This window comes from Amia ocellicauda, chromosome 2 (genome assembly GCF_036373705.1).
Source record: "Amia ocellicauda isolate fAmiCal2 chromosome 2, fAmiCal2.hap1, whole genome shotgun sequence".
NCBI classification, from domain to species: domain Eukaryota; kingdom Metazoa; phylum Chordata; class Actinopteri; order Amiiformes; family Amiidae; genus Amia; species Amia ocellicauda.
In genome coordinates, this window is record NC_089851.1 from 51,334,259 (window position 1) to 51,478,437 (window position 144,179).

Here is a 144,179-nt window from a genome sequence, read left to right on the forward strand (position 1 = left end):
GTGCAGCTCAGGAGTACACGTTCAGCAAAGGTCTCCATAACAAGCCGGCAAACCACATTTCGTCCTCCTCCTCCTCAACAACAACAATGAACTTGTAAAATACACATTTTCTTTAAAGAAAACAAAACACACAGATGACAGTCTGATTTCCCATCACCTACACAGGCAACAGTATCTGAGATCGATAGCCCTCCTTTGTGCAGAGGAGCCCAGAAGCCAGCCTTCAAGAGCAAACGAACGAACACTTCAATTACTGCAAAGCGGGGCCAACTGGGCTCGTCCTGGAGTTGAACCCAGGGCCTCTCACCCCCTCAGCAAGAATCATACCCCTAGACCAACGAGCCAAGCTAATAGGCAATATTGCATGTTCTCCTGGGCAAGCACATAACTGCTTGAGGCAGACCCTCACCTGATCACCACATGTGGTTACACTTTAAGAAGGGGTGAGTTTAAGGTCATCGGTAACATCACAAAGGTTGGCAGCATTTTACATGAATATGTAAAGTTAAAAACACACACTACATGTAAATAAGCCATACTACTTGTCTAGTGTATGTAAGCTCGTTCTGTAATCATACATCATCCATACTAGTATTTAATAATTGAATTAACTATACACAAACTACTTGGTCAATTCACTCTTGTTACCGTGTAATTACAGTGCAAGTAAATTGTAATAATTGTAGCGTTGTATATTGGGCCATATTTTACATGTAACTATATATTTCATATTTGTCCAATTAATGTACATTTGTTTTTTTTGTTTTTAAGCTGGTACCAAAACATTGGTCTCTGGAACTAAAAGGTCGGAAATTGGAAGAACTATTAATGACAAATGAATGACCGCTGATACAAGTAAATAGTGTTTCCTCAAATCTAAAGTGAGACCTTTTTGAATGAATCTGTAATACATGCCCTAAACAGAATGAGAACATGGATCCATCATGCCTTGTTACCACTGTGCAGGCTGGTGGTGGTGGTGTAATGGTGTGGGGGATGTTTTCTTGGCACACTTTATGCCCCTTAGTGCCAATTGGGCATCGTTTAAATGCCACGGCCTACCTGAGCATTGTTTCTGACCATGTCCATCCCTTTATGACCACCATGTACCCATCCTCTGATGGCTACTTCCAGCAGGATAATGCACCATGTCACAAAGGTCGAATCATTTCAAATTGGTTTCTTGAACATGACAATGAGTTCACGGTACTAAACTGGCCCCCACAGTCACCAGATCTCAACCCAATAGAGCATCTTTGGGATGTGGTGGAACGGGAGCTTCGTGCCCTGGATGTGCATCCCACAAATCTCCATCAATTGCAAGATGCTATCCTATCAATATGGGCCAACATTTCTAAAGAATGCTTTCAGCACCTTGTTGAATCAATGCCACGTAGAATTAAGGCAGTTCTGAAGGCAAAAGGGGGTCAAACACCAAGTGAAATCTATTAAAGTATTGAAGTATCCCAATGTTTTAAGTTACACTTCATGTATACATGTGTTTGGAAGTTTATCCAAATATATTCTACCAGTATATTTAGAATGCAACATTTTTGCAGTCTAATATACTCACAGTATACAATACATGCAATATGAGATTGTTGTGTATTTAGCAGTATACTAAATGTATATTATAAGGGGACATATATGTATGCATTTTTATATATTTAGTATAAAATACATGTGTAGATGTTACAGTATATTTGCATATAATTATAGATATATTAAAAACAAGTTTACATATAATTCTGAATATACTTAAGTTATATTAAGCAATATTTGTATTGTATAATATAGTGTATTTGACCATATTTCTGTATCAAGTGACAGTGCAATTGATATTTAAAAGAATATTTTCACCATATATTATAAAATGGTATGCACATTTATAAAACATATTAATACATTAAAATACATTTCATATTTCAGAATAATATATATTTTTAAATATTTTATTTTTGTAAGGGTATCTTCCATAAATGCAGTTTTACCAAACAAAGGAAAACCAGGAAAGGTTGGTGGAGGAGATTACGCAGTTTTGGCAGCCCATTCTGAAACCCACTGCAGAATATATTCTGGCAGGAGGTCTGATTAAAATACTGGAAAATCTTCAATCAAAGTCAAGAAATGTGTCAAAAGGCTTCCAGTTTCCTTTCCTGCCATGAGAAGTATGCTGATTTCAGAACCTCTATGAAGTAGATTCCTTATTTTTCAAAAAATAAGTAATGGTTATTTTTTTCATTGTTTCCTCAATATATTAATAATAAACTTTTATTTTTTTCTGCAAAATAAGTAAAGTTTACTTATTTATTTCTGGTTCCTGTTTTTTCTTTTTTTAAAATAAGTAATGGTTATTTATTTTTATCTTTCTTGTTTATTACTTTTTCTGTGAATTCTGATTCTAGTAGTATGAAGAAATAAGTAATAGTTACTCATTCCTTATTTCTGTTTCCCTGTTTTTTCTCAAAATAAGTAATGGTTATTTCAAAAATCCCTGTTTACAAATGTAAGGACTTATAGGACAACAGCATTACATACAGATAGATAACATACATTAGTTATTATGCTAACAAGTGTCCATTATAAACAATCTATTAACAAATTATTGATTATGTTATTGTTATATGATTATTACAAATTATAAATATATTAGACATTTTTATTTAAACATTTTTGCTATACTATGTAGTTTGCATGTTCTCCCCGTGTCCACGTGGGTTTCCTCCCACCGTCCAAAGACATGTGGGTTAGGTTAATTGGCTTCTCTAAATTGCCCTGTATGTGGGTGTGTCTGCGTGTGTGTGTGTGTGTGTTGCCCAGCGATGGACTGGGTTCCCGTCCTGGGTGTATTCCTGCCTTGTGCCCTTTGCCTGCCGGGATCAGTGCTCGGCGACCTTCGCCAGGATAACTGGTTTCAAAAATGGATGGATAATAGCAGCAATTAACTGGCATGGCAGTTAATGATAATAGATTGATATCGATGTGCAAATGTCATGTTATTATACCCTTTATTAAATATGTTATTAAATACCTTAAAACATATTATAGCAAAAAAGTTTAAAAATGTCTAATATATTTATAATTTGTAAAATTAATCATATAATAATAACATAACATGTTAATAGATTGTTTATAATGGACACTTAAAATAAAGCATTACCATTATTCTTAATACATGGATACAAGATAATCAACAACATGGGAGGGCTTGAGAATCTGCTATGGCTTTGTGCAAGGAAATTTGGCACTGAATAAATGTTGGCTACAGCAAACATGTGCTGCTGTACAGGCTGACAGAGACACTGTGATGCATTTCTTCAATGAGTGATGCTTACTTAATCTTTATTTCCATTTCCCAGTTTAAGGACACTTATCTCTACAGCATTACTTCAGTAGTTCACGCAGCCCCCTATAGAAGTCAGCGGAAGATGTAGTGATTGAAGTAATGGAGGTATCTTGGCCTGTACACACTTGGCAGAGGGAACGACAGCCTGGCCATGGAACACCTACCCCCAGCTCCATCTTGAGATTAGCGAGAGGCAGCAGTGATGCAGCGCTATGGAGCCTACAGCGCAGGGAAGGGACTTAATGCGTGGTATCTCTGATGTAGTGCTTGTGTGTTTTTCAGGTCTTTTCTATAATGTGCTTTCTGTATTGTCATAAACCCCTGGCACTTTTTGTCACTGTTACTCTATATTGTTTTGCATTACATTCATAAAGAAAATAAAACGAAAAATCCCTAATAGTGTGTGTCTCAATGGTTGTGTTTGTTCATACATTGATAAAAAACGTTTGGAAATACTATGAAAAGTAAAATGTAGATAACAAATAAGTAATCATAAGTTATTTCTGTGTCCTATTCTGTAAAAAATAAGAAATGATTAGTCCTACTTATTAAGTGGTCACTGAACAGTGTGCTCTCTGTCAAAAGCACAAGAGGGCTTTTGACCTCAGATGCTGTTGCCTGTGCAGCTGAAGGGAAATCAGACTGTCATCTGTGTGTTTTTCTATAAAACAAATGTGTATTATGCAAGTTTGTTGTGGTTGTTGAGGAGGAGGAGGAGGAGGAGGAGGAGGAGGAGGAGGAGGACATGTAGTGTGTTGTTGAGGAGGAGAACTTTGTGAAGCCACTTGTTCAGTTGGCCCGTTGGTCTAGGAGTATGATTCTCACTTAGTGTGCGAGAGGTCCTGTGTTCAACTCCTGAACGAGCCCTAGGGCATGAAGCCGTCTGGTTTCGTGGCTGGTGACGGTAGTCTTCTTGGGGTTGCTTTCCTCTACCTGCTTTCGCATTATTGTTCATCTGCACTGTGAAGTGCTGTTAAATGAGTTTTGAATCATTTGGCTGAATCTGAGCAGATAACATAGCCCTAAACATTTCAGAATTCATCCTGCTGCTTTTGTCAAAAGTCAACCAGTTCTCTTGACAGCCATACATGCCCTTACCATAACACTACCTTCACCATGTTTCACAGATGAGGTGGTATGCTTCCGATCATGAGCAGTTCCTTCCCTTCTCCATACTCTTCTCTTCCCATCATTCTGGTACAAGTTGATCTTTGTCTCATCTGTACATAAGATGTTGTTCCAGAACTGTACAGGGTTCTTTAGATGTTTTTTGCCAAACTCTAATATGGTCTTCCCATTTCCTGTTTAAATACAGAGGGTTTACCACAAGATGTACTCTGGTGAAGTGTTCTCTTGATTGTTGACATTGACACAGATACGCCTACCTCCTGGAGGGTATTCTTGATCTGGCCAACTGTTGTGAAGGGGTTTTCCTCACCAGGGAAAAAATTCTGTCATCCACCACAGTTGTTTTCCGTGGTGTTCCTGGCCTTTTGGTGTTCCTGCGCTCACCAGTACGTTCTTATTAGTGGATTTGGCCACACCTAATGTTTTTGCTCTCTGATTGGTTTGTTTTGATATCTAAGGCAAAACACCCCAAGAACAAGCAGGATCTAAAGACAGCTGTAGTGCAGGCCTGGCATAGCATCACCAGGGAAGAAACCCAGCATCTGGTGATGTCTATGGGTTCCAGTCTTCAGGCAGTCATTGACTGCAAAGGATTTGCAACTGATAGGGAGAAATTTTACTCCCTCAATAAACAGGCGGACAAGGAATACTCAGGACCCGATTTAACTGAAATAATACCAAAATAGTTTATTCAGCTACAACTAAGTGCTCTGGAGATGGTCAGTCAGCAAGACACATCTAAGGTTTTTCTAAAGAACATGCTATCATATACAAGATGACTCCCTTTGGTTGCTGGGAAACTGGATGACGTCAATGATGTACCCCAAACTTGATCACAGACTTCTCCTTTGTCTTCTGTTTTCTCTATAGCCTTGGATGAAAATGTTTTTCTAAAAATCAGCTACACAGAACTACTGCACCTGTCCTCTGCGGAGCAATACACAAAGCTTAAATTCATACATGGGCTACACAATCTTACTGCAACAATGGTGCAAATATATTTGGCATTCGGACAGGCCACTGTCCCGCATCACAACCAAGTATTGAAACTCACAATTTAATTAATGATTATGTTAGTTTGTCCAAATGCTTTTGAGCCCCTAAAATTGGGGGGACCACATAAAAATTGGTTTAATTCCTACACCATTCACCCGATTTGGATGTAACTACCCTCCAATTAAAGATGAAAGTCTACACTTAAAGCACATCTTGATTGTTTCCTTTCCAATCCATTGTGATGGTGTACAGAGCCAAATTGACAATTGGGTCTGTCCAAATATTTATGGACCGGACTGTATACCTGTAACGAAGGACTGCCATGGCGGGGAACCCAGGTGCGGAGTGAGAGGTGGTCAGAAACAGGCTGTGGTCAATGCCGGCAAACCGTAATGTCCAGGGAAATCCACAAGTCCTGGTCGATAAGACAAGCAGGGGTCAATGATCAGGCAAACAGGCTGGTAGGGAGAATACGGGAATTGGTGGAGGAACACGTGGAGGTTGTAAACAATCAATAACAAAAGGATACAAGACTTAGCAGTGAATTAAAGTCACAGAGGGGTTTATATGTGTAGCAGAGAGGAGCAGAGGACGGTGAAGGAGGGTGCTGGTCCAATGGGAGTTCGAGGATGATAGAACAAGTGCACATGGTGCCGAGGAATGTTAAGTGGCTGATTGCTGGGGAATGTGAGGGTTTAGAATTCCGGTGATGCTGACCTCTGCAGGGGAGCTTGTGAATTGCGGGATGTGTGGGATACAACAGTGACAATACCACTTGTTATTGTGTGTTTGAGTTTACTTGCATGGATTGTCTATTCATGTCAATATTAAAATTCCAAAGCATAACATTTATTCACAACACGCTTTAGTGTTAAATGTTTGATATGGCAGCACATATAAAGGTGTATACAGCTCTGGAAAAAATTAAGAGACCAGTGCACAATTATCAGTTTCTCTGGTTTTACTATTTATAGGTATATGTTTTGGTAAAATGAACATTTTTGTTTTATTCTATAAACTGCTGAAAACATTTTTCCCAAATTCCAAATAAAAATATTGTCATTTAGAGCATTTATTTGCAGAAATTTACAACTGGACAAAATTACAAAAAAGATGCAGTGTTGTCAGACCTCAAATAATGCAAAGAAAATAAGTTCATATTAATTTTTAAACAACATAATACTAATGTTTTAACTTACAAAGAGTTCAGAAATTAATATTTGGTGATTTTCAATCAAAGCATTCATGCGTCTTGGCATGCTCTCCACCAGTCTTTCACATCGCTGTTGGGTGACTTTATGCCACTCCTTGCACACAAATTCAAGCAAATCGGCTTTGATTGATGGCTTGTGACCATCCATCTTCCATCCATCACATTCCAGAGGTTTTCAATGGGGTTCAGGTCTGGAGATTGGGCAGGCCATAACAGGGTCTTGATCTGGTGGTCCTCCATCCACACCTTGATTGACCTGGCAGTGTGGCATGGAGCATTGTCCTGCTGGAAAAAACAATCCTCAGATTTGGGGAACACAGCAGAAGGATCAGAGCAGAAGGAAGCAAGTTTTCATTCAGGACAACCTTGTACATGGCTTGATTCATGCGTCCTTCACAAAGACAAATCTGCCCGATTCCAGCCTTGCTAAAGCACCCCCAGATTATCACTGATCCTTCACCAAATTCCACAGTGGGTGCGAGACACTGTGGCTTGTAGGCCTCTCCAGGTCTCCGTCTAACCATTAGATGACCAGGTGTTGGGCAAAGATGAAAATTTGACTCATCAGAGAAGATGACCTTACTCCAGTCCTCTACGGTCCAAACCTTATGGTCTTTTGCAAACCTCAGCCTGGCTCTTCTTTGCTTCTCGCTTTTTTCTAGCTTTGCAAGACTTCAGCTCTGCCCCTAGGAGCCTGTTTCGAACCATCCTCGCAGTGCACTTCACCCCAGCTGTCGTTTGCCATTCTTTTTGTAGGTCACTTGATGTCATCCTACGGTTGTTGAGTGACATTCCAATGAGTTGGCGGTCATCCCGGTCAGTGGAGAGTCGTTTTTGTCTTCTGCTGGTAGCTTTGTAGCTTTGTTGTCCCCAATGTCTGCTGCTTGACCTTGTTCTTATGAACCGCCATCTTTGACATTTTAAGAATGGAAGCAATGCTCACTGTATCCCTCTGCCAGTAAAGCCAGAATTGAAACCTAATTTTCTCAAAACTTTCCTTTTCAACTCTTTTGGCATGGTCAATAGTTATTTTCTGATTCCAATTACTTTTGAGGTTCTACTAGCACTGTTTTTGCCATCCAGCTGGTCCTAATGCAAGAGGATAGTGATATACTTTTCTTCCTTAAATATGATTTGGTTCAGGTGATCACCTAATTAGTACCTCATTGAGTAGAATGAGGTGTGTCTGTGTTGAAATTCAACAGACACTGGCATGGAATGACTGCCATACATGTCGAGATGCTGATTTAAGAAAAATGTGCAGTGGTCTCTTAATTCTTTCCAGAGCTGTATAAAATAATGTGGACCTAGTAGGGCAGCATGGTGGCATGGTGGCATGGTGGTTAGCACTGCTGCCTCACCGGTACAGGGGTCTGGGATTTGAGTCCTGGCTTGGGGGCTTGTCTGTGTGGAGTTCACATGATCTACCTCTGTCTGTGTGGGTTTCCTATGGGCACTTCAGTTACCAGTTCTGTGAGAAGAGTGCAAATCTAAACAAACAAGAAAGTTCTTGAGTTTCAACTTCACTGCTGCAACTGGTCTGTAATTCTGTGAGGCAAGAATGATAAAAAAAAATCTGTAACCTTTGTAAGGACTTGTAAGGTATGCATATTCCATGTTTTTACTGGTAATGGATTTTATGTAATTACAGTCACTGACTCCCTCAGCTGTGCTTGGGTGGCCTTCTTCTCCTCAGTCCTCATCCTCCTCAATCTCTCTGCAGAATTTGACACTGTCGATCACTCCATCCTCCTCTCCTGCCTCGCTGACCTTGGAATCTCTGAACTGCTCTCACCTGGTTCTACTCCTACCTCAGCGACGGGACCTACCAAGTGACATGGCGAGGTTCCTCATCCACGCCCCAACCTCTCCTCACTGGTGTAACCCAAGGCTCCATTCTGGGTCCCCTCTTGTCCTCTCTCTACACTCACTCCCTGGGCCCCCTCATTGCATCCCATGGTTTCTCTTACCATTTTTACACAGATGATGCCCAGATCTTCCTGTCTTTTCCCTCCTCCGACATTCTCATCCCCTCTTGCATCTCTTCCTGCTTGTCTGCTATCTCTGCCTGGATGCACTCACACCACCTCAAGCTCAACCTCTCCAAATCTTTTTTACATTCCGTTAATTCCTTTAGAAATCAGGATAAATTGGGTAAAACCAGAAAAGCATCTAATTAATTCTCATTCAGGAGTCAACATAAAAAACAGAAAAGAAACAGAAAACCATCCTGAGGTTCTGTGACACCGAAGAAGGTTTCCTACTGTTCACAGAGAAAGGGGAGCAATTGCTTGCCCCAGTGGAGGACCTTCTACGGCAGATGGGATTGAAGACTGTGGAGGAGATCGAACAGCTTCTCCCTGTAGTAGCAGACATAACTATCCAAAGTAAAAAAAAAATGCAATCAATCTATTGCAATTAGCAATGAGGAGTAGCATTTAGTGCTATTGTTTGGCTCCAAACCAGAAGCCTATTGGATGATGTGTTATTTTAAATAAGTATGTATAATATAAAAATAGTAACAGACTGATTTGTTTTTTTGTATACCCGTATTTTACTGTTTTAGTTTTTAATTTACTTTTTTTTAATTAAGTTAATTACATGCAATTAAATGTGTGTGTATATATATGTTTCCAATTTTGTTTACTTTTTAACAAAATTAAAGTGTTCCGAAGCCCAACCCTGCAGCAACACCAGTCTATCACAAGGCAACTCTAATTATCTCTAATTAAGGACACAAGTCTAACACAGGGTAACTCTAATTCTAATGTTTGTTATATTTCTTTTTGATAATTTTCAAGATAAGAAAATGTACAAACAAATGATATATGCCAATATTCAGTAAATAATTACCCATTAAGTTTAATCTGAGGATTTTTACAGCTTTTCTTCTACCCCCAAAATTCCAACTCCTGTTACAACTTTGGTAGAAACATAGTATACATACCAGCCAATTAATTCCCTATATTATCCTTATCTAATAGCCTTAGCTTATTTTCCTTAAACACCTTTTTCAAATCGTTTAACGTTTCGATTATTTTCAAAAACTACTACTAGTAGCTTACTACTGTTAACAATAACTTACATGTACTTATAGTAACTTACATACTGTAGCATTGGGGGGGCATTTTCTTGGTTATTATGAATTATTATTTATTATTTTGTTTTGTAAGGATAAGGGTGTCTGCCAAGAGATAAATAATAATAATAATTTAATTATTGAAACAGCGATACACAGCAGACCGACACTGTACACACTGCCGGTTTTTCTGCCACTCACGCTTGGCTGCCTGAAGAGCTGGAGTCTCTGGCCTGCGCCCCCTCCTCCCCTGTCTGCTGGCCAGGAGCCGTAAGTGTCCATCCTCATTTCTGATGCCAATGTAGTATTTTCAGCGGGGGAAAACAAGTAGCCCACAAATCGCTTGCTTACTTGCTGCTAGATTTATTGAAGAAAAAAACTAAAAAAAACTAAGAAAAAACTAAGCGCCTCTTGCCCAGAAGAAGTTCACACAGTTCCAGGTGTTGCTCCGCACACGTGGTCACCAACTCTAAAACCCCTGCACACACCCTAATAAACCCCAGCTACCTTACCTAAATTAGCATAACACATTTTTAAATAAATTAAACTGAGCACTTTATCTCCGTTGTTACACATACATAGTATTAATAATTATACTGTTCTTACCATATGTAAATCCTGCAATAAATCATTCCCCAGCGTGAAGTAATTTTCACAAAACGAAATCCAAATATAAATTTTTGCTAGTCTTTAGATGTGCCCAGCAAATGTAGTCTGTAACTCTAAGTTAAAACTTTAATAACACTCATGTATTACAATCAAACTTGAAAAATAGGGCATCCAAAACAGGAATGTCACAAAATGTTGTATCACTATATTAAAATAATATCATATGAAAGCTGTTGGGACTGAGGGACGGAAGCTCAGTTCGTTAGCTTTGCCCCTCATATTAGGAATTGGGGGTGCACAAAATGTACTAATTTATGTTTAATCTTAATTGTAAACTACTGTAAATAAATGAATAAACATATCAAGATGGCTTCCTTTGATCTACTGGCAGAGGTCTGGTCTCATAGTTCTCAAAGCAACTGTTGATCAATAATGATGAGGTGACCTCTCCAGCCACAGATTAGCCACAGAAATCTTGAAGGAGATGCTGGGAGTGTCAGAACAGCCTTGCTAAAATTTGCTTGCTTGACAATTAATACAATTGGCTCTGTTGACATGTTTTTCAATCATTAATATAAAACATTATACAGTTTATACAAAACATTAATACCGGCTCTTCAAAAAGTTTTACATTTATATTTATAAATGTTATTTTGTATACTGGTAAGTTAGCCTTGATTGGTCTTTGTTCACATATTTTTCTTTTTAAGCTGTCAAAAGCAAAATATTCCATACCTCTGTTTTGGATAGCGTACAGTTGCTAATAATAATACAAACCATACATTTCATTACAATAACACACACATATATATTAAGGCTGTCAGTCCATTCAAATATTTGATCGGTTAATCAATGGGCAATTGCTGATTAATCGGGCACTTATTAAAATAAAAACAACGCTGTAACATTAATGGTAAAATATATATATATAGGAATATATATTTAAAAAACACCAAATCATTATAATAAGCAAACTAAATTATAATTGCTACAGCAAATGGGTGCTCACAAATTATACTGTAAACTACACTGCTCTTGTAAGAAAAGCATTGCATGCAAATGAAACAGAAAACCTTTCCTTGTCTTCAATATTTCCTTACAAATCGAGTTTGAATCCAAAGTTTAGTTTCCCATTAGCGGCTTGTGACCCTGTAGTTTGTGTGCTGATACTGTACACGTGATGTGATCTTTTGCATGATTTGCCTTTATAATTTAACTCTAGAAGTGCACGGCTGGTCAGTTTGACTGATTTAATTTGAATTACTATGTGTTCCTGAATACACTATGGATACCAATTCCTGACTTTTCCTAAATATATGTATTAAATATGCCTACAGCATTTTAGCTGCATAAACGCAAATAAAGTTTTTTATTTGATCATTATTATACTATAGTTTTGGCTCTTGTAGGTAGTTTGAAATGTCGGTGCTTCTAGTGTGTACTGTATAATAGCCAGTCATTATAATAGACATTTTTAATTTGTTTAAATCTGCTTGATATATGATCTTTTAAGAACTATACTGTGATGATTATATATATATATTTATATATATATATATATATATAAATATACTGTGTCATTTATGTTGTTGTAACTTACCATTACATATAGTGTGCCTTCCAGATGTATGCATACCCCTGATTCAATGTAACAAAAATAGTTTTAGCAAAAAAAAAAAGAGAACAATGATATTTTTTGTTTGTTTTTGTTTTGTTTAAATACATGCACACATGAAACAATGTAGGACTATTAGTGTTAGATATCGCAAAAATATTAAAGTACAAGTTTTGAACAAATATGCAAATATGTTTTTGCGAAGTACAGTACTGAAACTAGTATTGCTTTCATTAATTTCTGCAACAAATGCTGAGTGTACACTTGCATAGATGTGAGTGAAGCCATCTTCTTTTTGCCAATGTACAGCATGGCAGAAGCTGCCATAACTAAATATTCCTATACATATTTACACTCTTGATCTTGCTTTTCTCTTTCAAAACTCAAAACTTCACCATGTAGTCTCGCTCCCAAACACCCTTTATATAGCATGCAATTGCATCACGGTTTAATCTGTATTCACCTGATTAAATCATGCAATTTCATGCATTCGGATTTCATGAAATCCAACGAAATTGAACACATTCGGATTCCATAGAAATTTCATAGTGTATCGCAAAGCTCTTTACAAGAAAATATAGTTAATTAAATATTAAAACTACAATTAAGATAGACAATAAAACAATACAATTATACTATAGTACTTACTACAGTAGTACAACAAATACTGTAGGACACTGTTGTATACCACACTAAACTTTTATACTATGGTATACTGAATAATGTGTGACATACGATAGTACACTGTTATACTATAGTATACTCTTGTTACGTGATATACTATAGTATCTTGTAATGTACTATAGTGCCTCCTACGGTACTTAGACAAATATTGAACTACCCTGTTGTATACTATAGTTTACTGTAGTACCTTGTGATGTACTATAGTACTTAATATATTACATGTACACTGAAACATACTGCTTACTGTACTTCCACAATGTTTCTCATGGAACTTTAGCATTCTAGTTATAAATAATATCATCATTATTATTATGCTTTTACTTTGTATTGCCTACAGGTCTTACACATACTAGTACAGACTGTTACCGAGGGTCTGGTGGAGAGAAAATGGCCACTTGAAAATCATATTAATAAATATATCTTCACTTCAGACATTTGTGACATTGCTATATTTAAAACAATTTATACAAATAACAGAATTAAGATAAAATTGTGGTGCAGTTCCCCTTAAAGTTTAAGCAAAACTTATTTTAGCAAATACATTGTTAATTCATTACTTGAATCGCTTCACATTACATAAATAAATGAATAAATGTAGTAGTGTTGACATAAAAAAATGTCCATTTGAACAAGTATTTATGTTTTAATGTATTGATTATTTTCACTGTAATTAAAATTTAAAACAAATTCGCAGTGAAAATAATAAATAAATGTTGAAATAAATAAATACATGTTCTAATAAATACATGGAGATTTATATATTATTGTATTTAATTCAAAATCTGTTTATTTATCCATCTATTTATTTCCACATTAATTCATGTATTTATTATTTTCTCCATGTATTTATTTTTAATTTTGTCATGGATAGTATGGAGGATAATTTGTGCCAAAATGTAAAAAAAAAAAAAAAAAAAAAAAAAAACAATGTATAAATAAATAAATAAATATGTAGATAGTAAAGACGTTAATTCCGTTCGGAACTTAAAATGGTGTCCAGACTGTTCCTATTGCACAGACCTCCTGATGTGCCTTGTCCTAATGGATAATTTCTGTAATGGATAATTTAATCGCTGGCTCTATAGAGTTGAACATAAGACAACATACGGACATACGGACATACTCGGTCAGGCGCAATAGTAAAAACTAATTGGAGCTATTTGCTCCTTAGTGATATACTTTGCTTTTCCAGCTGTAAATATATATAACGCATACATCAGAAATCAACGTGATAACTATATGAAACACCAGGTATGCAACTAAATAAGCTTGAGAAGGTAAATGGAAAAATGGAGAGCAGCAGCAATCTAAAGCTACTTAAATGGTTAGATTGTGTTTTAAAGTACACAAAATGAAACTTAGAGAATAAACTGTTTACTACTATATTATGATATTAGAAGTATTGATGGTACTACTAATGTAATTAAATTGATACATTTCAATCAAATAAGTGTAGTTGGTTTATTGAGATTGAAATGGCTTGTTCCTTAAAATATTAGACCACAAGAGGGGGAACTTGACCTTGAATACTCTACTTACCAAAACCTTTAAGCAACAATTGTTGTCAACATGTGTCTTCATCTGATTCATATTTTTATGAGTCTGAAGCCATACATTTCTCGACTCCAAGCACCTGGAAGCCTCAAAAGTTGGGGGCCAAGCAACGAAGTTGCTGGAACCCTATTGTTATTGTTAGGATTATTATTTTTCCGCAGTATCTTTTCAAAAGCCTATAAAAACCAACGCTTGATGAAAACTCATGAAACTTCATACAGTGATAGATGGCTATGTAGTACTATGCCATATTCAATATGGAGGCCATATGTCACATGGTCTGGTGGCCATAGTGGCTTAAGTGACACATTTTGGAAAATATACAAAAATCTTCTTCTCCGAAACCGCAGACGGGACAGATGTGAAACTTGGTGTGTGATGTTATGTTATGGCCTAAATTCAGATTTGTTCAAAACAAGTCAATAAGTCATATTGTTTGGCAGCCATATTGGATTGGCCAAGAATCTTCAAAGATCTTCATCTCCGAAATGGTTGGTCTGATTGATATGAAATTTTGTACACGTGACCTTGGCTAGATCCTCTGTCAGATTTGTTCAAGGCAAGTTGATTGAGAAAACAAAATGGCCGCCATGAGCCAATCAAATATTCAGAGATGGTCAAGTTGCAAATAAATGCATATGGTGCAGTATGGAACTATGTTAGAATGTATTGGACTGATTGTTACTTGACAGAATTGATCCCATAAGCAATGTGGTGGTCACTGGTCATTATTATTATTATTATACTTATTTTTTCTTCTCTTCCACCAGAATATGTTCAAATGCCTATAACTTTTGAACCGCAGTCTAAAAAGTCACCAGACTTTGAATGGATGTAGGGGTCTATGGCATGGTCACTAGATCGCAAAATGGCGGCATAATGTCACATGGTTTGGTAGCCATCTTGATTGTAGTCCAGGCAAAAAAATACAGTTTTCAAACATAGTTTTCTCAGGAACGGGAAAGATATTGTACATATTGCGCTTATGAGTAGTAATGATGGCACTTTATGTCAAAGTGTCAGGTGGCCCCACCCCTACCCAGAAGCCCCATGGGCTGGGAAGCCCCGCCTTACCCAGAAGCCCCACGGGCCAGGAAGCCCCTCCTTACCCAGAAGCCCCACGGGCCAGGAAGCCCCTCCTTACCCTGTACCCTTTGATCCTCTCCAGTCAGCCAACTTGTTAGGATACAGGTTTTACCCTTTGACCCTCTCCTGTCAGCCATCTTGTTTGGATGACCGTAATCTTGTTAGGATGACAGCCATCTTGTTTGGATGACCTCCATCTTGTTAGGATGACAGGCATTTTGGAAAGGGCACAGGTCATCTTGACAAGTGTTTGCCGCCATCTCACCCTGATGGTGTATGTGTGTGTGTGTGTAATGTTTAAGAGCTTATTATTATTTGTGTTAGGTTATGTTTTATGATTAGGTTTGTTATGATAAGTTGTTAGCAAAATAAAATACATTAAAATAAAAAGAGAACAACAACATAAAGTTTTAATAAAAAAGTATTTTAAACTGTATTTAGTGATGTGCGTGTGATGATTTTAGGTTATATATTTTATGATTATTTTTGGGGTGGTACAGTTTTGGAAAAATAAAAGAGAAAGAAAAGGTATAGACATTCAAAATATGAGACTCAGTAAAATATATTTCAATGTCAATATTTTATTGTGACAGCTCTAAGAATGACAACAAGGCATCAAGTCAGATGTAGACAGTGAGATTAGATACTGACTCGGGTGACCAATGATCCCGCTTCCCCAACACCTACAGCAGCCAGGAAGAAACAACTGAACTGTACTGCACTAGCTACTCCCTCTACTTGTTTATTGGCCAGGGCAGTGACACTATTCTGTCTAGCACAGTGTAGAAATTGGGTTTGGTCATGATAGGGATAGTATTTCCAAAAGAACTGTGCAGAACTTTTTGGACAGATGTAAAAGCAGATTCACCAGGATGTGTCTCTTTATACAGCATTCTCTTGAGCACATTGGGGAGGGACGCCACTGTTTTTTCAACATCAGCAACTAGCGATTTCACATCAGAATTACCAGTATCATACAAATCACCAAACTTGTGAGCTATTAGAGTGAGGATGACATCTTCAAACATAGATTCCTCAAACATACGTAAACGTAATTCCAGGGGCCCCGGGGGTTTCTTTCTCTGAAAAAATATATGAATTAATATAATGTCTTATTGCACAGAAAAGCAGAGCAGACACAAACAGTATTTTATTTATGTTTGTAAAACACTTGATAAGCCTTGTTTTTTATAACCTTCTCAACTATTTGCATTACTTTCTCATCCACACTTTCTAACAAGTCACTAAACCATCTTGAAGGTAGAGTGCATGTTTCAGAGAAAAGCACGCAGTAAGACAGCCCGCTACTGTAAAAAGAGGTAAGCAGACAAATAGCACAGTTAACCCCACTCCGAGTGTGCATAAAGAGATAGACAGGTCAGGTGAACAAATACCCTGTACAGGCATTCAGACCTCTGATGATTCTAGGGCCCTGTTGTTTAGTAAAATATGTCACATTTGTTGGCAACTGGTAGAAGATTTACACACAGCTCATAGAAAAATACATGTTTTGACAAATGTGTTAAAACAAAAAGGGTATAACATCGAGTTTGCTGAATCGTCACACTGTGAGTGAAAACCGCAATTAACAAATAATGAAACAAGTAAGACACAAAGACACTCGGTCTGCACGTATCACGGCAGTACTGATAAAGAATATTAATGTAGCCAAAAGAATGCTGCGTAGGCTTAAATCTAGAATGGATGTGTCACAATTAGCAGGATCACAGACACCATTACAGCACAGTGGCGGTTGATGACCACCCAGCAAACTTGGAAATTCAGGAATATATTGATTTGATTGTGTCTGATGAATTAGCATTAGAAGCTGATAATAATAACCAACCAGACTTGGAAATTCAGGAATATATAGATTTGCACGTGTCTGATGGGTAAGCATTAGAAGCGAATAATAATGATAATCAGATTGGGGGTGGTGATGTAGCAATGTTAGAGGTGAATAATGAAAATGCTGAACAAATGGTTGAGGGTGGTGATGGCGGGGACCCGCCTCGGGTGTTTTTGGAGCGTATTCGTCACTATGACCGGGAACTTAACAGGTTCCGGGGAATGGAGTTTTATGAAGAATTCAGGTTTGTGAATCTGGATCTGGTAGAATCGTACTGGTGCTGCGCAAGGGCTGTTAAATGAAATATCACACAATGTGGGTCCTAATGATTTTGTACAGCTTAGACTGAGCTCGGGGTCATTAAATAATGCTTTCTGTTAGAGGAGGCAACATTTGGGGGAGCTGGATGAAACAGATTTCCTAGAGAGCATAGCTAATTTACTGCAAAGTCACACCGAAATCCTAATATGCAAGGTGGGGTACGGAGACGTATAAAAGGTATTTTGTTTTGCAAGATAATAGACAAGAAAAGGGCATGCCTCACTGATTTCAAAAACCAAGGTAACAATTTATGTTTTGCCGCCAGTGTGTACCGCCTGTGGAAAGGGAAAGAATGCACAGATGTTTGTTTTACTTCACAAACAGCATTACTACGGGGTTTTAAACATCAGAACATTTATAGGTGTTAACTATTTCTGTGATTATTGCCACGCAGTATATGGGCATAAAAATAGTCACACGTGTCGGAATTTGTGCAGAGCGTGTTTAGACCCCCACTGTTTTGAGGTTAAAGAGACCATCACCAGATGCGATGTATGTAAAATATTCTGTAGAGGTGGTGTTTGTCTCAGGAGACACAAGGCTAAAGCTGCCACCAAAGAGATTCAGTGTGTTCAACACTTTTACTGTACAGAGTGCCGGACTTTTCTCCCAATAATGCACACTTGCGAAGAAAAGCTCTTTCCGTGCTGTAAAAGTGTTATCCAGACACCTGACAATCATGTATGCTACATGAGCGTAATAAACATCCCCAAACAATCGGAAAAATACATTTTCTTTGATTTTGAATGCATGCAAGAAACAGGACACACATCCCAAATTATGTTTATGCCTCACACATAAACAACAAACGCACATGGGAGTTTTATGGGGATTCTTGCTTATCTGACTTTGTGAAATGTTTCATTGACACGTGTTTTAAAAACTACACTTTTATTTCACACAATGGTAAAGGCTATGATAACTACTTGGTCATTAGAGAGCTCATACGTGAAAAGGTTGCTACACACTTCATCACACAAGGAGGTAAAATTATGTGCATGACAGTGACCGCTCTGAACATCAGGTTCATTGATTCATTACATTTCTTGCCTCTGAAACTGAGCAATATGCCAAAAGCAATGGGGTTTGAGGGTGAGAAAGGCCATTTCCCACACTTCTTTAACACGGTCGCAAACCAAAATTATGTAGGACCCTTACCCGCTGAACAATTTTACGGGGTAGACTACATGATGGGTGCAGATAAAACACAGTTTCAGGAATGGTACGATGAGCACAAACTCGATGAATTGAAGCGGTATTGTAGACAGGACGTGGACATACTGAGACAAGCTTGTACTACATTTAGAAACGAGATATTAAGTATGACAGAGCAGATACGTCTGAAGTGTCCGTCTGACCCTGATTCAGACCTGATTAAAGTCAGTCTTGACCTGTTTCAGTACATCACATTAGCCTCTGTGTGTATGACCATGTACCGGTACATGTTTCTCAGACCGCAGACCATAGCATTAGTCCCGCATGACAATTATCACAACCAGAAAAAGCGGTTCTCGACCCCCGCTATTCAGTGGCTCATGTATACTGAACACACAGACAACATCAGTATACAACACGCACTAAAGCTGGGTGGTGAGCATAAATTTGGCCCGTACTATCTAGATGGTTTTGCAGTAATAAACGGTGTGTACGCTGCTTTTGAGTACCATGGATGTTTTTTTCATGGTTGCGATACCTGTTATAGCGAAAATGACGTTAACAGTGTGACAAAAACAACATTCGGCTGGCTATATCAAAAGACAATGTATAAAACCGAATTCTTAAAATTACAAGGGTTTGATGTTAAAGTGATGTGGGAACACAAATGGAAGACAATGCTGAATGAAGACCAGGATGTTAGGGCATTTATTTCCGAATCATAGTTACCAGCGCCTTTAGACCCCAGGGAGTCTCTATTCGGTGGGTGGACGAATGCAGTGACCCTGTATTATCAACCAAAACCTGGCTAGGAACTCCGTTACTATGATTTCACCAGTCTGTACCCGTTTGTAAATAAAACCAAATTGTACCCCGTTGGTCACCCGGATATAATATGCGAGGGCTTTGAAGATTTACAAAATTACTTTGGGCTCGCAAAAGTCAAAGTTTACCCTCCTAGAAGGTTGTTTTTCCCTGTGCTACCGACCAGAGTTGGTAAAAACTGTTCTTTACACTCTGTCGGACGTGCGCTGACACCCAGCAGGGCTCCCCCTGCACACACAGCGACGAGCAGAGAGCGCTTACCGGTGTCTGGTGCATGCCAGAGCTGCTGTCTGCTGTAGATAAGGGTTACAGAATAGCAGAAATATACAAGATCTGGCACTTTAAGCACTCGACCAACACGTTGTTTAGTGAATATATTAAAACGCATTTAAAAGGCAAACAAGAAGCTTCAGGCTACCCCCAGTGGTGCAAAAATGACACAGACCGTGAACACTACATCAGAGAGTATCATGACAGAGAGGGGGTACACTTGGACCATTACAACATTACTAAGAATCCGGCCAAAAGACAGATTTCAAAACTGTTTTTGAATTCTTTATGGGGAAAATTTGGACAACGACCAGATTTACAAAACACCAGTATTGTGAGAGACCCCAACGAATTATTTAAATACGTGTTTGCCCCATACCACGAGGTCCCGTCTTGTGATTTTATTGATGATGACGATGATTTTATGTGCCTGTGTCACCTGGAAAAGAGCACTACACACAGCTTTCAAATGTAAATATTTGTATTGCCAGTTTCACCACCGCCTATGCTAGGTTAGAACTGTACTCCCTTCTGGATTCATTACAAGGTCGTTGTTTGTATTATGACACTGATTCAATCATTTATGTAAGCAGGCCAGGACAGTGGGACCCCAAGTTAGGAGATTATCTGGGTCAATTGACAAGTGAGCTGCCTCCGGATCAGCACATTACAGAGTTTGTTGCAACAGCACCTAAATCCTATGGATATAAGCTCTCAGGAGGGAAAGCCTGTATCAAGGTAAAGGTATCACATTAAACGTGGCTAATAGTGAGAAAATTAATGTCGATAGCCTAAAAGATTTGATACTTGACTATGCGGATAAGTAGGCTGGTGCAAATGGTGAAATAAAAGACATTGCACTGCGGCAACCGGGGATAGTACGTGTTAAACGTGACTGGCACTTTGAGATGAGAACACTGCAAAAGACCGAGAGATAAATTACAGATTACAACGTTAGCTCGACAGATGTATCCAGGCAAATCTCAATATTTTTTGGAAGCTTTTGAAGATGCCACCAAGAAGTATTTCGGATACTTATTTGTCGATGTCATGTCAAAGACCCCTGATGAATACCGTTTAAGGACGGGTCTTTTCCCCCCTGACATCCCGGTGGTTTATGTGTTTAAAAAACAAAGAAAGTAAAAGCCGCTGGTTTTCCAGCGTTGAGCACATTTGCTGTCTGTGACTCTGGCTGTCAGTATGTCACTGCGTATGAAGAGAAAACTGGCTCTCCTGCAGCTGCTGGTTAAAGCCAAGCCGCAACAAGGCCATTCTGTGCGCCGCTGGAAGCGACCTGGTACAGGCCGTGTCAGAAATCGCTCTAAATACACTGAAAGGAAACATCCGCTTGAGCGCTAAACAATTTCAGAAACTCAAGAAAAGTGGCCACATTATAAAAACACTTAGTAAAAAGACAGTGTCTGTTAAGAGAAAGAGAAATCTATTGAATCAGTCTGGGGGGTTTATCGGTAATTTGCTAAGTATTGCCATTCCCCTCATTACCGGCTTACTGACCAGATGAAAATGCAATTCACTGAGAAAATGTATCTAGTACCTCAGAAACAGATGGGCCAAATTAAAGAGGACTTTCCAGTTGAACACGACATCAGAAAAATAGCCACATATAAATTGGATGGTGAAATGAAAGATATTCTGCAAAGCTCTCAATTGGGTGAATATGACAAAGCGCTGCAGAGGTACTTGGCCCTGACGCGGCAGGCAGAATCTGAAAAAGCCACTTTGACTTTGCAGATGCCTGACACCGATACCCCAGCCGAAAAACCGCACACAGAGCCTGTTTTCGATTATATTTTAGACGCTATCCCACAAAGGCAAAATAAAAATGCCGAAATGGTGTCCAACAATTCTATAGCTAGCTGGAATGAGAATGGGGAATTTGTGTACAAGGGGGGCCCTGTTCGTGGGTCTCATGTGATTGATCTGGTTAGGGCTGTCACACAGCCGCACACGCTGGCCACAGGAAGAGCCCCCAAAGGCTGGGGCAGTTTTATGATGGCGATGGCGGAGATTAACATCCCTGGTTCGGTACTGTCTAACAGAATAAACAGGGAGGTGTTGGAGAAACTGAAAACAACACCTACTAGAGACAGTTCTATGTCTATACAGAGAAATCCTATTTCTCCTGAACCAGACTTTGATATTTCGATGGAGGGGGCGGCTGCCCCACCCGAAACACCACAAAGAAACCAGCCAGCTAAAAAGCATCGGCTGTTTGGGAAATTACCATGGCTGTCTCTGTAAAGCGGGTCCTCATGGTTTTATTTTTTGTATTATTATTTTGGTTGTTGTTTGTTTATATATAGGCTATAGAAATACATACATTGATGATCTGTAAAATGTTAAATCCTTGTGTGATTCTGATAATAAAAAATGTATTATTATTATTATTATTATTATTATTATTATTATTATTATTATTATTATTATTGTGTTTGTATGTCAAAGAACATTATCAGTGGTGTTTCACTGTTTTAGTTTATTTGGTTTTTGTGTGTGCTGAATACAAAATGTAATGCGTGATAAACAATGGTGTTTGTATGTATGGATTTATTAACTACATATAAACATAATTCATGTGTATATAATATTTTATTATCAGGTTAGCAGGCGTTACATATATGAGAATGCCACGTCATTAAGCTTAAACGCACACACACAAACATACACACAAGCATTATTCTATCATTCTATAGTGTCTATAGTGTTATTCATACACTGTTCTAACATTGTTTATTTCTGTTCATGACTGATTTAGCAATTATGACAGATCCTAAAATCATGCATTCGGTTACACATCTGACAATTCTCATTTACATGAAGCTTAAACAGATACATAGGTCTCGTTCTCCTGTTATAACTTTTCACAAACTGCATTACCATGTTGTCATTACTAATTAAATCTTCAGAATACAAATCCAATATCTGATTATAAGCTAGCCCCTTACAACGCTGTTGTAAAAAATACACACAGTGGTTTCCACATGTTGTGGATAAAGCATCCTGCAACTGTCTGGAGTTAACACTGTTAACACTGAGTTTGTGTTTAAAAAACGCATGATTGATTTAGGGAAAAAAGGAGCATTGGGGGGGAATCCGTAAGAATCAAAGAATTCGGCCTTCCCATCTCCTCCTAGATAGATAGCAAGCCAGTGCTCCCCGGGTCGGTCATGCGGATGTGTGTTGATGACGAAACAGGCCGGCCTGTGGACTCCTGACCGTTTGGGGAGCTTGTCAGATGGAAACACACCCAGAAAATAGTCTGTTGTGTAACTGTCCTTAGTCATGATGGCCCCAATCTGTTGCGTATTCATGACCAGAGTATTGAAAGCCACAAGGCAATCGTTTTTCAACTGTAGTCGTAAAGGACTTATCTTAATAATGATTAATGTTAATTTCAACAATGTTGTCAAAAACAGCATACACTATCATGTTCACGGTGGTTGGTAATGGCTGGGCAAAACTAATTGTTTTGTTTTGAGTTGAATTTTTATATCAACGCCGTTCAGCATTAATTTGTCTTGAAAAAACATGTCGGCATGAATACAACCCAACAATTCTAGTTTTCGGCTTCCTGCTGTATAGGCCGCTCTATTTCTGAACCGCAGGTTTGTCCCGTTCAGTGCGGTTACTTCATGCTGGCCGGCTGTGTCCTTGACAAAAAGGCCTGCTGAGTACTGTGTGTTCAAAGTGCTTTCACTGTAGTTGAGAATGGATTCTATTATAGCCCTGTATGGATAACAGTTGTTGCTCTGGCTAATAAGTCTGTCACCGATTGTGATGTCGACCTGGCTGAAAAGGGAGGCCACGGGGTAATTTACCAGGCCCACCCGATCATCCTGGGCCAGATCAGTGCCATCATGCTTAGTAATTTTACAAGTCAGGTAGATGATCGTGTTGTTCAGATCTAGATAGTCTTCTCCGTTTCCAGTGATGTAGAATTCCAGTGGGGCATTGTCAGAGAGCGCTGTGAGGGGGGGCACCTCCACATAGAAACTCTTCTCAATGCTGGTCTGTGTGGGCACCAGCTGAAAAAGGTCCAGTTCAGATTTGGTGCACTCCTCAGAACTGCAGTGAACGAAAGCCATGTTTAAAATATATCCCCGCGATGTTGTTGCCTGGAGCTCCTCTTCTTACCAGCCCAGTTTCTCTTATGATTGTGTTTCTTCTGTATAGTCCTTTTAACAGGGGCCGGCGGTCCTGTGAGCCCCAGTGGTGTCGTTCTTTTCCTTTTAATGCCTCTCCTGACCTTTCGGAGCATGAATTCTACTGGCCACCGCACTTGTAACCTGCCCGACCACATCTTTAGCTATGTTTCTGGCAGCCAATTTGACGTGTGGTTTGACAATTTCTAATCCGCGTCTCAGAAAAGACATAGCTACCAGCTACCCCCGCACCGTATTGTACTGACATCCCGGCGAAACCGGAGAGGCCGTTACCCGCCTGATACTTGTAGTAGTTCCTATACATGTGCGGGTCTCCATAGTTTTTAACAATCACCATGATTTAAAAGTGGTTGTATCTAACAGGTTGGAAATGCAACTTCACTATCACCTTGCCGTATGCGAATGTCACATGTCCGTTCTGGTCAGTCTTTATTTCAGTGCTGATGGTGTCGAATTGATCCATGCTCAGGGGGACATAGTGGGGCTTATCAAATAACAGCGTAACAAACTTGCCTTCTTCCCCTTTTTTAGGTACACAGCGCAGAAGCGGGGCATACATGTCACCCACTAGTTGGTGTTCAATTATATCGGTATAAACATACATGTGGTTAAAACCCGTTGTAATATCCGCAGGCTAGGGCGATTTCCCCCCCCCCCCCCCCTTCTCGGGAATGAACCCCAAGACATGTGCTAGCTGGCCCGTGGTAAAAAACAATAAAGTCGAATCCCTGAAAAGCCTCACGCTTCTAATATAGTTGTATTGAAAGTATACCTTGGGCAATGTGGGGACGGCCTTGACAGCATTATTCATGGCTGTTAACAATACATCAATGTTTTTATAGTAGCCTTGTGATATTTCATAATACCAGTTTGTATCGGTTGTCTCAGAATGCAATTCAAAGCTCTGTTTCCTGTCAAACGTATTGATGGTCATGGGGTAGTGCATCTCCACCATCCCTACCTCCCATTTACCTGGTAGATCGATGGATTTGGCTAGATGGTCAGTGAAGTTGGAGCTCTTGTTGTTAGGAAATAGTGTCTCCGAGTCATTACTGGTAAAAGTCAGGTAAAATCCATTTTCACTCATTTTTTATCCTCTCACAACGCCCGGGGCTATGTCTTTCACCTCTGAAGCTTTGATCCAACTATTAAATTTAACTCCCCAACTCAGCCATTTGACTAAAACTTGTTTACCCCGGCCACGGCCTCTGGAGTCTAAAATTTTCTGTATTCGATAGACTCTGTCACCATTTGGGTTTATCTTTTGTAACTCTTCGGTGTAAAACTGACCTTTTATGTCGTCACCAGCATAATCTTTTAGTTTGTAAATAGGCCTTAATCCAGGCACACATTCTTTAACTATGAATATTTCATCTGTGAATGTTTGCTCATACCCCTTTTCAAATTTCCCTTTTATTCTCGACACCCTCACATGATCACCTTCTTTAAACTTAAATTTTGAAGGTTTGCTTTTTACAAATGACCCATACACAGTCCTCCACACCCTCAGGGCATTGTCATGGGTGACATCTACTGGTCGTTCCTTGACAGTTCTATGGAATGTGTGATTGTAACTGTGAAACAGCTCTAAAGTACTTCCACATTTTCGATTTTATAGTCCTATTGAATCTCTCTACCACACTGGCTTTCACTTTACTATTTGTCACAAAATGTACAATTTGGTATTGCTTGAGAAGACTTTGAAAACCATGGTTGAGGAATTCTTTCCCCTGATCTGTCTGCAGTTTCTTTGGAACGCGCCCTTGGGTGAATATTCTTTTAAAGGCGGCACACACATGCTGACCCGTTTTGTTTTTTAATGGTACTGCCCAGGCGTATTTGGACAACACATCTATACAGGTTAGAATGTATTTCATACCGTTGTTGAACTTTGAGAACTGACCCATTTCCACCAGGTCTGCCTGCCATTGCCAGTCAATGTCTTGTACCAGTGTCAAGTTCCTCTTAAACCTCACCCGCGCTGGTCTGTGCACTGTGTATGTATATTGATCCGATAACCATTGTGAAACATGTTCTCTTTTTATACGGTCACCCTTTGCTCTGGCACTTCTCAGCAGTGTATCGAGTCCTCCAAAATGACCGGCTTCTTTAGGCGTATAATAGATCTCTTTTAATCTCTCTTCATGGTTCATTTTCTCGTGATTAATGAATACACCCTTCAATTTAGTAACTTATACCAAATAGTAACACCCAGGTGGCTGAGTGGTTAAGGCATTGGACTTAAGATCTAATAGATGTATGTCTGTGTGGGTTGGAATTCCACTCTGGGTAAGTACTTTTTTGATCAAAACTTTATTTTGTTCTCTTTTTCTAATTTAATTTATTTTATTTTATACCACCCCAAAAACAATCATAAAATATATAACCTAAAATCATCACATGCACATCACTAAACACAGTTTAAAATACTTTTTTATTAAAACTTTATGTTGTTGTTCTCTTTTTATTTTAATGTATTTTATTTTGGTAACAACTTATCGTACCAAACCTAATCATAAAACATAACCTAACACAAATAATAATAAGTTTAAACTCTTAAACATTACACACACACACACACACACACACACACACACACACACACACACACACATACACCATCAGGGTGAGATGGCGGCAAACACTTGTCAAGATGACCTGTGCCCTTTCCAAAATGCCTGTCATCCTAACAAGATGGAGGTCATCCAAACAAGATGGCTGCCATCCTAACAAGATCACGGTCATCCAAACAAGATGGCTGACAGGAGAGGGTCAAAGGGTAAAACCTGTATTCTTACAAGATGGCTGACTGGAGAGGATCAAAGGGTACAGGGTAAGGAGGAGCTTCCTGGCCCATTGGGCTTCTGGGTAAGGAGGGGCTTCATGGCCCGTGAGGCTTCTGGGTAAGGCGGGTTTCCCAGCCCATGGGGCTTCTGGGTAGGGGCGGTGCCACCTGTCACTTTGACATAAAGTGCCATCATTACTACTCTGATGTTAGTACTTGAAATGTGTATTACCAAACATTGATAAGTCACACAGTGTGGCAACAATCTTGGATTATGCCTCGATTTCTCATAAACCCTTATACTGGCTGATGTGTGCTTTGGTATACAGTATCTTTGGACTGTGTTCTACACATATTCTAAAAGACAATTCCTACATGAAGAAACATAGCAGTAATGAACAAAATATTTTGACTTACTGTACATTTTGTTCAATTTTAAGCCTGCAATAAAACACTGTCACCACTGGTAGCAGCATATACCACAAACAGCACTGAGATTTAAAAAAATGAAGCGGCCATCTTGGGCATGTACATCGTAACAACAAAACACTATCAGTCACTTGCAACAGTATTAGAGTGGAAACTATTATTTTAAACACACAGACACTTCTGTCTGCAAATACAAATAGTGTAAATTGAGATGTGTTTAAATTAGGGATTATTTCAGCTGTAGAGAAACCTTGAAGAGAAGCAAGAGAAAACAAATGTGAAACTAAAAAAATGGATTAAATGTGATTCACATGAAACATAAATACACATTATGTAAAATACATAAAATACATGAAAATCAACAGTGGTACAAGAGCGGTGATGTTGCTGAATCTGTAGTGGTGGATTATTGCTTTCAACTGAACATCATTTCAAACTGAGATTGGCTGGATCCATGCATCAGTTCCTGGTTAAATAGTTAACGATGCAACACGGGGGGGAATTTTGTGCTCTTCTCTCTCAGTGAAATCGTAACTTATGGTGACATGTTGTATACTGAACTGTGCAGAATCACTGGCTCTATTCAATATAATTGAAAGGGCGAACATAAGACGTTTACTGTGCGAGCTACAATCGAATAAACGGACCTGCTCATTGAGGCGCTTGATATTAGTAATTGGACATATTTCCCGCTTTATGAAAAACATTGCTTTTACAAGCTGGAATTGTACACTGTAAAAAATGTTACATGCAATCTACTTAAAAAAATTATGTTAACATTATTACACATATTTTTTAAGGTTTAGTTTTTTTGCGAAATCTACCCGAATAAATTAAGTAAAATTTCCTAAATTATTTAGTCTATGGCACACAATGAATTTAATTTATTTTTTTTTATTTTATGTTTTCTCACAAATTAATCAAGTAAAATTTACTCATTTGTATTAATTAAAATGACTTAATTATAAAATGTACTGCCTTTTTCAGGTTAAGATAATAATGAATACAAAATGCAGTTTTTGTTGACAAACATGCTTTTATTGTCTTTTTGGACTGTAACCATAAATAACAAATATATATAAAATGTAAGCAGCAGTTTTAAGACATGAAAAAAAAAAGTTTACATTTCCCATGTCATTGAGAAACATCATTTTGTTACACAAAAACATGTGCATACAAATAACAACTTGTAGCAAAATGTATAAAACCATTTATACTAGCTAAAAGATTGTATGAACAACAATCATGTAGAACAGTATCAAACGCTCAATCAGTGCAGTTTTTTTTCCACCAGAACTTGGTAATAATACTTTGTCTCTCAATCTAAGACATGAGTTTGTTTTTAAGTGTTAGTAATTTGGGGGAAAACTTGCACACATCCAGTTCTAAGAATAGCTTCTGAAAGGCCTCAAATGTGTGCCTCAGTTCTTTCGAGTAAGTGAGGTTTAGTGCATACGTCAGTCCAAGAAAAACAGCACAGGCTCTAGACAGATTTTCCAAGCCATCCATGACTTGCACCCCCTCCAAGATGATGCTGACGTCCTCCTGATCATCCCTCTTGCAGATGGCAATTTTCATTATTTGCAGCAGGAGATCTTGCTGTACATCTGTATTGTCGCACTGTAAAACAACCATTAAATAAGTATTTTTATCTTGTCTGTCTCTCTATCATTATATATCTGTCCATAATTATAAAGTTTATTTGTGTACGGTTGTAAACAAACATTTTGAAACATTTTTCTTATAACAGCTTAAAATTCTAAATTTCTTTGTAAACACTAAAACAAAAAAATATGTTTCAGTGGACGGCACACACTGTCAAAATAACAAGCTCAAATATAGTTTCACCAATGACAGAGGGTGTATTCAGGGTAAAGAAAAAAAAATACATTTGGTGACACCAGTGTAGGGGGGAAAACTGCAAATTAACCATGTTTACATGAGGAATATAGTGCATTCAGAATGTAAAACAGCCCCCACATTAATTCTAATTTTCAGTTTACTTATTCTGATTGTTGGGGTAAAGTTGTTTTCCCAATTATAAAGAATACCTTATCAATTATTTCTTCCTGTGTCTCGGAACTGCCCTGGGACACATGCAAAGAAAATTTCATTCAGGTTCGGGACTGCCCCGAACCACCTATGAAATATTGCTTGTAGATGTATAAAAGGCTGTGTGAAACTTTCAATAAACGAAGATAAACAAACTGACATTGTGTCAGTGACTTTATTTCCCGGGCCTGTCTCCTGCTGAGAGTCTAAACTGTTACTGGAAGCGCTCACTGGGGTGCCTGATTCACTGGGATCCGAAGGGTTGCTTCAACTGAAGCTTTGCACCTTAACACTGATGTTGATCCCAATCTGTAAATGTAACTGGTCCTACTTGCACCGCTCCAAGCAGAATTCGAACCAGCTTCACCGGCATTGGAGGTGGGTGCACTAACAAGGACGCTAAAGATCATAGCCTCTAGCATCAGTCACTGGGGCACCTCTTGAGGCCAAGTGGAGTGAGGTTTACTCACACAGCTCTTACTAGCTGCTCTCTGTTACATATAAATGAGATTATACTCTGCCTTACATCACACCTTTTGGGTTTGAGGACTGAAAGATATAACCTACATTTTTTTTTTTTGGTTACACTATTTCGATGGTCCACTTTAGACATTCTACTAACTGTAAGTAACTACTCTCATTAGAGTATTAGTAGACTGCAAGTAAACTGTTAGGTTAGGGTTAATAGATTACGTTAACACGTAGTTGCAAAGTTACTTATACTCAGTAGAATTTCTAAAGTGGACCACCAAAATAAAGTGTTACCTTTTTTAATATAGTGGCTGACAAAAGTCTTATTTGTGTTAAATATTTTCACAGTAGTTTTAGACAATTTAATTGTAAAAAAGTATTGTTCAAGTTCATCCCCTTGGAATTATAAGGTTCTATCTGACATTTTTGACAAAATTGAGTTATTCACATATTCTTATTCTGTGACAACTTATTTACATTATGTGACTTTTTTTTAAATTGTGTACATTTTTGGACTTTTTATTTAGAAAACAAAAAGGTTCTGTCTACAAAGTTGAACTCAAACTTCGTACTATAAGGTTCTATTTGCGAGCCAATCAGCACTTATCTAATTATATCTATCTATCTATCTATCTATCTATCTATCTATCTATCTATCTATCTATCTCTCTTTTGGCTATTCTTTCTCAAGCCAACATCAAACAAACCTTTCAATCCATACTGATCTCTAGAGAGAAAGACATTTTACCTGTCACACTTTTTGTGGAATATTGGATTTCGTTAATTTAAGACACCTGTTTCAACTCATCAGCTCGTCAGAATAGGCATCGACATGAGACAACTAAAATTGAACTAATTCTCTTAAGCCTTAAAATTGCAGAAATGTCCTTAAATAAAAGAGGAAAATGTATCTCTTGGTTCTATTAGTGAAATCTTCTCAATATTTTGTATCAAACACTAAACCACAATTTCATTAATAAAATGTACACATTATTTTTAATTATTACGTAAAAACATTTAGTGAAAATTACAAGACCCATGATAAATTTTTTACAGTGTATAAAACATTGCATTTACAAGCCATAATTATATATAACGTGCACATCGGTAATCAATGTGACAACCAAATGAAACAGAAATTAAGCTACTAAATGAGGTTCGGATGATAACTGCGAATTGAAAAGCTGCAGCAGTTCTATGCTATACAAGTACACAAATGAGACTTGTAGAATAAAGTGTTTACTCATTTATTATGATACCAGAGCTATTTATATTATTAAACTAATTTAATTAAAAATGATATATTGAAATCAAATCAGGGTAGTTGACTTTTTGAGATTAATACTGGCTTGTACTTCAACATATTTGACCACAAGAGGGGGAACTTCAACATGAAAACTCTTCCGATTTTGTCAAAATTTGCTTTCATCTGATTTATATTATTAGGGGTGTGAAACCATACATTTATTGACTGGAATCACCTGGAAGCCTCAATAGTTGTCTGCAACGAATATATTTCATTAGTATTATTATGAAAATGTTTCTGCAGTTATTTTCAAAAGCTTATACAAACAATACACTTCATACAGTGATACACAGCTGTGTAGAGCATTGCCATATGTAATATGGAAGTCATTTGTCACTGGCTGGTTGCCAGATTGGTTTAAGTGACAGATTTTGGACAATTTTCAAACGTCTTCTTCTGTGAAACCGCAGGTACGATTGATGTGGAATTCTGTACACATGCCCTTGGCTAGATCCTCCATCAGATTTGTTAAAGGCAATACGATTGATGAAACGAGATGCTTAAAGCAATGCTTAAATTGCATAACGTGTCATAAATAGCAGGTTTGAAGTACATTAGAATGTATTAGACTGTGTTAGTACTGTGTAGATGTGTATTTGGCCCCCTGCATTGCTGCTTGCAGATATATTTATTATTACGCTTCCAGGTCCAGGATGCCTGGAAGCCTATTGTTGTTGTAAGGATTTTTATTATTATTATTATTATTATTATTATTATTATTATTATTTATTTATTTATTTATTTATTTTTCTTTTCTTCCGCCAGAATATTTTCAAATGCCTATAACTTTTGAACTGCTTGGTGAAAACTCACCAAACTATGGTATGAGTGTAGGGGCTATGGTATGGTCACTTAAATACAATATGGTGGCCTAACTTCACATGGTTTGGCAGCCATCTTGAATGTAGTCCAAAAAATTGGACAGTTTTCAAACAGTGTTTTATCAGGAATGGTAAAGAGTTGAGTTATGAAACTTTTTCTACATAGTGTGCTTATGTAAATACTTGATTTGGATATATCAAAAAAATGATAAGTCACATTGTGTGCTCACAATTTTCAATTAAGCTGAAAACACTTGAGCCTCAGCTCCTCATAGACCATTTGACTGGCTGATGTGTGCTTTGGTATACAGCATCTGTGGACTGTTCTCTACAAATATTCTATAAGAAAACTTCCTACGTGAAGAAATATGGGCGCAATGAACAAATGTTTTAGACAAAAAGTCATTTTTTTTACTGTAATGATGCACTCTCTCCACTTGTGGCAGCATATATCATATTTTTCACTGAGAAAACAAGATTCAGGCGCCATCTTTGGCATGCACATCGTAAAAACTAAGAACTATCAGTCACTTGCAACAGTACTACAATGGAAAGTATCTGTTTAAACACACAGACACTTGTGCAAGCAAATACAAATAGTATAAACTGAGATTTGTTATAGTGAGGGATCGTTTCAGAAAGAAAGCCGTTGAGAAAAGCTAGACAAACCGAAAGTGAAACTAAAACATAGAATTAAAAGTGATTCACAAAACACGAAAATACAAGTTATTAAAATAAATACATGAATATGAACAATGGTACAACAGCAATGACGTTGCTGAATCTGTAGTGGTGGGTTATTGCTTTAATTTGAAAATCATTTCAATCTGAGATCGAGTGCCACCGCGAGTGCATTACTACTGTTTAATGTTAACGATGCAACACGGGGGCACGATTTTGTCCTCTTCTATCTCAGTGAGATCGTATATTATGGTGACATATTATATACTGAACAATGCAGAATCGCTGGCTCTACAAAGTAGAGTTGAAAGGGTAAACATAAGACGTGTACTGTGCGAGCTACACCCGAAAATACGGACCTACTCTGTCTTTGTACATTGTAACAGCAAAAGACTAAGGGCAGGATTAAATCAAAAATGTTTGCGAGCGCGAAAAGTCCCAGAAGAGTCACAGGAGGGGATCTCGCAGCTCAGCTCCTCGCTGAATTAAATCTGAAATGTGCGGAGCTGCGAGCGGGAGGAGCCGGATTTTCTGGCGGGGTTTCTGGGGTGGGCGGGCGCGTGAGAGAAATCGCGAGCCAATCACAGTGTCTGAAATCTGAGTGACAGCGAGGGCGCGAGAGCAGGACGTGCTGCGAGGAGAGCGATGCGTCGATAAAGCAGAGAAATCAAAACTGTGACCCGCCCGCTAATAGCAAACTACACAACTGTACTCAGTTGCGGCTTCATTTTCAGTAAGATGACACTTTCTTCTAACCATAAATGTAACCGCTGTGATGTACAGGTGTGTAGTTTGCTATTAGCGGGTGGGTCAAAGTTTTAATTTTATCCAGCCCCACGATAGCGCCTGAAGGTACAGCTCCACGCTGTAAATTGAAAGCATGAGTCTACCCGCTGAAACACAATTACAAACCTGTACTGTGTAGCGGCTAAAAAAGAGTAGGAGAAAATAATACAATAATAAAAACAAAGCCGCTCTTGATGACAGCTGTGTATTTTAAATTTTGTATGTCTTCGCAGACAATCTTATCCAGGCGTTATCTATAGCCGTGGATCAATGCTGGTATCTTCGGTTATATATGAATACCAGAAAAATGCAAGTCTCTTATTCAGGGACGCTTTAAATCAGCGTTTACTTGTCATGTGCACTTTGTATTGCTCTGTTTTGTAAGATTGCCAATAAACATATAAACACATATAATAATAAGAAGAATAATAAGAATAAGAATAAGAATAATATGTGTAGCGCGGTGTATTCAATAAAAACTGACCCACTGGCTAATACAAAACTACTAAATGAACATCATAGTGGTTACATTAATTATTAGAATAAATGATCAACTGAAGAATGAAGCCGCAACTGAGTCCAGTTCTGTAGTTTTGTATTAGCAGCGGTCAAAGATTTGATTCAATCTGGCCCCTAGTTTGCCGGTATAATGTCGGTTGATGTGTGATTGTTCACTGGATGTGTCCCATTGTGATATGTGGTTGTGAAGCAAATATATATTTCATGGAGATATTTATATAAGTTGTTCGACTCCGATATGACTCAGAATCGCTCATTTCAGGTGTTTAATTTTCTACATTTTCTGGTGGAGGACCCCCAGACCCCCACCGTGAATCCCTCATTATGCCTCGCCCTCATTTTCCTGGCTACGCCACTGATCCATACATAGATACTCTTTATAGTACACATTGTAATATGACAGTGTAATATAATTGTGTATATGTCAGTTGTATATATGTCAATCTACATCATTGATTTTCCACAGTGCCAGCTGTGATAGCGGTGCTGATAGTGGCTTGGCGCCCCCACAACGTCCCCTACTGTAGTTTGAAAGGAGCCTGTAGCATATAGGTTAACGCGGCACATAATTGTCTCCACGGTAAGAGGATGGTTGCGTGCAAATCTATTGTTCAATTTATCCTTCAGCAGGTGACACAATAACGATATGCTGTGTCTATCAAACCGATAATGTCTTATTAAAAGGTGATCGGAAGGTCTAGAAAGTTCCGATGGATCTGAAAGTGTAGGGCTGGCATCGTCTTCCACGCCTTCGGGCATCGATGTCTGCCGTTATAATTTTAATTGTCATAATAGTCCACTTTCTCTTGTTTAGATGGCGATATGGTGCTCATTCAATCCAATTGCGTCATGCGTGTGTGATATGTGATTAGTAATGAATGATTGACTGATGCTACATTATTACTGGTTTCATTATGTTGTTGCATATCATCTCCGTGTTATATAGGCTGCTGTGTCTAGGATAAAGGCATAACGTTGGCCACCTGCTACTAGATAATTGATTGTTCAGATTATTCCATATTTTTCTAGAATATATACAGTGGGGGAAAAAAGTATTTGATCCCCTGCTGATTTTGTACGTTTGCCCACTGACAAAGAAATGATCAGTCTATGATTTTAATGGTAGGTGTATTTTAACAGTGAGAGACAGAATAACAACAAAAAAATCCAGAAAAAACGCATTTCAAAAAAGTTATACATTGATTTGCATATTAATGAGGGAAATAAGTATTTGACCCCTTCGACTTAGTACTTGGTGGCAAAACCCTTGTTGGCAATCACAGAGGTCAGACATTTCTTGTAGTTGGCCACCAGGTTTGCACACATCTCAGGAGGGATTTTGTCCCACTCCTCTTTGCAGATCCTCTCCAAGTCATTAAGGTTTCGAGGCTGTTTGGCAACTCGAACCTTCAGCTCCCTCCACAGATTTTCCATGGGATTAAGGTCTGGAGACTGGCTAGGCCACTCCAGGACCTTAATGTGCTTCTTCTTGAGCCACTCCTTTGTTGCCTTGGCTGTGTGTTTTGGGTTATTGTCATGCTGGAATACCCATCCACGACCCATTTTCAATGCCCTGGCTGAGGGAAGGAGGTTCTCACCTAAGATTTGATGGTACATGGCCCTGTCCATCATCCCTTTGATGCGGTGCTGTTGCCCTGTCCCCTTAGCAGAAAAACACCACCAAAGCCTAATGTTTCCACCTCCATGTTTGACGTGGGGATGGTGTTCTTGGGGTCATTCCTCCTCCTCCAAACACGGCGAGTTGAGTTGATGCCAAAGAGCTTGATTTTGGTCTCATCTGACCACAACACTTTCACCCAGTTCTCCTCTGAATCATTCAGATGATGGCAAACTTCAGACGGGCCTGTACATGTGCTTTCTTGAGCAGGGGGGCCTTGCGGGCGCTGCAGGATTTCAGTCCTTCACGGCATAGTGTGTTACCAATTGTTTTCTTGGTGACTATGGTCCCAGCTGCCTTGAGATCATTAACAAGATCCTCCCATGTAGTTCTGGGCTGATTCCTCACCGTTCTCATGATCATTGAAACGCCACAAGGTGAGATCTTGCATGGAGCCCCAGACCGAGGGAGACTGACAGTTATTTTGTGTTTCTTCCATTTGCGAATAATCGCACCAACTGTTGTCACCTTCTCACCAAGCTGCTTGGCGACGGTCTTGTAGCCCATTCCAGCCTTGTGTAGGTCTACAATCTTGTCCCTGACATCCTTGGACAGCTCTTTGGTCTTGGCCATGGTGGAGAGTTTGGAATCTGATTGATTGATTGCTTCTGTGGACAGGTGTCTTTTATACAGGTAACGAGCTGAGATTAGGAGAGTCCCTTTAAGAGAGTGCTCCTAATCTCAGCTCGTTACCTGTATAAAAGACACCTGGGAGCCAGAAATCTTGCTGATTGATAGGGGATCAAATACTTATTTCCCTCATTAACATGCAAATCAATTTATAACTTTTTTGAAATGCGGTTTTCAGGATTCTTTTGTTGTTTTTCTGTCTCTCACTGTTAAAATACACCTACCATTAAAATTATAGAATGATCATTTCTTTGTCAGTAGGCAAACGTACAAAATCAGCAGGGGATCAAATACTTTTTTCTCTCACTGTATATATATTTTTTTGTGTGTGTGGGGGGGTTTTTGCACCCAATGTGCAGTGCCTAAACGTCACACACTTATATGTGTACTGGCTTGCAAGTTATACAACCATATATGCCTGTAACAATATTCTATAAATGTCATCCAGACGTCTTTACCTTTACCCTTTACCTTTTTGTGTACATATTCATAATAGCAATTATACAGCTGCTGACAGTGTAATTCGCTGTAGTGTTTGTGTCTTAAAAGTCGCCTTCATTCCCAAATATACATATAGCCCACGGGCGTCGCTAGACCCTATTCAGTGGGGCTCCAGCCCCCCTACATTTTCTGTCAGCCCCCCTAAAAATATTACGATCAAAGACGTACGAAGCAACGGAGAACAGCGTCCAAACTCCCCCCCATTATGCGTCTGTAGAAACACCGTTTTCCAGCCCCTATAACTGTCAGTGAGAAGCACCGAGCAGCCTGTAGAGAGAGATGCGTGAACTGTAGAAATACTGTACTGTCCAACATCAGCTACAAAATGCATCAATCACAATCCACATTCAATCCGTGTATCCAAATGTATCAAACATGGAAACACCCCCGTAACATAGGGTATAGGCTTAATATACATCATTGTAGTGAGTACGAGTGAGGTGTAATATACACTTGATAGTGTATATACACTTGATAGTAGCACTTTTCCCATGAAAGATCTGATAAGAAGGAATCAATTGTTAAGACATGAAAGGAAGAAAGCAAGAGCAGAATAAACAAGTAATGAAACCAAAACGAAACAAAACGAACACGGACACATTGCTGAACAAAACAATATAAATATATATTTTCTCTATGTGCACGAATAATAAGCAACATTTCGTTTATGTAGATGTTGGGCGCAACATCTAATGTATTATTATCGCATTGTACACAGTTATTTCACTGACACAGAGCCGCACTGTGAATAAAGCCGGAGCTGCGCTTTCTCTTCACTGTGCCTTAACCGCGAGAGGCTTTAGACTGCGAGAGCATTTTCAGGGTGTTTTCTCGCAGATATTTTCTTGATTTAATGCAGCGAAAATGTAACCACTCCCAATGTATTGTTGGGCGGGATTAACTACAACTTTAACCAGCCGCTAATAGCAAACTACACAACTGTACATCATGGGAGTTACTTTAAAAATTAGACGAGAGTAGCATCTAACTAAACATGAAAGCGCGACTGAGTATAGTGGTGTAGTGTTGTAGTAGCGGCTGTGTGAAAGTTGTGTTTTATTCTCTCTCATTGTGCCAGAAAGGAGCTGAGAGAAGGTCGTTTTGCGGCGCAAATGGGGTCAGATTTAATACCACGATAGTTTAGCAGCGCAATTTCCACTCGCAGTCATGCTGCTAATGCTTCTGCAAGCGACTCGCAGCGCAAACATTTTTGATTTAATCCTGCCCTAAGTCACAATCAGTCACTTGCAACAGTACAGTATTAGAGTGGAAAGTATTCGTTCAAACACACAAAGACTTCTGCATGCAAATACAAATACTGTGAACTGAGATGTGTTTATATTGAGGGATTGTTTAAGCTGTAGAGAAACAGGGAAGAAGTACAATAGAAAATTAAAGCGAAACTAAAAATATAATTTGAATATAAAGTCATTTCAAACTGAGATCGAGTGCCACCACGAGTGAATGACTTCACTCGAGGGGTGTCCTCTTCTCTCTCAGTGAAATCGTAATTTATGGTGACATGTTATATACTGAACTGTGCAGAATCGCTTGGTCTTTGCTGTAACGTTGAAAGGATGAACATGAGAAGTTTCCTGTGTGAGCTATACCCGAAAAAATTGACATACTCGGTCAGGTGCATTAGTAAAAACGAATTGCTGCTATTTGCCCCTTAGTGATATACTTTGCTTTTCCAGGTGTAAGTATATATAACACACACATCATTAATCAATGTATTAACCCTGTTTGGTCAAGTGAGATTACTGAAGGTAGGACTGCCTCAAGCCGATGTGCCAAAGTCTTGGCAAGGATATTTACATTTGTGTTAAGAGGGGAGATGGGATGATACGAAGCACAGTTCAAGGGGTTCTTGTCCTTTTTTAATAACAATTAAATAGATGCTTGACATAGGTTGGAGGTAGGGACAAAGAAGTGAAGGATTTTAAAAATGCAGAACTGAGCAAAGGGGCAAGTTGAGGGCAGATTTTTTAATAAAATTCCACTGGAAACCAGTCTGGACCTGGAGACTTACCACTCTGCATTGACTGAATTGCCCTCTTCAAGAGAAAGAGGCTGTTTTAAGCTTGCTTTAGATTCAGGATTAATTGCAGGAATATCTAAGTTATCAAATAAAGAATTGTACAGAAGGGAAATCAGAAGTGTATAGAGTGGAATAAAAGACCCTAAATCCATGTATTTCTTGCTGATCCACAGTGGTTGAGCCAGTATGCGTGCGAATCTCAGTAATTAAATTGGCAGCTACAGACTGACGCAATTGATGAGCCAGGATTTTACTTGCTTTGTCCCCATGTTCATACATAGTATGGCAGGACTTATATAGTAGATGTTCAGCCTGCTTGATAGACAAGAATTTGAATTCAGTCTGCAGAGTTAATCGATCCTTATAGAGGTCAGGCGTGGGAGCTGTGATTGCTGTTTATTAGTTTGAGCAACGTATGAAATTATTTTTCCATGCAGGTAAATTCTCAGGGTCTCCCATAGTGTGGAATTGGAGATGACTGGGATAGTGTTGATATGTAGGAACAGACCTATCTGCAAAATAATAAACTTATAATAGGGAATTAAATTGAGAATTAAATTGCCAAGGACCCCAAGGTGGAGATTGATTATAGAAGCGTTAATTCAAAAGGGGCTTGATCAGATATTACTATACTATCATAAACGCAAGAGTTAACAGAAGGGAGTAGCTTATTGTCTAAAAGTAATCAATATGTAACACCTTTCTATCAGAACCAGAATTAACTTTTTCAGCAATTTGAGCTACAGTAGCTCATCTGTTGGATTGGACCACACAGGCCAGCCTTCGCTCCCCATGTGCTTCAATGAGCATTGGCTGACCCATAACCCTGTCGCCGGTTCACTACTTTTCCTTCCTAGGACCACTTTTGATAGGTACTGACCACTGCAGACCAGGAACACCCCACATGAGCTGCTGTTTTGGAGATGCTCTGACCCAGTCGTCTAGCCAATTTGGCCCTTGTCAAAGTCGCTCAGATCCTTATGCTTGCCCATTTTTCCTGCTTCTAACACATCAACTTTGAGGACAAAATGTTCACTTGCTGCCTAATATATCCCACCCACTGACAGGTGCCATGATAACTAGATTATCAGTGTTAATCACTTCACCTGTCAGTGGTCATAATCTCCCTTCGATAGCTCTCTCGATAGCCGTTGAATCTACTCCTTAACCTGGAAGTAGTGCACCCTAAGAATAATGGGACGGGGCCTGTCTCCTTCCCTAGGTCTTGGCATTATCGATCGGTGAGCACGATCCAGAACAGGCAGGGAGTCTGACTTATTCTTCCCAATGATATCAACAAAGAACTACGACAGGAAAGTAGTAGGATCATGACCCTCCACTCCTTTCACTACACCAACAACACACAGGTTGTTCCTCCGTCCCCTTCCACCTAAATCCTTTACTTTCCATTTGAGCATCTCATTCTCTGCAGAAAGGCCGCTGCAAGAGGCTTCCGTCACCCTGTCAGATATGTCGCTCAGAGACCTCTCTACCTCCTGCAGTCGGCTGCCATACGAGTGCCCTTAAGAGTAGCAATAGCCTCACGCATTTCAGATCAAAACGATTCTATGGAGCTCTGTATTTTGCTCACCGCTGCGACAAGAAAGGCCAGGTCTCCGCCACTTTCTGGTGAGGGATTGCCAGCCCCAGTCATGCCTGAATCCGAATCGGGTTGAGTCGCCTCCATCGCTGGCCCCTTCTTGCCTTTTTGTTTAGACATGGTTTTAAAACAATAATACACATAATATACTGCAGTTCATCGCTTAAAATAAAAACAAGAAAATAACGTTTGCTGAAAAAAATTGAAATATCGCAGGAGCTCTCTGTTCACACGTCAGATTGGAAGCTGTAGGCATTCAGGGTAATGAAAGTAGATGGATTATGAACTGGTTGATGTATAGGAAGCAGAGGGTGTCGATTAGAGGAGTTGCTTCTAACTGGAGTGAGGTTGTTAGTGGAGTTCCACAGGGATCAGTACTAGGGCCTTTGCTTTTTCTAATCTATATTAATGATCTAGACTCTGGGATAGTTAGCAAACTTGTCAAATTTGTAGATGATAGTAAAATAGGTGGCTCAGCAGATACAATCTCGGCAGCACAGGTTATTCAAAGGGACTTAGATAATATTCAGTTGTGTGCCGACACCTAGCAGATGAAATTCAATGTGGACAAATGCAAGGTATTACAGCTATTGCTGGAAGACAAACCATTTTATTTTCCTTTCTCTCTCTGCCAATCTCTCTCTGAGGATTGCATTTCTGTCCATGTTATCTCCTGTGTCATGCCCAGATTTTTGTAATGTTCAGACACCTTGGTCGGACAGTATATGTATTTTCCAGGCGCTCCTGGTAACATTGTATGGACGTGGGGTCTGTTTGGCCCCTGTTGTAATTGTAGCTGGCAGAAGCGGCACAGTCAGCCAGCAGGGTGGGGTTCAGGCTGCTTCCTCTTCTTTTCATTCTTCTGCACTACTCTTTGTTTTGTGGCATCAAGCACCCTCTGGAAATACATGGTTGTAATAAACTGCTCAAAAGGCATTCCTGAATCAGTCAGACCTTCAGACCCATACAATTTGAACACTTTTGTGGAACAGTAAAAGAACCTGAGTTTCCCTGCTGATGAACCATCCGTAGAAACCAAACATGTTTTAGTCATATTAGTTACTGCTGCTGCTGTCCATGATTTATTGAACAATCTGTTCAGTAGTGATAATGGCAGCTTATGTCAAAGTGACAGCCGGAAGCCCCTCCTCACCCAGATGCCTCATGGGCCAGGAAGCCCCTCCTCACCCAGATGTCCCATGGGCCAGGAAGCCCCCTCCTTACCCAGATGCCCCATGGGCCACAAAGCCCCCTCCTTACCCCCGGTTAACCTTTGAACCGGAACCATCTCCTCCTTCCTACCACCCCCCGAGTTTACCCTTTGACCCTCTCTAGTCAGCCATCTTGTTAGGATGACCGCCATCTTGTTAGGCTGACAGTAATTTTGGAAAGGGCACAGGTCATCTTGACAACAGTTAAACGTATTATTATTTGTTTTAGGTTATATGTTTTATGACTAGGTTTGGTATGATATGGTGTTGGCAATATAAAATAAAAAAAAGTTTTAATAAAAAGTATTTTAAACTGTGTTTAGTGATGTGAGTGTGATGTTTTTATGTTATATATTTTATGATTAGGTTTGGGATGGTACAGTGTTAGCAAAATAAAAGAAAAAGAAAGGTATAGACATTCAAAAAATGACACTCGGTAAAATATGCATCAATGTCAGTATTTTATTGTGACAGTTCTAAAACATGATAACAAGGCATCAGGTCAGATGTAGACAGTGAGATTAGATACTGACACAGGTGACCAATGACCCCGCCTCCCGAACACCTACAGCAGCCAGGAAGAAACAACTGAATTGTACTGCACTAGCAACTCCCTCTACTTGTTTAATGGCAAGGGCTGTGACACTGATCATGGCTATTCTGTCTAGCACAGTGTAGAAATTGGGTTTGGTCATGATAGGAATAGTATTTCCAAAAGAACTCTGCAGAACGTTTTGGACAGCTGTAAAAGCAGATTCACCAGGCGGTGACTCTTTATACAGCATTCTCTTGAGCACATTGGGAAGTGCCTCCACTGTTTTCTCAACATCCTCAACTAGAGATTTCACATCAGAATTACCAGTATCATACAAATCACCAATCTTGCAAGCTATTAGAGTGAGGATGACAAGATTCCTCAAACATACGTAAACGTAATTCCAAGGTCCCCAGGGCTTTCTTTCTCTGAAAAAATATAGGAATTAAAATGTAATGTCTTATTATACAGAAAAGCAGAGCAGACACAAACAGTATTTTATTTATGTTTGTAAACACATGATAAGACTATCTATTTGCATTACTTTCTCATCCACACTTTCTAACAAGTCACTAAACCATCTTGAAGGTAGAGCGCATGTTTCTAGGCTATGCAAAAGAGTTTTCACTTCTTTCTCAGTCTGCTTGTTTATACTCATTCCACGTAGGGTACGAGCAACACATAACAAAACGTTTAGCAAACTTGTGACACTTATTTTGTCGCATATAAGAGCTACACTACTCCAGACACTACCTTGCTCATGATCTAAAGTTAGACAGATGTGATGTAGTTGGCTGGGGTCTCCTATCAGACAGGCTTCACATTTATCAACTAATTCACGGCCTATACAATGTTTTAACACAAGGGCGACACTGGCCTTTACAGTATGTCTCATCACCAGTCTAACATGCTCATCCTGGTATTTACAATTATATCTCCCACCTTCACTGTCTGAATCAAAACTCTTGTGGGTTCTAGCAAGGCAAGAACAGAAGCATGCAATGGTCAGTCTTGTTCTGGGTCTTAAAGAGCCGACAGAGGAATCAATGTCACTGGTGTCAGGGCCACCATTATTCTAATGAAGAGAAAAGAAAATAACACTTAAAACTGAAATGAGTCTCTAAGTAAATAAGCACATGACTATAGAAGGTTCTAGGGCCTTTATAGTTACCTCTCTTTCTGCTGATTGCCCAACTCCCCCGTCAAAGTCAGAGGTGCTGTTTTCATCCTCACTGCCATGGTCAGGGTCCTCGTCATCATTGTCAGACTCATCAGCAGTGCTGACACCTTCATCTTCATCAGACATCTGGGCAGCTTCACCGGGGCTCAGGAGAGGAATTCCTACACCAGTCTTTTGTTAAACAAACAAATAAAAAAATGTATTTAAATTCACTTTCTCGCTGAAATGTATACACACACACACACACAACCTTTTCTGTTGCAGGAGGAGCCAGGTGTGGCCTGTTAGGTGTGAATTGGGGGTAGGTAGACAAAAGCTACTTAAACAGCTGTTTCTCACTGACAAAATGTAGGCAGTTGACTAGGCAATTGGAACCAAGAGACAAAAAAAAAACAAAAAAACTAACATTTAGAAGCATGTGGCCACTACAGTGTCAGATTTGCAGAATGATTGCCTTCCTGCATGAACTCATCCAAGAAAGTTTCATTTGTGAACATTGTCAACAGGTTGAAATCCTAGAGATCAAGGTTTGTGATCTTGAGGCTCAGCTTGTCGATCTGTGCTGTATTAGGGATATAGAAGAATTGGTCAATCAGCCCATGAGAGAGATGGTGTGCACTACAAAACCTAGGAGAGTTGAAACCTTAGAGCAGGACAGTGTAGAGAACTGCTGGGTTACAGTAGGTCGTAACCACAGAAAAGGGCATGCACAACACCTAGAGACACCCCAAGAGCTAGAATTGCTCAACAGGTTCCAACTGCTGGACACAGAGTTGGACAGTGACAGCTCAGAGGGTGATCTGGGGGCAGTTGAGCACCAGAGCACCATGGTGCACACTCCCCCCCAGAAGAGGGAGGTAGTTCTAGTAGGAGACTCAATTCTTGCGGTGTAGATCACACAGTGTTTTCTAGTGACAAGGAGACCCGCATGGTATCTTGCCTGCCTGGTGCTCAGGTTGCAGATCTCCCTAAACTAGTAGACGGGCTACTGGCCAAAGCCGGAGGGAATCCACTGGTCATGGTCTACATTGGAACCAATGACATAGGAAAAGGTAGGACAGAGGTTCTGCAAGACAAATTTAAAGAGTTAGGAACAAAACTAAACAGCAGAACCTCCACAGTAGTTTTCTCTGAAATACTTCCGTTACCACGTGCCAGGCCAGGGAGACAGGCAGAGATTAGAAAGTTTAACACATGGTTGAAAGCTTGGTGTAGGGAAGAGGGGTTTAGGTTTATAGAGCATTGGTCTTTCTTCTGTGATAGATGGGACCTGTACAAAATGGACAGTCTACATCTAAACAGAAGGGGGGCTAATGCATTGGGAGAGCGTATGTGCAGTGAAATTGAGAATCATTTAAACTAGGAACCAGGGGGACAGGGAGCTATGACAATGGGAGATGTTCCTCTAAGGAAAGAAAACAAAGGGAACCCACTAGTAGGAAAGTCCTGAAATGTTTGTACATCAATGCCAGGAGTATAAGGAACAAGATGTTAGACTTGGAAGCCACAGTGCTGGCATGTGACTATGATGTTGTAGGAGTGACAGAAACATGGCTTACAGAAAATGATGGGGATGAATACAAGTTGGAAGGATACACACAGTTTAGGAGAGACAGGCAAAATCGAAGAGGGGGTGGGGTAGCATTATATGTCAAAAATGACATTGAGGCAGAAGAACTCATATTAGATCCCAGTAATGGAACAGAATCTTTGTGGGTGAAACTTTTGAACAAGAGATCTGGAGGATTAGTGGTAGGAGTGTGTTACAGGCCACCAAACTCAGATATTCAGCAAGATGTTGCATTGTACAGTGTAATCAGGACTGCATGTAGCAAGGATGTGGCTGTTATAATGGGATTTCAATTTCCCAAACTTAGACTGGGAAAGCCCAGTGGGGACTACAGAAGCAGAAATCGAAATGGTTGAGATGGTAAATGACTGCTTTCTAACTCAGTTTGTTATTGAACCAACTGGGGAGAGTGCATGTATTGACTTGATCTTTTCAAATGACCAAGACAGAGTCAGGGGGACAGTAGTTAGAGAACCAATGGCAAATTGTGATCACAATATGGTTAGCTTTGAGGCACTTTTAAAATATTATTAGAATATTTTATTGCCATGCTGGAATACCCATCCACGACCCATTTACAATGCCCTGGCTGAGGGAAGGAGGTTCTCACCCAAGATTTGACAGTACATGGCCCTGTCCATCGTCCCTTTAATGCGGTGCAGTTGTCCAGTCCCCTTAGCAGAAAAACACCACCAAAGCATAATGTTTACACCTCCATGTTTGACGGTGGGGATGGTGTTCTTGGGGTCATTCCTCCTCCTCCAAACATAGCAAATTGAGTTGATGCCAAAGAGCTCAATTTTGGTCTCATCTGACCACAACACTTTCACACAGTTCTCCTCTGAATCATTCAGATGTTCATTGGCAAACTTCAGACGGGCCTGTACATGTGCTTTCTTGAGCAGGGGGACCTTGCGGGCGCTGCAGGATTTCACGGTGTAGTGCGTTACCAATTGTTTTCTTGGTGACTATGGTCCCAGCTGCCTTGAGATCATTAACAAGATCCTCCCATGTAGTTCTGGGCTGATTCCTCACCGTTCTCATGATCATTGAAACTCCACGAGGTGAGATCTGGCATGGAGCCCCAGACTGAGGGAGACTGACAGTTATTTTGTGTTTCTTCCATTTGCGAATAATCACACCAACTGTTGTCACCTTCTCACCAAGCTGCTTGGCGATGGTCTTGTAGCCCATTCCAGCCTTGTGTAGGTCTACAATCTTGTCCCTGACATCCTTGGACAGCTCTTTGGTCTTGGCCATGGTGGAGAGTTTGGAATCTGATTGATTGATTGAGTCTGTGGACAGTTGTCTTTTATACAGGTAACAAACTGAGATTAGGAGCACTCCCTTTAAGAGAGTGCTCCTAATCTCAGCTCGTTACCTGTATAAAAGACACCTGGGAGCCAGAAATCTTGCTGATTGATAGGGGATCAAATACTTATTTCCCTCATTAACATGCAAATCAATTTATAACTTTTTTGAAATGCGTTTTTCTGGATTTTTTTGTTGTTATTCTGTCTCTCACTGTTTAAATACACCTACCATTAAAATTATAGACTGATCATTTCTTTGTCAGTGGGCAAACGTACAAAATCAGCAGGGGATCAAATAGTTTTTTCCCTCACTGTATGTGATAAAGAGGTGTTTTTCACCCTTGCTTTAAGATGCATTACTATTTATGTACAGCACAATTAGGCTGGGATTAAATCTAAACTTTGACCCACCCGCTAATAGAAAACTACAGAACTGTACTCAGTTGCAGCTTCATTTTTAGTAAGATGCCATTTTCTTCTAATCATAAATGTAACCACTATGATGTACAGGTTTGTAGTTTGCTATTAGCGGGTGGGTCAAAGTTTTGATTTAATCCGGCCGTTAGTCAGATATCAATTCGTTATTTTAACTTTTTTTATAAAGGTGACCTGCCTGGTATGACCTGAGTTATGGGGATAATGTTTCTATCTCTCACAAATTTAATAAGACAATTGAAAAAAGTAATAGTTTAAGAATATATACACAGATATATATACCATTGTTTAAAAGAAACTCACCTATCTACCCACTGGTATTGGGCCTTTTCTACACCAGCACCTTCATATCTGTTCGCTAATCTGCATTCCAACTGCACCATCACCCAGGAAAGGATCATCCAATTCTCATTCATAACAGCGTAGGATGACATGGTGTCAGATGTCAACTTAATTTTTCTGGCAACTTTCCTGGTGTGGTCAGATCTCATTACTTGCCCAAATGTGCCCTGTGTAAACTTGTTGATGACTGACTCTAGACATTGATGCTTCTGTATCAGACAATCAGTAAAATGTTGGTATACCTCAGAGAAAGTTTTTCCAGCCATTGTGGATTGTCAGCAAACCAGTGCTTTTTTCATGCTTTACAGCACAGTCTGGATGTAAATATATAATATTGACCACTGATGCCAACAATCACTCTGGGTCTTCCCACCCCAGATGAGACTATCAGTGGCTGAGAACATCCATGTAAGCAGCGAAGTGTGAAATTGTTTTTCAACCTGCTCATAATGGTACTATCCTCAGGTTTCCAAATAAAGAATAGGTGGAGCTGAAAATACTTTAGTCAAAACAGCGAAACACTGTTCATTGGGAGACATACAGGATGCGATCCAGGCCACAGTCCCAAGGCTTCTAATTCTGTCTTCATCCACACCTTCCACTCTTGAGAACATCTCCAACCCTTGATTCCTTTATCAAAACTAATTGTGTGAGGAGAAGCAAATGATGACACTTGTATGGAAGTAGGTGGTAGGGGTGTACCTTTAGGCAAAATATATGAATAATTTTTAGTCCAGACCACAAAGCTTGCACAGTACACAACTATTTTCTGTAATGGTGCGCTGGCAATGGCACTCACAGTCACAGACTCTGTACCTGCATAAAATATAAAATATCAGTATCTTTTTATAGTGTTTAATTTTTTTCTAAACTGGTAATTATTTAGTGTAAAAGATTAAGAAAAACATGTATATAGTGACAGTACAGACAAAAACTTAGGTTTGTGAAACAACAAAAGCAATGAATTGTGTATTTGTATGCATGTGCACATAATGATGATTTCAGTACACTTATCAATTAAATGTAAATAGCATACCTTGTGCTTGACCAGATGGAGCCACTTCTGACACCATTGATAACAGTGGTGATGTAGGCTTTACAGGTGGACTTATGTTTTAAATACAAAGAAATGTTTCAAATGAAAGTTATGTTTATTAAGATTATGCAAGTAATACATATTTACAATCTGACTGGCATACATCCTTGTTGGTAGTGTCACCTCCAGGTGGTCTTGATACTGTAGAATTAGATCGTTCTGAATGTATTAAAAAAAGTTTATTCATATTCTTACTGTGAAGCAGATTAATTGTTAGTGTTAGTATTAGTATGGCAATAACAATATTCCATGTTTAAAGTTTTTATCTTTGGTTGTGCCACCTTATTCACTAATAAGATAATTTCTATGTGAAATGAACATAGATAACTTGTTTCACTTTTGACTAGTTTCAAAATCAAAATAACATAATAAACGTTTATTTACAAGCTTGTGCAGTAAATTTAGATGGTGATATATCTATCATTACCTTTTCCAGGTATTCATGACCACTGACAGGTGAAGTGAATAACACTGATAATCTCGTTATCATGGCACCTGTCAGTGGGTGGGATATATTAGGCAGCAAGTGAACATTTTGTCCTCAAAGTTGATGTGTTAGAAGCAGGAAAAATGGGCAAGCGTAAGGATCTGAGTGACTTTGACATGGGCCAAATTATGATGGCTATACGACTGGGTCAGAGCATCTCCAAAACTGCAGCTCGGGTGTTCCCGGTTTGCAGTGGTCAGTATCTATCAAAAGTGATCCTAGGAAGGAAAAGCAGTGAACCGGCGACAGGGTCATGGGTCGGCCAAGGCTCATTGATGCACGTGGGGAGCGAAGGCTGGCCCGTGTGGTCCGATCCAACAGAAAAAGTTAATGCTGGTTCTGATAGAAAGGTGTCGGAACACACAGTGCATCACAGTTTGTTGCGTATGGGGCTGCATAGCCGCAGACTAGTCAGGGTGCCCATGCTGACCCCTGTCTACTGCCGAAAGTGCCTACAATGGGCACGTGAGCATCAGAACTGGACCACGGAGCAATGGAAAAAGGTGGCCTGGTCTGATGAATCACGAGTTCAGGGTGTTGACTTGGCCTCCAAATTCCCCAGATCTCAATCAAATCGAGCATCTGTGGTATGTGCTGGACAAACAAATCTGATCCATTGAGGCCCCACCTCGCAACTTACTGGACTTACAGGAGTCCATGCCTCGACAGGTCAGGGCTGTTTTGGCGGAAAAAGGGGGACCTACACAATATTAGGCAGGTGGTCATAATGTTATGGCTGATTGGTGTATATCTAGTAAATAGAAAATATTTAAGTATTTAATTTTTGTTTTTAACTTCATGACATTCGTTACTACTTGAAGTAGTGAAGTAATTACATGCCTGGTTCTTGTGGGGGAGGCACAGACACTGTTGAGGGAACAGAAACAGCCCGAGGGGGCACAGACACCATCGAGGGAACAGAAACAGCCCCAAGTAGCACAGACACTGTTGAAGTAGCTCTAGAAAAAAGATCCCTTTTCCTCTGCAAGTAACTTTGTAGCTTATGCATTTTTGTCCCCGGTACACATTTTCTGCTGAGAATAAATGCAGCATAACCATCGGCTTCGCTTTATCGAAATCTCTCTCCAGGTGTCTTCAGCGCGCACCCCAAATCCAACAAGATTGTCATCTTCAGATTTCTCAGGTCCCATTGGCACATCTTTCTTGTGCGTTTCAAATTTCAGAAGATCCTCAATTTTGTTGTGGCTCAGTGCATAATCAATGAATGACATTAAACTGTCCTTACTGTGTCCTTGTGAAGAAGGAAACCTTTAGCTGTTTCCTCCTGTACATTTGTGATCAGGTACATGGTGTAACCGACATCATTTTCCAGAAGCCATCTGAATGATTTCCCCTAATATCAGCCAAAGTCGGCGCAGTTGGTCTTTGAGACCTTTTTGGATCACGTGCGGAACAGACCAGGGAGGCGCCAACCATGACTCATTTCAAAAAGGGCAAAAGGAGCACTGTTTTTATTGTTTGAGTATTTTACATTACGAAAATTAAACATACAAAGTTTTAATACTCATGATTAAAAACTGTTTTTAAAAAACAATTCTAAAATCATTTCTGAAACTTTTAAAATCCTTAAAAGTTTTAAACAGAACAAGTGAATTCAAAAGTGTGTTAAATATCAAAACAATTTGTATTAAATATGGCAAACTGCCAAAATAACTATAATGAAAAAAAAAACATCTGATGTGTTGTTTTAAAACATGTCAGCACATCAGACAAACCATAAACATAAAAAAAAACCTCAAAACCCTGTGATTTAAAACCATTTAAAACAAAGACCATAATCAGTCTTTATAAAATTAAAATCAACAATCCTGCAGAGGAGGCCCTCACAGTCCTGATAGAGATGTTCTTTCTATGCTTCCCAGTGCTGATGCTCCACTCCGGACCGGTTCCTGTCTCTGCTGTGCTAACTCCTCTCCGCAGGCCATGGTTGCCTCGCCGGCACCCTCAATCTGTGTGGATGGTGCCTAGGCGCCGGCGCCTCGGCTCCTCACAGACCTGCAGAGAGAGAGAGAGACAGAGAACCAGTCTGGGTGCACATGGGAAGCTTCACTCACGTCTGTACTCCTGAGACCAGCGTGTCAAGTCGGACTCTGCTCCTGAGGAGCAGCCCTGAGGTGGGGGCCCAAGGACCCCTGGACCAGACTTATTAGGAGGAGGAGTGCCTTTTACCCCCCCCCTCACCACCTTTGATCTTCTTAACAAGAGGGATGGGGTAGTTGGGGTATCTCTTCCCCTCTCTCTTCCTCTCCTTTGGCCGTCTGGCCAACTCCTCCTCTGTCATGGAGGCTTTGGCCCCTAACATCGAATCCTGGGTGGGGCAGTGCAGTTGTACCCTTGAGCAAGGTACTTCACTTAGATTGCTCCAGTAAAATGCCCAGCTGTATAAATGGGTACAAATGTAAGTCGCCCTGGATAAGATTGTCAGCTAAATGACAAAAATAATAATAATAATAATAATAATAATAATAATAATAATAATAATAATATAAATAATAATAATAATAATAATAATAATAAAAAGCAGGGACCCCTGGGTGAGACCGTGGCCCTGCCGCTCCTCTATCCCCCTTCTCCGAGGTGGCTAGAGGAGGCACCCTTCTGTGCTGGCGGTTTCGACACCTGTGTGGCGCCGATATTCCTGTCCTTTGCCTTTCTTTCTATACGAGCCAGCACCTGATCTAATTCACCCTCCAGCTACAACGGTTCCAGGGCTTTCTTTCTCACCTGCCTGTCGCAGCTGGAGGGAGGGCTGGCTCTCTTCTGCAAGACGGTCTCACCTACACTATCTTTCGACCCGGTTCCCGAGGCTCTGCTCTCCACTCTCACACATGGAGGAGCGGTGGGTCTGGTTTTCTTTTCAGCGGTTTTCAGGGGGCTGGTCCACCAAGGCAGGGCCCGATGTTCCGTTTTTGCTGGAGGAGGGAGTGGAACTTCTGCCTCGGCTCCAGCGAGGGGTGGGCCGGGGGGAGCTCGACTATCTTGGGCTGCCTCCAGAGAGGAGACATTATTCGGGTTCTTGGCAGATTTCTCCTCTCTGTCCACCACTTTTCTCTTTTTATTGCTCACCTTCACCCAACCCCCCCCTTCTGACTGTTACCCCTTTCTCTTAAGTGGTTCCTTTGGGGTAGGGGGAGGTTCTGGAGCCAGGTCATATATCTTTTCTTCTTCTCCCTCTCCCTCCTCCTCCCGCGCCGGGCCTCCCTCATGTTCCGGCTCAGGGTCCAGAATGGAATCGTGAGAAGGGAGACCCAACTCTATTTGTGTACGACTGGAGGCAGTTCTTATAGATATGGCCCCCCACAGCTGCAGAGGTAGTAGAGTAACTTTTCTCTGCAGGCGTGTGTCTGGTGACCTCCTCTACACTTACACGTGCACTGGGCAACAACGGGGTCTCGGCCCTGACACCGCCTGCAGAGTTTTGGCATCCCGTCATAGTAGACCAGCCCCCTAGCTTCTCTGATCTGTATAGTATTGGGGAGGTGGCAGACCTTCTCTGGATTCTCCACGCTCCGCCTCAATCGAATCCGGCACTGCCACATTCCCCCCACACACCGTCCACATCCAACATCCAACTATTCGAGTGGAGAGCTCACTGAACCTCGCAAGCCAGATCTTCACGTCCTTGCCTGAGAGCATCTCACAGAAAAATTGCACAGTCACTATTCTATAGCAAATATCCGACAGGATTATCATCGCAAAACCCGCCAGCTCCCTGTATTTCTCCCTTCTATACACGCTGTAGCACTCCTCTAGCAAATCATGGTTGACAAAGCTTACCTCGAAGAAGTCTTTGTCTTTATGCGGCAGCTTCACCAGCAAAGCCCATACCTTTTTGCAGGACCTCCCTGCTGAACTGGAGTCTTGACATCCGCTTGTCTCCTAAACTAAACAAAGGAACAGAAAACTAGAGGTAGGTCTCCTGCTGGTGGTGGAGGTTCCAGTGGATTGATGTCAGTGAAAAGGTCTGACTGGAGTCACTGCTCCAGTGGGCTGCGCTGCTTCCCGCTGAGACCTGGTCCTGGTATCCCGTGGGGTGCTGCCTTCATGAAGCCTGCTCTTCGGTCCCACTGGTCCAGGCAGGACCTTCAGATGGTTCATCCTCAGCTGGGCCTCCCTCGCACCGGAACAGGAACACCGCTGGATCAGGAACTCCAAAGGATTCTGGGTCGCCGCCACACTGCCTCTGCTGAAAAAAAAAAAGACAAATGCCAATCTCTGCAAAGTCTACTCCATGTCCTCCTTCAGGTGGTGAAGAGAAACCCAATTCCAAGATAAAGGAGCACTGGCTATGTCAAAAGCAGGAATCAAACCCATGCCTCTAGGGGAAACTACAACCTAACCGAACACCTTCGACCACTTGGCCATCCTGACCACCCAGGAGGGTGCTAGCAAAATGAGTAGCAGTCAAGGACTGCCTTCCGGAGCTTGAGCTGACTGAAGGACACTCACAATGTGGAATAAAGCAGGCAGGGGAGGCAGCGATGCTGCCCTCAACTTTTAGAACTGGAAAAAGACGTGGCGGAAGATATGGGGGCTGCAAGGGCAGCTCCTCATTAGAATACTATTTTATTGTATTTAGTATTTTACATTTACATAAAAACAATTCAATTTTTTAATACTTATGATTAAAATCTTTAAAAATCAATTCTTAAAATCACTTAAAAAAATTTAAAATCTTTGTGATTTTAACGAAAAACAAAACAATTAACTTAAAATAAACGTGCACAAAACAACAAAACAAACGTGATTAAAGCAAAACTGCTCACCAACATAAAAGTCAAATACATTGAAAATAATTGAAAATGCATTGGACAAAATAAAAAAAACAATTAAAAAGGTAAAAATAAAAAACAAACAAAAAAGGTCCAATGCATTTAAAATTAAATCCAAAACAGTCAATGTATTTGACAAAAGAATATAACAAAACTAAACCAAAAAACCCCTAAAACAATTAGTGGTTTAAAAACAACTTAATCTTTAAAAACAATTAAGATTCATTTTTAAAATCGTTTTAAAAACAATCATCCATAAATTAATTAAAAGATCTTGGACTCGGGCTCCAGCAGGGGGAACTGACCGTCCCCGGAGGTGGGTCCCATCATGGGATCCTGAGCTCCCCCAGATCTTGTATGTGCCAGTTCTTATAGGCTTATAGGCTGCCCTCAACTTTTAGAACTGGAAAAAGACGTGGCGGAAGATATGGGGGCTGCAAGGGCAGCTCCTCATTAGAATAGCATTGAGTATCCCTGCCTGTCATGCGGGAGACTGGGGTTTGATTTCCCAATAGCAGGCTCCTTCTCTGGTTTTGCTTCCCCCACCTAGGGGGGGAAGCCTACACAAAGGACTTGGGAACAAGAAAGAAATGTCACCCCAATGACCAGAGAAAGGAGGAAGAGCAAGAGCAACACAATAATTCCAATAGATTCCAATCTCTATATGTAGATTTATATATTATAAAGTCATAGAGCGAGAGAGAGAGATTGCAAAAAAATGTGTGAGAGAAACAGATTTTACGAATGGGGGCCAACAAGCCATAGGGGGGCTGGCACTATTCTTTGGCGTCATAGTCAGCAGGATTCAAACCTGCACGGGGAGACTTCAATGGATAACTAGTCCATAGCGGGGGATGTGGAGAAGCAGGTGTATCCCGATGAGGAAGGGACAGGGAGCAGATCGCTTTACAGATCAAGAAGGATATAGGATTAAAAGCGTCTGCTAAACCTACTTAAAATGATGGACGGGGGTGCTTGACTTATTTTTTTCTGCTGTCTGTTTTCTTTGTGTGTGTTACTCACTCTACTTCTATAATGGACACAATTAAAGTATGAATGGATGCGTTAAAGAGAGCGGCTGTGTTTTAGTATGTCAAGCAGAAATGCCTCTCCGTGATCTTTTTAGATGCAGATGCACACAGAGCACGCTAGAGGGGGAGTGGGTCAGGAATTGGAAAGGCGAGATTTGTTTTAGTCATGGGTCAAGACAGAGTGCAGGAGTTACAGTTTTATTTTCAGGGCATTTTAGATTAGTTTCTGTTTTAATGACTGAGGTGGTGGAAGGACGCCTGCTTGTTGTCAAGGCAGTAGTTGAGAGACGATTGTTTGTTTTTATAAATGTATATGCACCAACAAATGGCAGGGAGAGAGTGGGGGGGTTAAAACAGCTTGACAATGACAATTATTGATTTTAATTGCACCCTGCATGACAAACTTGACAGGAACCACACTGAGCCGCACTCCCAGTCTGCCAGGGAGATGAGGGAGCTGCAGGAGAGGCATGACCTGCAGGATGTGTGGAGGAGTTTGTATGGGGCAGAAAGGCAGTATAGCTGGTCGGAGGTGCGGGAGGACACTCTCTCCCTATCCAGGCTTGATCAGATTTACACTGTACTCCAGTGAGGTGGATGAGCCTCAGACCAACATGCAGCATCTCCTTGGAGACCTGCCGCAGGTGCCGGAGGAGAAGCAGGCTGGGCTGGAGGGGGAGCTCACCCTGCAGGAGCTTACTGCTGCTCTTCATGGGTTAAATACAAGGAAGGCCCAGGGCATTGATGGCCTGCCAGTTGAGTTTTATAGCACCTTCTGGGGTCTGCTGGGGACTGACCTGCTGGCAGTGATGCAGGAGAGCATCCAGCAAGGGGCGCTGCAAGTGAGCTGCAGGCGTGCCCTCGTGGCACTGTTGCCCAAGAAGGATGACCTGTGCTAGAACTGAAGCTCCTCTCCAGAGTGATGGCCTGATCCATCTGATCCACCCTGACCAGTCCTACTGTGTGCCTGGTAGGTCCATACAGGACAACATCCTGTTCATTAGGCACATCATGGAGGTCTCCAGGCTGTTGGGGTTAAAGACTGGTCTCATTGCGCTGGACCAGGAAAAGGCTTTTGACCGGGTTGAGCACCAGTACCTGTGGCGGATGATGGAGGCTTTTGGGTTCAGCCCTGTTTTCATAGCCATGACCAGGGTGCTCTATGGTGACACTCAAAACATATTGAAAATCAATGTTGGCTTGAGCGCCCCCTTCAGGGTGTACAGGGGAATCTGGCAGGGCTGCCCCATGTTGGGATGCTCCACTCCATGGCCATTGAGCCATTGCTGCAGGAGCTGCACAGAGTGGTGGGGGGGCTTTATGTCCCTCGCTGCCCGACAGCCTTCCGCTTCTCTGCCTACGCTGATGATGTGGTGGTGCTGGTGGGGTGCGAGGGGGATGTGGACAGAATCAGCACCTCGCTCTGGGACTTAAACCAAAGTGAACTGGTCCAAGAGCACGGGGTTGCTGCTGGGGGAGTTGGGGGGGCAGGGAGGCCTGCAACTCCCTGGAGGATTACAGTGGTGCAGAGGTGGTCTCAAGTACTTGGGGGTGCACCTGGGGGATCAGGCCATGGAGCAGAGGAACTGGGAGGGGATGCCGGAGGGGCTGCGGGGGAGGCTCGGGCGATGGCGCTGGCTGCTCCCTCAGCGGTCTTCTTCTGGACTGGTCTGCACTGGCTGTGAAAGGGGCTACTATACCTGCCCCGTGAGGAGGGGGGGCAAGGGCTGGTGGACGTGGAGTGCAGGATGGCTGCTTTCCATCTGCAGTTCCTGCAGAAGCTGGTCTACGGGCCGAGCCTCCTGTCCTGGAGGCCGCTTACGTGGACCTTGCTCCGTCATGTGGGGACGCTGCAGGTGGACAGTGCAATGTCCCTGATGGACATTAGCAGGCTGGCAGCAGGCAACCTTCCTGGGTTCTACCGCAGTGTGTTGAGGGCCTGGCAGCTGCTCACAGCCTGACATGTGTACAGCTCCCTCATCCTGCACTGGCTGCTCCAGATGCCCATCATCTGGACCGGGGTGTTCCAGCTGCATGATCTGCTGGCTGGAGGATTGTGGACAGCCTGGAAGGGAAAATGGGTGTGCGCTCCCTGCGCTGGACAGGTATTCTGCTCGGCCGAGGCCGGTGCCACCCTGCCTTCTGAAGGGAAACTGCTGCTGAGGGAGTGTTTCCTCCAGCTCCAGACCCCAGAGCCCCTGTTCAAGTTCCCCAATTTGCTGGTTTCCTCCTTCCCTGAGGTATGATGGAGGCCTCTCAGGGACCCTGTTGAGGAGGGGTCCGCAGGAGTTGTCCCTGGATGGGGCCTGTGTGAAGGCCCGGCACCAAACGCAGCTCTTGCCGCTAACTGACATGCCCTGGAGGGACAGGCTGGGGGGGAGGAGGGGAAGGGGGAGCCAGTATGGCACAGTGTGTATCAGCCACTGCTGAAAAGAGAGCTTGGGATCTGCAGTGGAGAGTGCTCCACGTTATCATTGCCATCAAGTACTTCCTGTTGCTAATTAACGTTGCACAGTGTGACATCAGTTTGCACACCTTTCTCTTTCTTCTTCTCAAGTCCTTTGTGTAGGCTTCCCCCACCACTCCCCGGAATCAATCCCCGGTCTCCCGCAAGACAGGTAGACATACTCACCACTATACTAATGAGGAGCTGCCCCTGGTGCCCCTGCTGCCCCCACATCTTCCGCCACGTCCTTTTACGGTTCTAAATTTGTCAGAGCAAGGTGAGGGCAGCATCCCTGCCTCACCTGCCTACTTTATTCCACCTTGTGAGTGTCCTTCGGTCAGCTCAGGCTGCGGAAGGCAATCCTGGACCACTACTCGCATTCCTAGTACCCTGCCGAGTGGTCAGGATGTCCGAGCAGTCTAAGAGGCTGCGTTCATGTTGCAGTCTCCTCTGGAGTTCAAGTCCCACTTCTGACATATCCAGTGTTCCTTTTGCCCTTCTTCAAACGTGTCAGCAGGTACACCTTTGTCTGTCTCTGTGGTGTAATCGATTAGCTGTTGACCTTTAGAATCCACCCAGGGAGGGCCCCCTTTTCCCCCCACCCCCTGTTATTATTTCTACTTCGGGCGGTCAGCTTGCTAGACTGTGGCTTTCCTTCAGCCACAGTAACATTATGCTGCTTGCTGCGGACGGCCATCTTGCTAAAGTCTAAGGAGGTTTTAGAAGCTTCCTTTACATTGCCTAGATCAACATAAACCAAGGCACTGCTGGGATTCAAACCCAGAGTTTCCTGTTTACAAGATAGGTGCTTTGACCAACTAAGCCACAGCGCCAGTACTCCCCTGTTCCCCAGTGCCTACACTCAGGGGTAAGGAGCAAAACAAAACAAAACAAAACAAAACAAAACAAAACAAAACAAAACAAAACAAAACAAAACAAAACAAAACAAAACAAAACAAAACAAAACAAAACAAAACAAAACAAAACAAAACAAAACAAAACAAAGCAAAACAAAACAAAACAAAACAAAATCTGGATGCAGGCTGCAACAAAGGAAGCACACAGAGGTGAAAACGTAAGGTAGACGGGAGCAACAAACTACCTGTAGCATAGTAGCATATCAGCAGATCATGGACCACTGTCAATCAGATGCTTGCCTTGTCGTCCATCCATCCATCTATCTATCTATCTATCTATCTAGCTATCTAGATAGCTATCAATCTATGACTCTCAATATCTAACTCTCTTGCTTGCTATCGCTCCCCCAATGGTCAGTAGAATAGTAGCATATCAGCAGATCATGGACCACTGTCAATCAGATGCTTGCCTTGCCGTCCATCCATCCATCTATCTATCTATCTATCTATGACTCTCGATATCTAACTCTCTTGCTTGCTATCGCTCCCCCAATGGTCAGTAGCATAGTAGCATAACAGCAGATCACGGACCACTGTCAATCAGATGCTTGCCTTGCCGTCCATCCATCCATCTATCTATCTATCTATCTATGACTCTCGATATCTAACTCTCTTGCTTGCTATCGCTACCACAATGGTCAGTAGAATAGTAGCATATCAGCAGATCACGGACCACTGTCAATCAGATGCTTGCCTTGCCGTCCATCCATCCATCTATCTATCTATCTATCTAGCTATCTATCTAGCTATTTAGCTAGCTATCAATCTATGACTCTCAATATCTAACTCTCCTGCTTGCTATCGCTCCCCCAATGGTCACGTATGTTGCATTCAACGACAAAGAAAATCGTGTGCTGGAAATGATTTCTGGCAACTGTGAAGGAACTGCACGACTGCAGCAAGCACAACACCTCCGTCTGTGTCTGTGGCGCAATCGGTCAGCGTGTTCGGCTGTTAACCGAAAGGATGGTGGTTTGAATCCACCCAGGGACGGCCCACTTTTCCCCCCGCCCCTTGTTATTGTTTCTACTTCTGGCGGTCACCTTGCCAGACTGCGGCTACAGTAACCTTAAGCTGCTTGCTGCGGACGGCCATCTTGGAAAAATGTATTGAGCGTTTAGAAACTTCCTTTCCATTGCCTAGGCCAACATAAACCAAGGCACTGCTAGGAGTTGAAACCAGGGTTTCCTGTTTACGAGACAGGCGCTTTAAACAACTAAGCCACGGTGCCAGGACTCTCCCATTCCCCAGTGCCTACACTCAGGAGTAAGAAACAAAACAAAACAAAACAAAACAAAACAAAACAAAACAAAACAAAACAAAACAAAACAAAACAAAACAAAACAAAACAAAACAAAACAAAACAAAACAAAACAAAACAAAATCTGGATGCAGGCTGCAACAAAGGAAGCACACAGAGGTGAAAACGTAAGGTTGACGGGAGCAACAAGCTCCCTGTTGCGACTGTCCAGGGGCGGCAATGGGAATTGGATGTTAGGTAAGTAGCATAGTAGCATAACAGCAGATCACGGACCACTGTCAATCAGATGCTTGCCTTGCCATCCATCCATCCATCTATCTATCTATCTATCTATGACTCTCGATATCTAACTCTCTTGCTTGCTATCGCTCCCCCAATGGTCAGTAGCATAGTAGCATAACAGCAGATCACGGACCACTGTCAATCAGATGCTTGCCTTTCCGTCCATCCATCCATCTATCTATCTATCTATCTATGACTCTCGATATCTAACTCTCTTGCTTGCTATCGCTCCCCCAATGGTCAGTAGCATAGTAGCATAACAGCAGATCACGGACCACTGTCAATCAGATGCTTGCCTTGCCGTCCATCCATCCATCTATCTATCTATCTATCTAGCTATCTATCTAGCTATTTAGCTAGCTATCAATCTATGACTCTCAATATCTAACTCTCTTGCTTGCTATCGCTCCCCCAATGGTCACGTATGTTGCATTCAACGACAAAGGATGGTGGTTTGAATCCACCCAGGGACGGCCCACTTTTCCCCCCGCCCCTTGTTATTGTTTCTACTTCTGGCGGTCACCTTGCCAGACTGCGGCTACAGTAACCTTAAGCTGCTTGCTGCGGACGGCCATCTTGCAAAAATGTATTGAGCGTTTAGAAACTTCCTTTCCATTGCCTAGGCCAACATAAACCAAGGCACTGCTAGGAGTCGAACCCAGGGTTTCCTGTTTACGAGACAGGCGCTTTGACCAACTAAGCCACGGTGCCAGGACTCTCCCATTCCCCAGTGCCTACACTCAGGTGTAAGAAACAAAACAAAACAAAACAAAACAAAACAAAACAAAACAAAACAAAACAAAACAAAACAAAACAAAACAAAACAAAACAAAACAAAACAAAACAAAACAAAATCTGGATGCAGGCTGCAACAAAGGAAGCACACAGAGGTGAAAACGTAAGGTTGACGGGAGCAACAAGCTCCCTGTTGCGACTGTCCAGGGGCGGCAATGGGAATTGGATGTTAGGTAAGTAGCATAGTAGCATAACAGCAGATCACGGACCACTGTCAATCAGATGCTTGCCTTGCCGTCCATCCATCCATCTATCTATCTATCTATCTATGACTCTCGATATCTAACTCTCTTGCTTGCTATCGCTCCCCCAATGGTCAGTAGCATAGTAGCATAACAGCAGATCACGGACCACTGTCAATCAGATGCTTGCCTTTCCGTCCATCCATCCATCTATCTATCTATCTATCTATGACTCTCGATATCTAACTCTCTTGCTTGCTATCGCTCCCCCAATGGTCAGTAGCATAGTAGCATAACAGCAGATCACGGACCACTGTCAATCAGATGCTTGCCTTGCCGTCCATCCATCCATCTATCTATCTATCTATCTAGCTATCTATCTAGCTATTTAGCTAGCTATCAATCTATGACTCTCAATATCTAACTCTCTTGCTTGCTATCGCTCCCCCAATGGTCACGTATGTTGCATTCAACGACAAAGGATGGTGGTTTGAATCCACCCAGGGACGGCCCACTTTTCCCCCCGCCCCTTGTTATTGTTTCTACTTCGGGCGGTCAGCTTGCCAGACTGCGGCTACAGTAACCTTAAGCTGCTTGCTGCGGACGGCCATCTTGGAAAAATGTATTGAGCGTTTAGAAACTTCCTTTCCATTGCCTAGGCCAACATAAACCAAGGCACTGCTAGGAGTCGAACCCAGGGTTTCCTGTTTACGAGACAGGCGCTTTGACCAACTAAGCCACGGTGCCAGGACTCTCCCATTCCCCAGTGCCTACACTCAGGCGTAAGAAACAAAACAAAACCAAACAAAACAAAACAAAACAAAACAAAACAAAATCTGGATGCAGGCTGCAACAAAGGAAGCACACAGAGGTGAAAACGTAAGGTTGACGGGAGCAACAAGCTCCCTGTTGCGAATGTCCAGGGGCGGCAATGGGAATTGGACGTTAGGTAAGTAGCATAGTAGCATAACAGCAGATCACGGACCACTGTCAATCAGATGCTTGCCTTTCTGTCCATCCATCCATCTATCTATCTATCTATCTATCTATGACTCTCGATATCTAACTCTCTTGCTTGCTATCGCTCCCCCAATGGTCAGTAGCATAGTAGCATAACAGCAGATCACGGACCACTGTCAATCAGATGCTTGCCTTGCCGTCCATCCATCCATCTATCTATCTATCTATCTATGACTCTCGATATCTAACTCTCTTGCTTGCTATCGCTCCCCCAATGGTCAGTAGCATAGTAGCATAACAGCAGATCACGGACCACTGTCAATCAGATGCTTGCCTTGCCGTCCATCCATCCATCCATCTATCTATCTATCTATCTATGACTCTCGATATCTAACTCTCTTGCTTGCTATCGCTCCCCCAATGGTCAGTAGCATAGTAGCATAACAGCAGATCACGGACCACTGTCAATCAGATGCTTGCCTTGCCGTCCATCCATCCATCCATCTATCTATCTATCTATCTATGACTCTCGATATCTAACTCTCTTGCTTGCTATCGCTCCCCCAATGGTCAGTAGCATAGTAGCATAACAGCAGATCACGGACCACTGTCAATCAGATGCTTGCCTTGCCGTCCATCCATCCATCTATCTATCTATCTATCTATGACTCTCGATATCTAACTCTCTTGCTTGCTATCGCTCCCCCAATGGTCAGTAGCATAGTAGCATAACAGCAGATCACGGACCACTGTCAATCAGATGCTTGCCTTGCCGTCCATCCATCCATCTATCTATCTATCTATCTATGACTCTCGATATCTAACTCTCTTGCTTGCTATCGCTCCCCCAATGGTCAGTAGCATAGTAGCATAACAGCAGATCACGGACCACTGTCAATCAGATGCTTGCCTTGCCGTCCATCCATCCATCTATCTATCTATCTATCTATGACTCTCGATATCTAACTCTCTTGCTTGCTATCGCTCCCCCAATGGTCAGTAGCATAGTAGCATAACAGCAGATCATGGACCACTGTCAATCAGATGCTTGCCTTGCCGTCCATCCATCCATCCATCTATCTAACTATCTATCTATGACTCTCGATATCTAACTCTCTTGCTTGCTATAGCTCCCCCAATGGTCAGTAGCATAGTAGCATAACAGCAGATCACGGACCACTGTCAATCAGATGCTTGCCTTGCCGTCCATCCATCCATCTATCTATCTATCTATCTATGACTCTCGATATCTAACTCTCTTGCTTGCTATCGCTCCCCCAATGGTCAGTAGCATAGTAGCATAACAGCAGATCACGGACCACTGTCAATCAGATGCTTGCCTTGCCGTCCATCCATCCATCCATCTATCTATCTATCTATCTATGACTCTCGATATCTAACTCTCTTGCTTGCTATCGCTCCCCCAATGGTCAGTAGCATAGTAGCATAACAGCAGATCACGGACCACTGTCAATCAGATGCTTGCCTTGCCGTCCATCCATCCATCCATCTATCTATCTATCTATCTATGACTCTCGATATCTAACTCTCTTGCTTGCTATCGCTCCCCCAATGGTCAGTAGCATAGTAGCATAACAGCAGATCACGGACCACTGTCAATCAGATGCTTTTCTTGCCGTCCATCCATCCATCTATCTATCTATCTATCTATCTATGACTCTCGATATCTAACTCTCTTGCTTGCTATCGCTCCCCCAATGGTCAGTAGCATAGTAGCATAACAGCAGATCACGGACCACTGTCAATCAGATGCTTGCCTTGCCGTCCATCCATCCATCTATCTATCTATCTATCTATGACTCTCGATATCTAACTCTCTTGCTTGCTATCGCTCCCCCAATGGTCAGTAGCATAGTAGCATAACAGCAGATCACGGACCACTGTCAATCAGATGCTTGCCTTGCCGTCCATCCATCCATCTATCTATCTATCTATCTATGACTCTCGATATCTAACTCTCTTGCTTGCTATCGCTCCCCCAATGGTCAGTAGCATAGTAGCATAACAGCAGATCACGGACCACTGTCAATCAGATGCTTGCCTTGCCGTCCATCCATCCATCCATCTATCTATCTATCTATCTATGACTCTCGATATCTAACTCTCTTGCTTGCTATCGCTCCCCCAATGGTCAGTAGCATAGTAGCATAACAGCAGATCACGGACCACTGTCAATCAGATGCTTGCCTTGCCGTCCATCCATCCATCCATCTATCTATCTATCTATCTATGACTCTCGATATCTAACTCTCTTGCTTGCTATCGCTCCCCCAATGGTCAGTAGCATAGTAGCATAACAGCAGATCACGGACCACTGTCAATCAGATGCTTGCCTTGCCGTCCATCCATCCATCTATCTATCTATCTATCTATGACTCTCGATATCTAACTCTCTTGCTTGCTATCGCTCCCCCAATGGTCAGTAGCATAGTAGCATAACAGCAGATCACGGACCACTGTCAATCAGATGCTTGCCTTGCCGTCCATCCATCCATCTATCTATCTATCTATCTATGACTCTCGATATCTAACTCTCTTGCTTGCTATCGCTCCCCCAATGGTCAGTAGCATAGTAGCATAACAGCAGATCACGGACCACTGTCAATCAGATGCTTGCCTTGCCGTCCATCCATCCATCTATCTATCTATCTATCTATGACTCTCGATATCTAACTCTCTTGCTTGCTATCGCTCCCCCAATGGTCAGTAGCATAGTAGCATAACAGCAGATCACGGACCACTGTCAATCAGATGCTTGCCTTGCCGTCCATCCATCCATCCATCTATCTATCTACCTATCTATGACTCTCGATATCTAACTCTCTTGCTTGCTATCGCTCCCCCAATGGTCAGTAGCATAGTAGCATAACAGCAGATCACGGACCACTGTCAATCAGATGCTTGCCTTGCCGTCCATCCATCCATCCATCTATCTATCTATCTATCTATGACTCTCGATATCTAACTCTCTTGCTTGCTATCGCTCCCCCAATGGTCAGTAGCATAGTAGCATAACAGCAGATCACGGACCACTGTCAATCAGATGCTTGCCTTGCCGTCCATCCATCCATCCATCTATCTATCTATCTATCTATGACTCTCGATATCTAACTCTCTTGCTTGCTATCGCTCCCCCAATGGTCAGTAGCATAGTAGCATAACAGCAGATCACGGACCACTGTCAATCAGATGCTTGCCTTGCCGTCCATCCATCCATCTATCTATCTATCTATCTATGACTCTCGATATCTAACTCTCTTGCTTGCTATCGCTCCCCCAATGGTCAGTAGCATAGTAGCATAACAGCAGATCACGGACCACTGTCAATCAGATGCTTGCCTTGCCGTCCATCCATCCATCTATCTATCTATCTATCTAGCTATCTATCTAGCTATTTAGCTAGCTATCAATCTATGACTCTCAATATCTAACTCTCTTGCTTGCTATCGCTCCCCCAATGGTCACGTATGTTGCATTCAACGACAAAGAAAATCGTGTGCTGGAAATGATTTCTGGCAACTGTGAAGGAACTGCACGACTGCAGCAAGCACAACACCTCCGTCTGTGTCTGTGGCGCAATCGATCAGCGTGTTCGGCTGTTAACCGAAAGGATGGTGGTTTGAATCCACCCAGGGACGGCCCACTTTTCCCCCCGCCCCTTGTTATTGTTTCTACTTCTGGCGGTCACCTTGCCAGACTGCGGCTACAGTAACCTTAAGCTGCTTGCTGCGGACGGCCATCTTGGAAAAATGTATTGAGCGTTTAGAAACTTCCTTTCCATTGCCTAGGCCAACATAAACCAAGGCACTGCTAGGAGTCGAACCCAGGGTTTCCTGTTTACGAGACAGGCGCTTTGACCAACTAAGCCACGGTACCAGGACTCTCCCATTCCCCAGTGCCTACACTCAGGCATAAGAAACAAAACAAAACAAAACAAAACAAAACAAAACAAAACAAAACAAAACAAAACAAAACAAAACAAAACAAAACAAAACAAAACAAAACAAAACAAAACAAAACAAAACAAAATCTGGATGCAGGCTGCAACAAAGGAAGCACACAGAGGTGAAAACGTAAGGTTGACGGGAGCAACAAGCTCCCTGTTGCGACTGTCCAGGGGCGGCAATGGGAATTGGACGTTAGGTAAGTAGCATAGTAGCATAACAGCAGATCACGGACCACTGTCAATCAGATGCTTGCCTTTCCGTCCATCCATCCATCTATCTATCTATCTATCTTTGACTCTCGATATCTAACTCTCTTGCTTGCTATCGCTCCCCCAATGGTCAGTAGCATAGTAGCATAACAGCAGATCACGGACCACTGTCAATCAGATGCTTGCCTTGCCGTCCATCCATCCATCTATCTATCTATCTATCTATGACTCTCGATATCTAACTCTCTTGCTTGCTATCGCTCCCCCAATGGTCAGTAGCATAGTAGCATAACAGCAGATCACGGACCACTGTCAATCAGATGCTTGCCTTGCCGTCCATCCATCCATCTATCTATCTATCTATCTATGACTCTCGATATCTAACTCTCTTGCTTGCTATCGCTCCCCCAATGGTCAGTAGCATAGTAGCATAACAGCAGATCACGGACCACTGTCAATCAGATGCTTGCCTTGCCGTCCATCCATCCATCTATCTATCTATCTATCTATGACTCTTGATATCTAACTCTCTTGCTTGCTATCGCTACCCCAATGGTCAGTAGAATAGTAGCATATCAGCAGATCATGGACCACAGTCAATCAGATGCTTGCCTTGCCGTCCATCCATCCATCTATCTATCTATCTATCTAGCTATCTATCTAGCTATTTAGCTAGCTATCAATCTATGACTCTCAATATCTAACTCTCTTGCTTGCTATCGCTCCCCCAATGGTCACGTATGTTGCATTCAACAACAAAGAAAATCGTGTGCTGGAAATGATTTCTGGCAACTGTGAAGGAACTGCACGACTGCAGCAAGCACAACACCTCCGTCTGTGTCTGTTGCGCAATCGGTCAGCGTGTTCGGCTGTTAACCGAAAGGATGGTGGTTTGAATCCACCCAGGGACGGCCCACTTTTCCCCCCGCCCCTTGTTATTGTTTCTACTTCTGGCGGTCACCTTGCCAGACTGCGGCTACAGTAACCTTAAGCTGCTTGCTGCGGACGGCCATCTTGGAAAAATGTATTGAGCGTTTAGAAACTTCCTTTCCATTGCCTAGGCCAACATAAACCAAGGCACTGCTAGGAGTCGAACCCAGGGTTTCCTGTTTACGAGACAGGCGCTTTGACCAACTAAGCCACGGTGCCAGGACACTCCCATTCCCCAGTGCCTACACTCAGGCGTAAGAAACAAAACAAAACCAAACAAAACAAAACAAAACAAAACAAAACAAAATCTGGATGCAGGCTGCAACAAAGGAAGCACACAGAGGTGAAAACGTAAGGTTGACGGGAGCAACAAGCTCCCTGTTGCGAATGTCCAGGGGCGGCAATGGGAATTGGACGTTAGGTAAGTAGCATAGTAGCATAACAGCAGATCACGGAACACTGTCAATCAGATGCTTGCCTTTCTGTCCATCCATCCATCTATCTATCTATCTATCTATGTCTCTCGATATCTAACTCTCTTGCTTGCTATCGCTCCCCCAATGGTCAGTAGCATAGTAGCATAACAGCAGATCACGGACCACTGTCAATCAGATGCTTGCCTTGCCGTCCATCCATCCATCTATCTATCTATCTATCTATGACTCTCGATATCTAACTCTCTTGCTTGCTATCGCTCCCCCAATGGTCAGTAGCATAGTAGCATAACAGCAGATCACGGACCACTGTCAATCAGATGCTTGCCTTGCCGTCCATCCATCCATCCATCTATCTATCTATCTATCTATGACTCTCGATATCTAACTCTCTTGCTTGCTATCGCTCCCCCAATGGTCAGTAGCATAGTAGCATAACAGCAGATCACGGACCACTGTCAATCAGATGCTTGCCTTGCCGTCCATCCATCCATCTATCTATCTATCTATCTATGACTCTCGATATCTAACTCTCTTGCTTGCTATCGCTCCCCCAATGGTCAGTAGCATAGTAGCATAACAGCAGATCACGGACCACTGTCAATCAGATGCTTGCCTTGCCGTCCATCCATCCATCTATCTATCTATCTATCTATGACTCTCGATATCTAACTCTCTTGCTTGCTATCGCTCCCCCAATGGTCAGTAGCATAGTAGCATAACAGCAGATCACGGACCACTGTCAATCAGATGCTTGCCTTGCCGTCCATCCATCCATCCATCTATCTATCTACCTATCTATGACTCTCGATATCTAACTCTCTTGCTTGCTATCGCTCCCCCAATGGTCAGTAGCATAGTAGCATAACAGCAGATCACGGACCACTGTCAATCAGATGCTTGCCTTGCCGTCCATCCATCCATCCATCTATCTATCTATCTATCTATGACTCTCGATATCTAACTCTCTTGCTTGCTATCGCTCCCCCAATGGTCAGTAGCATAGTAGCATAACAGCAGATCACGGACCACTGTCAATCAGATGCTTGCCTTGCCGTCCATCCATCCATCCATCTATCTATCTATCTATCTATGACTCTCGATATCTAACTCTCTTGCTTGCTATCGCTCCCCCAATGGTCAGTAGCATAGTAGCATAACAGCAGATCACGGACCACTGTCAATCAGATGCTTGCCTTGCCGTCCATCCATCCATCTATCTATCTATCTATCTATGACTCTCGATATCTAACTCTCTTGCTTGCTATCGCTCCCCCAATGGTCAGTAGCATAGTAGCATAACAGCAGATCACGGACCACTGTCAATCAGATGCTTGCCTTGCCGTCCATCCATCCATCTATCTATCTATCTATCTAGCTATCTATCTAGCTATTTAGCTAGCTATCAATCTATGACTCTCAATATCTAACTCTCTTGCTTGCTATCGCTCCCCCAATGGTCACGTATGTTGCATTCAACGACAAAGAAAATCGTGTGCTGGAAATGATTTCTGGCAACTGTGAAGGAACTGCACGACTGCAGCAAGCACAACACCTCCGTCTGTGTCTGTGGCGCAATCGATCAGCGTGTTCGGCTGTTAACCGAAAGGATGGTGGTTTGAATCCACCCAGGGACGGCCCACTTTTCCCCCCGCCCCTTGTTATTGTTTCTACTTCTGGCGGTCACCTTGCCAGACTGCGGCTACAGTAACCTTAAGCTGCTTGCTGCGGACGGCCATCTTGGAAAAATGTATTGAGCGTTTAGAAACTTCCTTTCCATTGCCTAGGCCAACATAAACCAAGGCACTGCTAGGAGTCGAACCCAGGGTTTCCTGTTTACGAGACAGGCGCTTTGACCAACTAAGCCACGGTACCAGGACTCTCCCATTCCCCAGTGCCTACACTCAGGCATAAGAAACAAAACAAAACAAAACAAAACAAAACAAAACAAAACAAAACAAAACAAAACAAAACAAAACAAAACAAAACAAAACAAAACAAAACAAAACAAAACAAAACAAAACAAAACAAAATCTGGATGCAGGCTGCAACAAAGGAAGCACACAGAGGTGAAAACGTAAGGTTGACGGGAGCAACAAGCTCCCTGTTGCGACTGTCCAGGGGCGGCAATGGGAATTGGACGTTAGGTAAGTAGCATAGTAGCATAACAGCAGATCACGGACCACTGTCAATCAGATGCTTGCCTTTCCGTCCATCCATCCATCTATCTATCTATCTATCTTTGACTCTCGATATCTAACTCTCTTGCTTGCTATCGCTCCCCCAATGGTCAGTAGCATAGTAGCATAACAGCAGATCACGGACCACTGTCAATCAGATGCTTGCCTTGCCGTCCATCCATCCATCTATCTATCTATCTATCTATGACTCTCGATATCTAACTCTCTTGCTTGCTATCGCTCCCCCAATGGTCAGTAGCATAGTAGCATAACAGCAGATCACGGACCACTGTCAATCAGATGCTTGCCTTGCCGTCCATCCATCCATCTATCTATCTATCTATCTATGACTCTCGATATCTAACTCTCTTGCTTGCTATCGCTCCCCCAATGGTCAGTAGCATAGTAGCATAACAGCAGATCACGGACCACTGTCAATCAGATGCTTGCCTTGCCGTCCATCCATCCATCTATCTATCTATCTATCTATGACTCTTGATATCTAACTCTCTTGCTTGCTATCGCTACCCCAATGGTCAGTAGAATAGTAGCATATCAGCAGATCATGGACCACAGTCAATCAGATGCTTGCCTTGCCGTCCATCCATCCATCTATCTATCTATCTATCTAGCTATCTATCTAGCTATTTAGCTAGCTATCAATCTATGACTCTCAATATCTAACTCTCTTGCTTGCTATCGCTCCCCCAATGGTCACGTATGTTGCATTCAACAACAAAGAAAATCGTGTGCTGGAAATGATTTCTGGCAACTGTGAAGGAACTGCACGACTGCAGCAAGCACAACACCTCCGTCTGTGTCTGTTGCGCAATCGGTCAGCGTGTTCGGCTGTTAACCGAAAGGATGGTGGTTTGAATCCACCCAGGGACGGCCCACTTTTCCCCCCGCCCCTTGTTATTGTTTCTACTTCTGGCGGTCACCTTGCCAGACTGCGGCTACAGTAACCTTAAGCTGCTTGCTGCGGACGGCCATCTTGGAAAAATGTATTGAGCGTTTAGAAACTTCCTTTCCATTGCCTAGGCCAACATAAACCAAGGCACTGCTAGGAGTCGAACCCAGGGTTTCCTGTTTACGAGACAGGCGCTTTGACCAACTAAGCCACGGTGCCAGGACACTCCCATTCCCCAGTGCCTACACTCAGGCGTAAGAAACAAAACAAAACCAAACAAAACAAAACAAAACAAAACAAAACAAAATCTGGATGCAGGCTGCAACAAAGGAAGCACACAGAGGTGAAAACGTAAGGTTGACGGGAGCAACAAGCTCCCTGTTGCGAATGTCCAGGGGCGGCAATGGGAATTGGACGTTAGGTAAGTAGCATAGTAGCATAACAGCAGATCACGGAACACTGTCAATCAGATGCTTGCCTTTCTGTCCATCCATCCATCTATCTATCTATCTATCTATGTCTCTCGATATCTAACTCTCTTGCTTGCTATCGCTCCCCCAATGGTCAGTAGCATAGTAGCATAACAGCAGATCACGGACCACTGTCAATCAGATGCTTGCCTTGCCGTCCATCCATCCATCTATCTATCTATCTATCTATGACTCTCGATATCTAACTCTCTTGCTTGCTATCGCTCCCCCAATGGTCAGTAGCATAGTAGCATAACAGCAGATCACGGACCACTGTCAATCAGATGCTTGCCTTGCCGTCCATCCATCCATCCATCTATCTATCTATCTATCTATGACTCTCGATATCTAACTCTCTTGCTTGCTATCGCTCCCCCAATGGTCAGTAGCATAGTAGCATAACAGCAGATCACGGACCACTGTCAATCAGATGCTTGCCTTGCCGTCCATCCATCCATCTATCTATCTATCTATCTATGACTCTCGATATCTAACTCTCTTGCTTGCTATCGCTCCCCCAATGGTCAGTAGCATAGTAGCATAACAGCAGATCACGGACCACTGTCAATCAGATGCTTGCCTTGCCGTCCATCCATCCATCTATCTATCTATCTATCTATGACTCTCGATATCTAACTCTCTTGCTTGCTATCGCTCCCCCAATGGTCAGTAGCATAGTAGCATAACAGCAGATCACGGACCACTGTCAATCAGATGCTTGCCTTGCCGTCCATCCATCCATCCATCTATCTATCTATCTATCTATGACTCTCGATATCTAACTCTCTTGCTTGCTATCGCTCCCCCAATGGTCAGTAGCATAGTAGCATAACAGCAGATCACGGACCACTGTCAATCAGATGCTTGCCTTGCCGTCCATCCATCCATCCATCTATCTATCTATCTATCTATGACTCTCGATATCTAACTCTCTTGCTTGCTATCGCTCCCCCAATGGTCAGTAGCATAGTAGCATAACAGCAGATCACGGACCACTGTCAATCAGATGCTTGCCTTGCCGTCCATCCATCCATCTATCTATCTATCTATCTATGACTCTCGATATCTAACTCTCTTGCTTGCTATCGCTCCCCCAATGGTCAGTAGCATAGTAGCATAACAGCAGATCACGGACCACTGTCAATCAGATGCTTGCCTTGCCGTCCATCCATCCATCCATCTATCTATCTACCTATCTATGACTCTCGATATCTAACTCTCTTGCTTGCTATCGCTCCCCCAATGGTCAGTAGCATAGTAGCATAACAGCAGATCATGGACCACTGTCAATCAGATGCTTGCCTTGCCGTCCATCCATCCATCCATCTATCTAACTATCTATCTATGACTCTCGATATCTAACTCTCTTGCTTGCTATAGCTCCCCCAATGGTCAGTAGCATAGTAGCATAACAGCAGATCACGGACCACTGTCAATCAGATGCTTGCCTTGCCGTCCATCCATCCATCTATCTATCTATCTATCTATGACTCTCGATATCTAACTCTCTTGCTTGCTATCGCTCCCCCAATGGTCAGTAGCATAGTAGCATAACAGCAGATCACGGACCACTGTCAATCAGATGCTTGCCTTGCCGTCCATCCATCCATCTATCTATCTATCTATCTATCTATCTATCTATCTATCTATCATTCTATCTATCTATCTATCTATCTATCTATGACTCTTGATATCTAACTCTCTTGCTTGCTATCGCTACCCCAATGGTCAGTAGAATAGTAGCATATCAGCAGATCATGGACCACAGTCAATCAGATGCTTGCCTTGCCGTCCATCCATCCATCTATCTATCTATCTATCTATCTATGACTCTCGATATCTAACTCTCTTGCTTGCTATCGCTACCCCAATGGTCAGTAGAATAGTAGCATATCAGCAGATCATGGACCACAGTCAATCAGATGCTTGCCTTGCCGTCCATCCATCCATCTATCTATCTATCTATCTAGCTATCTATCTAGCTATTTAGCTAGCTATCAATCTATGACTCTCAATATCTAACTCTCTTGCTTGCTATCGCTCCCCCAATGGTCACGTATGTTGCATTCAACAACAAAGAAAATCGTGTGCTGGAAATGATTTCTGGCAACTGTGAAGGAACTGCACGACTGCAGCAAGCACAACACCTCCGTCTGTGTCTGTTGCGCAATCGGTCAGCGTGTTCGGCTGTTAACCGAAAGGATGGTGGTTTGAATCCACCCAGGGACGGCCCACTTTTCCCCCCGCCCCTTGTTATTGTTTCTACTTCTGGCGGTCACCTTGCCAGACTGCGGCTACAGTAACCTTAAGCTGCTTGCTGCGGACGGCCATCTTGGAAAAATGTATTGAGCGTTTAGAAACTTCCTTTCCATTGCCTAGGCCAACATAAACCAAGGCACTGCTAGGAGTCGAACCCAGGGTTTCCTGTTTACGAGACAGGCGCTTTGACCAACTAAGCCACGGTGCCAGGACTCTCCCATTCCCCAGTGCCTACACTCAGGCGTAAGAAACAAAACAAAACCAAACAAAACAAAACAAAACAAAACAAAACAAAATCTGGATGCAGGCTGCAACAAAGGAAGCACACAGAGGTGAAAACGTAAGGTTGACGGGAGCAACAAGCTCCCTGTTGCGAATGTCCAGGGGCGGCAATGGGAATTGGACGTTAGGTAAGTAGCATAGTAGCATAACAGCAGATCACGGACCACTGTCAATCAGATGCTTGCCTTTCTGTCCATCCATCCATCTATCTATCTATCTATCTATGACTCTCGATATCTAACTCTCTTGCTTGCTATCGCTCCCCCAATGGTCAGTAGCATAGTAGCATAACAGCAGATCACGGACCACTGTCAATCAGATGCTTGCCTTGCCGTCCATCCATCCATCTATCTATCTATCTATCTATGACTCTCGATATCTAACTCTCTTGCTTGCTATCGCTCCCCCAATGGTCAGTAGCATAGTAGCATAACAGCAGATCACGGACCACTGTCAATCAGATGCTTGCCTTGCCGTCCATCCATCCATCCATCTATCTATCTATCTATCTATGACTCTCGATATCTAACTCTCTTGCTTGCCATCGCTCCCCCAATGGTCAGTAGCATAGTAGCATAACAGCAGATCACGGACCACTGTCAATCAGATGCTTGCCTTGCCGTCCATCCATCCATCTATCTATCTATCTATCTATGACTCTCGATATCTAACTCTCTTGCTTGCTATCGCTCCCCCAATGGTCAGTAGCATAGTAGCATAACAGCAGATCACGGACCACTGTCAATCAGATGCTTGCCTTGCCGTCCATCCATCCATCTATCTATCTATCTATCTATGACTCTCGATATCTAACTCTCTTGCTTGCTATCGCTCCCCCAATGGTCAGTAGCATAGTAGCATAACAGCAGATCACGGACCACTGTCAATCAGATGCTTGCCTTGCCGTCCATCCATCCATCCATCTATCTATCTATCTATCTATGACTCTCGATATCTAACTCTCTTGCTTGCTATCGCTCCCCCAATGGTCAGTAGCATAGTAGCATAACAGCAGATCACGGACCACTGTCAATCAGATGCTTGCCTTGCCGTCCATCCATCCATCCATCTATCTATCTATCTATCTATGACTCTCGATATCTAACTCTCTTGCTTGCTATCGCTCCCCCAATGGTCAGTAGCATAGTAGCATAACAGCAGATCACGGACCACTGTCAATCAGATGCTTGCCTTGCCGTCCATCCATCCATCTATCTATCTATCTATCTATGACTCTCGATATCTAACTCTCTTGCTTGCTATCGCTCCCCCAATGGTCAGTAGCATAGTAGCATAACAGCAGATCACGGACCACTGTCAATCAGATGCTTGCCTTGCCGTCCATCCATCCATCTATCTATCTATCTATCTATGACTCTCGATATCTAACTCTCTTGCTTGCTATCGCTCCCCCAATGGTCAGTAGCATAGTAGCATAACAGCAGATCACGGACCACTGTCAATCAGATGCTTGCCTTGCCGTCCATCCATCCATCTATCTATCTATCTATCTATGACTCTCGATATCTAACTCTCTTGCTTGCTATCGCTCCCCCAATGGTCAGTAGCATAGTAGCATAACAGCAGATCACGGACCACTGTCAATCAGATGCTTGCCTTGCCGTCCATCCATCCATCCATCTATCTATCTACCTATCTATGACTCTCGATATCTAACTCTCTTGCTTGCTATCGCTCCCCCAATGGTCAGTAGCATAGTAGCATAACAGCAGATCATGGACCACTGTCAATCAGATGCTTGCCTTGCCGTCCATCCATCCATCCATCTATCTAACTATCTATCTATGACTCTCGATATCTAACTCTCTTGCTTGCTATAGCTCCCCCAATGGTCAGTAGCATAGTAGCATAACAGCAGATCACGGACCACTGTCAATCAGATGCTTGCCTTGCCGTCCATCCATCCATCTATCTATCTATCTATCTATGACTCTCGATATCTAACTCTCTTGCTTGCTATCGCTCCCCCAATGGTCAGTAGCATAGTAGCATAACAGCAGATCACGGACCACTGTCAATCAGATGCTTGCCTTGCCGTCCATCCATCCATCCATCTATCTATCTATCTATCTATGACTCTCGAAATCTAACTCTCTTGCTTGCTATCGCTCCCCCAATGGTCAGTAGCATAGTAGCATAACAGCAGATCATGGACCACTGTCAATCAGATGCTTGCCTTGCCGTCCATCCATCCATCCATCTATCTAACTATCTATCTATGACTCTCGATATCTAACTCTCTTGCTTGCTATCGCTCCCCCAATGGTCAGTAGCATAGTAGCATAACAGCAGATCACGGACCACTGTCAATCAGATGCTTGCCTTGCCGTCCATCCATCCATCCATCTATCTATCTATCTATCTATGACTCTCGATATCTAACTCTCTTGCTTGCTATCGCTCCCCCAATGGTCAGTAGCATAGTAGCATAACAGCAGATCACGGACCACTGTCAATCAGATGCTTGCCTTGCCGTCCATCCATCCATCTATCTATCTATCTATCTATGACTCTCGATATCTAACTCTCTTGCTTGCTATCGCTCCCCCAATGGTCAGTAGCATAGTAGCATAACAGCAGATCACGGACCACTGTCAATCAGATGCTTGCCTTGCCGTCCATCCATCCATCTATCTATCTATCTATCTATGACTCTCGATATCTAACTCTCTTGCTTGCTATCGCTCCCCCAATGGTCAGTAGCATAGTAGCATAACAGCAGATCACGGACCACTGTCAATCAGATGCTTGCCTTGCCGTCCATCCATCCATCTATCTATCTATCTATCTATGACTCTCGATATCTAACTCTCTTGCTTGCTATCGCTCCCCCAATGGTCAGTAGCATAGTAGCATAACAGCAGATCACGGACCACTGTCAATCAGATGCTTGCCTTGCCGTCCATCCATCCATCCATCTATCTATCTACCTATCTATGACTCTCGATATCTAACTCTCTTGCTTGCTATCGCTCCCCCAATGGTCAGTAGCATAGTAGCATAACAGCAGATCATGGACCACTGTCAATCAGATGCTTGCCTTGCCGTCCATCCATCCATCCATCTATCTAACTATCTATCTATGACTCTCGATATCTAACTCTCTTGCTTGCTATAGCTCCCCCAATGGTCAGTAGCATAGTAGCATAACAGCAGATCACGGACCACTGTCAATCAGATGCTTGCCTTGCCGTCCATCCATCCATCTATCTATCTATCTATCTATGACTCTCGATATCTAACTCTCTTGCTTGCTATCGCTCCCCCAATGGTCAGTAGCATAGTAGCATAACAGCAGATCACGGACCACTGTCAATCAGATGCTTGCCTTGCCGTCCATCCATCCATCCATCTATCTATCTATCTATCTATGACTCTCGAAATCTAACTCTCTTGCTTGCTATCGCTCCCCCAATGGTCAGTAGCATAGTAGCATAACAGCAGATCATGGACCACTGTCAATCAGATGCTTGCCTTGCCGTCCATCCATCCATCCATCTATCTAACTATCTATCTATGACTCTCGATATCTAACTCTCTTGCTTGCTATAGCTCCCCCAATGGTCAGTAGCATAGTAGCATAACAGCAGATCACGGACCACTGTCAATCAGATGCTTGCCTTGCCGTCCATCCATCCATTCATCCATCTATCTATGTATCTATGACTCTCGAAATCTAACTCTCTTGCTTGCTATCGCTCCCCCAATGGTCAGTAGCATAGTAGCATAACAGCAGATCACGGACCACTGTCAATCAGATGCTTGCCTTGCCGTCCATCCATCCATCTATCTATCTATCTATCTATGACTCTCGATATCTAACTCTCTTGCTTGCTATCGCTCCCCCAATGGTCAGTAGCATAGTAGCATAACAGCAGATCACGGACCACTGTCAATCAGATGCTTGCCTTGCCGTCCATCCATCCATCTATCTATCTATCTATCTATGACTCTCGATATCTAACTCTCTTGCTTGCTATCGCTCCCCCAATGGTCAGTAGCATAGTAGCATAACAGCAGATCACGGACCACTGTCAATCAGATGCTTGCCTTGCCGTCCATCCATCCATCCATCTATCTATCTACCTATCTATGACTCTCGATATCTAACTCTCTTGCTTGCTATCGCTCCCCCAATGGTCAGTAGCATAGTAGCATAACAGCAGATCATGGACCACTGTCAATCAGATGCTTGCCTTGCCGTCCATCCATCCATCCATCTATCTAACTATCTATCTATGACTCTCGATATCTAACTCTCTTGCTTGCTATAGCTCCCCCAATGGTCAGTAGCATAGTAGCATAACAGCAGATCACGGACCACTGTCAATCAGATGCTTGCCTTGCCGTCCATCCATCCATCTATCTATCTATCTATCTATGACTCTCGATATCTAACTCTCTTGCTTGCTATCGCTCCCCCAATGGTCAGTAGCATAGTAGCATAACAGCAGATCACGGACCACTGTCAATCAGATGCTTGCCTTGCCGTCCATCCATCCATCCATCTATCTATCTATCTATCTATGACTCTCGAAATCTAACTCTCTTGCTTGCTATCGCTCCCCCAATGGTCAGTAGCATAGTAGCATAACAGCAGATCATGGACCACTGTCAATCAGATGCTTGCCTTGCCGTCCATCCATCCATCCATCTATCTAACTATCTATCTATGACTCTCGATATCTAACTCTCTTGCTTGCTATCGCTCCCCCAATGGTCAGTAGCATAGTAGCATAACAGCAGATCACGGACCACTGTCAATCAGATGCTTGCCTTGCCGTCCATCCATCCATCCATCTATCTATCTATCTATCTATGACTCTCGATATCTAACTCTCTTGCTTGCTATCGCTCCCCCAATGGTCAGTAGCATAGTAGCATAACAGCAGATCACGGACCACTGTCAATCAGATGCTTGCCTTGCCGTCCATCCATCCATCTATCTATCTATCTATCTATGACTCTCGATATCTAACTCTCTTGCTTGCTATCGCTCCCCCAATGGTCAGTAGCATAGTAGCATAACAGCAGATCACGGACCACTGTCAATCAGATGCTTGCCTTGCCGTCCATCCATCCATCTATCTATCTATCTATCTATGACTCTCGATATCTAACTCTCTTGCTTGCTATCGCTCCCCCAATGGTCAGTAGCATAGTAGCATAACAGCAGATCACGGACCACTGTCAATCAGATGCTTGCCTTGCCGTCCATCCATCCATCTATCTATCTATCTATCTATGACTCTCGATATCTAACTCTCTTGCTTGCTATCGCTCCCCCAATGGTCAGTAGCATAGTAGCATAACAGCAGATCACGGACCACTGTCAATCAGATGCTTGCCTTGCCGTCCATCCATCCATCCATCTATCTATCTACCTATCTATGACTCTCGATATCTAACTCTCTTGCTTGCTATCGCTCCCCCAATGGTCAGTAGCATAGTAGCATAACAGCAGATCATGGACCACTGTCAATCAGATGCTTGCCTTGCCGTCCATCCATCCATCCATCTATCTAACTATCTATCTATGACTCTCGATATCTAACTCTCTTGCTTGCTATAGCTCCCCCAATGGTCAGTAGCATAGTAGCATAACAGCAGATCACGGACCACTGTCAATCAGATGCTTGCCTTGCCGTCCATCCATCCATCTATCTATCTATCTATCTATGACTCTCGATATCTAACTCTCTTGCTTGCTATCGCTCCCCCAATGGTCAGTAGCATAGTAGCATAACAGCAGATCACGGACCACTGTCAATCAGATGCTTGCCTTGCCGTCCATCCATCCATCCATCTATCTATCTATCTATCTATGACTCTCGAAATCTAACTCTCTTGCTTGCTATCGCTCCCCCAATGGTCAGTAGCATAGTAGCATAACAGCAGATCATGGACCACTGTCAATCAGATGCTTGCCTTGCCGTCCATCCATCCATCCATCTATCTAACTATCTATCTATGACTCTCGATATCTAACTCTCTTGCTTGCTATAGCTCCCCCAATGGTCAGTAGCATAGTAGCATAACAGCAGATCACGGACCACTGTCAATCAGATGCTTGCCTTGCCGTCCATCCATCCATCTATCTATCTATCTATCTATGACTCTCGATATCTAACTCTCTTGCTTGCTATCGCTCCCCCAATGGTCAGTAGCATAGTAGCATAACAGCAGATCACGGACCACTGTCAATCAGATGCTTGCCTTGCCGTCCATCCATCCATCTATCTATCTATCTATCTATCTATCTATCTATCTATCTATCTATCTATCTATCTATCTATCTATGACTCTTGATATCTAACTCTCTTGCTTGCTATCGCTACCCCAATGGTCAGTAGAATAGTAGCATATCAGCAGATCATGGACCACAGTCAATCAGATGCTTGCCTTGCCGTCCATCCATCCATCTATCTATCTATCTATCTATCTATGACTCTCGATATCTAACTCTCTTGCTTGCTATCGCTCCCCCAATGGTCAGTAGCATAGTAGCATAACAGCAGATCACGGACCACTGTCAATCAGATGCTTGCCTTGCCGTCCATCCATCCATCTATCTATCTATCTATCTAGCTATCTATCTAGCTATTTAGCTAGCTATCAATCTATGACTCTCAATATCTAACTCTCTTGCTTGCTATCGCTCCCCCAATGGTCACGTATGTTGCATTCAACGACAAAGAAAATCGTGTGCTGGAAATGATTTCTGGCAACTGTGAAGGAACTGCACGACTGCAGCAAGCACAACACCTCCGTCTGTGTCTGTGGCGCAATCGATCAGCGTGTTCGGCTGTTAACCGAAAGGATGGTGGTTTGAATCCACCCAGGGACGGCCCACTTTTCCCCCCGCCCCTTGTTATTGTTTCTACTTCTGGCGGTCACCTTGCCAGACTGCGGCTACAGTAACCTTAAGCTGCTTGCTGCGGACGGCCATCTTGGAAAAATGTATTGAGCGTTTAGAAACTTCCTTTCCATTGCCTAGGCCAACATAAACCAAGGCACTGCTAGGAGTCGAACCCAGGGTTTCCTGTTTACGAGACAGGCGCTTTGACCAACTAAGCCACGGTACCAGGACTCTCCCATTCCCCAGTGCCTACACTCAGGCATAAGAAACAAAACAAAACAAAACAAAACAAAACAAAACAAAACAAAACAAAACAAAACAAAACAAAACAAAACAAAACAAAACAAAACAAAACAAAACAAAACAAAACAAAACAAAACAAAACAAAACAAAATCTGGATGCAGGCTGCAACAAAGGAAGCACACAGAGGTGAAAACGTAAGGTTGACGGGAGCAACAAGCTCCCTGTTGCGACTGTCCAGGGGCGGCAATGGGAATTGGACGTTAGGTAAGTAGCATAGTAGCATAACAGCAGATCACGGACCACTGTCAATCAGATGCTTGCCTTTCCGTCCATCCATCCATCTATCTATCTTTCTATCTTTGACTCTCGATATCTAACTCTCTTGCTTGCTATCGCTCCCCCAATGGTCAGTAGCATAGTAGCATAACAGCAGATCACGGACCACTGTCAATCAGATGCTTGCCTTGCCGTCCATCCATCCATCTATCTATCTATCTATCTATGACTCTCGATATCTAACTCTCTTGCTTGCTATCGCTCCCCCAATGGTCAGTAGCATAGTAGCATAACAGCAGATCACGGACCACTGTCAATCAGATGCTTGCCTTGCCGTCCATCCATCCATCTATCTATCTATCTATCTATGACTCTCGATATCTAACTCTCTTGCTTGCTATCGCTCCACCAATGGTCAGTAGCATAGTAGCATAACAGCAGATCACGGACCACTGTCAATCAGATGCTTGCCTTGCCGTCCATCCATCCATCTATCTATCTATCTATCTATGACTCTTGATATCTAACTCTCTTGCTTGCTATCGCTACCCCAATGGTCAGTAGAATAGTAGCATATCAGCAGATCATGGACCACAGTCAATCAGATGCTTGCCTTGCCGTCCATCCATCCATCTATCTATCTATCTATCTAGCTATCTATCTAGCTATTTAGCTAGCTATCAATCTATGACTCTCAATATCTAACTCTCTTGCTTGCTATCGCTCCCCCAATGGTCACGTATGTTGCATTCAACAACAAAGAAAATCGTGTGCTGGAAATGATTTCTGGCAACTGTGAAGGAACTGCACGACTGCAGCAAGCACAACACCTCCGTCTGTGTCTGTTGCGCAATCGGTCAGCGTGTTCGGCTGTTAACCGAAAGGATGGTGGTTTGAATCCACCCAGGGACGGCCCACTTTTCGCCCCGCCCCTTGTTATTGTTTCTACTTCTGGCGGTCACCTTGCCAGACTGCGGCTACAGTAAACTTAAGCTGCTTGCTGCGGACGGCCATCTTGGAAAAATGTATTGAGCGTTTAGAAACTTCCTTTCCATTGCCTAGGCCAACATAAACCAAGGCACTGCTAGGAGTCGAACCCAGGGTTTCCTGTTTACGAGACAGGCGCTTTGACCAACTAAGCCACGGTGCCAGGACTCTCCCATTCCCCAGTGCCTACACTCAGGCGTAAGAAACAAAACAACAAAACAAAACAAAACAAAACAAAACAAAACAAAACAAAACAAAACAAAACAAAACAAAACAAAACAAAACAAAACAAAACAAAACAAAACAAAATAAAATCTGGATGCAGGCTGCAACAAAGGAAGCACACAGAGGTGAAAACGTAAGGTTGATGGGAGCAACAAGCTCCCTGTTGCGACTGTCCAGGGGCGGCAATGGGAATTGGACGTTAGGTAAGTAGCATAGTAGCATAACAGCAGATCACGGACCACTGTCAATCAGATGCTTGCCTTTCCGTCCATCCATCCATCTATCTATCTATCTATCTTTGACTCTCGATATCTAACTCTCTTGCTTGCTATCACTCCCCCAATGGTCAGTAGCATAGTAGCATAACAGCAGATCACGGACCACTGTCAATCAGATGCTTGCCTTGCCGTCCATCCATCCATCTATCTATCTATCTATCTATCTATCTATCTATCTATCTATGACTCTTGATATCTAACTCTCTTGCTTGCTATCGCTACCCCAATGGTCAGTAGAATAGTAGCATATCAGCAGATCATGGACCACAGTCAATCAGATGCTTGCCTTGCCGTCCATCCATCCATCTATCTATCTATCTATCTATCTATGACTCTCGATATCTAACTCTCTTGCTTGCTATCGCTCCCCCAATGGTCAGTAGCATAGTAGCATAACAGCAGATCACGGACCACTGTCAATCAGATGCTTGCCTTGCCGTCCATCCATCCATCTATCTATCTATCTATCTAGCTATCTATCTAGCTATTTAGCTAGCTATCAATCTATGACTCTCAATATCTAACTCTCTTGCTTGCTATCGCTCCCCCAATGGTCACGTATGTTGCATTCAACGACAAAGAAAATCGTGTGCTGGAAATGATTTCTGGCAACTGTGAAGGAACTGCACGACTGCAGCAAGCACAACACCTCCGTCTGTGTCTGTGGCGCAATCGATCAGCGTGTTCGGCTGTTAACCGAAAGGATGGTGGTTTGAATCCACCCAGGGACGGCCCACTTTTCCCCCCGCCCCTTGTTATTGTTTCTACTTCTGGCGGTCACCTTGCCAGACTGCGGCTACAGTAACCTTAAGCTGCTTGCTGCGGACGGCCATCTTGGAAAAATGTATTGAGCGTTTAGAAACTTCCTTTCCATTGCCTAGGCCAACATAAACCAAGGCACTGCTAGGAGTCGAACCCAGGGTTTCCTGTTTACGAGACAGGCGCTTTGACCAACTAAGCCACGGTACCAGGACTCTCCCATTCCCCAGTGCCTACACTCAGGCATAAGAAACAAAACAAAACAAAACAAAACAAAACAAAACAAAACAAAACAAAACAAAACAAAACAAAACAAAACAAAACAAAACAAAACAAAACAAAACAAAACAAAACAAAACAAAACAAAACAAAACAAAACAAAATCTGGATGCAGGCTGCAACAAAGGAAGCACACAGAGGTGAAAACGTAAGGTTGACGGGAGCAACAAGCTCCCTGTTGCGACTGTCCAGGGGCGGCAATGGGAATTGGACGTTAGGTAAGTAGCATAGTAGCATAACAGCAGATCACGGACCACTGTCAATCAGATGCTTGCCTTTCCGTCCATCCATCCATCTATCTATCTATCTATCTTTGACTCTCGATATCTAACTCTCTTGCTTGCTATCGCTCCCCCAATGGTCAGTAGCATAGTAGCATAACAGCAGATCACGGACCACTGTCAATCAGATGCTTGCCTTGCCGTCCATCCATCCATCTATCTATCTATCTATCTATGACTCTCGATATCTAACTCTCTTGCTTGCTATCGCTCCCCCAATGGTCAGTAGCATAGTAGCATAACAGCAGATCACGGACCACTGTCAATCAGATGCTTGCCTTGCCGTCCATCCATCCATCTATCTATCTATCTATCTATGACTCTCGATATCTAACTCTCTTGCTTGCTATCGCTCCACCAATGGTCAGTAGCATAGTAGCATAACAGCAGATCACGGACCACTGTCAATCAGATGCTTGCCTTGCCGTCCATCCATCCATCTATCTATCTATCTATCTATGACTCTTGATATCTAACTCTCTTGCTTGCTATCGCTACCCCAATGGTCAGTAGAATAGTAGCATATCAGCAGATCATGGACCACAGTCAATCAGATGCTTGCCTTGCCGTCCATCCATCCATCTATCTATCTATCTATCTAGCTATCTATCTAGCTATTTAGCTAGCTATCAATCTATGACTCTCAATATCTAACTCTCTTGCTTGCTATCGCTCCCCCAATGGTCACGTATGTTGCATTCAACAACAAAGAAAATCGTGTGCTGGAAATGATTTCTGGCAACTGTGAAGGAACTGCACGACTGCAGCAAGCACAACACCTCCGTCTGTGTCTGTTGCGCAATCGGTCAGCGTGTTCGGCTGTTAACCGAAAGGATGGTGGTTTGAATCCACCCAGGGACGGCCCACTTTTCGCCCCGCCCCTTGTTATTGTTTCTACTTCTGGCGGTCACCTTGCCAGACTGCGGCTACAGTAACCTTAAGCTGCTTGCTGCGGACGGCCATCTTGGAAAAATGTATTGAGCGTTTAGAAACTTCCTTTCCATTGCCTAGGCCAACATAAACCAAGGCACTGCTAGGAGTCGAACCCAGGGTTTCCTGTTTACGAGACAGGCGCTTTGACCAACTAAGCCACGGTACCAGGACTCTCCCATTCCCCAGTGCCTACACTCAGGCATAAGAAACAAAACAAAACAAAACAAAACAAAACAAAACAAAACAAAACAAAACAAAACAAAACAAAACAAAACAAAACAAAACAAAACAAAACAAAACAAAACAAAACAAAACAAAACAAAACAAAACAAAACAAAATCTGGATGCAGGCTGCAACAAAGGAAGCACACAGAGGTGAAAACGTAAGGTTGACGGGAGCAACAAGCTCCCTGTTGCGACTGTCCAGGGGCGGCAATGGGAATTGGACGTTAGGTAAGTAGCATAGTAGCATAACAGCAGATCACGGACCACTGTCAATCAGATGCTTGCCTTTCCGTCCATCCATCCATCTATCTATCTATCTATCTTTGACTCTCGATATCTAACTCTCTTGCTTGCTATCGCTCCCCCAATGGTCAGTAGCATAGTAGCATAACAGCAGATCACGGACCACTGTCAATCAGATGCTTGCCTTGCCGTCCATCCATCCATCTATCTATCTATCTATCTATGACTCTCGATATCTAACTCTCTTGCTTGCTATCGCTCCCCCAATGGTCAGTAGCATAGTAGCATAACAGCAGATCACGGACCACTGTCAATCAGATGCTTGCCTTGCCGTCCATCCATCCATCTATCTATCTATCTATCTATGACTCTCGATATCTAACTCTCTTGCTTGCTATCGCTCCACCAATGGTCAGTAGCATAGTAGCATAACAGCAGATCACGGACCACTGTCAATCAGATGCTTGCCTTGCCGTCCATCCATCCATCTATCTATCTATCTATCTATGACTCTTGATATCTAACTCTCTTGCTTGCTATCGCTACCCCAATGGTCAGTAGAATAGTAGCATATCAGCAGATCATGGACCACAGTCAATCAGATGCTTGCCTTGCCGTCCATCCATCCATCTATCTATCTATCTATCTAGCTATCTATCTAGCTATTTAGCTAGCTATCAATCTATGACTCTCAATATCTAACTCTCTTGCTTGCTATCGCTCCCCCAATGGTCACGTATGTTGCATTCAACAACAAAGAAAATCGTGTGCTGGAAATGATTTCTGGCAACTGTGAAGGAACTGCACGACTGCAGCAAGCACAACACCTCCGTCTGTGTCTGTTGCGCAATCGGTCAGCGTGTTCGGCTGTTAACCGAAAGGATGGTGGTTTGAATCCACCCAGGGACGGCCCACTTTTCGCCCCGCCCCTTGTTATTGTTTCTACTTCTGGCGGTCACCTTGCCAGACTGCGGCTACAGTAACCTTAAGCTGCTTGCTGCGGACGGCCATCTTGGAAAAATGTATTGAGCGTTTAGAAACTTCCTTTCCATTGCCTAGGCCAACATAAACCAAGGCACTGCTAGGAGTCGAACCCAGGGTTTCCTGTTTACGAGACAGGCGCTTTGACCAACTAAGCCACGGTGCCAGGACTCTCCCATTCCCCAGTGCCTACACTCAGGCGTAAGAAACAAAACAACAAAACAAAACAAAACAAAACAAAACAAAACAAAACAAAACAAAACAAAACAAAACAAAACAAAACAAAACAAAACAAAACAAAACAAAACAAAACAAAACAAAATAAAATCTGGATGCAGGCTGCAACAAAGGAAGCACACAGAGGTGAAAACGTAAGGTTGATGGGAGCAACAAGCTCCCTGTTGCGACTGTCCAGGGGCGGCAATGGGAATTGGACGTTAGGTAAGTAGCATAGTAGCATAACAGCAGATCACGGACCACTGTCAATCAGATGCTTGCCTTTCCGTCCATCCATCCATCTATCTATCTATCTATCTTTGACTCTCGATATCTAACTCTCTTGCTTGCTATCACTCCCCCAATGGTCAGTAGCATAGTAGCATAACAGCAGATCACGGACCACTGTCAATCAGATGCTTGCCTTGCCGTCCATCCATCCATCTATCTATCTATCTATCTATGACTCTCGATATCTAACTCTCTTGCTTGCTATCGCTCCCCCAATGGTCAGTAGCATAGTAGCATAACAGCAGATCACGGACCACTGTCAATCAGATGCTTGCCTTGCCGTCCATCCATCCATCTATCTATCTATCTAGCTATTTAGCTAGCTATCAATCTATGACTCTCAATATCTAACTCTCTTGCTTGCTATCGCTCCCCCAATGGTCACGTATGTTGCATTCAACGACAAAGAAAATCGTGTGCTGGAAATGATTTCTGGCAACTGTGAAGGAACTGCACGACTGCAGCAAGCACAACACCTCCGTCTGTGTCTGTGGTGCAATCGGTCAGCGTGTTCGGCTGTTAACCGAAAGGATGGTGGTTTGAATCTACCCAGGGATGGCCCACTTTTCCCCCCGCCCCTTGTTATTGTTTCTACTTCTGGCGGTCACCTTGCCAGACTGCGGCTACAGTAACCTTAAGCTGCTTGCTGCGGACGGCCATCTTGGAAAAATGTATTGAGCGTTTAGAAACTTCCTTTCCATTGCCTAGGCCAACATAAACCAAAGCACTGCTAGGAGTCGAACCCAGGGTTTCCTGTTTACGAGACAGGCGCTTTGACCAACTAAGCCACGGTGCCAGGACTCTCCCATTCCCCAGTGCCTACACTCAGGCGTAAGAAACAAAACAAAACAAAACAAAACAAAACAAAACAAAACAAAACAAAACAAAACAAAACAAAACAAAACAAAACAAAACAAAACAAAACAAAACAAAACAAAACAAAATCTGGATGCAGGCTGCAACAAAGGAAGCACACAGAGGTGAAAACGTAAGGTTGACGGGAGCAACAAGCTCCCTGTTGCGACTGTCCAGGGGCGGCAATGGGAATTGGACGTTAGGTAAGTAGCATAGTAGCATAACAGCAGATCACGGACCACTGTCAATCAGATGCTTGCCTTGCCGTCCATCCATCCATCTATCTATCTATCTATCTATGACTCTCGATATCTAACTCTCTTGCTTGCTATCGCTCCCCCAATGGTCAGTAGCATAGTAGCATAACAGCAGATCACGGACCACTGTCAATCAGATGCTTGCCTTGCCGTCCATCCATCCATCTATCTATCTATCTATCTATGACTCTTGATATCTAACTCTCTTGCTTGCTATCGCTACCCCAATGGTCAGTAGAATAGTAGCATATCAGCAGATCATGGACCACAGTCAATCAGATGCTTGCCTTGCCGTCCATCCATCCATCTATCTAGCTATCTATCTAGCTATTTAGCTAGCTATCAATCTATGACTCTCAATATCTAACTCTCTTGCTTGCTATCGCTCCCCCAATGGTCACGTATGTTGCATTCAACGACAAAGAAAATCGTGTGCTGGAAATGATTTCTGGCAACTGTGAAGGAACTGCACGACTGCAGCAAGCACAACACCTCCGTCTGTGTCTGTGGCGCAATCGGTCAGCGTGTTCGGCTGTTAACCGAAAGGATGGTGGATTGAATACACCCAGGGACGGCCCACTTTTCCCCCCGCCCCTTGTTATTGTTTCTACTTCTGGCGGTCACCTTGCCAGACTGCGGCTACAGTAACCTTAAGCTGCTTGCTGCGGACGGCCATCTTGGAAAAATGTATTGAGCGTTTAGAAACTTCCTTTCCATTGCCTAGGCCAACATAAACCAAGGCACTGCTAGGAGTCGAACCCAGGGTTTCCTGTTTACGAGACAGGCGCTTTGACCAACTAAGCCACAGTGCCAGGACTCTCCCATTCCCCAGTGCCGACACTCAGGCGTAAGAAACAAAACAAAACAAAACAAAACAAAACAAAACAAAACAAAACAAAACAAAACAAAACAAAACAAAACAAAACAAAACAAAACAAAACAAAACAAAACAAAACAAAACAAAATCTGGATGCAGGCTGCAACAAAGGAAGCACACAGAGGTGAAAACGTAAGGTTGACGGGAGCAACAAGCTCCCTGTTGCGACTGTACAGGGGCGGCAATGGGAATTGGACGTTAGGTAAGTAGCATAGTAGCATAACAGCAGATCACGGACCACTGTCAATCAGATGCTTGCCTTTCCGTCCATCCATCCATCTATCTATCTATCTATCTTTGACTCTCGATATCTAACTCTCTTGCTTGCTATCGCTCCCCCAATGGTCAGTAGCATAGTAGCATAACAGCAGATCACGGACCACTGTCAATCAGATGCTTGCCTTGCCGTCCATCCATCCATCTATCTATCTATCTATCTATGACTCTCGATATCTAACTCTCTTGCTTGCTATCGCTCCCCCAATGGTCAGTAGCATAGTAGCATAACAGCAGATCATGGACCACTGTCAATCAGATGCTTGCCTTGCCGTCCATCCATCCATCTATCTATCTATCTATCTATGACTCTCGATATCTAACTCTCTTGCTTGCTATCGCTCCCCCAATGGTCAGTAGCATAGTAGCATAACAGCAGATCACGGACCACTGTCAATCAGATGCTTGCCTTGCCGTCCATCCATCCATCTATCTATCTATCTATCTATGACTCTTGATATCTAACTCTCTTGCTTGCTATCGCTACCCCAATGGTCAGTAGAATAGTAGCATATCAGCAGATCATGGACCACAGTCAATCAGATGCTTGCCTTGCCGTCCATCCATCCATCTATCTATCTATCTATCTAGCTATTTAGCTAGCTATCAATCTATGACTCTCAATATCTAACTCTCTTGCTTGCTATCGCTCCCCCAATGGTCACGTATGTTGCATTCAACGACAAAGAAAATCGTGTGCTGGAAATGATTTCTGGCAACTGTGAAGGAACTGCACGACTGCAGCAAGCACAACACCTCCGTCTGTGTCTGTGGCGCAATCGGTCAGCGTGTTCGGCTGTTAACCGAAAGGATGGTGGTTTGAATCCACCCAGGGACGGCCCACTTTTCCCCCCGCCCCTTGTTATTGTTTCTACTTCTGGCGGTCACCTTGCCAGACTGCGGCTACAGTAACCTTAAGCTGCTTGCTGCGGACGGCCATCTTGGAAAAATGTATTGAGCGTTTAGAAACTTCCTTTCCATTGCCTAGGCCAACATAAACCAAGGCACTGCTAGGAGTCGAACCCAGCGTTTCCTGTTTACGAGACAGGCGCTTTGACCAACTAAGCCACGGTGCCAGGACTCTCCCATTCCCCAGTGCCTACACTCAGGCGTAAGAAACAAAACAAAACAAAACAAAACAAAACAAAACAAAACAAAACAAAACAAAACAAAACAAAACAAAACAAAACAAAACAAAACAAAACAAAACAAAACAAAACAAAACAAAATCTGGATGCAGGCTGCAACAAAGGAAGCACACAGAGGTGAAAACGTAAGGTTGACGGGAGCAACAAGCTCCCTGTTGCGACTGTACAGGGGCGGCAATGGGAATTGGACGTTAGGTAAGTAGCATAGTAGCATAACAGCAGATCACGGACCACTGTCAATCAATTGCTTGCCTTTCCGTCCATCCATCCATCTATCTATCTATCTATCTTTGACTCTCGATATCTAACTCTCTTGCTTGCTATCGCTCCCCCAATGGTCAGTAGCATAGTAGCATAACAGCAGATCACGGACCACTGTCAATCAGATGCTTGCCTTGCCGTCCATCCATCCATCTATCTATCTATCTATCTATGACTCTCGATATCTAACTCTCTTGCTTGCTATCGCTCCCCCAATGGTCAGTAGCATAGTAGCATAACAGCAGATCACGGACCACTGTCAATCAGATGCTTGCCTTGCCGTCCATCCATCCATCTATCTATCTATCTATCTATGACTCTCGATATCTAACTCTCTTGCTTGCTATCGCTCCCCCAATGGTCAGTAGAATAGTAGCATATCAGCAGATCATGGACCACAGTCAATCAGATGCTTGCCTTGCCGTCCATCCATCCATCTATCTATCTATCTATCTAGCTATCTATCTAGCTATTTAGCTAGCTATCAATCTATGACTCTCAATATCTAACTCTCTTGCTTGCTATCGCTCCCCCAATGGTCACGTATGTTGCATTCAACGACAAAGAAAATCGTGTGCTGGAAATGATTTCTGGCAACTGTGAAGGAACTGCACGACTGCAGCAAGCACAACACCTCCGTCTGTGTCTGTGGCGCAATCGGTCAGCGTGTTCGGCTGTTAACCGAAAGGATGGTGGTTTGAATCCACCCAGGGACGGCCCACTTTTCCCCCCGCCCCTTGTTATTGTTTCTACTTCTGGCGGTCACCTTGCCAGACTGCGGCTACAGTAACCTTAAGCTGCTTGCTGCGGACGGCCATCTTGGAAAAATGTATTGAGCGTTTAGAAACTTCCTTTCCATTGCCTAGGCCAACATAAACCAAGGCACTGCTAGGAGTCGAACCCAGGGTTTCCTGTTTACGAGACAGGCACTTTGACCAACTAAGCCACAGTGCCAGGACTCTCCCATTCCCCAGTGCCTACACTCAGGCGTAAGGAACAAAACAAAACAAAACAAAACAAAACAAAACAAAACAAAACAAAACAAAACAAAACAAAACAAAACAAAACAAAACAAAACAAAACAAAACAAAACAAAACAAAACAACACAAAACAAAACAAAATCTGGATGCAGGCTGCAACAAAGGAAGCACACAGAGGTGAAAACGTAAGGTTGACGGGAGCAACAAGGACGTTAGGTAAGTAGCATAGTAGCATAACAGCAGATCACGGACCACTGTCAATCAGATGCTTGCCTTACCGTCCATCCATCTATCCATCTATCTATCTATGACTCTCGATATCTAACTCTCTTGCTTGCTATCGCTCCCCCAATGGTCAGTAGCATAGTAGCATAACAGCAGATCACGGACCACTGTCAATCAGATGCTTGCCTTGCCGTCCATACATCCATCTATCTATGACTCTCGATATCTAACTCTCTTGCTTGCTATCGCTCCCCCAATGACAGGCAATCCCGCGTGACAGGCGGGGATACTCACCACTATACTAACGAGGAGCCGGGCTTGCCACCTCCCACCTTCTCCGCCTCCAGATCTTTCGCCACGCCCCTTTCCGATTCTGAATGTCTCAGGGCAAGGCGAGGGCAGCATCGCTGCCTCCCCTGCCTGCTTTATTCCACCTTGTTAGTGTCCTTCGGTCAGCTCAGGCTCCGGAAAGCAGTCCTGGACCGCGACCCGTTGCGCTAGGGCCCCTTCGGGCAGTCAGGATGGCCGAGCGGTCTAAGGCGCTGCGTTCAGGTCGCAGTCTCCCCTGGAGGTGTGGGTTCGAATCTCACTTCTGACAACAGTTTGTGCTCCTTTTTGCCCCGTTTGAAACGGGTCAAGGATGGCGCCCTCCCTGGTCCTTTCAGCACGTGAGCCAAAAAACGAACGCTTCAGTGACTGCGAAGCGGGGCCAAGCGGGCTCGTCCGGGAGTTGAAGCCAGGGCCTCTCGCACCCGAAGCGAGAATCATACCCTAGACCAACGAGCCAAGTTAACGGACGGTGTCGCAGTTTCTGCTGGGCAAGCACGTAACTGCTTGGGGCAGACCGGGAGACCTACGCTCACTGACTGATAGCATGGACTGTAGCGCTGACGTGTCTTTCCAGAACGGTAACCCCATCCCCAGTGAGACAGCACTGAGAGCATGGTTCAGCAGGCCCGCAAACAACTGAAAAGAATGCCTCTCCTTAGGTGCAGCTCAGGTGTACACGTTCAGCAAAGGTCTCCATAACAAGCCGGCAAACCACATTTCGTCCTCCTCCTCCTCAACAACACACTACATGTCCTCCTCCTCCTCAACAACAACAACAACAACAACAAACTTGTAAAATACACATTTTCTTTAAAGAAAACAAAACACACAGGTGACAGTCTGATTTCCCATCAGCTATACAGGCAACAGTATCTGAGGTCAATAGCCCTCCTTTGTGCAGAGGAGCCCAGAAGCCAGCCTTCAAGAGCAAATGAACAAACACTTCAGTGATTGCAAAGCAGGGCCATGTGGGCTCATCCTGGAGTTGAACCCAGGGCCTCTCACACCCTCAGCAAGAATCATACCCCTAGACCAACGAGCCAAGCTAATAGGCAGTATTGCATGTTCTCCTGGGAAGCACGTAACTGCTTGAGGCAGACCCTCACCTGATCACCACATGTGGTTACACTTTAAGAAGGGGTGAGTTTAAGGTCATCGGTAACATCACAAAGGTTGGCAGCATTTTACATGAATATGTAAAGTAAAAAACACACACTACATGTAAATAAGCCATACTACTTGTTTAGTGTATGTAAGCTCGTTCTGTAATCATACATCATCCATACTAGTATTTAATAATTTAATTAACTATACACAAACTACTTGGTCAATTCACTCTTGTTACCGTGTAATTACAGTGCAAGTAAATTGTAATAATTGTAGCGTTGTATATTGGGCCATATTTTACATGTAACTATATATTTCATATTTGTCCAATTAATGTACATTTGTTTTTGTTTTTTTTAGCTGGTACCAAAACATTGGTCTCTGGAACTAAAAGGTCGGAAATTGGAAGAACTATTAATGACAAATGAATGACCGCTGATACAAGTAAATAGTGTTTCCTCAAATCTAAAGTGAGACCTTTTTGAATGAATCTGTAATACATGCCCTATACACTCACCTAAAGGATTATTAGGAACACCTGTTCAATTTCTCATTAATGCAATTATCTAACCAATCAATCACATGGCAGTTGCTTCAATGCATTTAAGGGTGTGGTCCTGGTCAAGACAATCTCCTGAACTCCAAACTGAATGTTTGAATGGGAAAGAAAGGTGATTTAAGCCATTTTGAGCGTGGCATGGTTGTTGGTGCCAGACGGGCCGGTCTGAGTATTTCACAATCTGCTCAGTTACTGGGATTTTCACGCACAACCATTTCTAGGGTTTACAAAGAATGGTGTGAAAAGGGAAAAACATCCAGTATGCGGCAGTCCTGTGGGCGAAAATGCCTTGTTGATGCTAGAGGTCAGAGGAGAATGGGCCGACTGATTCAAGCTGATAGAAGAGCAACTTTGCCTGAAATAACCACTCGTTACAACCGAGGTATGCAGCAAAGCATTTGTGAAGCCACAACACGTACAACCTTGAGGCGGTTGGGCTACAACAGCAGAAGACCCCACCGGGTACCACTCATCTCCACTACAAATAGGAAAAAGAGGCTACAATTTGCACAAGCCTGGTCTGATGAGTCTCGATTTCTGTTGAGACATTCAGATGGTAGAGTCAGAATTTGGCGTAAACAGAATGAGAACATGGATCCATCATGCCTTGTTACCACTGTGCAGGCTGGTGGTGGTGGTGTAATGGTGTGGGGGATGTTTTCTTGGCACACTTTATGCCCCTTAGTGCCAATTGGGCATCGTTTAAATGCCACGGCCTACCTGAGCATTGTTTCTGACCATGTCCATCCCTTTATGACCACCATGTACCCATCCTCTGATGGCTACTTCCAGCAGGATAATGCACCATGTCACAAAGGTCGAATCATTTCAAATTGGTTTCTTGAACATGACAATGAGTTCACTGTACTAAACTGGCCCCCACAGTCACCAGATCTCAACCCAATAGAGCATCTTTGGGATGTGGTGGAACGGGAGCTTCGTGCCCTGGATGTGCATCCCACAAATCTCCATCAATTGCAAGATGCTATCCTATCAATATGGGCCAACATTTCTAAAGAATGCTTTCAGCACCTTGTTGAATCAATGCCACGTAGAATTAAGGCAGTTCTGAAGGCAAAAGGGGGTCAAACACCAAGTGAGTACCAAGTGAAATCTATTAAAGTATTGAAGTATCCCAATGTTTTAAGTTACACTTCATGTATACATGTGTTTGGAAGTTTATCCAAATATATTCTACCAGTATATTTAGAATGCAACATTTTTGCAGTCTAATATATTCACAGTATACAATACATGCAATATGAGATTGTTGTGTATTTAGCAGTATACTAAATGTATATTATAAGGGGACATATATGTATGCATTTTTATATATTTAGTATAAAATACATGTGTAGATGTTACAGTATATTTGCATATAATTATAGATATATTAAAAACAAGTTTACATATAATTCTGAATATACTTAAGTTATATTAAGCAATATTTGTATTGTATAATATAGTGTATTTGACCATATTTCTGTATCAAGTAACATACTAAAACTGCAATTGATATTTAAAAGTATATTTTCACCATATATTATAAAATGGTATGCACATTTATAAAACATATTAATACATTAAAATACATTTCATATTTCAGAATATTATATATTTTTAAATATTTTATTTTTGTAAGGGTATCTTCCATAAATGCAGTTTTACCAAACAAAGGAAAACCAGGAAAGGTTGGTGGAGGAGATTACGCAGTTTTGGCAGCCCATTCTGAAACCCACTGCAGAATATATTCTGGCAGGAGGTCTGATTAAAATACTGGAAAATCTTCAATCAAAGTCAAGAAATGTGTCAAAAGGCTTCCAGTTTCCTTTCCTGCCATGAGAAGTATGCTGATTTCAGAACCTCTATGAAGTAGATTCCTTATTTTTCAAAAAATAAGTAATGGTTATTTTTTTCACTGTTTCCTCAATATATTAATAATAAACTGTTTTATTTTTTTCTGCAAAATAAGTAAAGTTTACTTATTTATTTCTGGTTCCTGTTTTTTTTTTTTTAAATAAGTAATGGTTATTTATTTTTATCTTTATTGTTTATTACTTTTTCTGTGAATTCTGATTCTAGTAGTATGAAGAAATAAGTAATAGTTACTCATTCCTTATTTCTGTTTCCCTGTTTTTTCACAAAATAAGTAATGGTTATTTCAAAAATCCCTGTTTGCAAATGTAAGGACTTATAGGACAACAGCATTACATACAGATAGATAACATACATTAGTTATTATGCTAACAAGTGTCCATTATAAACAATCTATTAACAAATTATTGATTATGTTATTGTTATATGATTATTACAAATTATAAATATATTAGACATTTTTATTTAAACATTATTGCTATACTATGTAGTTTGCATGTTCTCCCCGTGTCCACGTGGGTTTCCTCCCACCGTCCAAAGACATGTGGGTTAGGTTAATTGGCTTCTCTAAATTGCCCTGTATGTGGGTGTGTCTGCGTGTGTGTGTGTGTGTGTTGCCCAGCGATGGACTTGGGTCCCGTCCTGGGTGTATTCCTGCCTTGTGCCCTTTGCCTGCCGGGATCAGTGCTCGGCGACCTTCGCCAGGATAACTGGTTTCAAAAATGGATGGATAATAGCAGCAATTAACTGGCATGGCAGTTAATGATAATAGATTGATATCGGTGTGCAAATGTCATGTTATTATACCCTTTATTAAATATGTTATTAAATACCTTAAAACATATTATAGCAAAAAAGTTTAAAAATGTCTAATATATTTATAATTTGTAAAATTAATCATATAATAATAACATAACATGTTAATAGATTGTTTATAATGGACACTTAAAATAAAGCATTACCATTATTCTTAATACATGGATACAAGATAATCAACAACATGGGAGGGCTTGAGAATCTGCTATGGCTTTGTGCAAGGAAATTTGGCACTGAATAAATGTTGGCTACGGCAAACATGCGCTGCTGTACAGGCTGACAGAGACACTGTGATGCATTTCTTCAATGAGTGATGCTTACTTAATCTTTATTTCCATTTCCCAGTTTAAGGACACTTATCTCTACAGCATTACTTCAGTAGTTCACGCAGCCCCCTATAGAAGTCAGCGGAAGATGTAGTGATTGAAGTAATGGAGGTATCTTGGCCTGTACACACTTGGCAGAGGGAACGACAGCCTGGCCATGGAACACCTACCCCCAGCTCCATCTTGAGATTAGCGAGAGGCAGCAGTGATGCAGCGCTATGGAGCCTACAGCGCAGGGAAGGGACTTAATGCGTGGTATCTCTGATGTAGTGCTTGTGTGTTTTTCAGGTCTTTTCTATAATGTGCTTTCTGTATTGTCATAAACCCCTGGCACTTTTTGTCACTGTTACTCTATATTGTTTTGAATTACATTCATAAAGAAAATAAAACGAAAAATCTCTAATAGTGTGTGTCTCAATGGTTCTGTTTGTTCATACATCGATAAAAAACGTTTGGAAATACTATGAAAAGTAAAATGTAGATAACAAATAAGTAATCATAAGTTATTTCTGTGTCCTATTCTGTAAAAAATAAGAAATGATTAGGCCTACTTATTAAGTGGTTACTGAACAGTGTGCTCTCTGTCAAAAGCCAGCTTTTGGGCTCCTCTGCACAAGAGGGCTTTTGACCTCAGATGCTGTTGCCTGTGCAGCTGAAGGGAAATCAGACTGTCATCTGTGTGTTTTTCTATAAAACAAATGTGTATTATGCAAGTTTGTTGTGGTTGTTGAGGAGGAGGAGGAGGAGGAGGACATGTAGTGTGTTGTTGAGGAGGAGAACTTTGTGAAGCCACTTGTTCAGTTGGCCCGTTGGTCTAGGAGTATGATTCTCACTTAGTGTGCGAGAGGTCCTGTGTTCAACTCCTGAACGAGCCCTAGGGCATGAAGCCGTCTGGTTTCGTGGCTGGTGACGGTAGTCTTCTTGGGGTTGCTTTCCGCTACCTGCTTTCACATTATTGTTCATCTGCACTGTGAAGTGCTGTTAAATGAGTTTTGAATCATTTGGCTGAATCTGAGCAGATAACATAGCCCTAAACATTTCAGAATTCATCCTGCTGCTTTTGTCAAAAGTCAACCAGTTCTCTTGACAGCCATACATACCCTTACCATAACACTACCTTCACCATGTTTCACAGATGAGGTGGTATGCTTCAGATCATGAGCAGTTCCTTCCCTTCTCCATACTCTTCTCTTCCCATCATTCTGGTACAAGTTGATCTTTGTCTCATCTGTACATAAGATGTTGTTCCAGAACTGTACAGGGTTCTTTAGATGTTTTTTGCCAAACTCTAATATGGTCTTCCCATTTCCTGTTTAAATACAGAGGGTTTACCACAAGATGTACTCTGGTGAAGTGTTCTCTTGATTGTTGACATTGACACAGATACGCCTACCTCCTGGAGGGTATTCTTGATCTGGCCAACTGTTGTGAAGGGGTTTTCCTCACCAGGGAAAAAATTCTGTCATCCACCACAGTTGTTTTCCGTGGTGTTCCTGGCCTTTTGGTGTTCCTGCGCTCACCAGTACGTTCTTATTAGTGGATTTGGCCCCACCTAATGTTTTTGCTCTCGGATTGCTTTGTTTTGATATCTAAGGCAAAACACCCCAAGAACAAGCAGGATCTAAAGACAGCTGTAGTGCAGGCCTGGCATAGCATCACCAGGGAAGAAACCCAGCATCTGGTGATGTCTATGGGTTCCAGACTTCAGGCAGTCATTGACTGCAAAGGATTTGCAACTGATAGGGAGAAATTTTACTCCCTCAATAAACAGGCGGACAAGGAATACTCAGGACCCGATTTAACTGAAATAATACCAAAATAGTTTATTCAGCTACAACTAAGTGCTCTGGAGATGGTCAGTCAGCAAGACACATCTAAGGTTTTTCTAAAGAACATGCTATCATATACAAGATGACTCCCTTTGGTTGCTGGGAAACTGGATGACGTCAATGATGTACCCCAAACTTGATCACAGACTTCTCCTTTGTCTTCTGTTTTCTCTATAGCCTTGGATGAAAATGTTTTTCTAAAAATCAGCTACACAGAACTACTGCACCTGTCCTCTGCGGAGCAATACACAAAGCTTAAATTCATACATGGGTTACACAATCTTACTGCAACAATGGTGCAAATATATTTGGCATTCGGACAGGCCACTGTCCCGCATCACAACCAAGTATTGAAACTCACAATTTAATTAATGATTATGTTAGTTTGTCCAAATACTTTTGAGCCCCTAAAATTGGGGGGACCACATAAAAATTGGTTTAATTCCTACACCATTCACCCGATTTGGATGTAACTACCCTCCAATTAAAGATGAAAGTCTACACTTAAAGCACATCTTGATTGTTTCCTTTCCAATCCATTGTGATGGTGTACAGAGCCAAATTGACAATTGGGTCTGTCCAAATATTTATGGACCGGACTGTATACCTGTAACGAAGGACTGCCATGGCGGGGAACCCAGGTGCGGAGTGAGAGGTGGTCAGAAACAGGCTGTGGTCAATGCCGGCAAACCGTAATGTCCAGGGAAATCCACAAGTCCTGGTCGAAAAGACAAGCAGGGGGTCAATGATCAGGCAAACAGGCTGGTAGGGAGAATACGGGAATTGGTGGAGGAACACGTGGAGGTTGTAAACAATCAATAACAAAAGGATACAAGACTTAGCAGTGAATTAAAGTCACAGAAAGGTTTATATGTGTAGCAGAGAGGAGCAGAGGACGGTGAAGGAGAGTGCTGGTCCAATGGGAGTTCGAGGATGATAGAACAAGTGCACATGGTGCCGAGGAATGTTAAGTGGCTGATTGCTGGGGAATGTGAGGGTTTAGAATTCCGGTGATTCTGACCTCTGCAGGGGAGCTTGTGAATTGCGGGATGTGTGGGATACAACAGTGACAATACCACTTGTTATTGTGTGTTTGAGTTTACTTGCATGGATTGTCTATTCATGTCAATATTAAAATTCCAAAGCATAACATTTATTCACAACATGCTTTAGTGTTAAATGTTTGATATGGCAGCGTATATAAAGGTGTATACAGCTCTGGAAAAAATTAAGAGACCAGTGCACAATTATCAGTTTCTCTGGTTTTACTATTTATAGGTATATGTTTTGGTAAAATGAACATTTTTGTTTTATTCTATAAACTGCTGAAAACATTTTTCCCAAATTCCAAATAAAAATATTGTCATTTAGAGCATTTATTTGCAGAAATTTACAACTGGACAAAATTACAAAAAAGATGCAGTGTTGTCAGACCTCAAATAATGCAAAGAAAATAAGTTCATATTAATTTTTAAACAACATAATACTAATGTTTTAACTTACAAAGAGTTCAGAAATTAATATTTGGTGATTTTCAATCACAGCATTCATGCGTCTTGGCATGCTCTCCACCAGTCTTTCACATCGCTGTTGGGTGACTTTATGCCACTCCTGGCGCACAAATTCAAGCAACTCGGCTTTGATTGATGGCTTGTGACCATCCATCTTCCATCCATCACATTCCAGAGGTTTTCAATGGGGTTCAGGTCTGGAGATTGGGCTGGCCATAACAGGGTCTTGATCTGGTGGTCCTCCATCCACACCTTGATTGACCTGGCAGTGTGGCATGGAGCATTGTCCTGCTGGAAAAAACAATCCTCAGATTTGGGGAACACAGCAGAAGGATCAGAGCAGAAGGAAGCAAGTTTTCATTCAGGACAACCTTGTACATGGCTTGATTCATGCGTCCTTCACAAAGACAAATCTGCCCGATTCCAGCCTTGCTGAAGCACCCCCAGATTATCACTGATCCTTCACCAAATTCCACAGTGGGTGCGAGACACTGTGGCTTGTAGGCCTCTCCAGGTCTCCGTCTAACCATTAGATGACCAGGTGTTGGGCAAAGATGAAAATTTGACTCATCAGAGAAGATGACCTTACTCCAGTCCTCTACGGTCCAAACCTTATGGTCTTTTGCAAACCTCAGCCTGGCTCTTCTTTGCTTCTCGCTTTTTTCTAGCTTTGCAAGACTTCAGCCCTGCCCCTAGGAGCCTGTTTCGAACCATCCTCGCAGTGCACTTCACCCCAGCTGTCGTTTGCCATTCTTTTTGTAGGTCACTTGATGTCATCCTACGGTTGTTGAGTGACATTCCAATGAGTTGGCGGTCATCCCGGTCAGTGGAGAGTCGTTTTTGTCTTCTGCTGGTAGCTTTGTAGCTTTGTTGTCCCCAATGTCTGCTGCTTGACCTTGTTCTTATGAACCGCCATCTTTGACATTTTAAGAATGGAAGCAATGCTCACTGTATCCCTCTGCCAGTAAAGCCAGAATTGAAACCTAATTTTCTCAAAACTTTCCTTTTCAACTCTTTTGGCATGGTCAATAGTTATTTTCTGATTCCAATTACTTTTGAGGTTCTATTAGCACTGTTTTTCCCATCCAGCTGGTCCTAATGCAAGAGGATAGTGATATACTTTTCCTCCTTAAATATGATTTGGTTCAGGTGATCACCTAATTAGTACCTCATTGAGTAGAATGAGGTGTGTCTGTGTTGGAATTCAACAGACACTGGCATGGAATGACTGCCATACATGTCGAGATGCTGATTTAAGAAAAATGTGCAGTGGTCTCTTAATTCTTTCCAGAGCTGTATAAAATAATGAGGACCTAGTAGGGCAGCATGGTGGCATGGTGGTTAGCACTGCTGCCTCACCAGTACAGGGGTCTGGGGTTTGAGTCCTGGCTTGGGGGCTTGTCTGTGTGGAGTTCACATGATCTACCTCTGTCTGTGTGGGTTTCCTATGGGCACTTCAGTTACCAGTTCTGTGAGAAGAGTGCAAATCTAAACAAACAAGAAGGTTCTTGAGTTTCAACTTCACTGCTGCAACTGGTCTGTAATTCTGTGAGGCAAGAATGATAAAAAAAAATCTGTAACCTTTGTAAGGACTTGTAAGGTATGCATGTTCCATGTTTTTACTGGTAATGGATTTTATGTAATTACAGTCACTGACTCCCTCAGCTGTGCTTGGGTGGCCTTCTTCTCCTCAGTCCTCATCCTCCTCAATCTCTCTGCAGAATTTGACACTGTCGATCACTCCATCCTCCTCTCCTGCCTCGCTGACCTTGGAATCTCTGAACTGCTCTCACCTGGTTCTACTCCTACCTCAGCGACGGGACCTACCAAGTGACATGGCGAGGTTCCTCATCCACCCCCCAACCTCTCCTCACAGGTGTAACCCAAGGCTCCATTCTGGGTCCCCTCTTGTCCTCTCTCTACACTCACTCCCTGGGCCCCCTCATTGCATCCCATGGTTTCTCTTACCATTTTTACACAGATGATGCCCAGATCTTCCTGTCTTTTCCCTCCTCCGACATTCTCATCCCCTCTTGCATCTCTTCCTGCTTGTCTGCTATCTCTGCCTGGATGCACTCACACCACCTCAAGCTCAACCTCTCCAAATCTTTTTTACATTCCATTAATTCCTTTAGAAATCAGGATAAATTGGGTAAAACCAGAAAAGCATCTAATTAATTCTCATTCAGGAGTCAACATAAAAAACAGAAAAGAAACAGAAAACCATCCTGAGGTTCTGTGACACCGAAGAAGGTTTCCTACTGTTCACAGAGAAAGGGGAGCAATTGCTTGCCCCAGTGGAGGACCTTCTACGGCAGATGGGATTGAAGACTGTGGAGGAGATCGAACAGCTTCTCCCTGTAGTAGCAGACATAACTATCCAAAGTAAAAAAAAAAATGCAATCAATCTATTGCAATTAGCAATGAGGAGTAGCATTTAGTGCTATTGTTTGGCTCCAAACCAGAAGCCTATTGGATGATGTGTTATTTTAAATAAGTATGTATAATATAAAAATAGTAACAGACTGATTTGTTTTTTTGTATACGCATATTTTACTGTTTTAGTTTTTAATTTACTTTTTTTTAACTAAGTTAATTACATGCAATTAAATGTGTGTGTATATATATGTTTCCAATTTTGTTTACTTTTTAACAAAATTAAAGTGTTCCGAAGCCCAACCCTGCAGCAACACCAGTCTATCACAAGGCAACTCTAATTATCTCTAATTAAGGACACAAGTCTAACACAGGGTAACTCTAATTCTAATGTTTGTTATATTCCTTTTTGATAATTTTCAAGATAAGAAAATGTACAAACAAATGATATATGCCAATATTCAGTAAATAATTATCCATTAAGTTTAATCTGAGGATTTTTACAGCTTTCCTTCTACCCCCAAAATTCCAACTCCTGTTACAACTTTGGTAGAAACATAGTATACATACCAGGCAATTAATTCCCTATATTATCCTTATCTAATAGCCTTAGCTTATTTTCCTTAAACACCTTTTTCAAATCGTTTAACGTTTCGATTATTTTCAAAAACTACTACTAGTAGCTTACTACTGTTAACAATAACTTACATGTACTTATAGTAACTTACATACTGTAGCATTGGGGGGGCATTTTATTGGTTATTATGAATTATTATTTATTATTTTGTATTGTAAGGATAAGGGTGTCTGCCAAGAGATAAATAATAATAATAATTTAATTATTGAAACAGCGATACACAGCAGACCGACACTGTACACACTGCCGGTTTATCTGCCGCTCACGCTTGGCTGCGAGGCACTGCCTGAAGAGCTGGAGTCTCTGGCCTGCGCCCCCTCCTCCCCTGTCTGCTGGCCAGGAGCCGTAAGTGTCCATCCTCATTTCTGATGCCAATGTAGTATTTTCAGCGGGGGAAAACAAGTAGCCCACAAATCGCTTTCTTACTTGCTGCTAGATTTATTGAAGAAAAAAACTAAGCGCCTTTTGCCCAGTAGAAGTTCACACAGTTCCAGGTGTTGCTCCGCACACGTGGTCACCAACTCTAAAACCCCTGCACACACCCTAATAAACCCCAGCTACCTTACCTAAATTAGCATAACACATTTTTAAATAAATTAAACTGAGCACTTTATCTCCGTTGTTACACATACATAGTATTAATAATTATACTGTTCTTACCATATGTAAATCCTGCAATAAATCATTCCCCAGCGTGAAGTAATGTTCACAAAACGAAATCCAAATATACATTTTTGCTAGTCTTTAGATGTGCCCAGCAAATGTAGTCTGTAACTCTAAGTTAAAACTTTAATAACACTCATGTATTACAATCAAACTTGAAAAATAGGGCATCCAAAACAGGAATGTCACAAAATGTTGTATCACTATATTAAAATAATATCATATGAAAGCTGTTGGGACTGAGGGACGGAAGCTCAGTTCGTTAGCTTTGCCCCTCATATTAGGAATTGGGGGTGCACAAAATGTACTAATTTATGTTTAATCTTAATTGTAAACTACTGTAAATAAATGAATAAACATATCAAGTTTATTGTGGATAATAATAAACTCTGCCTATGATTCTACTCCAGTTACTAAGCTGGTTACTTTTTCATACTATTACTGATGCTGCCCTGCTAAAATGTATTTATATAGCGACTGTTATACTAAAGGCCACGATGAAACACTATGAAATTTCCATGAACTCCGATTTCATGCGATTTCAAGCAATGGAGCAAAGTCCTATTACGACATCACTGGGAACCTTGAACAGCAGTGAAGAACCCAGTCTTGATGCACAGAGGATAAATGTATTTATTTAACATGCCAGACCTGGAAGGGCCTGACATGGAAGCTCTCCACCTCAGAAGAGTCTCTTTCTCTGAACAGCAGAAGTTAACAGCTTTTTATACATTTCATGACATGTGGGTTTGTGGGCAGGGACAGTCACAGGTTTCCCGAAGTGTTATCTTGAGGTCAGGTTTCTGAATGTTTGTGGTTGTCTTCCTGGGGGGAGGTGTAGGAATGTGGAAACCAGATGGCTTCCTTTGATCTACTGGCAGAGGTCTGGTCTCATAGTTCTCAAAGCAACTGTTGATCAATAATGATGAGGTGACCTCTCCAGCCACAGATTAGCCACAGAAATCTTGAAGGAGATGCTGGGAGTGTCAGAACAGCCTTGCTAAAATTTGCTTGCTTGACAATTAATACAATTGGCTCTGTTGACATGTTTTTCAATCATTAATATAAAACATTATACAGTTTATACAAAACATTAATACCGGCTCTTCCAAAAGTTTTACATTTATATTTATAAATGTTATTTTGTATACTGGTAAGTTAGCCTTGATTGGTCTTTGTTCACATATTTTTCTTTTTAAGCTGTCAAAAGCAAAATATTCCATACCTCTGTTTTGGATAGCGTACAGTTGCTAATAATAATACAAACCATACATTTCATTACAATAACACACACACATATATATTAAGGCTGTCAGTCCATTCAAATATTTGATCGGTTAATCAATGGGCAATTGCTGATTAATCGGGCACTTATTAAAATAAAAACAACGCTGTAACATTAATGGTAAAATATATATATATAGGAATATATATTTAAAAAACACCAAATCATTATAATAAGCAAACTAAATTATAATTGCTACAGCAAATGGGTGCTCACAAATTATACTGTAAACTACACTGCTCTTGTAAGAAAAGCATTGCATGCAAATGAAACAGAAAACCTTTCCTTGTCTTCAATATTTCCTTACAAATCGAGTTTGAATCCAAAGTTTAGTTTCCCATTAGCGGCTTGTGACCCTGTAGTTTGTGTGCTGATACTGTACACGTGATGTGATCTTTTGCATGATTTGCCTTTATAATTTAACTCTAGAAGTGCACGGCTGGTCAGTTTGACTGATTTAATTTGAATTACTATGTGTTCCTGAATACACTATGGATACCAATTCCTCACTTTTCCTAAATATATGTATTAAATATGCCTACAGCATTTTAGCTGCATAAACGCAAATAAAGTTTTTTATTTGATCATTATTATACTATAGTTTTGGCTCTTGTAGGTAGTTTGAAATGTCGGTGCTTCTAGTGTGTACTGTATAATAGCCAGTCATTATAATAGACATTTTTAATTTGTTTAAATCTGCTTGATAAATGATCTTTCAAGAACTATACTGTGATGATTATATATATATATATATATATATATATATATATATATATATATATATATATATATATACTGTAATTTATGTTGTTGTAACTTACCATTACATATAGTGTGCCTTCCAGATGTATGCATACCCCTGATTCAATGTAACAAAAATAGTTTTAGCAAAGAAAAGAGAACAATGTTGTTTTTTGTTTGTTTTTGTTTTGTTTAAATACATGCACACATGAAACAATCTAGGACTATCAGTGTTAGATATCGCAAAAATATTAAAGTACAAGTTTTGAACAAATATGCAAATATGTTTTTGCGAAGTACAGTACTGAAACTAGTATTGCTTTCATTAATTTCTGCAACAAATACTGAGTGTACACTTGCATAGATGTGAGTGAAGCCATCTTCTTTTTGCCAATGTACAGCATGGCAGAAGCTGCCATAACTAAATATTCCTATACATATTTACACTCTTGATCTTGCTTTTCTCTTTCAAAACTCAAAACTTCACCATGTAGTCTCGCTCCCAAACAACCTTTATATAGCATGCAATTGTATCACGATTTAATCTGTATTCACCTGATTAAATCATGCAATTTCATGCATTCGGATTTCATGAAATCCAACAAAATTGAACACATTCGGATTCCATGGAAATTTCATAGTGTATCGCAAAGCTCTTTACAAGAAAATATAGTTAATTAAATATTAAAACTACAATTAAGTAGTACAACAAATACTGTAGGACACTGTTGTATACCACACTAAACTTTTATACTATGGTATACTGAATAATGTGTGACATACGATAGTACACTGTTATACTATAGTATACTCTTGTTACGTGATATACTATAGTATCTTGTAATGTACTATAGTGCCTCCTACGGTACTTAGATAAATATTGAACTACCCTGTTGTATACTATAGTTTACTGTAGTACCTTGTGATGTACTATAGTACTTAATATATTACATGTACACTGAAACATACTGCTTACTGTACTTCCACAATGTTTCTCATGGAACTTTAGCATTCTAGTTATAAATAATATCATCATTATTATTATGCTTTTACTTTGTATTGCCTACAGGTCTTACACATACTAGTACAGACTGTTACCGAGGGTCTGGTGGAGAGAAAATGGCCACCTATTCCTTAAGAAAATCATATTAATAAATATATCTTCACTTCAGACATTTGTGACATTGCTATATTTAAAACAATTTATACAAATAACAGAATTAAGATAAAATTGTGGTGCAGTTCCCCTTAAAGTTTAAGCAAAACTTATTTTAGCAAATACATTGTTTATTCATTACTTGAATCGCTTCACATTACATAAATAAATGAATAAATGTAGTAGTGTTGACATAAATAAATGTCCATTTGAACATGTATTTATGTATTAATGTATTGATTATTTTCACTGTATTTATTTTTAATTAAAATTTAAAACAAATTCGCAGTGAAAATAATAAATAAATGTTGAAATAAATAAATACATGTTCTAATAAATACATGGAGATTTATTTATTATTGTATTTAATTCAAAATCTGTTTATTTATCCATCTATTTATTTCCACATTAATTCATGTATTTATTATTTTCTCCATGTATTTATTTTTAATTTTGTCATGGATAGTATGGACGATAATTTGTGCCAAAATGTAAAAAAAAAAAAAACAATGTATAAATAAATAAATAAATATGTAGATAGTAAAGACGTTAATTCCGTTCGGAACTTAAAATGGTGTCCAGACTGTTCCTATTGCACAGACCTCCTGATGTGCCTTGTCCTAATGGATAATTTCTGTAATGGATAATTTAATCACTGGATCTATAGAGTTGAACATAAGACAACATACGGACATACGGACATACTCGGTCAGGCGCAATAGTAAAAACTAATTGGAGCTATTTGCTCCTTAGTGATATACTTTGCTTTTCCAGCTGTAAATATATATAACGCATACATCAGAAATCAACGTGATAACTATATGAAACACCAGGTATGCAACTAAATAAGCTTGAGAAGGTAAATGGAAAAATGGAGAGCAGCAGCAATCTAAAGCTACTTAAATGGTTAGATTGTGTTTTAAAGTACACAAAATGAAACTTAGAGAATAAAGTGTTTACTACTATATTATGATATTAGAAGTATTGATGGTACTACTAATGTAATTAAATTGATACATTTCAATCAAATAAGTGTAGTTGGTTTATTGAGATTGAAATGGCTTGTTCCTTAAAATATTAGACCACAAGAGGGGGAACTTGACCTTGAATACTCTACTTACCAAAACCTTTAAGCAACAATTGTTGTCAACATGTGTCTTCATCTGATTCATATTTTTTTGAGTCTGAAGCCATACATTTCTCGACTCCAAGCACCTGGAAGCCTCAAAAGTTGGGGGCCAAGCAACGAAGTTGCTGGAACCCTATTGTTATTGTTAGGATTATTATTTTTCCGCAGTATCTTTTCAAAAGCCTATAAAAACCAACGCTTGATGAAAACTCAAGAAACTTCATACAGTGATAGATGGCTATGTAGTACTATGCCATATTCAATATGGAGGCCATATGTCACATGGTCTGGTGGCCATAGTGGCTTAAGTGACACATTTTGGAAAATATACAAAAATCTTCTCCGAAACCGCAGACGGGACAGATGTGAAACTTGGTGTGTGATGTTATGTTATGGCCTAAATTCAGATTTGTTCAAAACAAGTCAATAAGTCATATGGTTTGGCAGCCATATTGGATTGGCCAAGAATCTTCAAAGATCTTCATCTCTGAAATGGTTGGTCTGATTGATATGAAATTTTGTACACGTGACCTTGGCTAGATCCTCTATCAGATTTGTTCAAGGCAAGTTGATTGAGAAAACAAAATGGCCGCCATGAGCCAATCAAATTTCAGAGATGGTCAAGTTGCAAATAAATGCATATGGTGCAGTATGGAACTATGTTAGAATGTATTGGACTGATTGTTACTTGACAGAATTGATCCCATAAGCAATGTGGTGGTCACTGGTCATTATTATTATTATTATACTTATTTTTTCTTCTCTTCCACCAGAATATGTTCAAATGCCTATAACTTTTGAACCGCAGTCTAAAAAGTCACCAGACTTTGAATGGATGTAGGGGTCTATGCCATGGTCACTAGATCGCAAAATGGCGGCATAATGTCACATGGTTTGGTAGCCATCTTGATTGTAGTCCAGGCAAAAAATGACAGTTTTCAAACATAGTTTTCTCAGGAACGGGAAAGATATTGTACATATTGCGCTTATGAGTAGTAATGATGGCACTTTATGTCAAAGTGTCAGGTGGCCCCACCCCTACCCAGAAGCCCCATGGGCTGGGAAGCCCCGCCTTACCCAGAAGCCCCACGGGCCAGGAAGCCCCTCCTTACCCAGAAGCCCCACGGGCCAGGAAGCCCCTCCTTACCCTGTACCCTTTGATCCTCTCCAGTCAGTCAACTTGTTAGGATACAGGTTTTACCCTTTGACCCTCTCCTGTCAGCCATCTTGTTTGGATGACCGTTATCTTGTTAGGATGACAGCCATCTTGTTTGGATGACCTCCATCTTGTTAGGATGACAGGCATTTTGGAAAGGGCACAGGTCATCTTGACAAGTGTTTACTGCCATCTCACACTGATGGTGTATGTGTGTGTGTGTGTAATGTTTAAGAGTTTAAACTTATTATTATTTGTGTTAGGTTATGTTTTATGATTAGGTTTGTTATGATAAGTTGTTAGCAAAATAAAATACATTAAAATAAAAAGAGAACAACAACATAAAGTTTTAATAAAAAAGTATTTTAAACTGTGTTTAGTGATGTGCGTGTGATGATTTTAGGTTATATATTTTATGATTATTTTTGGGGTGGTACAGTGTTGGAAAAATAAAAGAGAAAGAAAAGGTATAGACATTCAAAATATGAGACTCAGTAAAATATATTTCAATGTCAATATTTTATTGTGACAGCTCTAAAAATGACAACAAGGCATCAAGTCAGATGTAGACAGTGAGATTAGATACTGACTCGGGTGACCAATGATCCCGCTTCCCCAACACCTACAGCAGCCAGGAAGAAACAACTGAACTGTACTGCACTAGCTACTCCCTCTACTTGTTTATTGGCCAGGGCAGTGACACTATTCTGTCTAGCACAGTGTAGAAATTGGGTTTGGTCATGATAGGGATAGTATTTCCAAAAGAACTGTGCAGAACTTTTTGGACAGATGTAAAAGCAGATTCACCAGGATGTGTCTCTTTATACAGCATTCTCTTGAGCACATTGGGGAGGGACGCCACTGTTTTTTCAACATCAGCAACTAGCGATTTCACATCAGAATTACCAGTATCATACAAATCACCAAACTTGTGAGCTATTAGAGTGAGGATGACATCTTCAAACATAGATTCCTCAAACATACGTAAACGTAATTCCAGGGGCCCCGGGGGTTTCTTTCTCTGAAAAAATATAGGAATTAATATAATGTCTTATTGCACAGAAAAGCAGAGCAGACACAAACAGTATTTTATTTATGTTTGTAAAACACTTGATAAGCCTTGTTTTTAATAACCTTCTCAACTATTTGCATTACTTTCTCATCCACACTTTCTAACAAGTCACTAAACCATCTTGAAGGTAGAGTGCATGTTTCAGAGAAAAGCACGCAGTAAGACAGCCCGCTACTGTAAAAAGAGGTAAGCAGACAAATAGCACAGTTAACCCCACTCCGAGTGTGCATAAAGAGATAGACAGGTCAGGTGAACAAATACCCTGTACAGGCATTCAGACCTCTGATGATTCTAGGGCCCTGTTGTTTAGTAAAATATGTCACATTTGTTGGCAACTGGTAGAAGATTTACACACAGCTCATAGAAAAATACATGTTTTGACAAATGTGTTAAAACAAAAAGGGTATAACATCGAGTTTGCTGAATCGTCACACTGTGAGTGAAAACCGCAATTAACAAATAATGAAACAAGTAAGACACAAAGACACTCGGTCTGCATGTATCACGGCAGTACTGATAAAGAATATTAATGTAGCCAAAAGAATGCTGCGTAGGCTTAAATCTAGAATGGATGTGTCACAATTAGCAGGATCACAGACACCATTACAGCACAGTGGCGGTTGATGACCACCCAGCAAACTTGGAAATTCAGGAATATATTGATTTGATTGTGTCTGATGAATTAGCATTAGAAGCTGATAATAATAACCAACCAGACTTGGAAATTCAGGAATATATAGATTTGCACGTGTCTGATGGGTAAGCATTAGAAGCGAATAATAATGATAATCAGATTGGGGGTGGTGATGTAGCAATGTTAGAGGTGAATAATGAAAATGCTGAACAAATGGTTGAGGGTGGTGATGGCGGGGACCCGCCTCGGGTGTTTTTGGAGCGTATTCGTCACTATGACCGGGAACTTAACAGGTTCCGGGGAATGGAGTTTTATGAAGAATTCAGGTTTGTGAATCTGGATCTGGTAGAATCGTACTGGTGCTGTGCAAGGGCTGTTAAATGAAATATCACACAATGTGGGTCCTAATGATTTTGTACAGCTTAGACTGAGCTCGGGGTCATTAAATAATGCTTTCTGTTAGAGGAGGCAACATTTGGGGGAGCTGGATGAAACAGATTTCCTAGAGAGCATAGCTAATTTACTGCAAAGTCACACCGAAATCCTAATATGCAAGGTGGGGTACGGAGACGTATAAAAGGTATTTTGTTTTGCAAGATAATAGACAAGAAAAGGGCATGCCTCACTGATTTCAAAAACCAAGGTAACAATTTATGTTTTGCCGCCAGTGTGTACCGCCTGTGGAAAGGGAAAGAATGCACAGATGTTTGTTTTACTTCACAAACAGCATTACTACGGGGTTTTAAACATCAGAACATTTATAGGTGTTAACTATTTCTGTGATTATTGCCACGCAGTATATGGGCATAAAAATAGTCACACGTGTCGGAATTTGTGCAGAGCGTGTTTAGACCCCCACTGTTTTGAGGTTAAAGAGACCATCACCAGATGCGATGTATGTAAAATATTCTGTAGAGGTGGTGTTTGTCTCAGGAGACACAAGGCTAAAGCTGCCACCAAAGAGATTCAGTGTGTTCAACACTTTTACTGTACAGAGTGCCGGACTTTTCTCCCAATAATGCACTCTTGCGAAGAAAAGCTCTTTCCGTGCTGTAAAAGTGTTATCCAGACACCTGACAATCATGTATGCTACATGAGCGTAATAAACATCCCCAAACAATCGGAAAAATACATTTTCTTTGATTTTGAATGCATGCAAGAAACAGGACACACATCCCAAATTATGTTTATGCCTCACACATAAACAACAAACGCACATGGGAGTTTTATGGGGATTCTTGCTTATCTGACTTTGTGAAATGTTTCATTGACACGTGTTTTAAAAACTACACTTTTATTTCACACAATGGTAAAGGCTATGATAACTACATGGTCATTAGAGAGCTCATACGTGAAAAGGTTGCTACACAATTCATCACACAAGGAGGTAAAATTATTTGCATGACAGTGACCGCTCTGAACATCATGTTCATTGATTCATTACATTTCTTGCCTCTGAAACTGAGCAATATGCCAAAAGCAATGGGGTTTGAGGGTGAGAAAGGCCATTTCCCACACTTCTTTAACACGGTCGCAAACCAAAATTATGTAGGACCCTTACCCGCTGAACAATTTTACGGGGTAGACTACATGATGGGTGCTGATAAAACACAGTTTCAGGAATGGTACGATGAGCACAAACTCGATGAATTGAAGCGGTATTGTAGACAGGACGTGGACATACTGAGACAAGCTTGTACTACATATAGAAACGAGATATTAAGTATGACAGATGAGATACGTCTGAAGTGTCCGTCTGACCCTGATTCAGACCTGATTAAAGTCAGTCTTGACCCGTTTCAGTACATCACATTAGCCTCTGTGTGTATGACCATGTACCGGTACATGTTTCTCAGACCGCAGACCATAGCATTAGTCCCGCACGACAATTATCACAACCAGAAAAAGCGGTTCTCGACCCCCGCTATTCAGTGGCTCATGTATACTGAACACACAGACAACATCAGTATACAACACGCACTAAAGCGGGGTGGTGAGCATAAATTTGGCCCGTACTATCTAGATGGTTTTGCAGTAATAAACGGTGTGTACACTGTTTTTGAGTACCATGGATGTTTTTTTCATGGTTGCGATACCTGTTATAGCGAAAATGGCGTTAACAGTGTGACAAAAACAACATTCGGCTGGCTATATCAAAAGACAATGTATAAAACCGAATTCTTAAAATTACAAGGGTTTGATGTTAAAGTGATGTGGGAACACAAATGGAAGACAATGCTGAATGAAGACCAGGATGTTAGGGCATTTATTTCCGAATCACAGTTACCAGCGCCTCTAGACCCCAGGGAGTCTCTATTCGGTGGGTGGACGAATGCAGTGACCCTGTATTATCAACCAAAACCTGGCTAGGAACTCCGTTACTATGATTTCACCAGTCTGTACCCGTTTGTAAATAAAACCAAATTGTACCCCGTTGGTCACCCGGATATAATATGCGAGGGCTTTGAAGATTTACAAAATTACTTTGTGCTCGCAAAAGTCAAAGTTTACCCTCCTAGAAGGTTGTTTTTCCCTGTGCTACCGACCAGAGTTGGTAAAAAACTGTTCTTTACACTCTGTCGGACGTGCGCTGACACCCAGCAGGGCTCCCCCTGAACAAACAGCGACGAGCAGAGAGCGCTTACCGGTGTCTGGTGCATGCCAGAGCTGCTGGCTGCTGTAGATAAGGATTACAGAATTGCAGAATTATACGAGATCTGGCACTTTAAGCACTCGACCAACACGTTGTTTAGTGAATATATTAAAACGCATTTAAAAGGCAAACAAGAAGCTTCAGGCTACCCCCAGTGGTGCAAAAATGACACAGACCGTGAACACTACATCAGAGAGTAACATGACAGAGAGGGGGTACACTTGGACCATTACAACATTACTAAGAATCCGGCCAAAAGACAGATTTCAAAACTGTTTTTGAATTCTTTATGGGGAAAATTTGGACAACGACCAGATTTACAAAACACCAGTATTGTGAGAGACCCCAACGAATTATTTAAATACGTGTTTGCCCCATACCACGAGGTCCCGTCTTGTGATTTTATTGATGATGACGATGATTTTATGTGCCTGTGTCACCTGGAAACGGGGAAAAGAGCACTACACACAGCTTTCAAATGTAAATATTTGTATTGCCAGTTTCACCACCGCCTATGCTAGGTTAGAACTGTACTCTCTTCTGGATTCATTACAAGGTCGTTGTTTGTATTATGACACTGATTCAATCATTTATGTAAGCAGGCCAGGACAGTGGGACCCCAAGTTAGGAGATTATCTGGGTCAATTGACAAGTGAGCTGCCTCCGGATCAGCACATTACAGAGTTTGTTGCAACAGGACCTAAATCCTATGGATATAAGCTCTCAGGAGGGAAAGCCTGTATCAAGGTAAAGGTATCACATTAAACGTGGCTAATAGTGAGAAAATTAATGTCGATAGCCTAAAAGATTTGATACTTGACTATGCGGATAAGTAGGCTGGTGCAAATGGTGAAATAAAAGACATTGCACTGCGGCAACCGGGGATAGTACGTGTTAAACGTGACTGGCACTTTGAGATGAGAACACTGCAAAAGACCGAGAGATAAATTACAGATTACAACGTTAGCTCGAGAGATGTATCCAGGCAAATCTCAATATTTTTTGGAAGCTTTTGAAGATGCCACCAAGAAGTATTTCGGATACTTATTTGTCGATGTCATGTCAAAGACCCCTGATGAATACCGTTTAAGGACGGGTCTTTTCCCCCCTGACATCCCAGTGGTTTATGTGTTTAAAAAACAAAGAAAGTAAAAGCCGCTGGTTTTCCAGCGTTGAGCACATTTGCTGTCTGTGACTCTGGCTGTCAGTATGTCACTGCGTATGAAGAGAAAACTGGCTCTCCTGCAGCTGCTGGTTAAAGCCAAGCCGCAACAAGGCCATTCTGTGCGCCGCTGGAAGCGACCTGGTACAGGCCGTGTCAGAAATCGCTCTAAATACACTGAAAGGAAACATCCGCTTGAGCGCTAAACAATTTCAGAAACTCAAGAAAAGTGGCCACATTATAAAAACACTTAGTAAAAAGACAGTGTCTGTTAAGAGAAAGAGAAATCTATTGAATCAGTCTGGGGGGTTTATCGGTAATTTGCTAAGTATTGCCATTCCCCTCATTACCGGCTTACTGACCAGATGAAAATGCAATTCACTGAGAAAATGTATCTAGTACCTCAGAAACAGATGGGCCAAATTAAAGAGGACTTTCCAGTTGAACACGACATCAGAAAAATAGCCACATATAAATTGGATGGTGAAATGAAAGATATTCTGCAAAGCTCTCAATTGGGTGAATATGACAAAGCGCTGCAGAGGTACTTGGCCCTGACGCGGCAGGCAGAATCTGAAAAAGCCACTTTGACTTTGCAGATGCCTGACACCGATACCCCGGCCGAAAAACCGCACACAGAGCCTGTTTTCGATTATATTTTAGACGCTATCCCACAAAGGCAAAATAAAAATGCCGAAATGGTGTCCAACAATTCTATAGCTAGCTGGAATGAGAATGGGGAATTTGTGTACAAGGGGGGCCCTGTTCGTGGGTCTCATGTGATTGATCTGGTTAGGGCTGTCACACAGCCGCACACGCTGGCCACAGGAAGAGCCCCCAAAGGCTGGGGCAGTTTTATGATGGCGATGGCGGAGATTAACATCCCTGGTTCGGTACTGTCTAACAGAATAAACAGGGAGGTGTTGGAGAAACTGAAAACAACACCTACTAGAGACAGTTCTATGTCTATACAGAGAAATCCTATTTCTCCTGAACCAGACTTTGATATTTCGATGGAGGGGGCGGCTGCCCCACCCGAAACACCACAAAGAGACCAGCCAGCTAAAAAGCATCGGCTGTTTGGGAAATTACCATGGCTGTCTCTGTAAAGCGGGTCCTCATGGTTTTATTTTTTGTATTATTATTTTGGTTGTTGTTTGTTTATATATAGGCTATAGAAATACATACATTGATGTTATCTGTAAAATGTTAAATCCTTGTGTGATTCAGATAATAAAAAATGTATTATTATTATTATTATTATTATTATTATTATTATTGTGTTTGTATGTCAAAGAACATTATCAGTGGTGTTTCACTGTTTTAGTTTATTTGGTTTTTGTGTGTGCTGAATAAAAAATGTAACGCGTGATAAACTATGGTGTTTGTATGTATGGATTTATTAACTACATATAAACATAATTCATGTGTATATAATATTTTATTATCAGGTTAGCAGGCGTTACATATATGAGAATGCCACGTCATTAAGCTTAAACGCACACACACAAACATACACACAAGCATTATTCTATCATTCTATAGTGTCTATAGTGTTATTCATACACTGTTCTAACATTGTTTATTTCTGTTCATGACTGATTTAGCAATTATGACAGATCCTAAAATCATGCATTCGGTTACACATCTGACAATTCTCATTTACATGAAGCTTAAACAGATACATAGGTCTCGTTCTCCTGTTATAACTTTTCACAAACTGCATTACCATGTTGTCATTACTAATTAAATCTTCAGAATACAAATCCAATATCTGATTATAAGCTAGCCCCTTACAACGCTGTTGTAAAAAATACACACAGTGGTTTCCACATGTTGTGGATAAAGCATCCTGCAACTGTCTGGAGTTAACACTGTTAACACTGAGTTTGTGTTTAAAAAACGCATGATTGATTTAGGGAAAAAAGGAGCATTGGGGGGGAATCCGTAAGAATCAAAGAATTCGGCCTTCCCATCTCCTCCTAGATAGATAGCAAGCCAGTGCTCCCCGGGTCGGTCATGCGGATGTGTGTTGATGACGAAACAGGCCGACCTGTGGACTCCTGACCGTTTGGGGAGCTTGTCAGATGGAAACACACCCAGAAAATAGTCTGTTGTGTAACTGTCCTTAGTCATGATGGCCCCAATCTGTTGCGTATTCATGACCAGAGTATTGAAAGCCACAAGGCAATCGTTTTTCAACTGTAGTCGTAAAGGACTTATCTTAATAATGATTAATGTTAATTTCAACAATGTTGTCAAAAACAGCATACACTATCATGTTCACGGTGGTTGGTAATGGCTGGGCAAAACTAATTTCTGCTCTCAGGTTCCCTGTTTTTATGAGCGAATAGTGCCCAGTGCACTCTTGATCCGGGCTGGTGCTTCTCTGTTACGGGTGAGTTGAATTTTTATATCAACGCCGTTCAGCATTAATTTGTCTTGAAAAAACATGTCTGCATGAATACAACCCAACAATTCTAGTTTTCGGCTTCCTGCTGTATAGGCCGCTCTATTTCTGAACCCCAGGTTTGTCCCGTTCAGTGCGGTTACTTCATGCTGGCCGGCTGTGTCCTTGACAAAAAGGCCTGCTGAGTACTGTGTGTTCAAAGTGCTTTCACTGTAGTTGAGAATGGATTCTATTATAGCCCTGTATGGATAACAGTTGTTGCTCTGGCTAATAAGTCTGTCACCGATTGTGATGTCGACCTGGCTGAAAAGGGAGGCCACGGGGTAATTTACCAGGCCCACCCGATCATCCTGGGCCAGATCAGTGCCATCATGCTTAGTAATTTTACAAGTCAGGTAGATGATCGTGTTGTTCAGATCTAGATAGTCTTCTCCGTTTCCAGTGATGTAGAATTCCAGTGGGGCATTGTCAGAGAGCGCTGTGAGGGGGGGCACCTCCACATAGAAACTCTTCTCAATGCTGGTCTGTGTGGGCACCAGCTGAAAAAGGTCCAGTTCAGATTTGGTGCACTCCTCAGAACTGCAGTGAACGAAAGCCATGTTTAAAATATATCCCCGCGATGTTGTTGCCTGGAGCTCCTCTTCTTACCAGCCCCGTTTCTCTTATGATTGTGTTTCTTCTGTATAGTCCTTTTAACAGGGGCCGGCGGTCCTGTGAGCCCCAGTGGTGTCGTTCTTTTCCTTTTAATGCCTCTCCTGACCTTTCGGAGCATGAATTCTACTGGCCACCGCACTTGTAACCTGCCCGACCACATCTTTAGCTATGTTTCTGGCAGCCAATTTGACGTGTGGTTTGACAATTTCTAATCCGCGTCTCAGAAAAGGCATAGCTACCAGCTACCCCCGCACCGTATTGTACTGGCATCCCGGCGAAACCGGGGAGGCCGTTACCCGCCTGATACTTGTAGTAGTTCCTATACATGTGCGGGTCTCCATAGTTTTTAACAATCACCATGATTTAAAAGTGGTTGTATCTAACAGGTTGGAAATGCAACTTCACTATCACCTTGCCGTATGCGAATGTCACATGTCCGTTCTGGTCAGTCTTTATTTCAGTGCTGATAGTGTCGAATTCATCCATGCTCAGGGGGACATAGTGGGGCTTATCATATAACAGCGTAACAAACTTGCCTTCTTCCCCTTTTTTAGGTACACAGCGCAGAAGCGGGGCATACATGTCACCCACTAGTTGGTGTTCAATTATATCGGTATAAACATACATGTGGTTAAAACCCGCTGTAATATCCGCAGGCTGGGGCGATTCCCCCCCCCCCCCCCCCTTCTCGGGAATGAACCCCAAGACATGTGCTAGCTGGCCCGTGGTAAAAAACAATAAAGTCGAATCCCTGAAAAGCCTCACGCTTCTAATATAGTTGTATTGAAAGTATACCTTGGGCAATGTGGGGACGGCCTTGACAGCATTATTCATGGCTGTTAACAATACATCAATGTTTTTATAGTAGCCTTGTGATATTTCATAATACCAGTTTGTATCGGTTGTCTCAGAATGCAATTCAAAGCTCTGTTTCCTGTCAAACGTATTGATGGTCATGGGGTAGTGCATCTCCACCATCCCTACCTCCCATTTACCTGGTAGATCGATGGATTTGGCTAGATGGTCAGTGAAGTTGGAGCTCTTGTTGTTAGGAAATAGTGTCTCCGAGGCATTACTGGTAAAAGTCAGGTAAAATCCATTTTCACTCATTTTTTATCCTCTCACAACCCCCGGGGCTATGTCTTTCACCTCTGAAGCTTTGATCCAACTATTAAATTTAACTCCCCAACTCAGCCATTTGACTAAAACTTGTTTACCCCGGCCACGGCCTCTGGAGTCTAAAATTTTCTGTATTCGATAGACTCTGTCACCATTTGGGTTTATCTTTTGTAACTCTTCGGTGTAAAACTGACCTTTTATGTCGTCACCAGCATAATCTTTTAGTTTGTAAATAGGCCTTAATCCAGGCACACATTCTTTAACTATGAATATTTCATCTGTGAATGTTTGCTCATACCCCTTTTCAAATTTCCCTTTTATTCTCGACACCCTCACATGATCACCTTCTTTAAACTTAAATTTTGAAGGTTTGCTTTTTACAAATGACCCATACACAGTCCTCCACACCCTCAGGGCATTGTCATGGGTGACATCTACTGGTCGTTCCTTGACAGTTCTATGGAATGTGTGATTGTAACTGTGAAACAGCTCTAAAGTACTTCCACATTTTCAATTTTATAGTCCTATTGAATCTCTCTACCACACTGGCTTTCACTTTACTATTTGTCACAAAATGTACAATTTGGTATTGCTTGAGAAGACTTTGAAAACCATGGTTGAGGAATTCTTTCCCCTGATCTGTCTGCAGTTTCTTTGGAACGCGCCCTTGGGTGAATATTCTTTTAAAGGCGGCACACACTTGCTGACCCGTTTTGTTTTTTAATGGTACTGCCCAGGCGTATTTGGACAACACATCTATACAGGTTAGAATGTATTTCATACCGTTGTTGAACTTTGAGAACTGACCCATTTCCACCAGGTCTGCCTGCCATTGCCAGTCAATGTCTTGTACCAGTGTCAAGTTCCTCTTAAACCTCACCCGCGCTGGTCTGTGCACTGTGTATGTATATTGATCCGATAACCATTGTGAAACATGTTCTCTTTTTATACGGTCACCCTTTGCTCTGGCACTTCTCGAGTCCTCCAAAACGACCGGCTTCTTTAGGCGTATAATAGATCTCTTTTAATCTCTCTTCATGGTTCATTTTCTCGTGATTAATGAATACACCCTTCAACTTAGTAACTTATACCAAATAGTAACACCCAGGTGGCTGAGTGCTTAAGGCATTGGACTTAAGATCTAATAGATGTATGTCTGTGTGGGTTGGAATTCCACTCTGGGTAAGTACTTTTTTGATCAAAACTTTATTTTGTTCTCTTTTTCTAATTTAATTTATTTTATTTTATACCACCCCAAAAACAATCATAAAATATATAACCTAAAATCATCACATGCACATCACTAAACACAGTTTAAAATACTTTTTTATTAAAACTTTATGTTGTTGTTCTCTTCTTATTTTAATGTATTTTATTTTGGTAACAACTTATCGTACCAAACCTAATCATAAAACATAACCTAACACAAATAATAATAAGTTTAAACTCTTAAACATTACACACACACACACACACACACACACACACACACACACACACACACACACACATACACCATCAGGGTGAGATGGCGGCGAACACTTGTCAAGATGACCTGTGCCCTTTCCAAAATGCCTGTCATCCTAACAAGATGGAGGTCATCCAAACAAGATGGCTGCCATCCTAACAAGATCACGGTCATCCAAACAAGATGGCTGACAGGAGAGGGTCAAAGGGTAAAACCTGTATTCTTACAAGATGGCTGACTGGAGAGGATCAAAGGGTACAGGGTAAGGAGGAGCTTCCTGGCCCATTGGGCTTCTGGGTAAGGAGGGGCTTCATGGCCCGTGAGGCTTCTGGGTAAGGCGGGTTTCCCAGCCGATGGGGCTTCTGGTTAGGGGCGGGGCCACCTGTCACTTTGACATAAAGTGCCATCATTACTACTCTGATGTTAGTACTTGAAATGTGTATTACCAAACATTGATAAGTCACACAGTGTGGCAATAATCTTGGATTATGCCTCGATTTCTCATAAACCCTTATACTGGCTGATGTGTGCTTTGGTATACAGTATCTTTGGACTGTGTTCTACACATATCCTAAAAGACAATTCCTACATGAAGAAACATAGCAGTAATGAACAAAATATTTTGATTTACTGTACATTTTGTTCAATTTTAAGCCTGCAATAAAACACTGTCACCACTGGTAGCAGCATATACCACAAACAGCACTGAGATAAAAAAAATGAAGCGGCCATCTTGGGCATGTACATCGTAACAACAAAACACTATCAGTCACTTGCAACAGTATTAGAGTTGAAACTATTATTTTAAACACACAGACACTTCTGTCTGCAAATACAAATAGTGTAAATTGAGATGTGTTTAAATTAGGGATTATTTCAGCTGTAGAGAAACCTTGAAGAGAAGCAAGAGAAAACAAATGTGAAACTAAAAAATTGGATTAAATGTGATTCACATGAAACATAAATACACATTATGTAAAATACATAAAATACATGAAAATCAACAGTGGTACAAGAGCGGTGATGTTGCTGAATCTGTAGTGGTGGATTATTGCTTTCAACTGAACATCATTTCAAACTGAGATTGGCTGGATCCATGCATCAGTTCCTGGTTAAATAGTTAACGATGCAACACGGGGGGCGATTTTGTGCTCTTCTCTCTCAGTGAAATCGTAACTTATGGTGACATGTATACTGAACTGTGCAGAATCGCTGGCTCTATTCAATATAATTGAAAGGGCAAACATAAGACGTTTACTGTGCGAGCTACAATCGAATAAATGGACCTGCTCATTGAGGCGCTTGATATTAGTAATTGGACATATTTCCCGCTTTATGAAAAACATTGCTTTTACAAGCTGGAATTGTACACTGTAAAAAATGTTACATGCAATCTACTTAAAAAAATTATGTTAACATTATTACACATATTTTTTAAGGTTTAGTTTTTTTGCGAAATCTACCCGAATAAATTAAGTAAAATTTCCTAAATTATTTAGTCTATGGCACACAATGAATTTAATTTAATCTTTTTTATTGTATGTTTTCTCACAAATTAATCAAGTAAAATTTACTCATTTGTATTAATTAAAATGACTTAATTATAAAATGTACTGCCTTTTTCAGGTTAAGATAATAATGAATACAAAATGCAGTTTTTGTTGACAAACATGCTTTTATTGTCTTTTTGGACTGTAACCATAAATAACAAATATATATAAAATGTAAGCAGCAGTTTTAAGACATGAAAAAAAAAAGTTTACATTTCCCATGTCATTGAGAAACATCATTTTGTTACACAAAAACATGTGCATACAAATAACAACTTGTAGCAAAATGTATAAAACCATTTATACTAGCTAAAAGATTGTATGAACAACAATCATGTAGAACAGTATCAAACGCTCAATCAGTGCAGTTTTTTTTCCACCAGAACTTGGTAATAATGCTTTGTCTCTCAATCTAAGACATGAGTTTGTTTTTAAGTGTTAGTAATTTGGGGGAAAACTTGCACACATCCAGTTCTAAGAAGAGCTTCTGAAAGGCCTCAAATGTGTGCCTCAGTTCTTTCGAGTAGGTGAGGTTTAGTGCATACGTCAGTCCAAGAAAAACAGCACAGGCTCTAGACAGATTTTCCAAGCCAGCCATGACTTGCACCCCCTCCAAGATGATGCTGACGTCCTCCTGATCATCCCTCTTGCAGATGGCAATTTTCATTATTTGCGGCAGGAGATCTTGCTGTACATCTGTATTGTCGCACTGTAAAACAACCATTAAATAAGTATTTTTATCTTGTCTGTCTCTCTATCATTATATATCTGTCCATAATTATAAAGTTTATTTGTGTACGGTTGTAAACAAACATTTTGAAACATTTTTCTTATAACAGCTTAAAATTCTAAATTTCTTTGTAAACACTAAAACAAAAAAATATGTTTCAGTGGACGGCACACACTGTCAAAATAACAAGCTCAAATATAGTTTCACCAATGACAGAGGGTGTATTCAGGGTAAAGAAAAAAAATACATTTGGTGACACCAGTGTAGGGGGGAAAACTGCAAATTAACCATGTTTACATGAGGAATATAGTGCATTCAGAATGTAAAACAGCCCCCACATTAATTCTAATTTTCAGTTTACTTATTCTGATTGTTGGGGTAAAGTTGTTTTCCCAATTATAAAGAATACCTTATCAATTATTTCTTCCTGTGTCTCGGAACTGCCCTGGGACATATGCAAAGAAAATTTCATTCAGGTTCGGGACTGCCCCGAACCACCTATGAAATATTGCTTGTAGATGTATAAAAGGCTGTGTGAAACTTTCAATAAACGAAGATAAACAAACTGACATTGTGTCAGTGACTTTATTTCCCGGGCCTGTCTCCTGCTGAGAGTCTAAACTGTTACTGGAAGCGCTCACTGGGGTGCCTGATTCACTGGGATCCGAAGGGTTGCTTCAACTGAAGCTTTGCACCTTAACACTGATGTTGATCCCAATCTGTAAATGTAACTGGTCCTACTTGCACCGCTCCAAGCAGAATTCGAACCAGCTTCACCGGCATTGGAGGTGGGTGCACTAACAAGGACGCTAAAGATCATAGCCTCTAGCATCAGTCACTGGGGCACCTCTTGAGGCCAAGTGGAGTGAGGTTTACTCACACAGCTCTTACTAGCTGCTCTCTGTTACATATAAATGAAATTACACTCTGCCTTACATCACGCCTTTTGGGTTTGAGGACTGAAAGATATAACCTACATTTTTTTTTTTGGTTACACTATTTCGATGGTCCACTTTAGACATTCTACTAACTGTAAGTAACTACTCTCATTAGAGTATTAGTAGACTGCAAGTAAACTGTTAGGTTAGGGTTAATAGATTACGTTAACACGTAGTTGCAAAGTTACTTATACTCAGTAGAATTTCTAAAGTGGACCACCAAAATAAAGTGTTACCTTTCTTAATATAGTGGCTGACAAAAGTCTTATTTGTGTTAAATATTTTCACAGTAGTTTTAGACAATTTAATTGTAAAAAAGTATTGTTCAGGTTCATCCCCTTGGAATTATAAGGTTCTATCTGACATTTTTGACAAAATTGAGTTATTCACATATTCTTATTCTGTGACAACTTATTTACATTATGTGACTTTTTTTTAAGTTGTGTACATTTTTGGACTTTTTATTTAGAAAACAAAAAGGTTCTGTCTACAAAGTTGAACTCAAACTTCGTACTATAAGGTTCTATTTGCGAGCCAATCAGCACTTATCTAATACTATCTGTCTATCTATCTATCTATCTATCTATCTATCTTTCTATCTATCTATCTATCTATCTATCTATCTATCTATCTATCTCTCTTTTGGCTATTCTTTCTCAAGCCAACATCAAACAAACCTTTCAATCCATACTGATCTCTAGAGAGAAAGACATTTTACCTGTCACACTTTTTGTGGAATATTGGATTTTGTTAATTTAAGACACCTGTTTCAACTCATCAGCTCGTCAGAATAGGCATCGACATGAGACAACTAAAATTGAACTAATTCTCTTAAGCCTTAAAATTGCAGAAATGTCCTTAAATAAAAGAGGAAAATGTATCTCTTTGTTCTATTAGTGAAATCTTCTCAATATTTTGTATCAAACACTAAACCACAATTTCATTAATAAAATGTACACATTATTTTTAATTATTACGTAAAAACGTTTAGTGAAAATTACAAGACCCATGATAAATTTTTTACAGTGTATAAAACATTGCATTTACAAGCCATAATTATATATAATGTGCACATCGGTAATCAATGTGACAACCAAATGAAACAGAAATTAAGCTACTAAATGAGGTTCGGATGATTACTGCGAATTGAAAAGCTGCAGCAGTTCTATGCTATACAAGTACACAAATGAGACTTGTAGAATAAAGTGTTTACTCATTTATTATGATACCAGAGCTATTTATATTATTAAACTAATTTAATTAAAAATGATATATTGAAATCAAATCAGGGTAGTTGACTTTTTGAGATTAATACTGGCTTGTACTTCAACATATTTGACCACAAGAGGGGGAACTTCAACATGAAAACTCTTCCGATTTTGTCAAAATTTGCTTTCATCTGATTTATATTATTAGGGGTGTGAAACCATACATTTATTGACTGGAATCACCTGGAAGCCTCAATAGTTGTCTGCAACGAATATATTTTATTAGTATTATTATGAAAATGTTTCTGCAGTTATTTTCAAAAGCTTATACAAACAATACACTTCATACAGTGATACACAGCTGTGTAGAGCATTGCCATATGTAATATGGAAGTCATTTGTCACTGGCTGGTTGCCAGATTGGTTTAAGTGACAGATTTTGGACAATTTTCAAACGTCTTCTTCTGTGAAACCGCAGGTACGATTGATGTGGAATTCTGTACACATGCCCTTGGCTAGATCCTCCATCAGATTTGTTAAAGGCAATACGATTGATGAAACGAGATGCTTAAAGCAATGCTTAAATTGCATAACGTGTCATAAATAGCAGGTTTGAAGTACATTAGAATGTATTAGACTGTGTTAGTACTGTGTAGATGTGCATTTGGCCCCCTGCATTGCTGCTTGCAGATATATTTATTATTACGCTTCCAGGTCCAGGATGCCTGGAAGCCTATTGTTGTTGTAAGGATTTTTATTATTATTATTATTATTATTATTATTATTATTATTATTTATTTATTTATTTATTTTTCTTTTCTTCCGCCAGAATATTTTCAAATGCCTATAACTTTTGAACTGCTTGGTGAAAACTCACCAAACTATGGTATGAGTGTAGGGGCTATGGTATGGTCACTTAAATACAATATGGTGGCCTAACGTCACATGGTTTGGCAGCCATCTTGAATGTAGTCCAAAAAATTGGACCGTTTTCAAACAGTGTTTTATCAGGAATGGTAAAGAGTTGAGTTATGAAACTTTTTCTACATAGTGTGCTTATGTAAATACTTGATTTGGATATATCAAAAAAATGATAAGTCACATGGTGTGCTCACAATTTTCAATTAAGCTGAAAACACTTGAGCCTCAGCTCCTCATAGACCATTTGACTGGCTGATGTGTGCTTTGGTATACAGCATCTGTGGACTGTTCTCTACAAATATTCTATAAGAAAAGTTCCTACGTGAAGAAATATGGGCGCAATGAACAAATGTTTTAGACAAAAAGTCAATTTTTTTACTGTAATGATGCACTGTCTCCACTTGTGGCAGCATATATCATATTTTTCACTGAGAAAACAAGATTCAGGCGCCATCTTTGGCATGCACATCGTAAAAACTAAGAACTATCAGTCACTTGCAACAGTACTACAATGGAAAGTATCTGTTTAAACACACAGACACTTCTGCAAGCAAATACAAATAGTATAAACTGAGATTTGTTATAGTGAGGGATCGTTTCAGAAAGAAAGCCGTTGAGAAAAGCTAGACAAACCGAAAGTGAAACTAAAACATAGAATTAAAAGTGATTCACAAAACACGAAAATACAAGTTATTAAAATAAATCAAAGAATATGAACAATGGTACAACAGCAATGACGTTGCTGAATCTGTAGTGGTGGGTTATTGCTTTAATTTGAAAATCATTTCAATCTGAGATCGAGTGCCACCGCGAGTGCATTACTACTGTTTAATGTTAACGATGCAACACGGGGGCACGATTTTGTCCTCTTCTATCTCAGTGAGATCGTATATTATGGTGACATATTATATACTGAACAATGCAGAATCGCTGGCTCTACAAAGTAGAGTTGAAAGGGTAAACATAAGACGTGTACTGTGCGAGCTACACCCGAAAATACGGACCTACTCTGTCTTTGTACATTGTAACAGCAAAAGACTAAGGGCAGGATTAAATCAAAAATGTTTGCGAGCGCGAAAAGTCCCAGAAGAGTCACAGGAGGGGATCTCGCAGCTCAGCTCCTCGCTGAATTAAATCTGAAATGTGCGGAGCTGCGAGCGGGAGGAGCCGGATTTTCTGGCGGGGTTTCTGGGGTGGGCGGGCGCGTGAGAGAAATCGCGAGCCAATCACAGTGTCTGAAATCTGAGTGACAGCGAGGGCGCGAGAGCAGGACGTGCTGCGAGGAGAGCGATGCGTCGATAAAGCAGAGAAATCAAAACTGTGACCCGCCCGCTAATAGCAAACTACACAACTGTACTCAGTTGCGGCTTCATTTTCAGTAAGATGACACTTTCTTCTAACCATAAATGTAACCGCTGTGATGTACAGGTGTGTAGTTTGCTATTAGCGGGTGGGTCAAAGTTTTAATTTTATCCAGCCCCACGATAGCGCCTGAAGGTACAGCTCCACGCTGTAAATTGAAAGCATGAGTCTACCCGCTGAAACACAATTACAAACCTGTACTGTGTAGCGGCTAAAAAAGAGTAGCAGAAAATAATACAATAATAAAAACAAAGCCGCTCTTGATGACAGCTGTGTATTTTAAATTTTGTATGTCTTCGCAGACAATCTTATCCAGGCGTTATCTATAGCCGTGGATCAATGCTGGTATCTTCGGTTATATATGAATACCAGAAAAATGCAAGTCTCTTATTCAGGTACGCTTTAAATCAGCGTTTACTTGTCATGTGCACTTTGTATTGCTCTGTTTTGTAAGATTGCCAATAAACATATAAACACATATAATAATAATAAGAATAATAATAATAAGAATAAGAATAATATGTGTAGCGCGGTGTATTCAATAAAAACTGACCCACTGGCTAATACAAAACTACTAAATGAACATCATAGTGGTTACATTAATTATTAGAATAAATGATCAACTGAAGAATGAAGCCGCAACTGAGTCCAGTTCTGTAGTTTTGTATTAGCAGCGGTCAAAGATTTGATTCAATCTGGCCCCTAGTTTGCCGGTATAATGTCGGTTGATGTGTGATTGTTCACTGGATGTGTCCCATTGTGATATGTGGTTGTGAAGCAAATATATATTTAATGGAGATATTGATATAAGTTGTTCGACTCCGATATGACTCAGAATCGCTCATTTCAGGTGTTTAATTTTCTACATTTTCTGGTGGAGGACCCCCAGACCCCCACCGTGAATCCCTCATTATGCCTCGCCCTCATTTTCCTGGCTACGCCACTGATCCATACATAGATACTCTTTATAGTACACATTGTAATATGACAGTGTAATATAATTGTGTATATGTCAGTTGTATATATGTCAATCTACATCATTGATTTTCCACAGTGCCAGCTGTGATAGCGGTGCTGATAGTGGCTTGGCGCTCCCACAACGTCCCCTACTGTAGTTTGAAAGGAGCCTGTAGCATATAGGCTAACGCGGCACATAATTGTCTCCACGGTAAGAGGATGGTTGCGTGCAAATCTATTGTTCAATTTATCCTTCAGCAGGTGACACAATAACGATATGCTGTGTCTATCAAACCGATAATGTCTTATTAAAAGGTGATCGGAAGGTCTAGAAAGTTCCGATGGATCTGAAAGTGTAGGGCTGGCATCGTCTTCCACGCCTTCGGGCATCGATGTCTGCCGTTATAATTTTAATTGTCATAATAGTCCACTTTCTCTTGTATAGATGGCGATATGGTGCTCATTCAATCCAATTGCGTCATGCGTGTGTGATATGTGATTAGTAATGAATGATTGACTGATGCTACATTATTACTGGTTTCATTATGTTGTTGCATATCATCTCCATGTTATATAGGCTGCTGTGTCTAGGATAAAGGCATAACGTTGGCCACCTGCTACTAGATAATTGATTGTTCAGATTATTCCATATTTTTCTAGAATATATACAGTGGGGGAAAAAAGTATTTGATCCCCTGCTGATTTTGTACATTTGCCCACTGACAAAGAAATGATCAGTCTATGATTTTAATGGTAGGTGTATTTTAACAGTGAGAGACAGAATAACAACAAAAAAATCCAGAAAAACGCATTTCAAAAAAGTTATACATTGATTTGCATATTAATGAGGGAAATAAGTATTTGACCCCTTCGACTTAGTACTTGGTGGCAAAACCCTTGTTGGCAATCACAGAGGTCAGACATTTCTTGTAGTTGGCCACCAGGTTTGCACACATCTCAGGAGGGATTTTGTCCCACTCCTCTTTGCAGATCCTCTCCAAGTCATTAAGGTTTCGAGGCTGTTTGGCAACTCGAACCTTCAGCTCCCTCCACAGATTTTCTATGGGATTAAGGTCTGGAGACTGGCTAGGCCACTCCAGGACCTTAATGTGCTTCTTCTTGAGCCACTCCTTTGTTGCCTTGGCTGTGTGTTTTGGGTTATTGTCATGCTGGAATACCCATCCACGACCCATTTTTAATGCCCTGGCTGAGGGAAGGAGGTTCTCACCTAAGATTTGATGGTACATGGCCCTGTCCATCATCCCTTTGATGCGGTGCTGTTGTCCTGTCCCCTTAGCAGAAAAACACCACCAAAGCCTAATGTTTCCACCTCCATGTTTGACGGTGGGGATGGTGTTCTTGGGGTCATTCCTCCTCCTCCAAACACGGCGAGTTGAGTTGATGCCAAAGTGCTGGATTTTGGTCTCATCTGACCACAACACTTTCACCCAGTTCTCCTCTGAATCATTCAGATGATGGCAAACTTCAGACGGGCCTGTACATGTGCTTTCTTGAGCAGGGGGGCCTTGCGGGCGCTGCAGGATTTCAGTCCTTCACGGCATAGTGCGTTACCAATTGTTTTCTTGGTGACTATGGTCCCAGCTGCCTTGAGATCATTAACAAGATCCTCCCATGTAGTTCTGGGCTGATTCCTCACCGTTCTCATGATCATTGAAACTCCACAAGGTGAGATCTTGCATGGAGCCCCAGACCGAGGGAGACTGACAGTTATTTTGTGTTTCTTCCATTTGCGAATAATCGCACCAACTGTTGTCACCTTCTCACCAAGCTGCTTGGCGACGGTCTTGTAGCCCATTCCAGCCTTGTGTAGGTCTACAATCTTGTCCCTGACATCCTTGGACAGCTCTTTGGTCTTGGCCATGGTGGAGAGTTTGGAATCTGATTGATTGATTGCTTCTGTGGACAGGTGTCTTTTATACAGGTAACGAGCTGAGATTAGAAGCTCTCCCTTTAAGAGAGTGCTCCTAATCTCAGCTCGTTACCTGTATAAAAGACACCTGGGAGCCAGAAATCATGCTGATTGATAGGGGATCAAATACTTATTTCCCTCATTAACATACAAATCAATTTATAACTTTTTTGAAATGCGGTTTTCAGGATTCTTTTGTTGTTTTTCTGTCTCTCACTGTTAAAATACACCTACCATTAAAATTATAGACTGATCATTTCTTTGTCAGTAGGCAAACGTACAAAATCAGCAGGGGATCAAATGCTTTTTTCCCTCACTGTATATATATATATATATATATATATATATATATATATATATATATATATATTTTTTTATTTATTTATTTTTTTTTATTTTTTTGTGTGTGGGGGTTTTTGCACCCAATGTGCAGTGCCTAAACGTCACACACTTATATGTGTACTGGCTTGCAAGTTATACAACCATATATGCCTGTAACAATATTCTATAAATGTCATCCAGACGTCTTTACCTTTACCCTTTACCTTTTTGTGTACATATTCATAATAGCAATTATACAGCTGCTGACAGTGTAATTCGATGTAGTGTTTGTGTCTTAAAAGTCGCCTTCATTCCCAAATATACATATAGCCCACGGGCGTCGCTAGACCCTATTCAGTGGGGCTCCAGCCCCCCTACATTTTCTGTCAGCCCCCCTAAAAATATTACGATCAAAGACGTACGAAGCAACGGAGAACAGCGTCCAAACTCCCCCCCATTATGCGTCTGTAGAAACACCGTTTTCCAGCCCCTATAACTGTCAGTGAGAAGCACCGAGCAGCCTGTAGAGAGAGATGCGTGAACTGTAGAAATACTGTACTGTCCAACATCAGCTACAAAATGCATCAATCACAATCCACATTCAATCCGTGTATCCAAATGTATCAAACATGGAAACACCCCCGTAACATAGGGTATAGGCTTAATATACATCATTGTAGTGAGTACGAGTGAGGTGTAATATACACTTGATAGTGTATATACACTTGATAGTAGCACTTTTCCCATGAAAGATCTGATAAGAAGGAATCAATTGTTAAGACATGAAAGGAAGAAAGCAAGAGCAGAATAAACAAGTAATGAAACCAAAACGAAACAAAACGAACACGGACACATTGCTGAACAAAACAATATAAATATATATTTTCTCTATGTGCACGAATAATAAGCAACATTTCGTTTATGTAGATGTTGGGCGCAACATCTAATGTATTATTATCGCATTGTACACAGTTATTTCACTGACACAGAGCCGCACTGTGAATAAAGCCGGAGCTGCGCTTTCTCTTCACTGTGCCTTAACCGCGAGAGGCTTTAGACTGCGAGAGCATTTTCAGGGTGTTTTCTCGCAGATATTTTCTTGATTTAATGCAGCGAAAATGTAACCACTCCCAATGTATTGTTGGGCGGGATTAACTACAACTTTAACCAGCCGCTAATAGCAAACTACACAACTGTACATCATGGGAGTTACTTTAAAAATTAGACGAGAGTAGCATCTAACTAAACATGAAAGCGCGACTGAGTATAGTGGTGTAGTGTTGTAGTAGCGGCTGTGTGAAAGTTGTGTTTTATTCTCTCTCATTGTGCCAGAAAGGAGCTGAGAGAAGGTCGTTTTGCGGCGCAAATGGGGTCAGATTTAATACCACGATAGTTTAGCAGCGCAATTTCCACTCGCAGTCATGCTGCTAATGCTTCTGCAAGCGACTCGCAGCGCAAACATTTTTGATTTAATCCTGCCCTAAGTCACAATCAGTCACTTGCAACAGTACAGTATTAGAGTGGAAAGTATTCGTTCAAACACACAAAGACTTCTGCATGCAAATACAAATACTGTGAACTGAGATGTGTTTATATTGAGGGATTGTTTAAGCTGTAGAGAAACAGGGAAGAAGTACAATAGAAAATTAAAGCGAAACTAAAAATATAATTTGAATATAAAGTCATTTCAAACTGAAATCGAGTGCCACCACGAGTGAATGACTTCACTCGAGGGGTGTCCTCTTCTCTCTCAGTGAAATCGTAATTTATGGTGACATGTTATATACTGAACTGTGCAGAATCGCTTGGTCTTTGCTGTAACGTTGAAAGGATGAACATGAGAAGTTTCCTGTGTGAGCTAATTCCACTGGAAACCAGTCTGGACCTGGAGACTTACCACTCTGCATTGACTGAATTGCCCTCTTCAAGAGAAAGAGGCTGTTTTAAGCTTGCTTTAGATTCGGGATTAATTACAGGAATATCTAATATCAAAAAAAGAATTGTACAGAAGGGAAATCAGAAGTGTATAGAGTGGAATAAAAGACCCTAAATCCATGTATTTCTTGCTGATCCACAGTGGTTGAGCCAGTATGCGTGCAAATCTCAGTAATTAAATTGGCAGCTACAGACTGACGCAATTGATGAGCCAGGATTTTACTTGCTTTGTCCCCATGTTCATACATAGTATGGCAGGACTTATATAGTAGATGTTCAGCCTGCTTGATAGACAAGAATTTGAATTCAGTCTGCAGAGTTAATCGATCCTTATAGAGGTCAGGCGTGGGAGCTGTGATTGCTGTTTATTAGTTTGAGCAACGTATGAAATTATTTTTCCATGCAGGTAAATTCTCAGGGTCTCCCATAGTGTGGAATTGGAGATGACTGGGATAGTGTTGATATGTAGGAACAGACCTATCTGCAAAATAATAAACTTATAATAGGGAATTAAATTGAGAATTAAATTGCCAAGGACCCCAAGGTGGAGATTGATTATAGAAGCGTTAATTCAAAAGGGGCTTGATCAGATATTACTATACTATCATAAATGCAAGAGTTAACAGAAGGGAGTAGCTTATTGTCTAAAAGTAATCAATATGTAACACCTTTCTATCAGAACCAGAATTAACTTTTTCAGCAATTTGAGCTACAGTAGCTCATCTGTTGGATTGGACCACACAGGCCAGCCTTCGCTCCCCATGTGCTTCAATGAGCATTGGCTGACCCATAACCCTGTCGCCGGTTCACTACTTTTCCTTCCTAGGACCACTTTTGATAGGTACTGACCACTGCAGACCAGGAACACCCCACATGAGCTGCTGTTTTGGAGATGCTCTGACCCAGTCGTCTAGCCAATTTGGCCCTTGTCAAAGTCGCTCAGATCCTTATGCTTGCCCATTTTTCCTGCTTCTAACACATCAACTTTGAGGACAAAATGTTCACTTGCTGCCTAATATATCCCACCCACTGACAGGTGCCATGATAACTAGATTATCAGTGTTAATCACTTCACCTGTCAGTGGTCATAATCTCCCTTAGATAGCTCTCTCGATAGCCGTTGAATCTACTCCTTAACCTGGAAGTAGTGCACCCTAAGAATAATGGGACGGGGCCTGTCTCCTTCCCTAGGTCTTGGCATTATCGATCGGTGAGCACGATCCAGAACAGGCAGGGAGTCCGACTTATTCTTCCCAACGACATCAACAAAGAACTACGACAGGAAAGTAGTAGGATCACGACCCTCCACTCCTTTCACTACACCAACAACACACAGGTTGTTCCTCCGTCCCCTTCCACCTAAATCCTTTACTTTCCATTTGAGCATCTCATTCTCTGCAGAAAGGCCGCTGCAAGAGGCTTCCGTCACCCTGTCAGATATGTCGCTCAGAGACCTCTCTACCTCCTGCAGTCGGCTGCCATACGAGTGCCCTTAAGAGTAGCAATAGCCTCACGCATTTCAGATCAAAACGATTCTATGGAGCTCTGTATTTTGCTCACCGCTGCGACAAGAAAGGCCAGGTCTCCACCACTTTCTGGTGAGGGATTGCCAGCCCCAGTCATGCCTGAATCCGAATCGGGTTGAGTCGCCTCCATCGCTGGCCCCTTCTTGCCTTTTTGTTTAGACATGGTTTTAAGACAATAATACACATACTATACTGCAGTTCATCGCTTAAAATAAAAACAAGAAAATAACGTTTGCTGAAAAAAATTGAAATATCGCAGGAGCTCTCTGTTCACACGTCAAATTGGAAGCTGTAGGCATTCAGGGTAATGTAAGTAGATGGATTATGAACTGGTTGATGTATAGGAAGCAGAGGGTGTCGATTAGAGGAGTTGCTTCTAACTGGAGTGAGGTTGTTAGTGGAGTTCCACAGGGATCAGTACTAGGGCCTTTGCTTTTTCTAATCTATATTAATGATCTAGACTCTGGGATAGTTAGCAAACTTGTCAAATTTGTAGATGATAGTAAAATAGGTGGCTCAGCAGATACAATCTCGGCAGCACAGGTTATTCAAAGGGACTTAGATAATATTCAGTTGTGTGCCGACACCTAGCAGATGAAATTCAATGTGGACAAATGCAAGGTATTACATACAGGTAACACAAATGTCCACTATAATTACACAATGGAAGGAATAGAACTAGATGAAGTAATGCATGAGAAAGACCTAGGAGTCTACGTGGACTCCTCACTTTCTCCATCCAAGCAATGTGGGGAAGCAATATAAAAGGCAATCAGAATGTTAGGGTATATTGTCAAAAGTGTAGAATTTAAAACAAGGGAAGTAATGTTAAGACAATGCACTAGTTAGACCTCATCTGGAATACTGTGTACAGTTCTGGGCACCACACATACCAAGAAGGATATCGCTTGGGAGGCCATGGCTCGTCAGACCTTGGGGTGTGGGTGCCCTGTTAGTCCTCCATGGTAGGGTGCCTCTGAGGTGGGTTTTGCCTCATCATCCTCTCAGAGGGGGCTATTGCTGGAAGACAAACCATTTTATTTTCCTTTCTCTCTCTGCCAATCTCTCTCTGAGGATTGCATTTCTGTCCATGTTATCTCCTGTGTCATGCCCAGATTTTTGTAATGTTCAGACACCTTGGTCGGACAGTATATGTATTTTCCAGCCACTCCTGGTAACATTGTATGGACGTGGGGTCTGTTTGGCCCCTGTTGTAATTGTAGCTGGCAGAAGCGGCACAGTCAGCCAGCAGGGTGGGGTTCAGGCTGCTTCCTCTTCTTTTCATTCTTCTGCACTACTCTTTGTTTTGTGGCATCAAGCACCCTCTGGAAATACATGGTTGTAATAAACTGCTCAAAAGGCATTCCTGAATCAGTCAGACCTTCAGACCCATACAATTTGAACACTTTTGTGGAACAGTAAAAGAACCTGAGTTTTCCCTGCTGATGAACCATCCGTAGAAACCAAACATGTTTTAGTCATATTAATTACTGCTGCTGCTGTCCATGATTTATTGAACAATCTGTTCAGTAGTGATAATGGCAGCTTATGTCAAAGTGACAGCCGGAAGCCCCTCCTCACCCAGATGCCTCATGGGCCAGGAAGCCCCTCCTCACCCAGATGTCCCATGGGCCAGGAAGCCCCCTCCTTACCCAGATGCCCCATGGGCCACAAAGCCCCCTCCTTACCCCCGGTTAACCTTTGAACCGGAACCATCTCCTCCTTCCTACCACCCCCCGAGTTTACCCTTTGACCCTCTCTAGTCAGCCATCTTGTTAGGATGACCGCCATCTTGTTAGGCTGACAGTAATTTTGGAAAGGGCACAGGTCATCTTGACAACAGTTAAACGTATTATTATTTGTTTTAGGTTATATGTTTTATGACTAGGTTTGGTATGATATGGTGTTGGCAATATAAAATAAAAAAAGTTTTAATAAAAAGTATTTTAAACTGTGTTTAGTGATGTGAGTGTGATGTTTTTATGTTATATATTTTATGATTAGGTTTGGGATGGTACAGTGTTAACAAAATAAAAGAAAAAGAAAGGTATAGACATTCAAAAAATGACACTCTGTAAAATATGCATCAATGTCAGTATTTTATTGTGACAGTTCTAAAACATGATAACAAGGCATCAGGTCAGATGTAGACAGTGAGATTAGATACTGACACAGGTGACCAATGACCCCGCTTCCCGAACACCTACAGCAGCCAGGAAGAAACAACTGAATTGTACTGCACTAGCAACTCCCTCTACTTGTTTAATGGCAAGGGCTGTGACACTGATCATGGCTATTCTGTCTAGCACAGTGTAGAAATTGGGTTTGGTCATGATAGGAATAGTATTTCCAAAAGAACTCTACAGAACTTTTTGGACAGCTGTAAAAGCAAATTCACCAGGCGGTGATACAGCATTCTCTTGAGCACATTGGGAAGTGCCTCCACTGTTTTCTCAACATCCTCAACTAGAGATTTCACATCAGAATTACCAGTATCATACAAATCACCAATCTTGCAAGCTATTAGAATGAGGATGACAAGATTCCTCAAACATACGTAAACGTAATTCCAAGGTCCCCAGGGCTTTCTTTCTCTGAAAAAATATAGGAATTAAAATGTAATGTCTTATTATACAGAAAAGCAGAGCAGACACAAACAGTATTTTATTTATGTTTGTAAAACACATGATAAGACTATCTATTTGCATTACTTTCTCATCCACACTTTCTAACAAGTCACTAAACCATCTTGAAGGTAGAGCGCATGTTTTTAGGCTATGCAAAAGAGTTTTCACTTCTTTCTCAGTCTGCTTGTTTATACTCATTCCACGTAGGGTACGAGCAACACATAACAAAACGTTTAGCAAACTTGTGACACTTATTTTGTCGCATATAAGAGCTACACTACTCCAGACACTACCTTGCTCATGATCTAAAGTTAGACAGATGTGATGTAGTTGGCTGGGGTCTCCTATCAGACAGGCTTCACATTTATCAACTAATTCACGGCCTATACAATGTTTTAACACAAGGGCGACACTGGCCTTTACAGTATGTCTCATCACCAGTCTAACAAGCTCATCCTGGTATTTACAATTATATCTCCCACCTTCACTGTCTGAATCAAAACTCTTGTGGGTTCTAGCAAGGCAAGAACAGAAGCATGCAATGGTCAGTCTTGTTCTGGGTCTTAAAGAGCCGGCAGAGGAATCAATGTCACTGGTGTCAGGGCCACCATTATTCTAATGAAGAGAAAAGAAAATAACACTTAAAACTGAAATGAGTCTCTAAGTAAATAAGCACATGACTATAGAAGGTTCTAGGGCCTTTATAGTTACCTCTCTTTCTGCTGATTGCCCAACTCCCCCGTCAATGTCAGAGGTGCTGTTTTCATCCTCACTGCCATGGTCAGGGTCCTCGTCATCATTGTCAGACTCATCAGCAGTGCTGACACCTTCATCTTCATCAGACATCTGGGCAGCTTCACCGGGGCTCAGGAGAGGAATTCCTACACCAGTCTTTTGTTAAACAAACAAATAAAAAAATGTATTTAAATTCACTTTCTCGCTGAAATGTATACAAACACACACACAACCTTTTCTGTTGCAGGAGGAGCCAGGTGTGGCCTGTTAGGTGTGAATTGGGGGTAGGTAGACACAAGCTACTTAAACAGCTGTTTCTCACTGACAAAAGTTAGGCAGTTGACTAGGCAATAGGAACCAAGAGACAAAAAAAAAACAAAAAAACTAACATTTAGAAGCATGTGGCCACTACAGTGTCAGATTTGCAGAATGATTGCCTTCCTGCATGAACTCATCCAAGAAAGTTTCATTCGTGAACATTGTCAACAGGTTGAAATCCTAGAGATCAAGGTTCGTGATCTTGAGGCTCAGCTTGTCGATCTGTGCTGTATTAGGGATATAGAAGAATTGGTCAATCAGCCCATGAGAGAGATGGTGTGCACTACAAAACCTAGGAGAGTTGAGACCTTAGAGCAGGACAGTGTAGAGAACTGCTGGGTTACAGTAGGTCGTAACCACAGAAAAGGGCATGCACAACCCCTAGAGACACCCCAAGAGCTAGAATTGCTCAACAGGTTCCAACTGCTGGACACAGAGTTGGACAGTGACAGCTCAGAGGGTGATTTGTTGTTGAGCACCAGAGCACCATGGTGCACACTCCCCCCCAGAAGAGGGAGGTAGTTCTAGTAGGAGACTCAATTCTTGAGGTGTAGATCACACAGTGTGTTCTAGTGACAAGGAGACCCGCATGGTATCTTGCCTGCCTGGTGCTCAGGTTGCAGATCTCCCTAAACTAGTAGACGGGCTACTTGCCAAAGCCGGAGGGAATCCACTGGTCATGGTCTACATTGGAACCAACGACATAGGAAAAGGTAGGACAGAGGTTCTGCAAGACAAATTTAAAGAGTTAGGAACAAAACTAAACAGCAGAACCTCCACGGTAGTTTTCTCTGAAATACTTCCGTTACCACGTGCCAGGCCAGGGAGACAAGCAGAGATTAGAAAGTTTAACACATGGTTGAAAGCTTGGTGTAGGGAAGAGGGGTTTAGGTTTATAGAGCATTGGTCTTTCTTCTGGGATAGATGGGACCTGTACAAAATGGACAGTCTACATCTAAACAGAAGGGGGGCTAATGCATTGGGAGAGCGTATGTGCAGTGAAATTGAGAATCATTTAAACTAGGAACCAGGGGGACAGGGAGCTATGACAATGGGAGATGTTCCTCTAAGGAAAGAAAACAAAGGGAACCCACTAGTAGGAAAGTCCTGAAATGTTTGTACATCAATGCCAGGAGTATAAGGAACAAGATGTTAGACTTGGAAGCCACAGTGCTGGCATGTGACTATGATGTTGTAGGAGTGACAGAAACATGGCTTACAGAAAATGATGGGGATGAATACAAGTTGGAAGGATACACACAGTTTAGGAGAGACAGGCAAAATCGAAGAGGGGGTGGGGTAGCATTATATGTCAAAAATGACATTGAGGCAGAAGAACTCATATTAGATCCCAGTAATGGAACAGAATCTTTGTGGGTGAAACTTTTGAACAAGAGATCTGGAGGATTAGTGGTAGGAGTGTGTTACAGGCCACCAAACTCAGATATTCAGCAAGATGTTGTATTGTACAGTGTAATCAGGACTGCATGTAGCAAGGATGTGGCTGTTATAATGGGATTTCAATTTCCCAAACTTAGACTGGGAAAGCCCAGTGGGGACTACAGAAGCAGAAATCGAAATTGGTTGAGATGGTAAATGACTGCTTTCTAACTCAGTTTGTTATTGAACCAACTGGGGAGAGTGCATGTATTGACTTGATCTTTTCAAATGACCAAGACAGAGTCAGGGGGACAGTAGTTAGAGAACCAATGGCAAATTGTGATCACAATATGGTTAGCTTTGAGGCACTTTTAAAATATTATTAGAATATTTTATTGCCATGCTGGAATACCCATCCACGACCCATTTTCAATGCCCTGGCTGAGGGAAGGAGGTTCTCACCCAAGATTTGACAGTACATGGCCCTGTCCATCGTCCCTTTAATGCGGTGCAGTTGTCCAGTCCCCTTAGCAGAAAAACACCCCCAAAGCATAATGTTTACACCTCCATGTTTGACGGTGGGGATGGTGTTCTTGGGGTCATTCCTCCTCCTCCAAACATAGCAAATTGAGTTGATGCCAAAGAGCTCAATTTTGGTCTCATCTGACCACAACACTTTCACACAGTTCTCCTCTGAATCATTCAGATGTTCATTGGCAAACTTCAGACGGGCCTGTACATGTGCTTTCTTGAGCAGGGGGACCTTGCGGGCGCTGCAGGATTTCACGGTGTAGTGCGTTACCAATTGTTTTCTTGGTGACTATGGTCCCAGCTGCCTTGAGATCATTAACAAGATCCTCCCATGTAGTTCTGGGCTGATTCCTCACCGTTCTCATGATCATTGAAACTCCACGAGGTGAGATCTGGCATGGAGCCCCAGACTGAGAGAGACTGACAGTTATTTTGTGTTTCTTCCATTTGCGAATAATCACACCAACTGTTGTCACCTTCTCACCAAGCTGCTTGGCGATGGTCTTGTAGCCCATTCCAGCCTTGTGTAGGTCTACAATCTTGTCCCTGACATCCTTGGACAGCTCTTTGGTCTTGGCCATGGTGGAGAGTTTGGAATCTGATTGATTGATTGAGTCTGTGGACAGGTGTCTTTTATACAGGTAACGAGCTGAGATTAGGAGCACTCCCTTTAAGAGAGTGCTCCTAATCTCAGCTTGTTACCTGTATAAAAGACACCTGGGAGCCAGAAATCTTGCTGATTGATAGGGGATCAAATACTTATTTCCCTCATTAACATGCAAATCAATTTATAACTTTTTTGAAATGCGTTTTTCTGGATTTTTTTGTTGTTATTCTGTCTCTCACTGTTAAAATACACCTACCATTAAAATTATAGACTGATCATTTCTTTGTCAGTGGGCAAACGTACAAAATCAGCAGGGGATCAAATACTTTTTTCCCTCACTGTATGTGATAAAGAGGTGTTTTTCACCCTTGCTTTAAGATGCATTACTATTTATGTACAGCACAATTAGGCTGGGATTAAATCTAAACTTTGACCCACCCGCTAATAGAAAACTACAGAACTGTACTCAGTTGCAGCTTCATTTTTAGTAAGATGCCATTTTCTTCTAATCATAAATGTAACCACTATGATGTACAGGTTTGTAGTTTGCTATTAGCGGGTGGGTCAAAGTTTTGATTTAATCCGGCCGTTAGTCAGATATCAATTCGTTATTTTAACTTTTTTTATAAAGGTGACCTGCCTGGTATGACCTGAGTAATGGGGATAATGTTTCTATCTCTCACAAATTTAATAAGACAATTGAAAAAAGTAATAGTTTAAGAATATATACACAGATATATATATACCATTGTTTAAAAGAAACTCACCTATCTACCCACTGGTATTGGGCCTTTTCTACACCAGCACCTTCATATCTGTTCGCTAATCTGCATTCCAACTGCACCATCACCCAGGAAAGGATCATCCAATTCTCATTCATAACAGCGTAGGATGACATGGTGTCAGATGTCAACTTAATTTTTCTGGCAACTTTCCTGGTGTGGTCAGATCTCATTACTTGCCCAAATGTGCCCTGTGTAAACTTGTTGATGACTGACTCTTGACATTGATGCTTCTGTATCAGACAATCAGTAAAATGTTGGTATACCTCAGAGAAAGTTTTTCCAGCCATTGTGGATTGTCAGCAAACCAGTGCTTTTTTCATGCTTTACAGCACAGTCTGGATGTAAATATATAATATTGACCACTGATGCCAACAATCACTCTGGGTCTTCCCACCCCAGATGAGACTATCAGTGGCTGAGAACATCCATGTAAGCAGCGAAGTGTGAAATTGTTTTTCAACCTGCTCATAATGGTACTATCCTCAGGTTTCCAAATAAAGAATAGGTGGAGCTGAAAATACTTTGGTCAAAACAGCGAAACACTGTTCATTGGGAGACATACAGGATGCGATCCAGGCCACAGTCCCAAGGCTTCTAATTCTGTCTTCATCCACACCTTCCACTCTTGAGAACATCTCCAACCCTTGATTCCTTTATCAAAACTAATTGTGTGAGGAGAAGCAAATGATGACACTTGTATGGAAGTAGGTGGTAGGGGTGTACCTTTAGGCAAAATATATGAATAATTTTTAGTCCAGACCACAAAGCTTGCACAGTACACAACTATTTTCTGTAATGGTGCGCTGGCAATGGCACTCACAGTCACAGACTCTGTACCTGCATAAAATATAAAATATCAGTATCTTTTTATAGTGTTTAATTTTTTTCTAAACTGGTAATTATTTAGTGTAAAAGATTAAGAAAAATATGTATATAGTGACAGTACAGACAAAAACTTAGGTTTGTGAAACAACAAAAGCAATGAATTGTGTATTTGTATGTATGTGCACATAATGGTGATTTCAGTACACTTATCAATGAAATGTAAATAGCATACCTTGTGCTTGACCAGATGGAGCCACTTCTGACAACATTGATAACAGTGGTGATGTGGGCTTTACAGGTGGACTTATGTTTTAAAAACAAAGAAATGTCTCAAATGAAAGTTATGTTTATTAAGATTATGCAAGTAATACATATTTACAATCTGACTGGCATACATCCTTGTTGGTAGTGTCACCTCCAGGTGGTCTTGATACAGTAGAATTAGATCGTTCTGAATGTATTAAAAAAAGTTTATTCATATTCTTACTGTGAAGCAGATTAATTGTTAGTGTTAGTATTAGTATGGCAATAACAATATTCCATGTTTAAAGTTTTTATCTTTGGTTGTGCCACCTTATTCACTAATAAGATAATTTCTATGTGAAATGAACATAGATAACTTGTTTCACTTTTGACTAGTTTCAAAATCAAAATAATATAATAAACGTTTACTTACATGCTTGTGCAGTAAATTTAGATGGTGATATATCTATCATTACCTTTTCCAGGTATTCATGACCACTGACAGGTGAAGGGAATAACACTGATAATCTCGTTATCATGGCACCTGTCAGTGGGTGGGATATATTAGGCAGCAAGTGAACATTTTGTCCTCAAAGTTGATGTGTTAGAAGCAGGAAAAATGGGCAAGCGTAAGGATCTGAGTGACTTTGACATGGGCCAAATTGTGATGGCTATACGACTGGGTCAGAGCAGCTCGGGTGTTCCCAGTTTGCAGTGGTCAGTATCTATCAAAAGTGGTCCTAGGAAGGAAAAGCAGTGAACCGGCGACAGGGTCATGGGTCGGCCAAGGCTCATTGATGCACGTGGGGAGCGAAGGCTGGCCCGTGTGGTCCGATCCAACAGAAAAAGTTTAATGCTGGTTCTGATAGAAAGGTGTCGGAACACACAGTGCATCACAGTTTGTTGCGTATGGAGCTGCGTAGCCGCAGACTAGTCAGGGTGCCCATGCTGACCCCTGTCTACTGCCGAAAGTGCCTACAATGGGCACGTGAGCATCAGAACTGGACCACGGAGCAATGGAAAAAGGTGGCCTGGTCTGATGAATCACGAGTTCAGGGTGTTGACTTGGCCTCCAAATTCCCCAGATCTCAATCAAATCGAGCATCTGTGGTATGTGCTGGACAAACAAATCTGATCCATGGAGGCCCCACCTCGCAACTTACTGGACTTACAGGAGTCCATGCCTCGACAGGTCAGGGCTGTTTTGGTGGAAAAAGGGGGACCTACACAATATTAGGCAGGTGGTCATAATGTTATGGCTGATTGGTGTATATCTAGTAAATAGAAAATATTTAAGTATTTAATTTTTGTTTTTAACTTCATGACATTCGTTACTACTTGAAGTAGTGAAGTAATTACATGCCTGGTTCTTGTGGGGGAGGCACAGACACTGTTGAGGGAACAGAAACAGCCCGAGGGGGCACAGACACCATCGAGGGAACAGAAACAGCCCCAAGTAGCACAGACACTGTTGAGGTAGCTCTAGAAAAAAGATCCCTTTTCCTCTGCAAGTAACTTTGTAGCTTATGCATTTTTGTCCCCGGTACACATTTTCTGCTGAGAATAAATGCAGCATAACCATCGGCTTCGCTTTATCGAAATCTCTCTCCAGGTGTCTTCAGCGCGCACCCCAAATCCAACAAGATTGTCATCTTCAGATTTCTCAGGTCCCATTGGCACATCTTTCTTGTGCGTTTCAAATTTCAGAAGATCCTCAATTTTGTTGTGGCTCAGTGCATAATCAATGAATGACATTAAACTGTCCTTACTGTGTCCTTGTGAAGAAGGAAACCTTTAGCTGTTTCCTCCTGTACATTTGTGATCAGGTACATGGTGTAACCGACATCATTTTCCAGAAGCCATCTGAATGATTTCCCCTAATATCAGCCAAAGTCGGCGCAGTTGGTCTTTGAGACCTTTTTGGATCACGTGCGGAACAGACCAGGGAGGCGCCAACCATGACTCATTTCAAAAAGGGCAAAAGGAGCACTGTTTTTATTGTTTGAGTATTTTACATTACGAAAATTAAACATACAAAGTTTTAATACTCATGATTAAAAACTGTTTTTAAAAAACAATTCTAAAATCATTTCTGAAACTTTTAAAATCCTTAAAAGTTTTAAACAGAACAAGTGAATTCAAAAGTGTGTTAAATATCAAAACAATTTGTATTAAATATGGCAAACTGCCAAAATAACTATAATGAAAAAAAAAAACGGTAGATGCATTAGACAAAATAAAGAACAAAACATGTTTCTAAAGCAATACAAAACAGTCTAATACATCTTTTTCTAATTTTAAAAACAGTCAGCACATCAGACAAACCATAAACATAAAAAAAAAACTCAAAACCCTGTGATTTAAAACCATTTAAAACAAAGACCATAATCAGTCTTTATAAAATTAAAATCAACAATCCTGCAGAGGAGGCCCTCACAGTCCTGATAGAGATGTTCTTTCTATGCTTCCCAGTGCTGATGCTCCACTCCGGACCGGTTCCTGTCTCTGCTGTGCTAATTCCTCTCCGCAGGCCATGGTTGCCTCGCCGGCATCCTCAATCTGTGTGGATGGTGCCTAGGCGCCGGCGCCTCGGCTCCTCACAGACCTGCAGAGAGAGAGAGAGAGACAGAGAACCAGTCTGGGTGCACATGGGAAGCTTCACTCACGTCTGTACTCCTGAGACCAGCGTGTGAGGTCGGACTCTGCTCCTGAGGAGCAGCCCTGAGGTGGGGGCCCAAGGACCCCTGGACCAGACTTATTAGGAGGAGGAGTGCCTTTTACCCCCCCCCCTCACCACCTTTGATCTTCTTAACAAGAGGGATGGGGTAGTTGGGGTATCTCTTCCCCTCTCTCTTCCTCTCCTTTGGCCGTCTGGCCAACTCCTCCTCTGTCATGGAGGCTTTGGCCCCTAACATCGAATCCTGGGTGGGGCAGTGCAGTTGTACCCTTGAGCAAGGTACTTCACTTAGATTGCTCCAGTAAAATGCCCAGCTGTATAAATGGGTACAAATGTAAGTCGCCCTGGATAAGAGTGTCAGCTAAATGACAAAAATAATAATAATAATAATAATAATAATAATAATAATAATAATAATACAATAATAATAATAATAATAAAAAGCAGGGACCCCTGGGTGAGACCGTGGCCCTGCCGCTCCTCTATCCCCCTTCTCCGAGGTGGCTAGAGGAGGCACCCTTCTGTGCTGGCGGTTTCGACACCTGTGTGGCGCCGATATTTCTGTCCTTTGCCTTTCTTTCTATACGAGCCAGCACCTGATCTAATTCACCCTCCAGCTACAACGGTTCCAGGGCTTTCTTTCTCACCTGCCTGTCGCAGCTGGAGGGAGGGCTGGCTCTCTTCTGCAAGACGGTCTCACCTACACTATCTTTCGACCCGGTTCCCGAGGCTCTG

The 144,179-nt window shown here is 41.5% G+C and overlaps 17 non-coding genes across 17 annotated transcripts; all 17 read right to left on the bottom strand.

Moving 5' to 3' along the window:
• Window positions 1-57,412: 57,412 nt before the first annotated feature.
• trnat-ugu (transfer RNA threonine (anticodon UGU)) lies at window positions 57,413-57,486 on the bottom strand. The gene has a single exon. It is a non-coding gene; the product is annotated as a tRNA-Thr (tRNA).
• A 2,264-nt stretch (window positions 57,487-59,750) lies between these two features.
• On the bottom strand, window positions 59,751-59,824 carry trnat-cgu (transfer RNA threonine (anticodon CGU)). Its single transcript has one exon. It is a non-coding gene; the product is annotated as a tRNA-Thr (tRNA).
• A 939-nt stretch (window positions 59,825-60,763) lies between these two features.
• Window positions 60,764-60,837, bottom strand: trnat-cgu (transfer RNA threonine (anticodon CGU)). Its single transcript has one exon. It is a non-coding gene; the product is annotated as a tRNA-Thr (tRNA).
• Window positions 60,838-64,873: 4,036 nt separating this feature from the next.
• trnat-cgu (transfer RNA threonine (anticodon CGU)) lies at window positions 64,874-64,947 on the bottom strand. The gene has a single exon. It is a non-coding gene; the product is annotated as a tRNA-Thr (tRNA).
• Window positions 64,948-66,302: 1,355 nt separating this feature from the next.
• On the bottom strand, window positions 66,303-66,376 carry trnat-cgu (transfer RNA threonine (anticodon CGU)). The gene has a single exon. It is a non-coding gene; the product is annotated as a tRNA-Thr (tRNA).
• Window positions 66,377-68,392: 2,016 nt separating this feature from the next.
• trnat-cgu (transfer RNA threonine (anticodon CGU)) lies at window positions 68,393-68,466 on the bottom strand. The gene has a single exon. It is a non-coding gene; the product is annotated as a tRNA-Thr (tRNA).
• A 1,360-nt stretch (window positions 68,467-69,826) lies between these two features.
• trnat-cgu (transfer RNA threonine (anticodon CGU)) lies at window positions 69,827-69,900 on the bottom strand. The gene has a single exon. It is a non-coding gene; the product is annotated as a tRNA-Thr (tRNA).
• Window positions 69,901-72,544: 2,644 nt separating this feature from the next.
• trnat-cgu (transfer RNA threonine (anticodon CGU)) lies at window positions 72,545-72,618 on the bottom strand. Its single transcript has one exon. It is a non-coding gene; the product is annotated as a tRNA-Thr (tRNA).
• A 7,106-nt stretch (window positions 72,619-79,724) lies between these two features.
• trnat-cgu (transfer RNA threonine (anticodon CGU)) lies at window positions 79,725-79,798 on the bottom strand. Its single transcript has one exon. It is a non-coding gene; the product is annotated as a tRNA-Thr (tRNA).
• Window positions 79,799-81,168: 1,370 nt separating this feature from the next.
• Window positions 81,169-81,242, bottom strand: trnat-cgu (transfer RNA threonine (anticodon CGU)). Its single transcript has one exon. It is a non-coding gene; the product is annotated as a tRNA-Thr (tRNA).
• A 1,235-nt stretch (window positions 81,243-82,477) lies between these two features.
• trnat-cgu (transfer RNA threonine (anticodon CGU)) lies at window positions 82,478-82,551 on the bottom strand. The gene has a single exon. It is a non-coding gene; the product is annotated as a tRNA-Thr (tRNA).
• Window positions 82,552-83,926: 1,375 nt separating this feature from the next.
• On the bottom strand, window positions 83,927-84,000 carry trnat-cgu (transfer RNA threonine (anticodon CGU)). Its single transcript has one exon. It is a non-coding gene; the product is annotated as a tRNA-Thr (tRNA).
• Window positions 84,001-85,375: 1,375 nt separating this feature from the next.
• Window positions 85,376-85,449, bottom strand: trnat-cgu (transfer RNA threonine (anticodon CGU)). The gene has a single exon. It is a non-coding gene; the product is annotated as a tRNA-Thr (tRNA).
• A 1,063-nt stretch (window positions 85,450-86,512) lies between these two features.
• Window positions 86,513-86,586, bottom strand: trnat-cgu (transfer RNA threonine (anticodon CGU)). The gene has a single exon. It is a non-coding gene; the product is annotated as a tRNA-Thr (tRNA).
• Window positions 86,587-87,640: 1,054 nt separating this feature from the next.
• Window positions 87,641-87,714, bottom strand: trnat-cgu (transfer RNA threonine (anticodon CGU)). Its single transcript has one exon. It is a non-coding gene; the product is annotated as a tRNA-Thr (tRNA).
• Window positions 87,715-89,057: 1,343 nt separating this feature from the next.
• Window positions 89,058-89,131, bottom strand: trnat-cgu (transfer RNA threonine (anticodon CGU)). The gene has a single exon. It is a non-coding gene; the product is annotated as a tRNA-Thr (tRNA).
• A 1,213-nt stretch (window positions 89,132-90,344) lies between these two features.
• Window positions 90,345-90,418, bottom strand: trnat-cgu (transfer RNA threonine (anticodon CGU)). Its single transcript has one exon. It is a non-coding gene; the product is annotated as a tRNA-Thr (tRNA).
• Window positions 90,419-144,179: the final 53,761 nt, after the last annotated feature.